The sequence below is a fragment of the Acartia tonsa genome, chromosome 6 (genome assembly GCF_053477335.1).
Source record: "Acartia tonsa isolate MP-2025a chromosome 6, ASM5347733v1, whole genome shotgun sequence".
Lineage (NCBI taxonomy): Eukaryota > Metazoa > Arthropoda > Copepoda > Calanoida > Acartiidae > Acartia > Acartia tonsa.
In genome coordinates, this window is record NC_137265.1 from 43,845,990 (window position 1) to 43,990,168 (window position 144,179).

Consider the following 144,179-nt stretch of genomic DNA (forward strand, 5'->3'; position numbering starts at 1 on the left):
CTGAAATAATTGCTTAATCCGAAATTTTGAAACATTGATGTACTTTAATTGTCTACATATGGAGCCAGTAAGTAAGATCAGGGAGGAAAGGAAAGGACAATAGCAGATAAAAAATTCCTAACCCCTAAAAATGTTAAATGATATTCCAGTATAGCTTCAAAACCGTTGATATCCGCTGGATTAGAACCGGTTCTCGGCAATACTGAAAAGCCATGTTTAGCATCGAATTACAGATGATTTTCAAAGTATAATAAAACAAATCTCATAAAATAAAAATCCGTTTTGTTAGCCCGGGACTTCTGACCCTCGGGGCTAACAAAACTGGTTTTAATGTTTTATTTTTACCCTTCGAAAGCTGTCTATAATACGATGCTCAAGAGGATGTTAGTTTAATCTTTCCCAGATTTTTAAAGTGGAAAATTCTGTCTATAGAAGCATATAATTATAGGTTTTAAGAAAGGAATTAAGGCTGCCAGTAAAATTTAATTTAGAAATCTGGGAAGGCTATTTTATTGTCTATTGCCCTATCCCTATATCCCTGGATAAAGATGCAATATTTCTTCTTTAAAAGAGACACTTATTCTCTTCATCTTTTCCATTTTTGATCTGTTCTGAAATTGGATATTTTAGAATCATTCTATCGATTTAAAACCGTGTTGTCAGATGATCGAAATAGTTAGTTATACTGGGGAGAATGCCTTTATCGTACAAAGTTAGGACTTAAAGACAATGGTATTACAATTAACGGGTTGCTTATCTGCAATTGAAGGACTGTCTCTAGCATCAATCATATCTACCGTTTGTGCAAAATATAAACCATGAATTTTACATTCCCTTAAAGTTTTCAAAGTCATGTATTATAGCCCTGTGGAAGTATTCTATACCTAATTGATACGCAGGGATCTAAAGGGATAAGACAATGGCCGATATATTCATATATGTACCTCAATGATGATACAAAACTACCCCTTATATAGATTACTTTTAGTGGTTGAAACGTATGGACACTAAACCTAATGAACCAACCAATCAGAATACAATAAAAGTCCCCAAAGTTGTTGAGCCAACGAATAAGAAAACAATAATATAAAACTTTGGGGACTAGTGTAATCAACAGACCAATGTCCCCTCCCAAACTGATTCATACGTCAATCAGACCTTTTTCTGTTTTAACTTTATAATATCAATCTTTTAATTAATATCTAAACTCAATAGCGTCTCTTTAAATATAAAAATTTATGAAACATATATGTAGTGCATTTTGTCAAAATTTATTGCAGTTCTTAAATAAACTTGTGTTATGTGTTAGTAATGTGTTTTCACAGATTTTTTGTCATATCATTTTTTATCCTTTGTATATTGATGCAATGGATATATTATTACTTGGATCATACACCAAATTTTTATTTTCTCTAATAAAGTGAAACTTGCAGCCGGCTAAAATATCGACTCCTCCTTTCCATCCCCTGTACCCCATCTGCTCCCCTCCTACTGGATGAACGAACTGGCCAATAAACGAGTTTCATATTAGCAAGCTAAATGGACGACAATTTTTCTCCTCTCATAATATCCACGTATATTCTACATCTATTATTGATGCATTCTTCTTTATTATACAGTAGCGCAGCTGCATGTTAACTAGAATGTCCGCAAGCCCATTAATTCTTAATAAGTAAAAGTGATAGTTACTTCAAACTTTATTAGATTATAAGAAGACTTGCAGCTGCATTCCTAGCATCTAGGGGCTCTGTATTTGAAATGGTATTGAAGGACAGAAAAATAAACTACACAGTACTAAGACATAGTTCTTAAACTAAAATAGTCTAAAACCATCCTGGTACATACGTGAAACTTCCTTTTAATGGAGAACTCAATCGGTGCAGTAGATATCAAAATCTTAAGCTACAGACAAAAAATACCGTTCAGTTTATATAACAGGATATATAAATAGAAATACAATTGAATTATTTACAACTATTGGCTAGTTTTTTGTTGAGGTCTTTTTTCTGAGGAGATTTCTATTGGGAAGGTGTTGGTTACCTCCCTCAAAATAAATTATTTTAAAGAAATAAATAGCTTAAAACTAATTAAGATATAGTAAACATTCTTTCTTTATTACCTACATTAGCCCTGACAAAGTTTACTTTTTAAAACATTGTTATTTCTAGTTCTTCTATATAACCAAAATGTCCTTGTCGTTTATTTTGAATTTTAGCCAGCTAGTACACAATAATCTGGTGTAAGATCTAATTAATAATAAATCTTTTATTATAGAGTGGCTGCGCTGCAAAATATGACTATTCTTGTTATTTATTAATTGTATAGAATGTTTGTGACATGTATAATCAAAAACATTTTTTTTACAGATTGAATAATAAGAAAACACAAAAGATACATTGATAGAGTGTCGCAACTGCTCTACAACTAGCGTCTGTCCGTACGCCCAAATGTATATGTGATCCTTACTTTCTTACATAAAAAGGAGAGAGTATTCAACTTTTTTGCTGTTTCCCTTAAATTGCCTAGTCAGCAAAGAAAAACATCTTACCTTATTATAAACTAGCGGTTGCGCCCCTATCATCTAGGGGCTCTTTATTCGAAGAGATAAAGAAGAGCAGAAAAATAGCTTAAAACCAGACCCAGACTTATTTTAAAAAATCAAATAGGCTAAAACCATCTTAGGGCGTATACGAAGCTTCCCACTAAAGAAGAACCATATCGGTTCAGTGGTTAGCGAGATTCTTCGCTACAAACAAAAAAGCTTAGTACTTTATATTATAGGATTGAAAATAGGGTGGGGGGGGGGGGATATGGAGGCTGTTTTTCGTTTGTTTATTACTTTTTAGGTTAGGCTAAGTTATATTGGGTACTATGTAGCCCTTCAGGGTTAGGGCACTGTAGGAATAGGCGCTGCAGGGTTAGGGACCCCCGCATGGGATAAACACAGGAAAATCCTACTCCCACAACCCCCCCCCCCCCAACCTTCCCTTATTTTAAACGTATTGCTCCATACATTATATAAGTAAGTAGTTAATCGACACAACACTAACTTGTAACTATCAATATTATTAAACAGTGACTGTATAATGCTTAACTGTTATTTTTGTGTTAACTTGTTATTGCTGCGCCTTTTATGGACAAAAGTGTACTTGTCATTGATAATGACCCACTAAGAAAGCGTATATCTTTTTAGTATAAAAGGAAATTAATCTATTTCAAAGCACTTTTGCGGCTTTAGATTATTTCTATCTAATGAAAAAAATCGATATATATAGAAGATAAACAAAATTGACAACATCCATAAGTAGCGAAGCAAAAAAATCATAAATAGACAAACAGACAGATTAAGTTATAGAGCAGATGTTTATTGGCATAAAAAGAAAAGAAAGAGAAAGAATAATTACTATCACGAAACCTTTATAAAAAACAATTATTTATATTTTTCATGCATGACCGACAACCGACGGACCTAGCAAATTATATACTGTATGCTCATTGGCAAGGGATATTCTTTATTAAGTACCTTAGCGTCTATTATAGATAGCAGCTGAGAAAATCACATTTCTCCCATAGCATTACTGACGGACTGACAAAGTGAATTATAGAGAATCTTCGCTTGAACAAAGACAATACTTTCCATAAGTAGTAAAGCATACAGAATCACACAAAACAGAAAAGTTTTGATTGCTTCTAATATTAAAAAAAAAATGGCTGAAACATGCACAATTGTTAGGGGAATCTCCAAAAAAAAATATTTTCAGAGAAGATGAGAAAACATCAGTCTTTAAAAGTGCCTGTCATACAGACGGACAATTATAGAAAAGCTGCGTTATTAAAAATCAATTAAAAGAGAAAAAAGAGTCTTTTTATCCTCTTACATCTTAATACAAAGTACAGATATATTTCATTCATACGAATTAAAAATATTTGATAAAATTTAACGACTGCAAATACTCTTTAAAATGACCATGTTCGTACAAACGATTATAAGTTGCTATATGCTTTCTTAATTGTACTTAACTGTTATCATCTAAGGAATCATCATGCAAATTTGATATCGTTAGGACGATTCTAACATGCCTAAATTAAACGATCAAAGTATAGGATGATTTTTATAAAATGTTGATAAACATGCATGCGTTTAATTAAAAGATTTTAAAAATCCGGTAAACCCTTATTGGTTGGTTATTTTGTTTACATCTTTCTAAAATGGCAGTTTCCAAAAAAGTACTTGGAACATAAAATCACAATAAAATATATGTGTTTTACATAGGTTTTGTTATTGTTATTTTATTGGTACGCATTGTTATTAGAACATACGTTTACTATATTTACGATTTAGTAGGAAAAAGACTTCCATAGTGATACAACGTAATTCGAGCTATTAAATAGTCTTACTAAAATCGAAGCTTTTCTATAATAATAATATGTTCGTCACTTGTCAGTGCAAATGTTTATGAGAGTAAGAATTGTCCTATCGCTATAAAACAGTTAATTATAAAATTGCCAATATGGTATTTGATTTTCTCGGATGTTATTCATAATAGACGCCTGAAGTTTTCAGTGAAGATTACTATGCTCGATATGCACTTTGGGGCCCAAGGGAAAGCATTATAAGTTGTAAGATGTAGGAGAAATAAGGTGAACATGAAATAAATAAATCAAGCCCCCCAAATTTGACTTTGCAATCAAAGAGAGATGTACGTTTTGTATTCATCTAAGCTCTGATTATACTTTAATTTATTTTCTCGTATTCATTCGAATCCGGTGGATAGGAACCGGTTCTCATCCATACGAAAAAACTATGTCTAGCATCGTATTATAAACGGCTTTCTACGAATATAAAAATGTACAATTATAAGATTAAAACTAGTTTTTTTAGCCCGTGCCTTCGGCATCTCGGGGCTAAAAAAACTAGTTTTAATCTTATAATTGTACATTCTATATCCGCGGAAAGCCGTTTATAATACGATGAAAGAAATAACTATTCCCATTTATAATGTTATTAGCTTAGCTTAGCTTGTTATTGCTTCGCTTATATATACATTTTTTAGTTAGATGTAAATTATCATCTTCATTTATAATTTTTTTTTTCTGTCAATTACAATAAAAAATTATCCACGTTTATTGTCGAATGAATGTTATAATGTATGGACTTAGAATCACGGAAAAAAAATTATTTTAATCAAGGACGTCTAAGCTTTTTAGGGGGGGGGGGGAGTTGGCAAAGAAAAAAGTTTCAAAGATTTGAGGGGTGTAAATTAAGGCGTTTGAAAGTTTTAACACTTTTTTTCAGGAATTTTTTTTATTCTTTTATCTGTGAATGTAATTGAAATGGACAAGTGTATTTTTTGTTTTATTAGTTTTTAGTAGCGCAGCTACTCTATAGCTAGTGTATTTTTAGGACGTCAATACTTTTTATTAGGTTAGTGTGTAAGTTATATTTTATTGATTACTTGCAGCCTACACTAAGCGATTTATTATTTCTTGGATCTTAAATTACACCAGATTATCATTTACTCTAGTATATTGAAACTTGCAGCAGGCTAAATTAACTATACTTATTTCCACCTTCCACCAACTTTACCCCATCACATCCCCTCCTACCGGATAAACTAACTCACCAATAAACTATTCCATGTTAGCCATCTAAATTGACGACACTTTTTCTAATGTCATAATATCTAATATATATTCTACATCCATTTCTACCCTAGACAGAGCAGATTTTTCTATGTTATTACTGTGTTAAAGTTATCTGTTGTTTTTTATTAACTTTTAACTTTCCTTTTGCTGCGCTACTTATGGACAAAATTATTAGTTTTAGAAGAAAAAAACGACTAATTGTACAAATAATAGTAATAATGTATGTCATGTTAGTAATAGCAAAGCTACTCTTTTACGTCCACTATTGTGGTCGTTCTGTTTGTATGTTTGGCTGTAACGCTATAATCCTATAATCTATAATCCTAAACAAGGGGGGGGGGGGGAAGTTCTGACACATTTGCGTAAACCTGGTGTATAGGCTTTATCTTTGGACTGATAAAGAACTTCCCCCCCCCCCTTATTTTTCCCTAAAAATAAATCTACTGATTGTATTATACTGATGCAATAATAAGTTTCATCAGATTGTGATATCCTAAAAATCTTTTTCCTTTTAGGTACCTAATTTCATGAAATTTAATTTAGACTAATATACAGTAGTAAGCTTTATTTTGTCTGAAGCTAAAGATCTCAGAAATTTCCGGTCCGAATTTGTTGTACTTTTCAATAAAATTTCTTGTGGTTGGTTTTGAGCTATTTTCCTGACATCCCCAACCCACCCCAAGAAGTTAGGAATAAAGCAATAGCTATTAATCACATTTGCTTTTTCAGAAAGAAAGAAAATGATATAGATAAAATGATTTTGTTATAAAGTGAAAAGAAAAGAAAAAAGTTATCATTTTAGAAAAATTCTGAGTATATAAAACTATCATAGAAATCGCAATAATGGCGGAGGTTTCCAAAAACGGTAACAATTTTTACAGTGGCGTGCGAACCGAAGGGGGCATTTGGGGCAATCGCCCCCCCCTAGCGACCAAAACGCCCCCCCCTGCCCCCCCCTAACAACCGCCCCCCCTGCCCCCCCCTAAATGTTAAAAAATGCCCCATTTTGCCCCCCCCTGGTCAACAAAAATACCCCTTTTTGCCCCCTACCCTACAAAAAGCAAAACTATCCCAGTTTCCAAAAAAAAGATCAAGAAATACTCCAAAAAAAATTTTTGGGCGCTTCGCGCCAACCAGACAGTTAGGTTATAACCTTTTTTCACTGAACATAACAAACCAGGTTATAGGAAGTATTATATTTTTGTATAATATAAACTTTTACCAAAGAAATTTTGTACATCCCCAATGATGATACAAAAAATTACCCCTTATATAGATTACAATTATTGGATGAAATGTATGGAAACTCGACTTAATTAACCAACCAATCAAAATTCCATTAAAGTCCCCAAAGTTGTTGAGCCAATGAATAAGAAATTTTTATATGAAATATTGGGGACAAGTGTAATAAATAGCCCAAAAACCCTCCCTCCCTGCATATTTGAAGAAAAAAATTTGCGCTTCGCGCCCTTCTAAATGGTTTCTGCTATGAAATATTGGGGACTAGTGTAATAAATAGCCCAAAAACCACTCCCTCCCTGCATATTTGAAGAAAAAAATTTGCGCTTCGCGCCCTTCCAAATGGTTTCTGCTATGAAATATTGGGGACAAGTGTAATAAATAGCCCAAAAACCCCTCCTTCCTTGCATATTTGAAGAAAAAAAATTTGCGCTTTGCGCCCTTCCAAATGGTTTCTGCTATGAAATATTGGGGACTAGTGTAATAAATAGCCCAAAAACCACTCCCTCCCTGCATATTTGAAGAAAAAAATTTGCGCTTCGCGCCCTTCCAAATGGTTTCTGCTAGGAAATATTGGGGACTAGTGTAATAAATAGCCCAAAAACCCCTCCCTCCCTGCATATTTGAAGAAAAAAATTCGCGCTTCGCGCCCTTCCAAATGGTTTCTGCTATGAAATATTGGGGACTAGTGTAATAAATAGCCCAAAAACCCCTCCCTCCCTGCATATTTGAAGAAAAAAATTTGCGCTTCGCGCCCTTCCTAATGGTTTCTGCTATGAAGTATTGGGGACTAGTGTAATAAATAGCCCAAAAACCCCTCCCTCCCTGCATATTTGAAGAAAAAAAATTGCGCTTCGCGCCTTTCCAAATGGTTTCTGCTATAAAATATTGGGGACTAGTGTAATAAATAGCCCAAAAACCCCTCCCTCCCTGCATATTTAAAGAAAAAAATTTGCGCTTCGCGCCCTTCCAAATGGTTTCTGCTATGAAATATTGGGGACTGTGTAATAAATAGCCCAAAAACCCCTCTGAAAGAAATATTTAAAATCATTAGGTATTAGGTTAATTTTTGGTAAATTATTCCCGAAATGAGTGTTTTTATCCCCTCCCCCCCCCCCAATTTTTTTTAATGGGGTTATTCATCCTTCCTGCTGAGATTTTATAACATCCCCTTCCACCCATTAAAAATGTTTTGTGTTGGAGGGGGGGGGGGGGAAAGGTTAATTTATCTTCTGTACTATTTTTTCGAAGATGCTTTCTAGCTCCCTTCCCTTCGGTCATTGCAGGATGGGGAGAAGGGATGGGGGAGAAGAGATGGGGGGGAAGAGGTGGGGGATATAAATGGGAAATAGGATGGGGGAAGGGATGGGGAAGAAGGGATAAGGACTAGGAGGCCCATAATCAAATAATCTCACCCCTTAAAACGCCCTTAATTAAAATTAGTATATATAATCAAAATGCCCCCCCCCTAAAGCAAAGTGCCCCCCCGGGGCACTTTGATTTAGGGGGGGGCAAAATTTTACAAAATCTTCAAAATGCCCCCCCCTACACAAAGTGCTTCGCACGCCACTGAATTTTTAGAAGAGTAAAGGTACCCTACAAGTGTCACGTGTTTGTCTGTACGTTAGTTGTGCATTTGTGACACAGAGAACATAAAAATGTTAGTCGTAAGTTGTTCCCCAAGTTGTAACTTAATTTTGCTAGTAGCGAAGCTGCTCTATAATTCAAAATGTTTATCGATCTATCCGTCTGTCAGGTAAGTTTAGAAGGAAATGTGATTTTTTTCCCGGCGATAATAAAGATATAAATTAGAGAAGAATATAATTCGTCAGTCTGCCAGTAATTATCTGACAATTATTTAGTTTCTGTAGGAAAAATTTGAATTCGCTTAGTTGCTATTGCAGATTAACTGCTGAATTCTTGTTAAAATATTCACACAGTAATTGAGCATCTCTACTATACAAAAACTATTATGCCTGTCTGTCTGTCTGTTTGTTTTGCTCTTTTTCTTCCGTTTGCATTGTTTTTGTTACTTATGGATATTATCACCCTTGTTTTATTTCAGAAGGAAACGACACCTCAACAAAACTAAAAAGAAATCTGGGTCTTTTCGACGGGGTTAGGTAAGTATTTATTTAGCTCATAAAATACCTATTCAATTAATTTACAGCAAAGGGATAGATTCAAGAAAAGGATCTGTTTAAAAAAATTAACGAAATTTAAGTCCTTTTCTTTTAACTTGTTTTTGTATTTCTTAAAATGAAACCGTGCTCCAATTAAATATTTTTAATTAAGTTCTTATAGTTATTGTTCGTTTGTCTTTCCATCTGATTTTAGAGGTTCGCCTTTATAGATGTTGTCATTCTTGTTACTTTACATTTAAGAGCTTCGCTACTTATATTGATCTTAGTATTCTTATTTTCCTTCTCTTGTAGGTGAATAACTCTTACTCCCAAAGGGATTTCAAGTATCCGGCAAAATGTAAATTTTTTCCCTGTTTCATTAATGCATCTTAATGAACAATTAGATACATCCTATTTCAATCAGGGTTGAACAGATAGGAAAATGGGCAAACAATATTTTTATAGTTCAAGCTCAACAGTGTCTATTGATTTTTTTTATAAGCTTTGTCTTAGAAACAGATAACGCCATTTTGCACTATTACCAAAAAATTTAAAAGCAGTAAATTAAAAAAGTTGCATTGGTTCTAGTTTACAAGGTTTAAGAGGGCCATACTAATAAATTTTAGTACCATTGTCCTATGCCTTTATCCCTGTTTTTTAATATATGATATATTGTATAGTAATAATTATACAGGCTTCCAATCACAACCATCTTGAAAAAAATCAAGACAAAGTTTAGTGAGACTATGAGTGGATAATGATATTGGACAGTAAATTATACTTGTACCCTAAGTTTTATGAACAATTTCTCTCATTTTTGTCAAAACATATTAGGGTACTTATAATAAATCTTGATTTATTGGTGCAATCCAGCATTGGTCATGTTCAAACTTTTAAATAAATCATTTTAGTTTACATAGGGTGTAATTTTGTTTATTTATAATCTTTGGGAATAAACTTTATTCTATTTTTCATTGTCTTATCCCTTAAGATCCCTGGATTAGGGATTTTTTATCATAATTTGATCATGATCTGTTCTACTTAACTTTTTTCATTTATAGATGGGTGTGTTGCATAATATCATATAAGACAAAAATACGCTCAAGTTATAGTAAAAATTCGTAATCAATGAATCAAAAAAATGAAGAAAAATAACGTAAAAGGAAAACTTATATTTAACATAATCAATTCAAACACATTAAATTTTAAGGAAGTCATATTAAATTTCTTTTAAATATAAGTTTGCTAATTTAAAATTTAAGGGAAGCCAATTCTTACTACATCCTACCTTTTATAAAAATCATTTTCAGTACCTTTTCATTTTTTCCTTAATGACGAATGGTTTTTAGTTTTTTTTCTAATTAGTTAAGCCTTAAAAAGGTTCTTTAATGAAGTGGACAAAAAATATATCAATATTAAATTTAAAATTTTTCTCTAATGTAACAATGATCAACATTCAACATGCTTAAAAGTCATATAAGAGTGAGCATTTATTTTTCACCCCTCTTAAATTTAAAGTGGTTTTGTGTGTGTGTGTGTAGCCATAGTTTCTTAGTGTTTGGACCTAAGTAGTCATGGAGTAGGACGAGACACTTTTGTATGCTAGCACCAGGGCCAGCTCAAGGTCCACGCTCAAGTACAAGTACTTAAAGTGGTTGTAACTTTCATTGGCACTCCCCTTGGCTGTTTTATGGGGTGTATCAGGGGTTTATAAAAGGATGTATGTACACCCTATTGGGTGTATCTAACACCCTCAATTTTTCCAGGGGGTTGATACACACGCCTTCTACACGCCTTTGTATCTATTTCTCGTCGTAAATTGTAATTGATTATGTTTTATTTTCAGTATAATTGTTGGAATCATAGTTGGCTCTGGAATCTTTGTCAGTCCTAAAGGTGTTCTGCTATATTCTGGATCTATAGGTATTGATTTGATTATTTGAAAATAAAGGGATGGCCTAATACTTGTTTGTTTATTCTTTCATAAGGTTAGGATAAGTGTTCTGGGAAGTCCCGATGAGTTAGGGCACTGCATGCAATAGCAGTGCAGGGTTAGGGACCTCGCAGGGGTTATACAAAGGAGCAAAATGACCTCCTTTTATTTTCAATTAATCTGAAATAAAGTCAGCTGTTACATCTGTGCTAGGTACATTTAAAAATATTGTCCTTGTTAATTTTTTGTTTTTTAACCTCTATCTACCATGTAACCTTATTTTTTGTTTTAGGTTTGGCTCTGGTGGTATGGATTCTATCTGGATTTCTGAGTTTAATTGGAGCTCTTTGCTATGCAGAATTAGGAACTATGATTCCTCAGTAAGTATAAGTTGTTGGGTGTTGACTCAGGAGGGAGGAGATATTAGGCAGGTTATTACACTAGTCCCCAAAGTTTTATAAAACGTTTACTTATTCGTTGACTCAACAACTTTGGGGACTTTAATTGAATTTTGATTGGTTGATTAATTAAGTTGAGTGTCCCAACGTTTCAAACACAAATTATCATCTACAGAAGGGAGAATTTTGTGTTTCATCATCAGGGATGTACCTCATTTTTTTTAGCTATTGTCTTATCCCTTTAGATCTCTTGACTACTATAGTACCCTTGTGTATTAGTATGAGATCAGTGGCATGCACAGGGTTTTGCCAGTGGGGGGGGGGGGGTGAGCACAACGTACCTAAAACTTTTTACACCCTTCTAAAACCAAAATTGAGTTGGCTGTAGGGGTGTGGTTGGTATAATAAAAAAAACAATAGTGTGTGTTCTCATGTATTGTTATGAGATACACCCAAAAAAGTTGAAAGAATAATTTGGGTTAAAGAACTATATTCATGAATTAGATAGTTAATTCAAAAGAAGTTGTATCAACTTTTTTGCTTTTTATTTAAGATAGCTAGCCGGTTCTTTCAGTAAGTAGTAGATGTAAAATTTTTCATAGAATTCAGATATGCAATCGGTTTTTTTGTAGACCTCTTATTTTTTAAGTAATTTAAGTTTTTAAAAAAAATAATTAAGTCGGTTTTAAGGTACTAAAACGCAACAAAATAAAAGAAGAAAATGGCCAGTATGAACAAAAATAGTAAGATCTTTAATTTGACACCTTACTTTTAAAATTTTGTTGAGTAATTATTGAAAAAATCTATTTTTTTAACCTCGGTTTAATAAAAACTTTAGACCTAAATATTTTCTCAAACAGACATAAAAAACATGGGTTCATATATACCTTTAGAATCAGAAAAATATTACGAATCTATTCTAAGCAAAATTGAAAAAGTTTTATAAAACTATAATAAAAAAAATAAGTTTATTTTAAGAATCATAATTTTCGGCTTTAAAGGGTTAGCTTGAACCAAACCTGAACAAAACCTAAACAAAAGACAATGCAATGTAGCAGATATTTTTTAAACACAAGAAACAATAATGTATTTTTAACTGCATTGTTTTGAAGTTTATAAACAGACTGATGCATATTTGTTCATAATTTTTCATTCTTTACATGTTCTTTAATATCACTATATTTATTGTAGTATCTATTGTATATATTGTATGAACGTTCTCCTTTTTTTCTGGCAATTATATAGGTTAGTTTTATAGGTTAAGCTTCCCGATTCGTCAATTTTTGCGATTTGTGATTGGCTAGTTTAGTAGTTACAATTCTTAAAATAAACTTTTTATTTTTTCTATTTTTTATTACAATTTTTTAAAACTTTTTCAATTTTGCTTAGAATGGATTCATATTATTTTTCTCATTCTAATGGTATATATGAACCCATATTTTTTATGTCTGTATGAGAAAATATTTAGGTTTAATGTTTTGATTAAACCGAGGTTAAAAAAATAGATTTTTTCAACAATTACTCCACAGAATTTTAAAAGTAAGGTGTCAAATTAAAGATCTTACTATTTTTGTTCATACTGGCTATTTTCTTCTTTTATTTTGTTGCGTTTTAGTACCTTAAAACCGACTTAATTATTTTTTTTAAAAACTTAAATTACTTAAAAAATAAGAGGTCTACAAAAAAAACGATTGCATATCTGAATTCTATGAAAAATTTTACATCTACTACTTACTGAAAGAACCGGCTAGCTATCTTAAATAAAAAGCAAAAAAGTTGATACAACTTCTTTGATAAAATTTTTCAGAGTTATTTTGGTTAAGATATTTTTAAGCAAAGCCTTTCTCAATATAGGGTCGTAGATTTTGAAATGTAATTTTTTTGATCAAACTTCTTTAAAAATGGAGAATGATGAATGCTTTATTGCTCTTAATTTATTAAAGTAAATTTATCCCACCTTTTTAAGCTTTTCATTTATGATTGTTGCCATCCTTGTTTATTTAATATTTAATCTCAAAATATGAATAAATCTTTTGAAAACATTAAATAAGACGTACTTTTACAAATTTACCATAGATACTATTAATTTTTTCTTTAATTTAATAAAATGTAGATTATAAAAGGTTTTTAGAAGCGAAGCTTTTCTATAATTAGGGTCGGTCCGTACGTCCGTCCATACGTCCGTCCGTAACGGATAGCTTTTTTCGTTGATTTAGGCATGTCAGAATTGTCCTATCGATTTCAAACTTTGCATGGTCATTCCTGTAGTAGTTAGGTACGATTTAGAAAGCGCAGCAACTCTATAATCATTATCAAAATGTCCGTACGTCCGTTTTAAACATGTTGATTTGTTTTACTTTTTTAACGACAAATTTTGATGTAATCTAATCATCCGATTGATCTGATTTTTTGTATACTGATTCCTGGGACAACAAAATACAATATTATAAGCGAAGCAACTCTATAATTAAGTCCTAAAAATGTCAGTATGTCCATAAACATTATTCTGTAGCAAGCATTTTTTCAACAAATTTACTTACATTACGACTCTTATACATTTATATTCTGATTATTCAATTCTGACACTATACAAGTGTTAATGTCCGTTTGTCCTACCGTTTCAGCGCTGCGCTTTTATGGATGTTGTCATCCTTGTTTTATTAAAGAATTAAAATAAATAAAGGGAACTATTCATCTAAAAAAGTAAGCGATCGTAGTGGTTTTTAGCATCTTGAACTTAACAAAACGTTAGATGTTTATAGACAAAATTTTGTAACAAAAAGTATCTTTTTTTTCTCTCGTTTATTTATATAGATATATAAGATATTTTAAACTTGTAAATGTAAAATTAAAGTACCAATTATTTTTCAATGCTAGTCTAAGAAGCCAGTTGTCTACATTTGATTTTTTGCGTGGCTTGTTTGCGGCTAGAGACGGTAGTCCTTAGCTACAACTTTATTTCTTCACTTGTTGTGGATTGTTCAACGTTTGGAGGGCGACTGCGGCTATTTTATAATAAACTAATGGGTTTTCCCTCTTTGACTGTCGAGCATTAAAATACATTGATAAAAAGTAGGGAGTTTTTTTACCAATGCCTAACCCCATCAGATTAAGCTTACCTAACCTGACATGAAATAATATACATACAAACGAAAAATTACCAACCCCCCCGCACACACTTTATTTGGGAAACAAAAGTCTTCTGGTACTAAGTTGTTAAGCCAACGAATGAGAAAACGTTATTATAAAACTTTGGGGACTAGTGTAATATACAGCCCACTGTCCCCTCTCTCTCTGATTATCTAAAACTTTTGAACACTGTATAAAGCTTTGAATGTTTTATAAAGATATTATTTAATTTGTTGAAAACTCTATTGTTTTCTTATTATTACATTATTTATTATCTCTTCATTAAAATAATAGTTTTCATAAAAAGCGTATTACAAAATTTTAATTTCATATTTAATTGAGCCAATAATATGTTTTGTTATCCTCATAATAAAGTAACAGGATGTCTGTGTGTGTGTGTTAATATGAGTGTTTTTATGTTGGTACTGAAGGATCTTGCTAACCGCTGAACCGATCGGGTTCGCCTTAACAGGGTGTAATTTAGAAGTAGTTTTTGATTAATCATTAAACTATTAAGGAGGATTCCATAATACTCTGCAATTTTACCCTAATTTATACATATATTTTTTCTTTTAAAAGTTATATAGTTTTGTACTTTGCCAAAGTTTCTGGATTTAACTTTAATTTTTAATTTGTTCCATCTGGTTGTGAGGGATAAATCAAATTGTTGCTCATCTTACAAGTACCCCGAGGACGTCCAAGCATTTTTTTTTGGTGGGGAGGGGGTTAAAAACTATACGCGACGCTTGGGGTTGCTTGCCTAGTCCTACGGCATAATTAAACTTAATAATTTGCGGGTTTATCCCCTTTAACTCCCCCCCCCCTCCCTTTGGATGATTATAAGGGGTAGTTGCATGAAATGCATTTAAACTTGGATTTAGTAAACCGCATATTTTTTCTTTTTGAATGGTAAACTCCATTTATAGGGCATATAATTGAAAGGATTTCAATTTTCTACCACGTAGTTTTAAAAATATCAAAACTTGAAAATTGTATACTTGTGGTATTTTCACAAAAACAGCATGACGCTTAATTCAGTAAAGTCTAATTGTTTGTTATTTATTGTAATACTAAACTATACATGTTTGATGATTTACTTGAAACGTAATATTGAAATCATTTTTCAAGTAACCAAAGGCAGAAATTTAATGGAAAGACTAAATATTTCTCTATTGTTCTATCCCCGAATTCCTGAGTTTTCCGAAAGTTTGACTGAAAATGATAAGATTATAAAAATGAAACTTTTTTCTCTTTGGTAATACTTTTTTCTTTTTCGCCACCATATTTTAAAAATTATTTAATTTGCAAATAAGGAAAGTATTTTTAGTAGTTGTATGTTAGTATGTACAGTAAAGCAAAATTGATAATCATATATCACAAATGTAAGCTTTATATTAGTCTCCTTTTTCAAACTGAAGCTTTTATATAATTAAAGTCGGACCGTCCAATAATAATCATCCTATTTATTTAAATTTTGAAATATTGATTCCTAGAATAACAAGGTACAATAGGTATTGTAAATGTTCTAACACTTTACAACAGCTTTAGTTCGTTTGGCTTTCTATCTGATTTTAGAGCTTCGCTTTTATAGATGTTGTCATCCTTGTTTTGGATTTGAAAAAGGCAACATAATCTATAATACAAAGTAGAACGATGTCTGTCTGTTTGTTTGTCTGTCTGTTTGTTTGTAGCGTAGGATCTCGCTAACCGCTGAACCGATCGGGTTCTCCTTTACAAGGTAGCTTCTCATAGGTCCCGGAAAGGTTTATAGCTATTCTCTTGGGGGGTGGGACACCCCTAACCCCCCCCCCCCCAAAATGTTTGTAAAAATTAAAAATACCTCCCCAAAATTTTTTTTTCTAATTTTCTTTAAAATCTAAAACACGAAAAATTTGTTTGATAAAACCTTTTGGGGCAAAGCCCCTAGAGGCTAGGGGCGAAGCCGCTAGTTTTATATAAATCAGATAAATCACTGCACTATACACTTCTCCCCCCCCCCTCCCCCTTAACACACAAAAAATCCTATTCGGAAATAAATATATTTGGTCAGGAAGATGGGTTGGTATCTGTTCAGTGTTCAAGCCTATAATATTATAGCCGAAACATCTGGAGACTAGGGCCACAGACTACAAAAATAGAACACATTACAAAAAAATATCCTTATTAACACAATATTCACAATGTATTAAAATAAATGAAATTGGATGATTCCTTCAAAAAAAGACTGATCTTTAAACATATTAAAGATCGTTTTGATAACTGTTTCCTTTTTTGGTAAAATATATCTTTTAGCAAGAAGAGCTGTTATAATTCTCCCTTAATCATTTTTTTGCATCTCTGAGATACTTATTATTCTTTATAGAGAGGTTGGGTTTAGTTTAGGAATCTCAATGGATAAGACAATGGACAGTAAATAATTAACAACTCATTCTCCAATGATGATAAGCAAAATTACCCTTTCTTTAGATTATCGGTTGAAAAGTTTGGACACAACTTGTTTGAAACCAACTAATCTAAATTCAATATAAGTATTAAATTTTTTGTGACACCTAATCATGTAATATCGATAAAAAAAAATTTGGTACCATTGTAATTTGCAGTCCAATGTTCCCTCTCTCCATGGTTATGTTTGACTAACAACGGATAGAAATTAATTTTAAGTTAGAAGAAAAGAAGAGGGATATTGGTGCTCCACTTTTCAAAATACAATATTTTACAAATTATTCTTTTATTAGAATTTAATTAGTGATCATTTACAAAATAGTATTTTTATATGCGCATTTTTTTCTGTAGCGAAGCCTCATAATAACTTTTATAAGTGTATTTGTTTGTTTGCAATTGGTCTGAAATGCCAATTATTTTCATTGAAATTAAGTAAAAAGTATATTGGTTAGTTTTTTTATATTTTCTTCATTTGGATGTAAATTACCCAAGAACCCAAAATTTTAAATTCACATTATCTGATTCGTTATCACATAATTTTGGGTGCTCTAATTTATTTTGATTGGTTGGCTCCTAACAAAAGTGTCCAAATAATTCTAATCTTCAGGTTAGGTTATTTCACAAAAAAAGTTATTAGCTGTCCAGAAACAACCTGGAGGCGAAATCCAAAATTGTTTTAAATATAGGGAAACTACATCCCAAAAGGAAACTTTTTTTTGTAAAATAACCTATCCTCTCCCTCCAAAGACAAAGCCTATAATCACTGTTTACCCAAAAGTGTCAGAACTCCCCCACCCCCACCTAGCTTCCCTAAATTGGATCATAATGGTTCTTGTTTTTTTTGTATTAGAACTATAATTGCAATTCATACTAAAACGTTTTAATTACAATACAATGTATATATGTAATTAGAATCTATAGTGTTCTAGTTATATACATTATTCTTTTGAAAAGCTAAGCTTTTATATAATTAGAGTCGGTCCGTCCGGAACGGTTAGCTCTTTTCGTTAATTTAGACAGGTGAGAATTGTCCTATCAATTTTAAACTTTACATGATGATTCCTTTAATAGTTAGGTACAATTTTAAAAGCTTAGCAACTTTATGATCGTTATCAGAATGTCCGTACGTCTATTTATAATATGTTGATTTTTATTTTATTCATCTAATTTTTGGAATACTGATTTGTAAGACAATTTTATAAGCGTAGCAGCTCTATAATCAAGTCCTAAAAATGTAAGTATGTCCTTGACATATCCTGTATTTGAGTAATTTAAAACAAATTTACTTACAATTTGTTTATAGTTATACATTTATATTCTGCTTATTCAGTTATGACACTCTACAAATGTTAATATTTGTTTGTCCTTCCTTGTCTAATTATCTAATTGAATTGTTGACCACACACATAATAGACTTTGTCCGCCAGGCTATTCTGAAAGGGAAATATGATTTACTTAGTTGCAATTAGAAATAACCGCTTATATTTTTGGTGAGGATTTTCCTGACAAAAGACCACTTACTTATATGGTCCGTCGGTCTGTTAAGATTTTGGAGACATCAAAATTCTGTTTCCTCTTAGCTTTTTGTTGTCCTTCGTTATATCATAATTCTTTAATTTTTCTGTAAACTACTCTTTTGTCAAGATAGAGATAGCTTGTGATAGCTGCGCTTTTGAACTGTTCCCAGAAAATTTTGTATAAATGATATAATTAGATAAAAGTTTCTAATTGATTAATTGTTTTGCTGAAAAATGAATGCACATTGCAAAACTAAATATAAAGGTTTTTTTTCAGAAATGTAATTCATTAACAATCTATTAATTAGTACATCTAGCTTTAATTAAAATAGTAGTTTTCAAAAGCGAAGCTTTTCTATAATTAGGGTAGGTCCGTACGTCCGTCAAACACGGGTAGTTTTTTTCTTTAATTTAGGCATGTTAGAATTGTCCTAACGATTTCAAACTTTGCATGGTGATTTCTTTAGTAGTTAGGTACGATTTAAAAAGCTTAGCAACTCTATAATCATTACCAGAATGTCCGTACGTCCATTTTAAACATGTTGATTTTTCTTTTCTTTTTTAACAACAAATTTTTATGTGATCTAATCATCCGATTGATCTGATTTTTGGTTAATTGATTCCTGAGAAACAAAGTATAATGTTACAAGCGAAGCAACTATATAATCAAGTCCTAAAAATGTAAGTATGTCCATAAACATTATCCTATATCAAGCAGTTTAAAAAAAAAATTACTTACAATTTTGCTTTGTCTCTTATACATTTATGTTATGATTATTCAGTTCTGACACTATACAAGTTTTAATATCCGTTTGTCCTACCTTTTCAGTGCTTCGCTTTTATGGATGTTGTCATACTTGTTTATTTATTTATTTATAAAATTTTTGTTTATACCATATGAAATCTTCAAGGGGCTGAGTCCCTGACATCTATCTAAGATGTAGCCTCAAACCATTCAAATCTTAAATTAAATATCATAAATTAATCATATTTACCTATATAAAGCTTCAATGAAATGGAGAACCAAATCCGCTCAGTAGTTCTTGCAATCTAAATTTACAAGCAAATACTTTTTAGAATAGGGATAATACCAGAGAGAGAAAGGGGATAATGGGTTGTTTATTACACTAGTCCCCAAAGTTTTATAATAAAGTTTTCTTATTCTTTGGCTAAATAACTTTGGGTGATTTTAATGGATTTTGATTGGCTGGGTTATAAAGTTGAGTGTTTAAACGTTTTAATCCCTAATTGCAATATACAGAAGGGGTAATTTTGTGTATTAACATTGGGAATGTGCATCAATTTATCGGCCATTATCTTATCCCTTAAGGTTTACAAAGTAGTACGAGAATCTAGACTGTAAGTGTAAGAGATATTTCGTCCTTGAAAGCCTGGCACAAATCCTGTTATTTTTATATAAGGATTTCTTTAGAGCGCAGCTACTCTATAATAAAATTATATCATGTAGGTCCGGAGGAGATTATGCGTACATTCTAACAACATTTGGTTCCCTGCCTGCCTTCCTTTACCTCTGGTCTGCCCTAATTATCATTATGCCCGCAGGTAGTTACATTTATTTCGCAGACAACCAACCCTTAATTGCAATAAAAAAAACAGATGCCATTTTCTCGTGGCATTACAGAGGGACATACAGACAAATGGAATTAAAGAATAGCCTCGCTTCAAAAGAAAATTAATTGGAACAGTAGTAATTCTAGAATTTTAATTATAAAGCGGATCTATCATTCTCATAAAAAAAATTTATTTAAATTAAAATGTTTTCGGAAATACAATTAGTTCAATTCTTTTGAAACAGTTGTATATAGTAACGTAACAACTTTATAAAATTGATTAAAAAATATGTCAAATGGAAAAATCTAAAGACTCAAGACGTTGAAAAATTATACCGGATACCATTTGCATACTAATATTATTGGGGACATTCATTACCACGCATAGTTAGTACTTAAAGATAAAGGTTTTATTTAGTCTGTCTTTTATTTTTATAATAACCTAATTGTATCATTTTTGTAAATTACTCTTTTAGAATAGGTAGGTAACGTTTTTGTTTAATATTAGAAAATAAAAACAGTTTCAATGAGAAAGTTGGGTGTTTTTCCCCTAATTGGCCAACGAGCACAGAAGCCTCTAACCCCATATTTTAAAGATTTATTGAAAATATTTCATAACCCCTCTTTTAATTTTTAATTATTTAAGAATAGGGGGAAAGGGGGTTTTATGGCATTTTTTTATGGAAACCACTTAAAATTGCTATCTTTGGTAACGAATATTTTGTTTTTTTTTCTAGGGAATGCTATAACAGCTTTAACCTTCGCCAACTATGTCCTGGAGCCGTTCTATCCTGAATGTGAGCCGCCGGATTCAGCTGTTCGGCTGCTAGCTGCCCTGGTCATTAGTAAGTTTGCTTTTATACATATCAGCGGCTACGGTAAAAAAATGGGGGGCTATATTTTTTTTATAGAGGGGGGGGGGCTATTTCTCTTGGTTGGTGGTTGTACGATCCCCTAAAATAGTTATAAACCTTCCCAGTACCTATGAGAATCTACCTTGTAGAGGAGAACCATAGCGGTTCAGCGGTTAGCGAGAACTTGCGGTACAAACAAACAGACAAACATCCTATTTATCATAAGAATAATCTATGTTCCGTTTAGTCAGGGATCTTAATAAATAAATTGACCATAAACTCTTATATATTTTACATCCCCAAGATGATAAACAAAATAACCCAAACAGTAGATTACAAGTAGAAAAGTTTGAACACTGCCAGTTTAAAGATCAAGTTTGAACCAACGTTTTAAGCCTTTCAGTTGAGAAACGATAAACTTTGGGTACCAGTATATTTTACAGTCTAGTCTTTTCTAGTATGGATTCCAAGGACGTCCAAGGGGGGAGTGGGTAAAAGGGTGATTACCTCCCCCCCCCCCAACGAATTTGGAGTGCCGTAGGCACCCCCAAATTATTTTTCATTTTACCCCTCCCAAACAATTTTGGGGTGGTAAATACCCCCCCAAAAAAATAAAAAATCTAAAAAAAAAGAATTTGTGCACCCCCCCCCCTCCCCCAAGCAAATTTTCCCCCCGGGGTAAATTTTTTTTTTTTTTTTTAGGGGGGGGGGGAAATTCGCCATTTTACCTCCCCCTAAAGCAAATTACCCCCTCCTTAACAAAATTTTACCCCCCCCCCCCAAATAAAAAAGCTTGGACGCCACTGATAGATTCTATATGTTTTTCTATCTTTCGTATAGAAATAAATACCACTGTAAAATTAAAGCAATTTGTTTGCTCTCTTGTACTTAATATTTCATCTACTTGTTCCAAAATTATTCGGTTCCCTTCTTCTAATCAAAATAAATCTGTCAGACAAGAGTGTTATCTCCAGTATGGCTTATAAACCGATTAATGTCCGCTGGATTAGAACTGGTTGTTAGTCATACTGAAAAATCATCATAATTTTTCCACGAACATTAAAAAAAAAATCATAAAAATAATACAAGTTTTGTTATCCAGATCCTTCGGGGCCAAAACAAAACTTGCATTATTAATTTTTCATTTTAATATTCGCGGAAAGCTGTCTATAATACGATACGATAAATAACCATTCTAGACGGTTTTGGTATTTTTTTATAGCAGAAAATTCGAAACTTAGTCAAACGCTTTGTTAAAGTCAGAACAACAATAATTATAATTGTACCATAAGCAGTCAAATTGAAGATCATTACAAATGCCTCATAAAATAACTTAAATTCTTAAAATTTTTAATATGAATGATGTTGTTATTATTACTGAGCTACCTTTGCACTTAAAAGATCTTGTTAAGGTTTGCTTACAGCTGTAAATTGTCACAATGTGAAATGGACAACAAAAATACAAGATGTCTTTTCTGTTACAAAGGTAAATAATATCTTTTTTTGATTGAGTTAATCTTTTCTGCAAGTAATTCGTGCTGAGCTGGATCTTTAAATCATTAAAGCCAATCACAGCAGCGTATTTTACGAAATGGGACGCTGTGAATGGCTGAAATTCTGCGCAGGGTGATTTAGCGCACGATTGAAATGATTTAAAGATCCAGCTCTGTTTTTTTTCATTATTTTCCCTGCATTTTTTTATTTTACTTTAAAAAGGGTACTTATCGACTTTATCATCATAGGTAAAGTATTTAAAACCAGGATGGGAGGTGATAGGGTAAATGTGATTGATGGGGAACCGTTATTTTAGCCAGCTGCTAGTATTACTTTATCATAGTACATGAAAATCTTGTGCTATCTTTGGCCCACTGTAGAATGTTTGTACTTCAAGGTGCTTGCTCTGTTGGTCATCATCGTGGCTGGATTAATTTTTCTTGGCCTCGGAAATATTCAGAATCTGGAGTCTCCTTTTCAGGTAGGATTCATGGTGGTCATGCTTTGATTCTGTGATTGATCGGTTTCTACACTACGTGTCGCAGTCATACTAAGAACGGTAAAAAGTACATGGCCTTATATGCTGCACTATGTAGGGGCCTTGTAAACGAATGGATAAGTAAGTAACAGAAAAATAGCATAAAACCGTCTAAATTCTTTTTAAAAAAATCCTTGGACATTTTCTTTTAAAATAGAAAACTTAATCTGTCTAGTGGCTAGCAAGATTTAGACAGACAAAAATAAGGATATTTGTGATGTTATCCTTGTTATAAAATCAAGGTTAACATTACAAATAGAAGTGTAGCTTATAGTATGTTAGTTTTTATTGTATTTAGGATTCTAAAACAGACCCTGGACAAATAGTTCTGGCTTTCTATTCTGGACTCTTCAGGTAAAAACTTTTTAAATTCACTTTTTAAAAGTAAATATTGCAATTCTAATAAACTAGAATATAAAGCTCCGTATTCAAAGTGGTGAGAAAGTGGCAGAAAAATAGCCTATAACCATTGAAAGGCTTGATTCTACAAAAATAGCCTAAAACCATCCAGGGAGAGATGTGAAGTTTCCCTAAATCGTTGAATTTTATCAGTCATTAAATTCTTAAATTTCATACAAAAAACTTACCATACATAATTTTTTCCAGTTTTGCTGGATGGAATTATCTGAACTTTGTTACAGAGGAGCTTAATGAGGTAAAATTTCATAAAACAAGGACGCTCTTGTTCATAAGCAGCGTAATCATTAGAATCAGGAATAAAAGGGGACTATGCATGAACGATAGCAAGTCATTTTAAGCCCCTTCCTGCAGTAATGTCAAGATTTTTTGTTGTTATATATACTAGGTTTCTGTTAAATGTACTGAAACTGAAAAAATAAAGTCAACAAAAACCTATAAGTTGATTAAACGATCAAATGTGTAACATCACTTGCTTTCGTTAATGCATGGTCCCCTTTAGGCACGTGTTTTCAAAAAAGAAATAGATAGATAGATATGTTAGCTCATTTAATTTCGAAAAAACTTTTTTAATATTGAATTTATTATGGTTATTTAATAGGTATTCAAAAAAAACCTAATTAAAAATAGACTGTTTGATAGAAATGATAGGATTTAAGAAATAAAAACTAATTTTCAAATGTATTTTTTAGCCAAACAAAAATCTTCCAAGAGCTATAGCAATCTCTCTGCCGTTGGTAAGTTTTTAAGTTAATACCTAATAATGAATAAATACAAATTTTGGAATTTTTAACCAATTGGTAATACGTTTATTTTAACAGCACATTTTATGAACTGGATAGTTTATGAATAAACTAGCGCTTCGCCCCTAGCCTCTAGGGACTTAGATGATGCCCTAAGAGATGATAAAAAAAAGTTAATGTGAAATTTGTAAAAAAAAAAAAAATAAGAGGGACCAAGGACATCTCCTACAAAAAAAAAGTAGGGGGGGGGGATTTTTTTTGTTTTTTGGGGGGTTAGGGGTGTCCCACCCCTCAAAAAATAGCCTAAAACCACCACAGGACCAGTAGGTATATTCCCTGAAGAGTAAAATCCGATCGGGGGTTACCGAGATCTTAAGCTTCAAACGGACGGACGGACAGACATCAAGCTACTTTGTATTATAGATAGAAAAAAATATTTGCAAGGCAGTTAAGGACATTTATATTTTTAAACATGACATGTAAAACAGAGTAGAAAAGTCGTCTATAGATATTTTCTAACTATGTAAGATTTTTTTCTTTCAAGCGTAGTTGCTATATTTATAACTATTTTATTATTCCTAGGTGACTCTGATTTATTTGTTGGCTAATTTTGCCTACTTCACTGTATTATCCCCCACAGAGCTGTTGGCCAGCAATGCTGTTGCTGTGGTAAGAATTAATTTCTTAAGGGGAATGAGCATCAAAAACAAGGTTTTTTTGTGCATACTCCCTTTACCTAATATTGTCTATTGCTATTTCCCACAGACCTGCGGGATAGCAATGCTGTTGCTGTGGTAAGTATTATTTTCTTAAAGGGAATGAGCACCAAAAAAGCATTGCTGTTGCTGCAGTAATTATTTTATTACTATATTGAAGTGAAATAAGCCTTACAGATCGGGCCCCAATTCCCACCTTAAAAGCTCTATCTCGGTTTTGGCGGTTACGGCGGTAAAACGGCGGTTGGCGGCAAAAATTGATAATTTCACAATATGATCACAATAAAAGACTACATAAAAAATTGGCTGGTCTAGAGCTGTTTTAAAATTTGGCAACTGAAAGCTTAAAACGGCAAAATTACAGGTAGGAAATCGGTCAAAGAGTGGTCAAACGGTCATGACCTTACTATTCACGAAAGTTCATTATTGCTCAGAGATTTATGCCACGATATTCATGATATATGTCTCTATTATAAGCCGTTCAAAAAATCGGTCCGGGAGCAGTCAAATGGTCAAACGGTCATAACACCACTTTTCTCAGATGTTATTTGATATCTTAGTATTCAAAAAAAAAAATTTTAGGTCCTACCTTATACACAAGTCATAATGTAGAAATTAAAATCTATTTAGAAATTTGGTGCCACCTAACCGACTTTGACCGGACACTACGACCGACACAGACCAGATATCCTTATAAAATCAATTTTGCCGACGTATAATTACTAAACTTAAAAAGTCATGAAGTCACAGCTCTATCTTACCTACAGAAAAATTTATTGAAAAAACTAGAGCCCCTCTCCCCTCACACCCCCCCCCCCCCCCCCCCGATTTGTAAGGGTCAATACTAATTTTTTTACCTAACCTTCTTCATAAAAGCTTTTTAGACCTGACAATTTTTATTCGGAGAAGAAAGTAAAATCTACTTAACATATCTTCAATATTTTAGGATTACTAATTTTTCTTTTCCCCTTTACACGTCCTTGATGTCGCCATTGATAGATGGGCAGAGATTTATATAGACAATATTTATAGAGTAGCTCTTCGAATAACAATTTTATTTTAGAGTTTTGGTAGGCGGTTGCTTGGAAGTATGGCCTGGATAATGCCAGTCTTTGTTGCCTGCTCAACTTTTGGAGCGGTCAATGGTGGCATTTTTGCTTCTTCCAGGTATTGTTATCCTACTGAAATAAAAGTAACAAGGTGTTTGTTTTTCTGCCTGTCAGTGTGTAGCGAACAAATATGGTCCTCCTTAACAGTAAAGCTTCTCATAGGTCCATTGTAGGTATAAACTATTTTAGGGGAGGGTTACCCCACCTTTACAAGTTGCCCATAGATAAATGCCTCCCCCCCCCCAAAAAAAAAAAATAAAGAAATTATTTTCTCGTATTCATTCGAATCCGGTAAGGAACCGATTCTCATCCATACGAAAAAACTATGTCTAGCATCGTATTATATCCAGCTTTCTACGAATATAGAAATGTACAATCATGAGATTAAAACCAGTTTTTTTAGCCCCGAGGTGCCGCGGAAAGCTGTTTATAATACGATGCGAGAAATAACTAATCTTTTTACTTTTAAAACTAAAATCGAAAGTCGAAGGTCGATTTTTTATGCGTTGATATCTTGTTAACCACTGAACCCACTGAATTCTCAATTTTAAGGAAACTTAACATATATCTTAGTAAGGTTTTCCCAAAGATGTTAGGGTTGCTACTGTTAGTTTTTTAGAAGCTGTTCTATACTTTTGGTTTGTGCGTACGTAACTGCGTCTAAGACAATAACCGTTTTTAAAAGGTAAAGGTTAGATTGACGTGGGTTTTTTCTATTTCTTTTGGTTGAATAATAATATTCAAGGATTAAGTGAAATTAAGTAAAAGTTAGGATTAAGAAAATGCTGTTAATGAATTGTTTTTTAATGAAACTTTTGTACTTTCATTTTAATCTACTCTATAATTTATTTTGTCCGTCATTCCGTAACACTATAAGAGAAAAATATTGTTTTACTTTTATTTCACTGCATCATCCGAAGGAATAAAGGCGGGAGGCGAATGTGCCACTTTTTGAAACCAAAAGTTAAACGTGCATGATCTCAGCCAATAAAAGAGTTACAGCTCTAAAATTCGGCACAGCAGTTGCTTTTGTGGAGAACAATATGGAACTGTGAAGAAACGGCGGCCAAACCGCCGTTTCCAAAAGCAACTGCTGTGCTCAATTTTAGAGCTGTAACTCTTTTATTGGCTGAGATCATTCACGTTTTACTTTTGGTTTCAAAAAGTGGCACATCCGCCTCCCCCCTTTTTTGCCCATTAGAATAAAGCGACAGCTCATCCTCTATAATCTAAATACGATTTTCTTGGCTACTATTTAAGGTAGACTGTTTTTTTTGTGTTTGAGATAACATAGAGTGTTTTATATTTATTTTGATTTAAGACTACGAAACATCTGCTCTTTAAATAACTTTGTCCGTCCATCCATGTTTTTTTTTGGTTCGCTCGCTATAACTTATCGATGATGGTGTTTCCTAAACGACCAGGAAACCATGCTATATTATCTTGTCTATAGTATCTTCATGACATTAATTAAACTAAGTCCTGAAATGTTAAGTATTCTTTTTAAAGTCACGTGTCTCTTTTAAATGTTAAGCATGTCATTTAGATTTGCAAAAAATATTTTCATTTCGGCCAGACTCACCAGACGTTACTTTCCCTGAAAGTGCCTAGAAAGCACAGACTGACCCCCCATCCCCCCCCCCCCACCTCTTATTTGAAATAAATTGGGGTTTGAGGGGAAGGAGTATTTTTTTTATATGCATAACTCCTTTTAAAATAATGGGTGGAGAAGTGAATTATATGCTTGACTATTTACCTTGAGGAAAACCGCCGAATTTCTTTGTTTCTGCTTTTCTTTCTTTGCTTTTTTGGATGTTGTTATCCTTATTGTATTATGTTCATTTTGATTCAAAAATGTATACAAATCAATTTATTAATCTTTAATCTAAAATATTTATAATAATATTGATGAATTAACAAAATAAATGTTAGATAAATTTACGTGACAAAATAAATGTAAAAAAATTGAAAATATTAAGAAATTGTTTCATGTTTGTTTAATGTTCATGACAATATATCAACACAATAGTATTTTTTATATTATCACTAAAAAAAAATAATCAAAATACATGTTACATCATAATACCTATTAAAAATAGTAAATTTTTTGTCTGAAGCTTAAGATCTCAATAATTACTGAACTGATTGAGGTCTTTATTTTAGGGAAGCCCCACATACGTTATTTTAGGCTATTTTACTTTTAGATTCAAGTATTGGCATTGTTATGTGTTATTTTTATACTTTAAATACAGAGCCCCTTAATGCTGGGGCGCAGCCACTACTCTCTTACTCTATTTTTGCCATAAACATCTGCTCTGAAACTCACTATATCCGTTTTTCCTTTCATTATTTTTTGTGCTTTGATTCTTATGGATTTTGTCATTCTTGTTTAACGTCTATGTAATACCCTTTGATATGCCATTAACATTTTCGGATCATAGAAAGAAAACGAAGTAGCGGGTTTCGTCGTATTTTCACAATAGCTTTTGATAGGTTATTTTAGGGTGCTGGGGTTAGGTTAGGTAAATTTTTATGATTGCTGTGCAAGATTAAAGCCCTCGCAGGGACTAGAAATAGAAGAAAATCTACTGTTTAAATATTACGAAATCCGCTACTTCGTTTTCTTTCCATGATCAACATTTTTTTTCAGGTTATTTTTTGTTGGAGCCCGGAACGGCCATATGCCCAAACTGATGGCTTTCCTAAACATCACCCAGCTGACCCCTGTACCGTGCCTTATCATACTGGTAAGTTGAAAGAGAGAGAGGAATTCAAATTAAAGTACCCCCCCCCCCCTTCCACTAAAAAAACCTCAGAGCCTAGTCGAGTGAAGGATCCCCACCCCACTGTTTTTGAAAAAAAAATTCTTTGTTTGTTTATTACTTTAGGTTAGGTTGTTTTGGGCAATGTGTAGCCCTGAAGGGTTAGGCGCCCTGCCTGTAAAAATAGACACTTTGAGATAAATCACAAAAAAATATGTTGTACAGTTTCTTTTCCTCTCCAATATTATAACTTCACATTTGTGGTGACAAAATTGTCCTTGCTTAAATTATAAGATTTGGCATTCACTAACCACAATTAAGTAATAATTTGCTCTAAAAACCAACCTTTTATTTTTTTAAACAATTGTCGTTGTTAAGCTAGGAGTTGTATAAAATCCTCTTTTATTCATGAAATGCATAGTTTTAGTACCCCTTCAATCTAAAGTGGAGCATTCCTCCCACCTCACCCCCAATATCTAAAATTTGAAAGAGTCTTATCGAATCGATGATGTAGTAATAAATTAATAATTTTAGTTCGTTAATAACTAATATATTTGTAGATGGTTAGGTTAAGGGGTTAAGCCAAGTAGGGTTTGAATTTCTTGGAAGGGTAAGGTTTAAAAAATGTGATGTTATTAATCGATCATGAGCAATGACTCCTAGTGGGTAGTAATTTTGCCCTATAGCCAACCCCCCGTCTTATTTCTTATTTTAATTAGAGGAGGGGGGGGGGGGGGGGTATGAGTCTGCTATCAACAAAAACGATTCTCCTAAAAGTTATGATTTTCTTCTGAAAAGGAACTTAAAAAAACGCAGCAGTTTATATAAAAATAAGAAATCTGAGATTTTCTGGTAAAAAATTTTGGAATTAGAATGAATGGCACACAAGAAAAATACATTAAGGAGAAAATTTAGAGAATTTTTCGACATTTTACCACCAACTAAAATACACGAAAAACAATTTTGACAAACCATTCAACTGCAAGGCTAGTTTTAAAGTAATCAGGGAGGGAGCGGACAGTGGACTGTAAATTATACTAAAGTCCGTTAAAATGTTCTATCATGTAAAAAGTAAAAAAAATTAGTTTTTACAAAATTTTCCATGAAAAAGAAAAATATTTCAAAACTGAGAACTTAGGCCTGTAAAGAAACTGTTTTAGTATCTTAGATTCAATAGGTATGTTTTGTAAGCATTTTTGACAGAGTTATAGTCAAATAAATGATCGAACATGTTACAACTAACGGACTTCAGTAAAAAAAGTTTTTTTAAAGTATCCAAAAGTTTACACTTTTTGACCAATAATGTAGTCGAATTGTTCCTAAACTGTGTTCCTATTAGTCCAATTGAGAAATTGATCATCTAGTTTTTCTGTATTTATTGAATTTTCCTCCAATACTTTGTTGTTTATCTAGAACGTTGAAAAAGAATGTTTTAATCTTATAACAATTTACAGCAGCTAAAGACAAATTTTCTAGAAAACAAAACAGAAAATTCCACAAGTGAGGGGGTGGGAGATACGCCCACCCTCTATCTCTCTACGAAGGACATTTGGTGAGGAAAAAGTTGTACCTCCCAAGGGATTTTTTTCTTATGTTGGGTGATACATTTTTGACATTTTTCTTCACTCTTTTGAAATTGCTTCGCCCCTATACTTATGGTGTAGGGAGACGCTCCCCTTAAAATTTTTTTTTTAAATACTAACTTTTATTTTGTTGGTTGCTGGGGAGATGTTTTTCCTAGTTTTATGCAGGAAGGAAGGGGACAATGGGCTATTTATTACACTAGTCCTTTAAAGTTTAACGTTTTCGTATTCTTTGGCTTAACAACATTGGGGACTTTTAATGAATTTTGATTGATTCATAAAGTTGAGTTTCCAAATGTTTCAACCAATAATTTTAATCTACAGAAGAGGTAATTTTGTGCATCATCATTGTACATTTTCATCAACTTATCGGCCTTTGTCTTATCCCTTTAGATCCCTGAGTTTTAAGTCTCTTGGGGGAATAATGGGCTATGGGCTAATCTTCCAGCTACCCTTTAAACCAAGACATACTGATAGGCAGACAAACGTCCTGTTACTTTAATATAAAAAGTAGGGTTGGCAATCCGGGATCCGGAATCCGCCCAATTTTTGGCCAATTTTAAAATCCGGAATCCGTTTTTTAATAGCGGATTCGGATTCTTAATTGTAAGGCTAAAATTAGCGTTTTTAGTTTTTTTGGTTTGAATATATATTTTAATTTTTAACAGTCATTTTGGAAGCTGTAGGGTCTAGAAATAGAAGAAAAGCTACTTTGAAAATATGAAAAAACGCAGCTTTAGATTCTGCCCAATACCGGTAAAATTGAATCCCTTAATTTACTTTTTTAAAGGCCTTTTAAAATATTGCTAGAATCCGTCAAAAATAAGAATCCGGAATCCGCGGGAATCCGTTTTATTTTTCACGGATTCTTGTAAGAATCCGAATCCGGTCCAAAAATTAGACGGATTGCCATCCCCAATAAAAAGATTTATAGTTATTCTTAGTCTTTATCTCTGTATTTTTAATCTATTGGTTTCTTTCTTTCAAATGAATTTATCCACCAGGGTCAAGTAATTTGGAAGGTAACAAGGATGACTAATTACATAAAAGCGATTCTCTAAAACGGTAGTACAAACGGACATTAACACTTGTAGAGTGGCTGCACTTAAAGAACAATATATCAATAAGATTTGAACTTCATTATAGAGATGTTTCGCATATGAAGGGTGGGGTGAAGGGGGTAGATGTAGGTGATCAATATTTTAGCCAGCTACAAGTTTTACTTTATTAGAGTACATGATAATCTGGTTTGAAATTCAAGTAATAATAAATCCATAAATTGAACGATTCCTGTGTGCCTCTGTTAACAATCTAAGCTACCAAATACTTACGAACTTACACTAATTATAACGAAGCCAATGACTTCATAAGTGCATTACCGACTGATCCAAAACGATGTCGTAGAAGAGATTTGCAACTGGAACTTAATTACATTAGAGAATTTAAACGGAGGTCAACTATCCAATAAAATCTAAACATCATGTTAAGTCAAACTGTTCTTATTTTTGACCAACTGTATATATGAAACTAGCGGCTACGCCCCTAGAGGCCTTAGGGGCCCTAAAGGGAGGAGGGGGAAAGTCGATCTCATCCCATTTTAAATTTGAGTTTCAATAGAGTAAAAAAATATTTCTTTTGGGGGGGGAGGGGGTGAAGACACTCTCCCCAAAAATAGTGTAATACCTTCCCAGGACCTTTAAGAAGCATCACTGTTAAGGAAAACAATATCGGTTCAGCGGTTAGCGAGATCCTTCAGGACAGACAAAAAACGCTTACTACTTTATATAATAGGATAGGATAATAGGATGTCAAAATTAAGAACAGTTTGACTTAATAAACGCATTTGACTTAACGCTAAAACACACCTTTACAGAAAATAAATGAAAAAACTTATCTCTTTTAAAAAGAAATTATAGTGTTTTGAAGGCGTTTCTTTTGTGTGGGAGGGGGTCATAGAGAGACACCCTATTACTTTGTATTATAGATTATAATAATATTTCATTTGTTCAGTCTTAACCTTTAAAGATTTTTTTTATTTCATCAATGAGTGGTATTATTATATAAATAACTAGCGGCTTCGCCCCTAACCTCTAGGGGCTTTGCCCCAAGAGATGGTAAAAAAAGTGTGGAAATCTTCCACAAAGGTTACAAAAAAAAAAAAAAATGGGGGGGATTTTTTTTTGTTTTTTTTGGGGGGGGGGGTTGGGGGTGTCCCACCCCCCAAGAAAATAGCTTAAAACCACCACAGGACCAATAGGTATATACCCTGTAGAGTAGAATCTAATCGGTTCAGTGGTTACCGAGATCTTAAGCTTCAGAGGGACCCATGGGGAAGGAACAATTGGCGATAAAATATTTGTCATTTCAATTATGATAAACAATATTACCCCTTATGCAGATCAAAATCATTTAAAATTTTTACTTTTTACAATCCCGATTCTAATCAAAAACCATAATTAATCCCAAAATATTTTCAGCCAACTAATGATGGAACAAGTTTGTAAAATTTAGTGGGTAGGATAATCTACATTTCATTGTCACATCCCTCCCTTCATGAAACAACCAGAAAATTCCAGCTAATACTCTTCTGACCAGGATTTATATTTTCCCTACGGAACATGAATAGAATTATGAGATAAAGAAGACTAATAAAGAAATTGGTCATAATGAAAAAGGAACTATTAGATGGTTTCTTTATTAATAAATTGTAACAGTTAAATCCTTATTAGACTCGGCTAAAATCTTTCTGTTAAAAAAAGAATTAAAAAAACAGGTCAGGTAGTAGTAGCGAATCCTCTAAAAACTTGGACTAAAGCCATTAGCTTTAAAAAAGTGCATCGTGACAATTAATTTCAAAATTAAAATTGCACTTATAAAAAATGGAAAGGGATTAGACTCGTTTTTTTATTATTTAAGTTTGATAGTTTTTTCCCTATTTTTTTTTTTTTTTTTTAAATGTATAAAAATCTATAAAACACTAAGGAGTAGTGTTACTAACATCAATCTCTCACAAATTGATCTATGGGTTTTAATTAAGAAATTCGACCGGTTATAGTCGACTTTTTTATTAGGAAGAAAAAAAAATAAAGCCTTTCATACCAAAATGTGTACAGTTTCTACCCAATAGCAGGTCAGCCTATTTCTCACAGGGAATTTCTATTGGCGGAGCCTGATTACCTCTCTTTCTTAGTACCTTTATTGGAACATGAACGTAATTATGTTATTAAACAAAGTACTTTTAAAGAAAAGTAACAGGATGTCTGTTTGTGCTTTTGTCTGATGAACCGGTATAGATTTTTTTATATTTTGAGTGAAGGGTCGTACCCCCTTGCTCCCCTAGAGGGACTTTTGTGAATTTTGATTGGTTGATTCATCAAGTTGAGTTTTCAATCGTTCAACCAAAAACTTTTATCTACAGAGGAGGTAATTGTGTGCATCAAGATAAGCTGTAATAAAGAAAAAAGTTTGTACCTTTTCAATTAACCATCTTACAAAAGGGGGGAGGCGGATGTGCCACTTTTTGAAACCAAAACTAAAAGTCAACAAAGGAACTCAACTAAAAAAAGAGTTACAGGTCTGAGATTTTGCATGGCAGTTGCTTTATAGAGGTACAATATGGAACTGTGAAGAAACGGCGGCGCAACCGTCGAAAACCGCTGTTTCCCGCTGAATTTTTTTTTGCAATTTCTCGGCGGTTTTCGGCGGATGCGCCGCCGTTTCTTCACTGTTCCATATTGTACCTCTATAAAGCAACTGCCATGCAAAATCTCAGACCTGTAACTCTTTTTTTAGTTGAGTTCCTTTGACTTTTAGTTTTGGTTTCAAAAAGTGGAACATCCGCCTCCCCCCTTAATAAAACGTTTTAGTAGCCAAGCTACCCTTCAACTCATGTTGTTTCCCTACTTTTCCCGCTTGTACGTATGTCCTCCTTAAGGTTTTTCTCAGATTATTAATTTAGTCATGTCAGAATGATCCTTTCAATTTCAAACTTTACATGACGATTCATACTATAGTTGGTTGTTCTTTTCGTATTCGTTTGTCTTTGGTATATGATTCCGAGAACGATTAAGAACAATTTTCAAAAACTTTTATAGCATCAAGTCCTAACTGTAAATATGATCGTTTCCTTAATATTTAAGTCGCCCTCATTCATTAATTATTAATATTCGTTGATTGTCTGATTTGTCGAGCTTCGCTGATGTCATTCTTTTTTTAACTGGTTTTGTATTATACAGATTTATTTGGCTTATTTTGGTTAAGTTCTAAATGAATGAATTTTACTCTGTACTAGATTAACCCAGATCTAATTCTATAAAAGTACAAAAAAAATAAAATGGGGAAGGATACTTTGTACTTTGAATGAAAGTGGTACCCAAAGTTTTATAACTGCGCTATCTTGAATTTATTTGATTGGTTCCCAACTGTTAGTGTCATAATACACTTCAACCAATAATTCGGGTATGGTCTCTTTCGTAACATCGCACCTTATGGGGTGATTCTTCGTATTTTTCACAGTAGCTCTTCTTCTATTTCTAGCCCCTACGGGGGGCTCTAACCTTGCGGGGCCAATTATCTAACCCTGTGGGGCAATCACCTAACCCAATATAACCTAACCTAACCTAAAATAACCTATACAAAGACTTTTTAAAAATACGACGAATCGCCCCTTATGGGGCGATGTTACGAAAGGGACTATTCCCAATAATTCTAATCTACAGCAAGAGTAATTTTGTTTTTGTTATAAATATGAGACAAAGATGAAATGTAGAGTAGCTTCGCAGGGAGATAAAGGGATAAGACAATGGCCGATAAATTGATGTTCATTCCCAATGATGTTACACAAAATTATCCCTGCTGTGTAGATTGCAATTAGTGGTTGAAACGTTTGGACACCAACCAATCATAATCCTTTATAAGTCTCCAAAATTGTTAAGCCAACGAATATGAAAACCTTATTTTAAAACTAAAGGGATAAGACAAAGGCCAATAAATTGATGTTCATTCTCAATGATGTTACTCAAAATTATCCCTGCTATTGATTACAATTAGTGATTGAAACGTTTGGACACTAAACTTAATAAACCAATCAATCATAATCCTTTAAAAGTCCTCAAAATTGTTAAGCCAACAAATAAGAAACGTTATACTAAAACTTTGGGGACTAGTGTAATAAACAGCCCACTGTCCACCCTCCCTCTCGTAGCTTCACCACAAATGTTATTATTTTCAGGGAATAATAACACTGGCCATGTTGACAACCTCGAATGTATTTGTTCTGATCAACTATGCCAGCTTCGTGGAGTCTACATTTATCACCATGTCTGTTGGAGCCCTACTCTTCCTCAGGTAATGTATCCTTCCTTGTATAGTGGTGCAGGGGGGTGTAATTTTATGGTCAGAGGGGGGTGTGAGCCAGGGCGTTTTTAGATAAAGGGAGAGGTAGGTTTCGGGTAAAATCCGTAAAGGTTATGTGATATAAGTTAAAACATTAGTAGAACAATAAAAATTTATGTCAACTTTTTTATAAAAAATTTGTCTATAGTTCTTTTTAAAAAGAAATACACATATTTAGTGAATATTATCGTTCTACTACTACTTTTAAGCCTTAAAACACACACCTTTACGGATTTTACCCGAAACCTACTTCTCCCTTTCTGAAAAAAAAACATATGTATTGAGGATTATACACAATAAGTTAGATTCATATTCCGAAAATATTAAAAGCGAAGCTTTTCTATAATTAGGGTCGGTCCGTACGTCCGTCCGTCCGTCACGGATAGCTTTTTTTGTTAATTTAGACATGTTAGAATTGTCCTATCGATTTCAAATTTTGCATGGTGATTCATTTAGTAGTTAGGTACGATTTAGAAAGCGTAGCAACTCTATAATCATTACCAGAATGTCTGTGCGTCCATTTTAAACATGTTAATTTTTTTTTACATTTTTTTATAATCATAAAATGTCCGTACGTCCATTTTAAACATGTTGATTTTTTTACTTTTTTAAATAGCTTTTTTCGTTAATTTAGGCATGTTAGAATTGTCCTATCGATTTCAAATTTTGCATGGTGATTCCTGTAATAGTTAGGTACAAGTTAGAAAGCGTAGCAACTCTATAATCATTACCAGAATGTCTGTGCGTCCATTTTAAACATGTTAATTTTTTTTACATTTTTAACAACAAATTTGTATTTGCCCTAATTATCCGATTGGTCTGATTTTTGGTATACTGATTCCTGGGACAACAAAGTACAATATTATAAGCGAAGCAACTCTATAATCAAGTTTTAAAAATGTAAGTATGTCCATAATCATTATCCTGTATCAAGCAGTTTTTTAACAAATTTACTTACAAATTTGCTTTGACTCTTATACATTCGCATTCTAATTATTCAGTTCTGACATTATACAAATGTTAATGTCCGTTTGTCGTAACGTTTCAGAGCTTCGCTTTTATGGATGTTGTCATCCTTGTTATGATATACATTTAAGTTGGAAATTGGATGTATCATCGTGTTTAATTGGTTATCTATGGTGATACATATATTGTCTCTTTTTTGATCTTTTGGATCTTTTTCGGCAACTTTAACAAAGATTGTCGAAGCAAAGTTGACGGTTGCTCTATTAAGCATTCATCCACTATATTTAATTTCGATTTGTAATTTAGGTATAAACAGCCGAACTGGGTGAGGCCAATCAAGGTAATACATTTTTCATAACTTATTTGAGAGTTTATTACCTAATTATTTAATTATTACTTTGTAATTGCATAACAGAATCGAGAAATTTTATTATTCATGTGTTGCAGCGTGATTCATCTTTAGGACACTTTTTAATCATTCTTTTGATGGTTGATTTTATACTTAATATTTTAAAAATGGACAATAACCCACCCCCACCCCCATAAAATTGAAATTTTAGAAGTCATTGTTTTTCCCCTTTTTAAGGTTTTTAAATTAACACCTTCCTCCTCCTGCATGCAACTGAAATGCTCTCATTTGTTTTTAGATAAACACTTGATAATCATGCTATTTTGATCTTTTAATGATTTTTTAACAGTTTAGCAACAATATCCTCGCCCCTCCCTTTGTTTAGATTCTTATGTAAATTGTTTTACATAATTTTAAATATTTTATGAAATACATACACCTACAATACACTTTAAATAATATTTTATTCATTAATAAATTGAAACAATTGTATAATAGAATTATATATATATCAATTTAAAAATATTTAAACTAGTTTGATCTGCCTAAGACTTTTAAAAAATTACGTAAAAGTTGTATTAGATTGAAAGTATAAGAGATCAAAAGTGTTATAACATTTAGTCCTTAATAACATTTTATTTTTAGGTAAAATGTACCATTTTGTTCTTTTATTTTGTATTTCAACTTATTTTGATTATTATTCACTAGAGCTTTTGTTTATAATCATTAAAATTATGCCTACCCTTTTTTAGGTGAACATACTACTGCCAATAACATTCTTCATCTTGTGTTCTATTCTAGTCTGTGTTCCAATATTTACTCAACCAAAGGTAATATCTTGTGTTCTATTCTAGTCTGTGTTCCTATATTTAAACAATCAAAGGTAATATCTTATGTTCTATTCTAGTCTGTGTTCCTATATTTACTCAACCAAAGGTAATATTTTGTATTCTATTCTAGTCTGTGTTCCTATATTTACTCAACCAAAGGTAATATCTTGTGTTCTATTCTAGTCTGTGTTCCAATATTTACTCAACGAAAGGTAATATCTTGTGGTCTATTCTAGTCTGTGTTCCTATATTTACTCAACCAAAGGTAATATCTTGTGGTCTATTCTAGTCTGTGTTCCTATATTTACTCAACCAAAGGTAATATCTTGTGTTATATTCTAGTCTGTGTTCCTATATTTACTCAACCAAAGGTAATATCTTGTGTTCTATTCTAGTCTGTGTTCCTATATTTACTCAACCAAAGGTAATATCTTGTGGTCTATTCTAGTCTGTGTTCCTATATTTACTCAACCAAAGGTAATATCTTGTGTTCTATTCTAGTCTGTGTTCCTATATTTACTCAACCAGAGGTAATATCTTGTGTTCTATTCTAGTCTGTGTTCCTATATTTACTCAACCAAAGGTAAGTCCATGGGCGTTCAGAAAGGATTTTGTTTGTCCGTTAAGATCCCGCTAACTGATTTAGATGGCCATTTGAGAGTAGCTTGTGATAGGTATAGGATTTTAATTTAAAATTGAAGTTTTAGTCTATTTTTCTAAACCGTTCATATCCCATTTAAAAGGACTTTACATGGCAAGTACAATTATTTAGAGATAAATATAATTTTTACCTCCACTTTACCACTCAAACAAAATATTTATGTCTCGCATCGTATTATAAACGGCTTTCCGCGGATATAGAATGTACAATTATAAGATTAATATAGTTTTTTTAGCCCTGAGGTGCTGAAGGCACCGCCTAAAAACTGGTTTTTATCTTATGATTTTATATTTTTATATTCGTAGAAAACTGGATATAATATGATGCTACACATAGTTTTTTCGTATGGATGAGAACCGGTTCCTATCTACCGGATTCGAATGAATACGAGAAAGAATAGTTATATCTCGCATCGTATTATAACCATCTTTCCGCGGATATAAAATGTACAATTAAAATATAAAAACCAGTTTATTTAACCACGACACGAGATGCTGAAGGCATAGGCTAAAAAAATTGTTTTAATAATACGATTGTACATTTTTAATTTTTATATTCGTAGAAATCTGGATATAATACGATGCTAACTTAGTTTTCTCATATTAATGAAAACCGGTTCTAATCCACCGGATATTAATCGGTTTCGAATGAATACGAGAATATTTGATAATTGTACTTTTTGTAAATATTTGACAAATTTATATTATTTAAGGATGTTGGATTTGGTTTGATTATAGTTGCCTCTGGTATACCAGCTTACTTCATTTTCTGTAAAGCTAAACGTCCACAATGGATGAAGAATATGGTTAGGTAATATTTTTGGTTGCGAATCTTTCTACAATTAGGGTTGTTCCGTCCGTCTAGAACGGATAGCTTTATTCGTGAATTGAGCATGTTAGAATTGTCCTATCGTTTACAAACTTGCGTGTAGTAGTTAGATACGATTTAGGAAGTGTAGCAATTCTATAATTGTTAGTAGAATGTCCGTATGTTTATTTGGAACATGTTGATCTTTTTTTTTACAACATATTTTTATGAGACATAATTTTCTGATTCATCTGATATTTGAATACTGATTTCTAGTACAAATAAGTACAGTGTTATAAGCAAAGCATCTCTGTAAGCATCTCTCATTATCTTGTACTTAAAGAATATTTCAACAAATTTGCTTACAATTTTGTTTTGACTTTTTAAAATTTATATTCTGATCATTCTGTTCTGACATTCTACAAGTATTAACGTTCGTTTGTCCTTCCGTTTCAAAGCTTCGCTTATATGGATGTTGTCATCCTGTTTTTAAACAAAGAAACTTCACTTTAAAAGTTAGCAAACCTCTGCAAAGCTCTATTTGACCTTTTTATTGATCCAAACTTTTCTGGTTTAGTTCAATTGAGATATTTGTACAAAAGCTTTGCCTGGCTGTTGAAGAAGACGAAGAAATTGAGGAGAAATCAGCTGACGCAATGCCTGAATCAGCTGATAATGGCGGGAGAATAGCTAATAATGGCGGGGAAACAGCTGATTTAGACAAGGAAACAGCTGATCCTGATGAAATAATAAAATTAAAGGATGAAAGCCAAGATGAGAGTAATGGTAGATTACATCAGGATTAATAAATCTTCAGAAATTATTTTTCTATAAGTGTGCATTGCATTTTGTTTCATATTTGTCAAAAAGATTCAAAATAGTAAATTCAAAAAGATCATGATAAATAAGTTTTTTATTATAAAAAAAATATGCGAAAATGTGAACATTTTATTGCGTAGTGCCATTGAATTGTTAATTTTTAATGCATTCAAATAATTTTTAAAAAAGTATTTTTATGGAAAGCATTCTCAAATTCTTATTATAATCAATGCAATTAACATTTTCATGCAAGTTCTGGAGAAAGTAATACTTACAAATTTTTTTTGTTCAATACAAAGGCTAAACTACAGGTTTTACATGTTTGTATGTGTTTCTTACAAAGGAAGGGAGGGGACATTAGACTTGAAATTGCACATTGCCACGTTATCTTATTCAATAGCACAAAAAATTTTGTGAATCATAATTCCAATCTTGTTGTGTCCAACCTTATAACCAATAATTTTAATCTACAGAATGGGTTTATTATCATTAGAGATTTGATTCAATTTATCGTTCATTGCCTTATCTCTTATGATTCCTGGCCCAACCCCATCCTTCCTATTGCTTCCTTTTCATTTCCCAACGTTTTTTTAAAGGTTTCGCTACTTTTGTAAGTAATCGTCCTTGTTAATATAAAAGTTTTCTTTAAAGATTAATGTATTTTTCATATTTTCTATGTATGTAATTTGTATATATTTGTTAATTTTTATCATTGTGTATTTTTATATTTTTCTAATTATTATTTTATATACCTAATACATATTGTATTTCTCAAATTTGTGTCTTTTTGACTATAGTAAAACATTAGACGAAACCGCATCCGCGCGCGTAATTTAAATTAGAACTAAGGACAAGGGAATGCGATTCAGACAAACAATTATAAGAGATTGTTTCCCTTCAACTTTCTTCTGCAATTTCTCCCCTTTCTTATCCACTTCCCTTCAACTACATCAAAAAACAAGTTTTACGCCAACTCTACGCCAACAAAATATCTAATTTTTGGAAATTTAAAGTGAAATTAATTGGCTTAATCACAGTCCCTGAGTAGAACGAATGCTATCAGTCCGAAGATTATGTTTTTGGTAACCGCTAAAACGATTGGGCTCTATTTTGAAAGGAAATAAACAAACTGGTCTTAGGTTGGGTTTAAGCTATTTTATGGAGAGTGGGAAACCCCCTTGTGAAAAATTGGACCTTGCCAATTTGGAAACTCAACAACTTGGAAGAATGCTATTTTGTATTCTCTTCTGGCGAAGCCTCTAAAGACTAAGGGCGCGTCGAAGCCATTTGTGAGTAGCTACATTTACAAAGTTTTCATCCTTGATAATTTTATGTTAAGGGAAAAATGATATAATATTTCCAGTGGGTTTTCAATTACACTTGCATAACACATTATTTAACTCAAATTTTAAAAACAATTTACTTTTCGTGGGTTTTCCATCAAATTTTAATTGAGTGTGCGTGTGGGGGGGGGGAATCCCCCGCCACTTATCTCCACGCGTCAGCCTACGCTGTTATTAGTTAATATGGAAATTATACAATATAAGGATGTTAATATTTAATAGAGCGAAACTGTACAAATTAAATTAATCCACGTTTAGCTACTATGCGTGGTTTTAAAAAGCGAAGCGTTGCTATAATTATGATCGGCCCGCACTTCCTTAACGTAGGCATTTTAGAAGTGTCCTCCCGATTTCAAACTTAGTATAATGTTTTCTGTAACATTTAGTTACAATTTAGAAGAACATTAGCAGAATGTTTGTTTGTCAGTCGGATATTTCAGCTTCGTTTTTTGTGGATGTTGTCATCCTTGTTTATAAATCACTGTTTATACTTTGATAAATTACTTCTAATGGAAACACTTAGCATTGATATACTAAAACTTCGAGTGGAATTTTTCAAGTTTCTATATCAATGCTTTGGATATCATGCCTAATTGTTATAGGACTTTAAAAATTAGCTAACCCATATCTAGTCTGCATACGATATTAATATAAAGAAAAACTTTGCTTTTAACAATATGTGTGTAATACACATTATTTTATTAAAGATAATCCCCAGAGTACAAAATAATATATTAGAAAAATAAATTACTATGAATTAATACATTATAATGAGTATGGATATTATATGACAACATCCTTATAAGCAAAGCTCAAGAAATCAGTAATACAAACGAACATTGCCATCCTATTGTATATAATAGTACTAAGTTTTTTTGTCTGTAGAAAAATATATCGCTATATAAACTATTACAATATGCCTAAATTAACAGTGACAGCTATCCGTTACGATTGACGTATCCTAATTATAGATAAGGTTTCCTTTAAAAAATACATGATCCTTAAAAGCAAAGCTTAACAATTCAAATTATCGGACAAACAAACATCAACAAGTTTAAAGCAACAAATCATTTTAAGTCTTATAGATGCTAGGAACAGGAACTTTTTAGTAATTACATTTGCTAAGCTTAAAGAAGCAGAAATTCACTTTAAAAATTTAAAATTCTTAGGAAGATTTTTATACGTATAAATTTACGAGCAGAGTTTCTAGACGATTTTACCCTATTCTATAAAGTAGTAAGGTCCGTAGCAAAAGATCTCGCTAACAGCTAAATCGTTATGGATCTTCTTTAGAAATACTTCAAGTTTTAAATTAGAAAAATTGGGTTTAGTCCTTTCCACGACATCTCTCCATAAGGGGCGATTCTTCGTATTTTTTACAGTAAGTTTTCTCCTATTTTTAGCCCCTGCGGGGGGCTCTAAACCTGCGGGGCCAATTACCTAACCCTGTGGGGCAATCACCTAACCCAATATAACCTAACCTAACCTAAAATAACCTATAAAAAGCTATTTTCAAAATACGACAAATCGCCCCTTATGGAGGGATGTCGTGGAAAGGACTATACCCGAAAAATTAGAAAAAGTTAAAGTAAACAATTATGAAATTGTATTATGACATACTTTAAGTTCTTTTGGTAACTGCTGGCGTGCATAGAATTATTTCCTTGCCATATTTGACACCCTACTTGACAAATTAGCAGTTTATTATTACAACAGCACAGATAGAGTTTAACTTAAAGTCAAGAAAATAAAACATTATGATAACCGGTTCTACCCCATCTTTATTTCTCTTCCCCACTTTAAGGTTGGAAGAGTGACGCAAATTTCAGATCCCGGATTTCGCGATTTGAATAAAAATTATCTTTATATTATATCGAATTAAATAATCTTGCAAGCATCGCTTTTATCTTATAAAAAAAATAGTAAAACAAACGGCGAAAACTGAGATCTGTAATTTGCGTCACCCTTCTAATATGACGCATAACTGCTACGACCGCGAGATGTGGCATTATTTTGTCCACTATCCATAGTTCATGTTAGAGGCTAGTTGTCCAAATAAAATATGTGTTTAAAAACTCTAGTCTTTATTTGGTTTATTTTTTTTTTAATTTATTTTTTTTTCAATAATTTCAAAAAGACGAAAAATTTGCTTTTTTTAATATTAACAAGAATGACACTTTCTATAAAAGCGAAGCACTAAAATCAAAAGGAAGTGCGAACGAACAATAACTCTTGTAGAGTGTAAGAATTTAAATTTATATGTCTAAACAAAATTGTACATTTATTTTTAGGATTTGTTTATTGAGATTTCTCTTATAATATGCCTTATGTGTTCTACCTTATTTGCATGGAAATAATTATTCCAAAAATCAGATGAATAGAATAATTATATCATACAAAAATGTGGTCATAACAGTTAAAAATCAGCATGTTTTAAATGGACGTAACGATTATAGAGCTGCTACGCTTCCCAATTAGAGATTAACTGTCAATGGACGGATCGACCCCAATGATAGAAAAGTTTCGCTTTTACAAATAATTGAAAATATTTTTGCACATTGAAGATATTTGATTTCTGAAATATAATACATAAATTTTCTTAATCTATTATATTTAGATCAAAAACACTACTATTTGATGTAAGTGTACAAAGCAAAAAATACATGTAAATTGGGGGGGGGGGGATAATACCCTCTATAAAAGAGCGCAGACACTTTTGAGACTTTAAAAGTTTATGATTGGGTTTTTAGATTTTTAATAATATCAAAAAGGCTGTTATTTATTACTTAATTTTAACTGACTGTTACAGGAATCACCATGCCAAGTTGACAATCAAAACAAAATTTTTTAAATGCCTGAATATACATATGCATCGGAGAGGCCGACTATAATTTTATAAAATATTTGCTTATGGCAATAACAAAAGAACTTATTAATAGAAATTATTCAAGTAATTATAAATTACACATCAAAAAGTCCTTGCAATTAAAGTTTTTTTTTATATGTAATATATTACGGATAGGCCTTTCAAAAAGAAATAATCCAATATTATTATATTTTATTATCTTACCATTATAAAAATATAAAATTCTATAAAAATCGTTTTTAGTTATGGCTTACCAGCGTAAAAATAGCCAACTTGCTCTAAATTTACTAAATATTATGTCTTGAAAAGTTATTTAGAAACCCTAAAAATGCATAGAAGCCATTTCCAATCTAACATTCTTTATATTTTTGGTTTTCTTATAAATATTTTTAAAAAACGAAGCTTTTCTATAATTAGGGTCGGTCCGTCCTCCCGTACGTGACGGATATCTCTTTTCGTTAATTTAGGCATGTTAGAATTATCCTATCGATTTTAAACTTTGCATGATGATTCCTATAACAGTTAGGTACGAGTTAGAAAGCGAAGCAACTATATAATCGTTACCAGAAAGTCCGTACGTCCATTTTAAACATGTTGCTTTTTAACTTTTTTAACATCAAATTTTTATGTGATAAATTTATCCAATTGGTCTGATTTTTGGAATACTGATTCCTATTACAAAAAAGTACACTGTTATAAGCAAAGCATCTCTATAAACAAGTCCCAAAAAAGTAAGTATGTCCTTAAACAGTATCATCTATGTATGCAGTTTTGCAACAAATTTACTTACAATATTGGATGTACTGAAGCATTATTATTCTGCTAATTCAGTTCTGACAATCTACAAGTGCTAATGTTCGTTTGTCCTTTCATTTCAGAGCTTCGCTTTTATGGATGTTGTCATCTTTGTTTTATTTAATATTCCTTACTTTTTTTGGTTATTTTATCTATTTACTAAATGTTTTGCCCCTAGCAGCTCTTCGGAAGAGCGTGGAAGTCAGGAAAAAAGTCTAACCAACTCATAGTATTTAATAAAGCTTCCCTGAAAATTACAGCCCATTGAAACCACTAATTTCCGAGATCTTAAGTTTCAGACAACAGAATCTTAATACTTTAAATTGGGACTAGCGGCTTCGCCCCTAGGATCTAAGGGCTTTGCCCCAATAGGTTTAATCAACCTGTTTTTGTGTTATTTAGATTTAAAAAGAAAAAGTAAAAAAAAAATTTTGTTTTTTTGGAGGGGGGTATTTTTCATTTTTTGGGAGGTTGGGGTGTTCCCTTAAAACCATCCCAGGACCAATAGGCATATTTCCTGAAGAGTAGAGCCCAATCGGTTAAGTGGTTACTGAGATCTTAAGCTTCAGACAGACAGAAGGACAGACAGACATCGTATCGTACTAATTTGTATTTTAGATAACTAGCATGTTAAAAAACACAGTATGATTCAATAATGTGTTTTTGACCGACAGAAAAGATATAAAAAAAACAGAAATATAATATCATTGGTTTATTATTATTTAATATATTTTTAACACGTTATAATCAAAATTTAAAAACTACAAGATAATACAGAATGAATTTTATAATTATCATAGCAACAGCTTCATGACCGATTAACCGATGCAACTTTGCGCGGATTGCGCCGCAATCTTTCAACTGCTTGGGCATGAACTTTGGGAAATAAATCTTCGCCCTGTTCCGTATCCGCCTGGTTATCGCTGCTTCGCCGCTTCACCATGCTCGCCTCGTATTCGCCCAGCGCCTCCGCTAATTCTTCCTCGAGGGACAGGTAATCCAGGTAGGCGAGGTAAGCGCATTGCGTTTCTGATTGCTCGAGTATATTGGTGGAATCTGTGTTGTTTCCCATACTCAATAGGACAGTGTCGTCTTTGATAACCAAGCGCATATCACCGCTTTTTAGCCGCTTGAGCTGTCGTTCTAACCTGTCAAGTTCTTCCATTTTTGTCATGATTCGGTTGCAAAGGCTAGTGCTGTCTACGCTGCTAGCGGCGGATGACAGGCTGGCGGCGCACAGGTTCAGTTCGTCAACATTGGTGCTTGCAGCTCCTGCTGATGGCGGCGTTTCTGTGCTGCCGGTGGAATTGTGGCGCGACGACCCAGTTGAGTCTAGAAAAGGTCGGGGGCTTAGCACAATATTTTCTGAAGATCTGTTATTGCTGGAAGAAAGAGCATTGTTGCAGCCGGTATCATCATCATTTTTTCCCGCCAAAATGGCGTCTTCCCGCCGAAACATGAATTTACGCAGACACCGCGGACTCTTGATATTTGCCAGGCTGGTCTTCAACTTGTTGGCCTGTTTGCTGACAGCTGCGGCTTCCTTTTTGCTGATGGCAGACGGTGATGGTGTTTGTGGGCGGGGACTTTCCTCCGGTGACAGCGAACCAGCGCTGCTCAACTCATTGACAACATCATCAAAATATTTGAAATCCTCATCCTCGCCGAGATCATGTTCATCATTGTTCACAGATCCTTGATTTGACAGTGGGGAGTGAATTTTAAGATCCGGCACCTCGTAGGTCATCCGCCGACGATTGCGGATTGAGTCTGGCGGCGGGACGGCGTAATTGTGGACCACCTCGGACTTTGACCGGTTGGATGCCTTGAGCGCGTGCTTCATGAGCGGGGAGCGCAGCGCGTACTTGCTCATGGGGCTGTTCTGCTGGTGGTCCGGGCTTGTGGACATCATGGACAATGGCACTGGGATGGGTAGTGGAGTACTCATCTAATTCTAGTTATAATTATGTATGTATTTGTGATATGTTTATTGATTGCTAGAAGTGGTTAAACTAAAGTGAATCAACAGATGGTTCAGTATTTATACTTATCTAGGGGTAGGGGCAGAGCCTCGTATATAGAGCTCTCACTTTTGCCGAGCTCTTTGAATTTTTAATCAACCTCCTCTCTTTCAATTTTTTACATCTTGAATTCTCACTTTTTAGATTAACTCTCTTTACTTCTATCTCTCGCTCTCTGATATCTCTCTCTTTCTCTCTCTCTCTCTCTATCTCTTTCGTTCTCTCTCTATCTCTTTCGTTCTCTCTCTCTCTCTCTCTCTCTCTCTCTCTCTCTCTCTCTCTCTCTCTCTCTCTCTCTCTCTCTTTCTCTCTCTCTCTCCTCTTTTCTCTGAATCAATTGATTTAGATTTAAGAGGTCCTACAGGGTTAAAAGGATAGATATTTAAAAAGATATTTTTTTACACCTTCAAATCTTAATTTTTAGTTTTTTTTATTTTAACTGCACTTTATTCAATTCCCTGTCTAAAATGTCAGCATTATATCCTAAACTAAATAAACTAACTAATAAAAAATTAAATTTAAGTCCAGAAGGTTGTTAAGCCAATAAATAAGAAAACTTTATTATAAGACTTTGGGGACTAGGTGTAATAAACAGTCCAATGTCCACTCCCTCCCTGTAATTATCCTTCATTTAAGTTGCAACGTTACCAATATTATGCATGAATACTAGATCCCTATATCTACCATAGACACAATTTCTTTTTCCCTGATTTCAAATCTCTGATTTCTCTTTCTTGATGTATTTTTCAGACACAGCTCTGTTAAACTTTTGGTGTTGTTTTTATATCAACATAAGACTATGCAGTCATTAACTAATTCTATTAAGCATGCAATTTTATTCTTGGGTTTATGTCATGGAACATAAGAGATAAGACAATGGATGATAAATATACATTCTTAATGATTATAAACAATATTACCTGGCTTCTGGAGAACTTTTATTGGTTTAACAGTTTAGAACCAACCAATCAAAATGTCGACAAATAAATCAATAAATTTCCAATCATTGAAACCTAAACTTTGTCCCCTGAAGTCGACATAAATTTAATGTCATTAAAAAACTTCTAGGTTTAACAGGGAAAAATTCTTGGCAAGTCATAGATTTTAAAACTGCGTAGAAGATTTATTTTTTATTCAAATTTCGCAGCAAATGGAAAATTTTGTCAATTAATTTTATTTGAATACTCCTAGAGTCTTTATTCATATAATAACTCATTATTTGTAAGTTTTCTTTATTTTCGGTAGGCCCGCCAGTTATAGCTCTATTTCTATTTTATTTCAAACATGCTTTTCTGATTACATTCAAAACTAATTTTCTATCAATGAACCACTGATGTACACATAGACGTCCAAGCTTTTTTTTTTTTGGGGGGGGGAGTAAATTTTTTTTAAGGGGGGGGTAATTCGGTTTTGGGGGGGGGGGGTAAAATGGCGCGCGAATCGCGCCGCAAATTTTTTTTACCCCCCCCAAAATTTTTACCCCCCCTGAAATCTGTTGGCAGGGGTAAATTTTGTTTACCCCCCCCCCCCCCAAAATTTACCCCCGGGGTAAAATTTTTGGGGGGGGTTATTTAAATTAAATAAAATATTTAGTATTACAAATGCGCGCGAAGCGCGCAAGAATTTTTTTTGTTAGAGATTATATTTTAGGGGGGGTATTTACCCCCCCCCCCAAATTGTTTGGGGGGTAAATACCCCCTCCTAAATGGTTAGGGGTGCCTACGGCACCCCCAGGGTAGGGGTAAATTTTAAATGGGGGGGAGGGGTAAGATGAAAAAAATTCGTTTGGGGGGGGGGTAATCGCCACTTTACCCCCCCCCCCCCCCCTTGGACATCTATGGATGTACATCCTCAATGATGAAATTCACCCCTTGTGTATATTACAGTTAGTGGTTAAAACGTTTGGACACTCAACTTAATAAACCAAAATTCAATAAAAGTCCACAAAGTTGTTGAGTCAACGAATAAGAAACGTTATTAAAAAAATTGGGGACTAGTGTAAAAACAGCTCAATGTCCCCCCACCCCCTCCCTGCTGTTTGGTCCTTTCCCCAACCTAGCCCATAAACTCATTGAAAAGGTTCGTTTATGGTTTAACTTCGATAGAATGGATACCTTTAACAAAAACAAAATCTAATAGTCATGTTGATTTTTTAGCTATTTTTCTTTAAACTTTTCAATCGTTAATTACAGCGATGATTAGACAAGATATTTTAAGCAAAAGTATTAGTTGATTCACAGAGATAGAATAAAAAACTAAATTATAAATGTTTTTTTATCAATTACCAAAAGGTTGCGTGATTTTTAAGTGGTTGTTTACTTATAAAAAGTTTGTTAGTTTTTAATATTGAGAGAAAAGTTTAAGAAAGATATTTTTCTATAGATTTTATGGTTTCCATACATTACATATAAAAGCTTTCATCCAAATTTGCATATTTTTAAAGATTTTCATTAGTTTTCCATGAAATAGAAAGATATTTCAAAACTGATTACGTTGGCTTATAAAGAAACTGTTTCGGTATCAAATGTCTGTTTTGAAGCATTTTTGACAGAGATATGGCTAAATAAATACATGTAATATTATGAACGAACATATAAGAACTAACAGACTTTAGTGGTTGCACCCATCTAGGTGAGGAAGGACAGTAACATAGCCTAGAACCATTCCAAGACTAAAGCATGAAAATAATGAAGCCTAAAACCAAACCAAGACTTCGGTTTTAAAAAAAATAACTTAAAACCATCCTAGGATCTATGTAAAGCTTCCTTAAAATATAAAAACCAACTCGGGACAGCGGTTGGCAGGATCTTAAGTTACAAAAAAGACCTTACATTTATATTCTCTGTAACACTGGACGCCCATTGGTCAGGTGATAAAATAGAATCTACGAGATTTAGGCAGACCAAAAACAACCTGGAGGAGTGAATTCCTTGAGGAACTGAGAAAGAAGAATTTTTCATCTTTCAGTGAAGCCTCTACTGAGGCCCAATTCAAAGATAAATGGAGAACCATTGTGCGTGGCCTGTGCTCTGAAAAGAAGAGATAAATGGCGATGATGATGATGACGAGATTTTCAGACGGAAGAAAAGACAGGCGAACCTTTCAATTATCAGACAGAGAGGGGACAATGGGCTGTTGATTACACTAGTCCCCAATGTTTTATAATAACCTTTTCTTATTCGTCGGTTCAACAACTTTAGGGACTTCAGTGAATTTTGATTGGTTCTTTCATTAAGTTTAGTATCCAAACGTTTCAACCACTAATTTTAATATACAGAAGGGGTATGTTTGTGTATCATCATTGAGGATGTACATCAATTTATCGACCATTGTCTTATCCCTTTAGATCCCTGGGAATTATAAAGTACAATCATTGATAAAAAATTAATCTTTTCTTTGTAAAAATAAGTCCTCCATTCTATTTTTTAAAAATAAAACATATAATACAACAAGTATGACCATTGGCCAATTAACGAAGCTAAGCTTAATGAAAAAGACAGTTCCCTGACCATGAAGGAACGTATTGACAAATACCGGAGGGCTATATTAGCAACCTGTATTGACCACAAAATTGAATTGTCATAATATCATATTTATAAATATTTCACAGTATTACAAACGAGCATTAACAAATATAGAGTGACTTCGCTGTTAATATTAAAGAGCAAAAATGGCCTAAAAAAGTTTTAGATGTAGTTATCATGGACACATTTTAAATTTATGAATTAATTATATAGTCTGGTCAGGAATCATAATTAAAAAAACTATTTGGTGTCAAATAAAATATAAAATCAAAATGATAAAAGAGTCGTCATGCTCTAAAATAATCCTTATTTTTACAGGAAAACGCATTCAATGTTTAAAATCAACAGGACGATTCAAACATGTCTAAAGGCTATCTATGATGTTCGGACGTACGGACACAGTAGAAAAGTAGAAAATCTTCGCTGTTAGAAAATATTATAAAAATATTGTATTGGATTATCCTTTCTAATAATCAGAGAGGCTTTACATGCAATATTTAATACTTTCACGGATACTAAGGATAAATACTAAGCTTCAATATAAATAGGTCTGTCAATGTGCTTGCACAAAAAGATCTCGCTAACTGCTGATCCGATATTTGCTTTCAAGAAACAGGCAAATATAGTAAACTCTTTGAACTCATTCGGGGGTGAAAAATAGCCCTTAGATATACTTTACCTTCTAAAAAATAAAATAATAAAATCAAAGTAGAGCGACGTCTGTTGCTTAGGTTATCGGCAACTGCAGAACTTTTCAAGAAATATGCCTTCTGAAATTATTTGAAGTTTTAGCTATTTTCTTGGAAAGTGGAACCTCCCTCCCCCCCTTAAAATAAATCCGTTGAGATCTTATTAACAACTGAACTGATTGAGTTCTCCATTACAGGTAAGCTTCAAATAGGTCCCTGGATGGTTTCAGACTGTTAAATTTTCCTGAAAAAAGGCCGTTGAAATCTTGCTAATAACTGAACTGATTGAGTTCTCCATTACAGGTAAGCTTCAGATAGGTCCCTGGATGGTTTCAGGTATTAAATTTTTAAATAAATTTTTTTATTGGTTCTAGGCTTTTTTCTTTCCTTTTGAATAATATATGCTAGGGGTGCAGTCATTAGTACAGAATAATTGGAGATAACCTAGGCCGATATGTCAATTTTGAGTCAATATCCTGATGCCTTGGTCCAGAGAATAAAATGTTATCAATGAGATTCTTCAATCTACATGCAAAATATCTTTCAGGTGTGCGATCAGTTCTGCAACTGAATCACATTAGGAAATCATCAAAATCGCGTATTATTATTGCAGCAAACACACAAATGTCTCATTCTCTTTACTTTATATCACTAAAATTGATATATTATTACTTGGATGTTGCACCAGATTTTCATGTATTCTGATAAAATGATACTCGCAGCAAGCTAAAATAATGATACCTTCGATCCCCATCCCCTTCTACTGGATGAACGAGCTGACCATCAAATGATGTCCATATTGGCTAGCTAAGTTATAGACAATTTTTCCCCTTGCAATATATCCATGTATACAATGATACATGGTATATCCTTTATCATTTATCACTTTTTCATATTGGGATTATGAAACACTTTGCGAATGTGCGGAAGTGGAGGCACTCAAATCTTTAAACATGAAAGTACATCATATTGGAGGATATCAAATACTTATTTTATTACACACTAGCGGCTACGTCCCAAGCATTTAGGGGTTCTGTGATACAGGAAAGAGCTAGAAAAAAAGCCTAAAACCATCTCTAGACTTAAATATAAATTGGCCTAATATCAACACAGGACCTATGTCAAACTTTCAGTTTATTAAGGTTGCTAATAGTAACATCATCTATTGGTCAGTTCGTTCATCTAGTAAGAGGGGAGAGATGGATGTAGGGTATCGTTCTTTTAGCCAGCTGAAAGTATCACTTTATTAGAGTATATGAAAATCAGGTGCAACATCCTAATCATTATATACATCTATTGCTACAAAATTAAAATAACCAATTGAGAGGAAAGAGAACAAGGAATAAGACAATGATCGCTAAATTGATTCACATCCCCAATGGCATTAATCAAAAAATACCCATCCTTTAGATTAAAATTAAATTGATTGATTGATTGATACTCCAGGAGTCTTAGGTCCAAACCCTAAGAAACTATGGCTAATCAAACAAACAAAAAATAAAATTAAAGCTTGAAAATTTTGGACACTTCCAGTTTATAGCAACCAATCTTCTACATTAAATTAAAGTACTCAGTTTTCGAGCCAGCAAATTAGATAATGCATTTAAGTTTACAGAATGTACCCTCTCACAAGAGATCAACATACACAATTAACTATAGAACTATTTCGCTACATAAGAAGAAAAAAAACATATATTTTTAAATATTTATTTTGTAATTACTCAACTTATAATATATCCAGTCTTTTTTTTATTCATTTTACACAATTTAAATCTTTTTTTATACTTTTGTAGTTTTGAATGTTTTTTTTTGGTTTTTGAGCTTTCATATTTACACGATAATAATGACATTCCCTATGTAAATCTTCCCCCCAAAATATTTAAAATAAAATAAAAACTATTAACAATAGGGGACTGAATGAATTTTTTGTTACTAAAAATTAAAGTGTTCTGATCCACTTTTAGAAAACTCAAAATAAAAATGGCCTTCCACATATTTCAAGAATATTAAATCCGAAGAAAAACTATTTTGCTATAAAATAATATTTCGCCAGATGAAATATATTTTACTGGATTTCAATTTCAAGTAACAGTTGATTTGATAAACTTTACTACAAAAACCATTTTAACATTTGAAAGACTTTAAGGTTTTGCAATACAAAATGGAAAGCTATTTTGATTATAATTTAATTGTTCATCTAATCATTAAACTATTGCATTTAAAAAATAAAATTAAACATATTATATATCATTAGACTATTTTAAAACCATCCATTTTGTATTGTTTACAAAAAAAAATTGGAAATAAGTGGGTTTATGTGAAGGAAACGAAGTTGCGGGTTTCGTCATATTTTCACAGTAGTTTTGGGTTAGGTGATTGCCCCGCAGGGTTAGAGCCCCCTCAGGGGCTATAAATAAGAGAAAAGCTACTGTCAAAATATGACGAAACCCGCAACTTCGTTTCCTTTACATGACCCAAAAAGTAAACTATCAAAGGCCGTAGAACTACTTAATTGATAAGAAGGCTTTTGATCAAGACAAAATTATTGAAGATTTCAATAAAAAATTGAATCTAGTGCAGTTAACGGTAAAATGTTCCTGGTAACTATAATCTTTAAAAATCTACTAACATTTAAGTACGCTAGCTGCCAAACGGCTGAAAGTACATGTCAAGCCAGCACACCGTATACGCGGCATAAGAAGTTCTATAAATAATCTGGAATTGCCAAGATCCAATGATGCACAGGGAAAGCTTCGCTGAAGAAAAAAAGCGCAAAATTAGTCTTTTTCATTTCAGTGCACTGCAAGAATACTGTGCATTATTGAGCAATTACTATTCCAGATTATTTGTAGGCCTTCTTTAGTCAGTTAGCAGCCTTTAAAGTTCATAGATTTTTAAAAATAATTGTTTCCAGGAATATTTTACCGTAAAATACACTAGGTAGATTAAAAAAATCCATCTATTTTATCATTAATAATATGTATATTGTAAATAATAAAATGGCATCGTAAAAATTATTTTAAGGAAAATTAAGCATTAATGAAATTCAAAGCCACGAGTTGAGGCTCAATATTTAATGAAATAAGAAAATAAGGACTAGACTTTGATTAATATAAATATTTATTCAGTGTGGCGTCAGAACCGATTAATTTCCACTGAATTAGACCGGTTCACAGCCACACTGAAAAATCATATATAACATCGTATTACAAACAATTTCCCCCGAATATTAAATTAGAAACATAAAATTAATACCAGTTTTAATCATATAATTTTTTTAATTTAATATCCGCAGAAAGCTGTCTATAATACGAGGCGATAAAAAACTATCATTTATTGATCTTTTTCGGGAATAAAATCGACATAAAACCGCCGTTTTACAGATGGCCAACTGTCCAAAAAAAGAAGGATTTCAGAAACGACTTACAAACGGCTGTCGAGTCATTCAAAAATTATAAAATGAAGACAAACTTCAATTAAAAAATGAAAAAGCTACATACAGCAAAAATAAGACAATAAATTAAGCAAATATAAATAAAATCATTAGCTTAAATTAATGCTTAAAGATAATGTAAAAAAAAAGGATTAAAATGACTAATTATGCTATATGCAAATAAGATATGAACCCATTGCTTGCAATTAATTAAAATGGCAGAAAAAAACGGTGTATTTTAATGTATAATACTATGTTAATTTATGATTTTAAAAAAAAGACAAAATCTGTAAAATATTTCTAATCTTTTGCTAGCGAGTCTGTCTATGTATTTATAACTAAAACAAAAACTCAACAATGTCCCATAATTAAATGCAGCTTTAAAATCTTTTATAAAGACAAAAATTTCTTTAAAAATTTGATTTTTAAATTTTAATAAGCACAAAGAACGCATATTAATGATATATAATTATCACTATAGAACTTTAAATAATTATTGCTTATAACAGGGGAGTGTGTAATGCCACTTTTTGAAACCAACAAAAAAATAACCCTGTCTTAAAAAGACGGCGGAAATAGCGGATTTTTTCGGTGACAACGCCGTTTCACAAAAAATCCACATAGTGCAACTGAACAGCATATTACCAGTGCAGTGTTGTAACTCTTATTCATTTGATTTTCTTTTTTTTGCTTCAAAAACTGGCGCTTCCACATCTCCATATTTAACGTGAAACCGACACCAAACGACCAACAAAAGCTAAACTGCATGATGAAAAAAAAGACTAAAAAACACATATTCATTTAATAATACATACTACTAAGAAATTTAGAAATAAGCAGCTACGCTGAAAGGAAAGGCCAACATTCAGAGGTAAGTTAGGTTTGGATAGATAATTCTTTTTAATTGTGGGAGAGTAAGGGAGTATTCACTATTCATTCAAAACTTTCCCAAGTGATAGATTGATACCTAAAATCGAGAAAGAATGATAGATATGGTATACAGAATAAATATACAATCTTTTCAAAATTGCACAAAAAAACCTTCTTTTTTAGAGCACTTTTAACAGCTAATATCTGAAATAACTAACCTGAAAGATTCAAAACTTTCTCAATTCTAAAAGTCCTAAAAGCACCTAGGTAATTTTGAATAATGACTCCCCCCAAACCCCACTTTAATATTTTAGTTAAAGATAACAACTTTGTTTAATTGCATACAGTTATTTTTTTTTTGATTTTTTATCAGATTTAATCAAGTGACAGAGGGACATAAAGACATGCCTTCAAATTTGACGGTGTCCATTCGTTTCCGCACATGTTTCACAGTATCAAAACCGCATATTATTACAACAGCACAAACTACCCTCTTTCATATCCTCCCAGCGCAATAAAAATAATCCCGCAAATTTATTTGCAATTATTATCGCGAATGTGAAAATGTGCGAAACTGAGTGAACACCGAATTTGACACTTAAAATTGCAATACTTGATAAATATAAAATCTACGATAAACTAACATACTCACAAGGTCGACAAGATTTAGTTTGAGATGTGTACAGCAAATAAATGTACCTTTCATTAAAATTCGGTCCGTAACCTGGGTATTCTTAAGATTTTTAAAAATTGTCCAGGAAAAAGAACAAAAAACGTAAGTTTTTTTCTATCTGCGTATGACTACAACAGAGTGTAAATCAACAAGTCTTTGTATCAAAAGTACATTGAACGTACTGTACACATATCAAACCAAGCTTTGGCGGCCATTTTATAATTTTTACATTACAGGTTTCTTTATAAAGATGCATTTTTTAATGGCAGGGTCACTGCAACACTGAAGGTATTTTTATTTTATTTTTTAAATATTTTCAGACGGGGGGATAGTTCACCAGTTGTGACAAAATTGCTGTTGTGATTAAATTTCACTTAGGTTAATAGATGAAAATTCTTTAACATATGATTTTTTTTCTTCAAATTTGGGCCATTTTTGAATTTTAGCAGAAATTGGCAGTAACTTCTATCTAAATTATCAGGGATATAAAGGGATAAGACAATGGCCGTTAAATTGATTTACAGCCAAAATGGAGGAACACAAAATAATCGCTTCTGTAGATAACAATTAGTAGTTGAAACGTTTGAGCACTCAACTTAATTATCCGACCATTCAAAATTCCCTAAAGTCCCCAAAGTTAAGCCAACGAATAAGAAAATGTTATTACAAATCTTTGGGGACATATGAAATAAAGAGATTCTTGTCCCCTTTCTCTCTCTGAGCCTTTATGCCAAAGGATTTACAATTTCAAATGTCATTTAATCACAATCGTATATTTATCACACTCGGTGAAAAATATCTCCCCTTTCATTACTATAATATTCATTAAAAAACAATAACATTACTTTAAGTTGACAGTGATATTTTAAGAGCTTTTCTATCTAACAAAATTGGACTAAGTTAAAGTATATCTAGAATTCATTTACTAGCTTAAATTTAAAACATTTTTTTGTTTTAAAATATTTCATTAAAGATTAAAATATGTTTAAATTTTACCTCAAAATATTTGATATATTAGGTTATTCATTATTAAATGAAGAAAATTAAAAGATTAATTTAAAATTTAAAGGTACAATATAAATAGTTGAAGTAGCAATAAATGAAATCTAGATAGAATGATAAATGAAAACAAATATATTTATGATATTTATATAAATAAAATATGACTTATTTTTTGCACGGGTGTCTGGAACTTAACTCCTTATTATAGGGCGTTTTATCTTATTTAAATGATAATTAGATAAATTAAAACATGATTTTATCATTTAACAGATCAAAAGTAGCAAACAAATCTTAAAAGAAAGTTATTTTTAAAACCTCAAAGTCTATTTTTAAAAATAATTGGTGTTTGTAAAAAAAATTTAACAGTTAAACGTGGTCTTCCAAGAAACTTTAAACCTTAAATTAAGGGTTTAACAAGCTGCTCCCCCCCCCCCCCCCCCCATCTCTTTTCTCACATTTTCATTTATTGATTCTTTATTGATTCTAAAATTCATTCAGAAATTAGTTTAAAACTACCTCAAAATACAAAAGATGTGTTAATATTGAAAAAAAAGATTTAATAAATTTTAAGCATTTAACCTACATAGAAATTAAGGAAGGTTTTTTAGAATTTTCACAATACAATTCAAACAAGAATAGCTTAAAACCTGCTGCAACACAATAAAATTGTTAAAACCCACCAAAATCTGGAAATTAAACTTAATATTTCTGGATTCACATATCACTAAGGTAAGAAACCAGTTCCACCCTTCAGAAAGTATCATAATGTATGTTTTTTTATATTAATGAAAGCAAAATTGTTTTTTTTTTACATTTTTCTAAACATTTTTCTTTTTTCATTTAATGAAAAACTGAGTGTCTTTACTTGTTGCATTATCATTCAAGGTTTTTGTTAATTAGAATGTTTTTTTTTTCACGACTAGCAAACAGCTTGAAAAAAGTGCACTTTCAGTGTTTTTCTTGGCATTATTGCTATAAAAATCCGTCCATTTGCAATTTTCGGATAATTTTTTTATAATCCCTCTAAAATTGCCGAGAAGGATACTTCTGCGTGGATCAAGGAAGTGTTTCTTCTATTGGTGTTGGTGGATTTCTCGATCTCTGTCCTGGTTTAATACAAAACTTTAGATCAAAGGGCACACAGCTAATTTTATTTCAGTCCTACAGTTAGAAAAAAAAGCATTTAAAAGAGTCTAAGCGTGGTAAATATGAATTATTTATTCCTTCCTCCCCGATTATACATAATTTAATAGATATTTATTAAAACCCAAGTATACAGAGAATTTTTTTTTTTAAAAAGTAAAATTCCAACATAGTTTAGGTATATAAAATAATATTTCTAGTGGGTAGACTATTGTCCCTTTCAGAACGGTGACAAGCACCCTAACCCATCACCCACTGAACCCCCTATTGATCTAAAGTATTACATGCCTGGTCAGCGTGGTGATGTAGGTCTACAATGTCCATCTGAGACATGGGGAGGGGGCTCATGTCCTGGGGAAGGTACAGGGTCACACTGGCCAGATGACCGTTAGGCATAACCTGAAAATATATCAAGGAATTTGAAGTATATTTCATCCATTTTAACTTAATGTTTTTACTTTTTCTTTAAATATAGCTTTTCGATGGTTAATTCTAACGCAGAAGCAGTTTTTTCTTCTTCATAAAGTCTACAAGGTAGTAGACGAAAAATTGAATTGGAGAAAACTGAAAACGAAGATTATAAAAAGAGTCCTTATGTTTCCATTAGCTTTAAATTTGCTTTATTATATACCTAGTTGACTTTAAAAAGTATCTGCATGGTAAATTATAAAATTTGGTCCATTAAAATTTTGATATTTAGATTATATAACTGTGTACGACCTAAGCTTAGCAGAAAACGCTATGCGATTTAAAAAAAATACCTCAAAAATGATGTCTTGATATCCATAGCAGAAAGTTGATCCAAACGGATTTGTCGTATTAGTACTGCTAGCCCGGTTCAAAACTACGGGTCTCTCACAACCATCCAGTAGAGAGGACACACTCTCCCACCTTAATATTATTATTAGTACCTACTGCTAGCCTGGTTCAAAACTACGGGTCTCTCACAACCATCCAGTAGAGAGGACACACTCTCCCACCTTAATATTATTATTAGTACTGCTAGCCTGGTTCAAAACTACGGGTCTCTCACAACCATCCAGTAGAGAAGAGACACTCTCCCACCTTAATAAATATTATCATTAGTACTGCTAGCCTGGGTCAAAACTACAGGTCTCTCACAACAATCCAGTAGAGAGAAGACACTCTCCCACCTTAATATATATTATTATTAGTACTGCTAGCCTGGGTCAAAACTACGGGTCTCTCACAACAATCCAGTAGAGAGGAGACACTCTCCCACCTTAATAAATATTATTATTAGTACCTACTGCTAGCCTGGGTCAAAACTACGGGTCTCTCACAACCATCCAGTAGAGAGGAGACACTCTCCCACCTTAATAAATATTATTATTAGTACTGCTAGCCTGGTTCAAAACTACGGGTCTCTCACAACCATCCAGTAGAAAGGAGACACTCTCCCACCTTAATAAATATTATTATTAGTACTGCTAGCCTGGTTCAAAACTACGGTTTCTCACAACAATCCAGAGAGAGGAGACACTCTCCCACCTTAATAAATATTATTATTATTTACTGCTAGCCTGGGTCAAAACTATCTCACTGTTTCTTTCAGAGAATTATCAAGTTCATAATCAAAACTAGTTTTGTTTCTATAAAGGTTTTACGTCATTGTTTTTACTACAAACAAAAGATTATGCATTTAATATAAACTACTGATTCTATAAAACAATAAAATTATCTAGATATACACCAAACAGTAGGACTTATAGATAAAAAATTAATAAGTTATGCGTAATAGTATTAAATTCGTAAAACTACTACGACATTAAAATAGTTTTCTGATATCATTATTATGATGTAAGACCGGGATCTAAAGGGATAAGACAATGACCGATAAATTGATGTACATCCGGTCCCCAATTAAATATACAAATTACCTATTTTTAGATTGCTATTAGTGGTTGTAACGTTTCGACACTTATTGAACCAACCAATCAAAATTACAAGTACACAAAATTGTTGAGTCGTCGAATAAGAAAAGATATTGTAAAACTTTGTGGACTAGTGTAATAAACATCTCACTGTACCCTCCCTCCCTGAAAGTAAGAACTTTATTCTTAATTTCCTCAAAACCTAGGGGAGAAGCCACTCATAAAAGTTAAGAAAAAACACTTGACTAATCTTTTCTTCACCTGTTACCCTTACTTATCATTTACTGCGTCATTCATTAAAAGCAGAATTTATATCCAATTAAAGTTTTATATAAAACCTAACAATATAAACAAAAATAGGATGGCAATATTTAAAAAAGCAAAACTTAACGAATCAAAAAAAGCATTTACAATTATCCTGTAAATTATTAGAGCGAACTTCAGAAAAGGTTAATCATTTATATAACTGCTTTATTATTAAATTTAGGATGACCAATTGGACAGACATACTCACAATTGAAGACATAATCATAGATATGCTACGCTTATAAAATGAATATGAATAGGATGACTTTAACATGCATATTTTAATGCTCAGAGCAATCTGCTACAAACATACTTACACGCCTCAAATAAAGAAAAGCTTTTTAATAAGAGATTTATAAACTACAAAAATCCAGAATTAATTTGGTATTATTACTGAGAAATACAATTTTATCTCTTTCATTCATTATTAACAACAATGAGTTAATATGAAAGTTAGAGAATACTAGCTTTTTAAGTGTATATTGATCAATAAAAACGTAATGAAATAGTTCCTAATGGTGCTATGTCAGGCGGCTAATGTAAATAGTTAGAGCGGGGTGAATGCAATGGCATATGAAAACTAAACCGATTGGGCTCCAATCTTAAAGAATATAGCTGCTGGTCTTGTTATTTTCTTGGGGGTTAGGAAAACCCAATCCGGCCTCCAAAAAAAGGTTAAAATAAACCCAAAAATATTTTGTAAGCAAATTAAATATGGGGAAGGGGGTGAAGGAAACTCCACCACACCACTATAATATTAAAAAGTATGTTTTTTTCAGAAGCTAATGATTTAGTTAACTTATCCGATTGGGTGGTTTAAGGTTCTTTTCCTCAATATTTAAATACAGAGCCTCTAGATGCTGGGGGTGCAGTTACTAGTATATTAATAATGTAACTTGTAAAATGAATCTTAATTTCTCTAAAAATAATTACATGTCTAAAACAAATCTATAACGCAGCATCATTAGCAATGCTATAAGAGTTCTTACAAAATAATTTAAAAGATTTATCTAGCAATTGCTTAATTGGTTGTTTGAAATTAGCTGAGTCTAAACTCTGCAACCAACAATTTTATTCTATAGAATAGGATAACTGGGGATGTAAATTTATTGTCCATTGTCTTATCCCTAGGAAGTTTTGATTTAGTTAACAAAATAGTTTAAAACCATTATAGATCTATAAAAAGCTTCCCCAAATAAGCACAATACTTTGTTTTGAACAAAAATCGTTCAAATATTAATGACATTAAAATGGCTTTAAAAAGATGGTTTGCGTTTTTTGTAACACTAATTGGAGTACTATTATTTGTAGAGAAAGGTCTAAAAATAAGTTTGTATTTGTATATTAGTTGTTTTCACCTAATTGGTTCTAATGGTTACAAGTTACGCTGAAAACAGAAAGTAAATTAACTTGAATTCAGGGTTGTATCCTATTATATAAAGTAGCAAGTTTTTTTGTCTGAAGCTTAATATTTAAAAAAAATAGATAACCGAAAGGGTTCTCTGGTTTTAGGCTATTTTTCTCCCTTTCGTAGCTCTTTAAATAAAAAGCCATTAGATGCTAGGCAGCAACCGCTAGTTTTAATCTTAAGTTCTAATACCCATATTAGTAAGGTTTATAAAGGGTAGGGCAAATAAGACCGGACAAACTTTAAACGGCCATAGCGCCAAAACTACTTGACCAATCAGGACGTTTGACCACACTATAAAAAGTTTAGGTAATGACCTTTCAGCACAAACAAATTTTTGAACGAAGATAGACGTGTACACCGAGCTGGCCGCGCATATGTTCAACAAGGCAGATTCCAAATGCGCCGATGGTTAATGCGCAAAATTACATAACGTAGGGTCCGATAGGGAAGGAGTTGGAATCTTGACCCCAAATTTTGTGGGTGTCTTAGGCTCATTAAGTCACACATTTTGCCGTGTTTAAATCTATTTTAGCTCAATCAGCCGAAATGAAATCGATTTTTCAAGATTTTGAGCCTCAAAAAATCACAAACAGTATGCCAGACAGGGAAGGAGTTGGAAATTTGACCCAAAAATTTTGTGGGTGTCTTAAACTCATCGAGACACGCATTTTGAGTACTTAAAGTCCATTGTAGCTAAATCCTAGCCCAAATGAGAGCAAAAACATGGATTTTGTCAATTTGGCGGTTACTCATGTTCCTAAGGAAATGTGGCCTCCCAGCAGCCCGATCTTAATTCAATGGACTTTTGGGCCTAGGGCTACTTTGAAGCATGCACCAATAGACGTGCCCATACCACAAAGACAAAGTGATTGAGACTGGCGGCGATTTTGTTGAATTATCTACTAGTCATATACCTATTTTGCTTGCCAGTTTTTAAAATTCAATAAAACCTTTAAAATTGACGATTTTATGTTTATTTGTTTAGAAGTTAGAATTTGTCCGGTCTTATTTGCCCTGTAATTGTCCGTTAGGATCTCAATAAACACTGAACCAATCTAATGTTATATATTAGGGAAGTTTCACATTGGTTTTAGGCTATTTAAATAATAAAATTAAAGTGTTGGGATGGTTTTAGGCTTTTTTCTGCCACTTCATTCTCCTTTGATTTCAGAGCACCTAGATGCTAGATGGAGTGGTTTCAGGCTGCTACTTTTCTGCGAACCCCCCCACCCCCTTAAACTACTGCATGCTAGTGGCGTACACGCTTGTTAAAAAACAAAGAACAAAGATTATTTTTTAATATTACAGATGTGTAAATCCCTGTACGACTCGTTAACCAAAAAACTGAATGGAGAAAACTTGAAAATGAATTCCGGAAAACTAAAAATAACTAATTTTGAAACTCCTAGACGTTTTCCCTAACCTGACCTCAAATAATAAAAATACAAAAACAACCAAAACTACCCTGCACCTTATATTCAATTTCTTTAAAAGTTATCAGTGCTCAACAAGAGGTTATTATTTGTGTAAAAGTGCTAGTGGTGATTTTAGTCTACTTACTTGGAAAGTGGTGTGATGTTGATTGTATCAAGCCCCTGATTTCCTCCCCCACCCCCTCTCTCCTCGTGGGAGCAAACCTCCAAACTAAATTCACATCGGTGATACCTAAAAAATGACCATTGTTAAGACAAAATGTTTCTGTAATTTAATGTACAATCTTATATTATCAGTGTTATATAAAGTTAAAAATTTAAATTGACAACTTTATTATCTTCGATAAACCTTTCCACAACATTACTTTTATATGGAAGTCGGCCTAACTTATCAGTTGCACTAGAACGTACTTAGAATACAGGGAGGAAGGGGACATTAGGTTGTTTTATTACATTAGTACCCATACTTTTATGATAACGTTTTCTTATTCCTTGCAGGGGCGTCCAAGCTTTTTTTTTTGGGGGGGGTAAAAAATTTTAGGGGGGGGGGGTAATTCGTGTTTGGGGGGGGTAAAATGGCGCGCGAAGCGCGCCGAAATTTTTTTTTACCCCCCCCAAAATTTTTACCCCGGGGGTAAAATTTGATTGGGGGGGGTAATTACCCCCCCTAAAGTCTGTTGGGGGGGGTAAATACTCCCCCCAAATCTGTTGGAGGGGGTAATTACCCCCCCCAAACTAATTTACCCCGGGGGTAAAATTTTTGGGGGGGGTAATTTAATTATGTAAAAAAAGCACCTACCTAATCTATTAAGTTAATAAGTACTATCCTATAACATAAAGTAGTAAGTAAGGTTTATTTGACTATAGCTTCAGATTTCATTACTTTTAATACTGAGTTCTCCTTTTTAGGAAAGCTTCACATAGATCCCATGATGGTTCCACACTATTATAGGTCAATCCTTTGAGTGGTTTTAGACTATTTTTCTCCTCCCTTTTTACCCTTTAGAAAACACGAGTTCTTAGATGCTAAGGGCGCCACTACTATTCAAATATATAGTAGTATCTCATTCTTTAGAACATAAAAATACAATAATTAACTCACTAACCAATGAACCAATATGATTATACTTTAAAGTGAAGCGTCTTATAGGTCCTGGTAAGTTTTATAACTAGTTTTGAGACACCCTGACATCCTCCCAAAAGAAATCGCCTATAGAAATTCTTTTTCATTATTTAATGAAATATTTAATTTAGTTAGGTATCTATTTTATGGAATCTTCAGTGCTTTACAATTACATCATAGATCCCCCCCCCAAAAAAAAATTTTCAGTAAAATTTTTTTTTTAAGAACATTCAATTTGGGGGGGGGTAAATACCCCCCCAAAAAATTTTTTTTTAAGAACATTTATTTTGGGGGGGGTAATTACCCCCCCCAAAATGGTTTGGGGGGGTAAATACCCCCCCCAAAATCGTTGGGGGTGCCTACGGCACCCCCAAGGTAGGGGTAATTTTTTTTTGGGGGGGGTATTGTTCAAAAAATTTTGGGGGTGCCTACGGCACCCCCAAAATCGTTTGGGGGTGCCAAATGGCCCATTACCCCCCCCCTTGGACGCCTATGATTCCTTGACTTAAAAAATTTGGGGACTTTAATTGAATTTTGATTGGTTGGTTGGTGTATTAAGTTGAGTGTCCAAACGTTTTAACCACTAGTTGTAATCTACAGAAGAGATAATTTTGTGTATCATTAGGGATGTACATCAATTTATCGGCCATTGTCTTATCCTTTTAGGTAATAATGTCATGCGTCTGATAAGCAACAGATTATTTCAATGTATAAAATGGAAATATTGCAAGGGCTTATTACTTACATGTTAAAGTTATAATGTCCTGGAAAGTTTGTGTGCATTACAAACTTCTTCACATTGTTACTCTTTGCATCTATCAATATATCCTGAAATATTAGATTTGTGAATTTATACTCTTTGCATCTTTATTTAATATGAAGAAATGTTACTCTTTGCAATACCTATACATTAATATATCTAAATGATCCAACTGACCCCATGATCCGTCAAACTTAAAAAGGAAATTCTAGCAGACAAACAACTTTGTTATTTATAATAAACTAGCGGCTACGCCCCTAGAAGCCTATAGGGGCACTTGAGGTAGGTGGGAGAAAAGTCGAACTCATCCCATTTTTAATCAGAGTTTCAAAATATAAAAAAAACCTTCCCAGGACCTATAAAAGCTTCACTGTAAAGGAGAACAATATCGGTTCAGCGGTTAGCAAGATCCTTCGGGACAGACAAAAAACGCTTACTACTTTATATAATAGGATATTTTTCAAATACTTCACAATAAGGGAAGAAATTTTTCAACTATAAAAGAACATCCGTATTCTAAGAAATTTCATGATGTAGACGGGGTTTTTCCATCAAAGTACCTGTCAAGCAATAATTCCCCATCCCTATTATTTTTTAATTATTTCAAATAAGGGGCATTATTCCTATGCAAAGCCCCTGCGGAGCTTCCCAGTTCCAAAAATAACCTGAACTAAAGTAATAAAGAAACAAACTAAAAACTACCTCCAACACTTATTTTCAATTTATTTATGTGCTTGACAAGACACTATGAGGAAAAAAAGCGAGAGACCGTCACAAAAATATTTCAAAAGGAGCGTAGCATCCGAAAAAAGACTCACCAATCCCATCTGGAAGTAGTTGAAAAAGTAATCAGATTTGAGGGAAGCAGCTTTCATGTGCGCCTTGGGAGAATGTATTTTCATCTTGTCCTCAGATTTGTAGAATACTCGCGAGGGGGCGCCTAAACAAATATTCTCCATAACAAACAGATAGCAAGGAGCAGTAACCATTTACTGAACTCATTCAAAATAATATTTGGTAATTTGAGCAATTTATTCGTGAATTTAGGGTGCAACGCTTCATAGTATCTAAAATTTAAATTTATTTCGCTTGTTGGTTATACCTTTATTCCTAGGTATCAAGGTGGTAGATGAAACGTAATAAGGATGACAACATCCATAAGTAGCAAAGCTAAACAAATCAGATGGACATTCTAACATTGACAAACATAGAGTGACTGCACAATCATTAAAGAACTTAATAAATAGTAATAATAAATCTGATGTAACTTCGTGAAATAGATCAAATACCTACAGAATATTTAATATGGTCATACTGACGTATATAGATTTGCTTATAAAGATGCTTCGCTTATAACAGGAGGTCAAATTGTTATAGGAATCGTCATTTCAATCACGGTAATAATACAAATAAGAGGTTTGGTGGAGGGCCAGGGTGTTGATAAAACTTACCTATAGCAGACATTACATCTTGTACAGAGTCGCCAAACCCAATATTTCGCATCACAGGCTCAGTCCTTAAAAATGACTAATTAGTTAACAATTGACACAAATAACTCAAAAGGTTCAATTCTTAAAATTAAATTCTTAACTGTTCAGCTAACAAATAACCTTAATCTAACTAATCAGATGTATTTAAAGCACAATTCTTAAAATATTTTTTGGTTAACACAGTAGAAAGAATACTAAGCTAAATCTTTAGGTAATATCTTGCACATAAACATTCCTATGATAAAATGTTTCTGCAGTGGCGTGCACACACAGCGGAGCCTTTCAATTTTAAGATGGTGTTGAGTGTTGAAACCCCTTTACCGAAAGCTACGAACTAGAAGTTTTTTAAAACATCCTTTTAAGGACAAGGCATTCCGCACAACTTAGCTATCAATTTCACACATTCAAAACCATTTTTGGTTAAGGTATGTTGCGATAGAAGAGATAGACGATGGGTATAACAATGGATGATATAGAATACGTGGATATTGTGACAGGGAATTTTTTGACGTCAATTTAGGTTACTAATGTGGTCTTCAGATAATGGTCAATACGTTCCTTTATGGTCAGGGGAGGGGATGGGGTAAAGACATAAGGGGAGAAGAAGCATTTTATCAGGGTATGTGATAATCTCACATAATATCCACGTATTCCATTTCCATTGTTGTAACAAGAACAAGAAGATCCATGTCATATTCCTACCTTTGATTAATATTAATTTGTCTCAGATCTGGAGAAGGTTCTAAACACACACTAATACCACAAGTTCGCTGTCCAAATCTGAAAACATAAGTATTTATTATTCTAGATGATGGTCAATCATACAAAATAATCCTCAAAAAGGAATTTTAGAAAGTTCTTACGACCATTAAACCATAGTGATATTTTCTTTTTCACCACAATTATTTATATTATATACCTAATCTTATTCACGTGATTTCATTGCATAATGACTCCTATGGCAACAACGTACAATATAAAAAGCGAAGCTTTACTATTATCAAGTCCTGTAACTGTTTGCCCTTAAACAGTATCCTTTAATTAAAAAACTTTGCAAAGGAAGAGTGAGGGGACATTGAACTGGAAATTATACTGGTACCGCATTATATTATTCGTTGGCCCAAAAACTTTGGATACTTTGCGATGAATTTTGATTAGTAGTATTATCCAAACTTTATGACCAATAATTTTAACCCACAGAAGTGATAACGTTGTTTATAATCATTGGGGATGCAATGTGAATAAATTTTTCGTCCATTATCTTATACTGAACCCTGATTCATTTATAATTTAATTTTAGCATTTTATCATAATTTTAAATTGCAATGTGATAAATTTAATAATAAAATTTAAAATAGTTGCCTAGGTACTTAAAGAAAAAGATAAGAGTTTGCAAAGTAAAGTTCAAGTACATTTACATATATAAATAAAACAAGGACGATTTTAATAATGTCAATAATTGGCGCAGCAACAACAAGCCTAATTATATCATATTACATCATAATACTAGTGTCTAACCCCCCCCCCCTCATCGCGGCCTCTAGGGGCACTTTAGGAGGGATGGGTTGAATTCATCAACCGAATTCTTTATTTGTTTTAAAAAGAAAAAATTAAGAAAAAAATTTCAAGGGAGGGGAGAGGGGGGATTTTTTCTAGGGTCGATTTCTCTTGGGACTCTCCAAAACTGTTATGAACCTTTCCAGGACCTATGAGAAAATATATTGTAAAGGAAACCATATATCGGTTCAGCGCTTAGCGAGATCCTACGGTACACACAGACAGACACAGATCCTGTTCCTTTATTATAATCTTAATTTGATGTACGCCTTATTTATAGATTTTCTCTGCTGCCCATTCGCGTTTGCGTAATCTGTAAGTGTAAAGAATGCTAAAGAAGTCCAACATATAGAGATGCCTAGACGACGTAAGTAAACAGATACACTAATTATATACCAGCAGTGCTGCTTAAAAAGTTCTATTTGTTTAACCTACAAAAAGTTGTCTAAATCTTAAGTGTGCATTCACTTCCGCACAAACATTTTTTCTCAGGAATCTAAAGGGATAAGACAATGACCAACTAATTAATGTACATCCCCAATGTTGATACACAAAATTACCCCTTCTGTAGATTATAATTAGTTTGTAGAAACGTATGGAATATGGATACTCAATTCAATAAACCCGCCAATTAAAATTCATTGAAACTCTCCAAAGTTGTAAAGCCAACGAATAAGAAAACATTATTATAAAACTTTGGAGACATGTGTAATGTACAGCCCAATGTCCCCTGTCTCTCCGGGGCGTTTAAGCTTTTTTTTTGGGGTGGGGTAAAAATCTGTTGGCAGGTGTAAATTTTGTTTACTCCCCCCCCCCCAAAAAAATTTACCCCCGGGGTCAATTTTTTTTTTTGGGGAGGGGGGGATTTTAAATTGTATTAAATGCAAAAAAATTTTGTTAGAGATTTTTTATTTTGAGGGGGTATTTACCCCCTCAAATTGTTTGGGGGGTTAATACCCCCTCCTTAATAGCTGAGGGTGCCTACGGCACCCCCAGGGTAGGGGTAAATTTTAAATGGGGGGAGGGGGGTTAAATGAAAAAAAAAAATTTGGGGGGGGTAATTCCCACTTAACCCCCAACCCCTTGATTTGTTGTAATATGATGCAGTTATAACAATTTTATACATGTGCGGAAATGTATGCGCAATAAATCTTTACGTACTTTTACAAATGAGTTAATTAAATAATCAAAAAAAAGTTTCCTTTATTTACTCATACTATAAAACAGGAATAGATCAATTCTATTTGATTTATCTAAATAGTGATATGTTTGTATTATATAGGTATATGAGAATGGTAAAATGGGCAAAAATTGGTAAAAATAAAGGGAGGGGTCATTGGATTTCTTGTTACACTAGTCCCCAAAGATTTATAATAAATATATTTTCTCGTTGGCTAAACCACTATGGGGACTTTAATTTAATTTTGTTTGGTTGGTTCATTGAGTGTTCAAACGTTTAACCACAAATTGTAATCTACAGAAGGGGTCATTTTGTATATCATCATTGGGTGATGTACTTTGTACATCAATTTATTGGACATTGTCTTATCCTTATAAATCCCTGCCTTTTTCTATATTTTTTGTTCATTATAGAATCTAAATAATCAAAAATAAATCAATAGACAAGAAAAATCTTTTACTGTTTAACTTACTGTTGTTTTTACATGATAAATATTGCTTTGCTGCGATGGCAAAATTGTCTTTTATAAATTCTCATATAACCAAATTACATAGTTTTAGTTTTCCCCCCTGAATATTAGTCTGTATCCTTGTTTTAACCCGTCTATAGAAAACCTAAACCATTTTTTGCGTCGATAAATTAAAACAACAAAGACCATTATACATCATTTTTTCTTTATTCATTGATAAAAAATTAGTTACAAAAAGTCTCTTTGAACGCAGGGGAGTATTTCATATGGAGAAAGACTTATTTTTCGGCTTACAAAATTATCATTATTGAGACTAAAACTAAGTTTTTTTTATCTTCTTATTATTGTACACTAAGTATTATGCTGTTATTCATGGTACTATAAATGTACTATGCTCCTATGTATTTGCTATAATTTTTGCTTGTCCAAAAGTTACGGTTAAGACAATTTTTTTGTTGACTGACGGAAAATTAGGAAGCAAAAAAAATTTCTGCAATAAAAAATCTAACAAAACGTTAGATGCATGACTTTAATACTATTAGGATATTTAGGTACTTTAAAATTGTAGGATTTTTTAGCTTTTTTAACTTTGCTTTAACGCGTGATTTTAATAATACCCTTTTTTGTTTAATCTCGTTTACGCGTTTCTTTTTCTTTCATTTTACTCTCTCTCTTTTTTTCCCCCTGTCAATTTTTCCCTAGCAATAGGCATTTTCACGATTTTCCTTCGTGAACAAAAAGAAACAGTTAGGTAATGGTGAAAATTTTGGTGTGCATCAACATCCGCGCATATAATAATAAAACAATAAATTGGATTTACATCTTCAATGATAATAAACAAAAATACCCCTACTATAAATAAAATTATTTGCTATTTTGGAACTAACTGACCAAAGTTTTTTAGCCAACGAATAAGATAATATTTTTAAAACATTGGGTACAGGTGCAATTAACAGTCCAATGTCACCTCCCTCCTTGGCTTAAAACTCATCATTAAACGCCCTCATTTATTTTTTACGCGACTACGAAACATTATGCGAAAGTGAATATACACCCAAAATTTTTGTCTATACCTTAATTTAGCCTTGTCGTATGATAAACAAGAATAAAATAGTTCAAAATTGCATGCTGATTAACAAGTATGTACGTCTTTCTGCTTTAAGTAGCGCAGCTAATCTTCAAAAATTTGTAAGTCAGTCACTCTAAAATTATGAATACAGTAACTACCTACGCAGTTTATGCATAAAGAGAAACACAATATTCAAACCATTGTATTCTTATTATCAATCTAAAATATTTTCGCTGCTGCGCAATTATTATTCTTGATCAAAGATGTATGAGTAATAATATTTAAAAACTAACAAAAAATACTAACAAATGTAATTTTATTTCAATTTGTTTTTGTTGTTAAATTGCTGCTCAACTTTTACACTTGTATCGTTTTTGCCGTTTTTTTTGGCTGTTGTAAAAAAAAAATAAACTCAGCTGAGATATAAATTTTTATTTAAACTGGAAACGCCTCGTTTTATGCAACCTTATAGATATCTGTATGTAAAATTTACTGCTACACCCCTACTACCTAGCCTTTCTTAAGGTGGTGTAGGATGGCAGATAAATAGCCCAAAACCACTAACCCCCAAAAAATAAGACTAGTCATTTTAGAGATTGTTTTCCTCAAACAAATTGAATAAACCCAGGGATTAATGTCTCTAAGAATCAAGATAGAAAAATTATTACTAATGAAAATCAGAGGTGGGTTCTTAAAAAAACTTTTACCCCACTAAAATCATTTTGGAACATTATAATCAGTGGGGCAAATAAAAAATATGGTAATATTGATTCTTAAAAAATTTTTAACCCACTCGTTATAATGTTCCAAAATGATTTTTTTAATGGGGGTAAATTATCCTCATTGGAACACTATTTTAAAATTTGGAAGATTTTTTTGTCTTTGTTGGTATTTGTTTTTTTAGACATAGGTATTTTTTATGCTTAATTTAAATATTTGAAAATTGAAAAATCTCTGAATTAAAAAAAAAAATCTTCCAAATTTAATTGTGGCTACCCCACTCGAATTTTTGGAACATTATTTTGGCCCACTATTTTTCTCAATTGATTTTTTTTTTAAGAATGACAATCGCATTTACCCCATTTGATGTTCCAAAAAAATGGAAAAACAAAGGAGCAATTGAGTGTTCCAAACGAGTGTTCCAAAGTTCAGTGGGGTAAGGTTTTTTAAGAACCCACCTCAGGACAGGGCAAAGGACGATAAATAATCTCCTCCAGAAGTTAATGAAATTCTTAAGTTTTCGTGGAAAAGAAAGTGATGTAAATTAAACCGGCATTATCAGGGATCTAATAGGATAATACAATGAACGATGAATTGATATATCCCCAACCAATCATGATACACAAAATTCCCTCTTTTGTAGATCTCAATTATTGGTTGAAGCGTTTGGTTACTGAACTTAATGAATCAACCAATCAAAATTCATTAAAAGTCCCCAAAGTTGTTAAGCAAAGCAAAAAATAAGAAAATTATAAAACTTTGGGGACCAAGTGTAATAATCAGCCCATTGATCTCTGATAAAGGGTTGCTATTAAAGCTAAGTAAAAAGAATTAGTAAGAAGTGTTCCCCCTCTTGTAGGTGAGTCATCTTTTAACCTAGAGACAATTTAACATTGAAATAGCAAACTTTTTGTTTAAAACTATAATCTTTTTAAACAGTGAAGCTTTTCTATGATTAGGGTCGGCCGTCCGTACGTCCGGAACGGTTAGCTCTTTTCATTTATGTAGACATGTTAGAATTGCCCTACCGATTTCAAACTCGGGCTCTTGGCAGTGTGATTCATGTAATAGTAAGATACGATTTAGAAATCGTGTAAACTCTATAATTAACACCAGAATTTCCTTACGTCTATTTAAAACTTGTTGATTTTCAACTTTTTTAACAATTTTTTTTGTGATATAATTATCCTATTCATCTGATTTTTTGAATACTGATTCCTAGGACAACAATGTACAATGTTATAAGCGAAACATCTCTTTAACTAGGCCTTATATTGTATGTCTTAAACCATTATCCTGTATTTAAGAGTTTTGCAACAAATTAACTTATAATTTTGTTAGTTCTGACACTCTACAAGTGTTTGTATTCGTTTGTCCTAAGCTTCATTAAGAAAGGTAGACAGTAAAGAACCCGCAATTTTTGAGATCTTTAATAGTTAGGTTTCAAGTACTAATATTCTTTTCAAGTATAATATACAGAATGAATGTTTAATATCAGTTTCAAAGATTTTCTTTCCCAAACTTTTATATAACTGACTGGTAATTATATCTATCTCATCTTACAAATTCGGGAAAAGATTTATTTAAAATTACCAAGAGGTACATTAGTGCAGGAAGTAAGGGATAAGACAATGGCTGATAAATTTATGTACATCCCCAATAATAAAACAAAAATTACTACTTCTGTAGATTAAAATAAGTGGTTGAAGCGTTTGAACACTCGGTTAAATAAACCAACCAAATAAAAATCTAATTAAAGTCCCCAAGGTTGTTAAGCCAACGAATAAGAAAACTTTAACATAATACTTTGTGTAATAAACAGAATAATGTTCCCTTCCTCCCTGCCATCAGTGTTAGATAAATCTTTAGCAAAAATACATAGGTATCAAGAAGAAAAACAAGTACTTTTCCTCAAAGCACCTATTGATTAATTAAATATTCATTTTTAAAATAAATTGAAATTCGGTGTAGGTTAATTTTTTCCTATGCCCAACCCTTGTGGGAAGCTCTAACCCAGCGAGGCTACCCAATATCCAGCATAACCTAGCCTAATGAAAAAAAACAAAAAACTAACGACTAACCATCTTAACAATCATTATAGAATGTCCCCTTCCTCCCTGAATAGGAACTTAATTTATATAAACTTTGAAATTTTAAGGATTAAATTCAAGGGTTTAAACATTTTAACATTAATAGGTATTAAAAGGTCAAAAAGGATTAATCCTAGTTATTAATCGCTAGTGTTCACGTGTAAAAATTAGGGTTGGGCCAGATATCTGGCCAACGTTCGATATCCGGCAAATTACCGGATATCTGGCCGTATAACCGGATTTCCGGCGTCAAAAATCAGCCGGATATCATGTAACCGGATAGTTTTAATATCCGGTATCCGGCCGGATATTGAAAATGACCGGATATCCGGCCCAACCCTAGTAAAAATTAAATACCTAGGTAAGTGTTATATAAAATTGAAGGTAATAATAAAACAAAAAGCGCATCAGTAACAAAATAATAAAAGTAAACGGATCTCTGTGTATCTGTCTGTCTGCCAGTACTGAAAATCTCGCTAACCGCTGGACCTATATGGTTCTCCTACACAGTGTAGCTAGAGAAGCATACCAATAATCAAAAATAAACTATAGAACCGAAAATTAATTTGTATTATTCTAGTCAGAAAACAAAGGGAATATAAAAGGTCTTACCTTACGACCCTAATTGATTTACAAAACAGGGTTGGAATTGAGGATGGGGGTCTGGGAGGAGGTGTGGAGTCCGCCAGGGAGTTGCCCGTGTAGATGGCCAGGTTGGACACGCTGGGGGACTCCCCAGGGGGGAACTGCAGCTTTCCAAGTTCACGTTTGCTGCCTCCATAGCTTGGCTGAAATAAAACGCGTCTAAAGGTTTTACTTTTTAAAAATCACTTTTTTATATACTTGCTATGGTAGAGCAAAGAATTTTTGTGTGGCTATTAAAGTTAACTTAATCTACACGTACAATTACATAAATACTTGACACGCTACATAATAATAGATCATTGTTTATCTGTTTTTGTATGGCAGGTGTCCCAAATTAGAAATATGAATTCCTTACGGTTGTTCCTTCACTGTGCGTTATATGAATTTAATAAAATATTCAAAATATTTGGTGGTTTCCCAATTAGCATATAGCATTAGCTTATACTGGGAACTAGGTATCCCTTCGGGCTTAGGGCAACGCAGGGGTTAATCATAGAAAAAATAAACTAACTGAGGAGATAAATTAAAATCTAATTTTAAGAAGAGACGGGATGTTTAGTGCTCGATAGGCACTTTAATGGAAAATATCAAACTTGTTTTCGCTAAATACCTGAAAACTGGTGGCGGCTGGAAATTCGAAGGCCAGTCCACGAAAGGTTAAGGTGAAGATTTTCTTCTCTGGGTCATAAACTCCAGGTCTGAACGTCGTTTGTCACAGCATCTTATTGATTATAGAGAAGATGCATTACATAATAATTTGGCCTGTATAAAAACAATGTGTAAATACATAGTGCTCATTACTTCCTACCTTTTAGGAAACTGCCATTTGGGAAGAAAAATTTCATATAAATTAACCATATCAATGAAATTTGAATGTATATAAGTATAAATGTATATAGGTAATCCTATTATATAAAGTAGTAAGCGTTTTTTGTCTGTCCCGAAGGATCTCGATAACCGCTGAACCGATATTGTTCTCCTTTACTGTGAAGCTTCCTATAGGTCCTGGGATGGTTTTAAACTATTTTTGGGAAGGGTGTCTTCATCCCCCTCCCCCCCAAAAAATATTTTTTTTTACTCTGTTGAAACTCAAATTTTAAATGGGACGAGGTCGACTTTTCCTCTTCCTACATTGAGTGCCCCTAGAGGCTTCTAGGGGCGTAGCCGCTAGTATTCATTTAATTCAATTTATTATTGTTGTTATTTTATGTAATATGTATGCACAGTACACCCAAGAATAATAAATCTAATCCAATCCAATTTTCTTAAATAATCAAAATAGAAAAATTAAAGAATAAAAATCTTCTTTATATGCATTAGGTAAATATATTTACTTTAAAGTACCTAATGAACATCAAAATAAAAATTAAATGAGGATAAGGGTTTTCCTTAAGATTTGATTGTTAAAGAGATTTTGAGACATTAATTGAAAGAACGTGTCTCTTGTTGGTACCTAAATATAAAATAATGAAGAAAGAATACGAAGTTCTTTTATATAAACGTTTAATATGCAAAAAGAATGGGGATATTAGATTCGAGTCTCATGAGTTAATGAACCAACCATTCAAAATTTAATAGAAGTTGTTTAGCCAACGAATAAGAAAAGGTATTATAAAACTTTTGGGACTATTGCAATAAACAGCCTAATGTCCTCTCCCTCCCTGCTTTCAATATGTTTATATTATCGGACTATTGTTAGTAATACAACACCTTATCTCTCTCTATCTGCAAAAGAAAACAGGATACCTAACCAAAATAAATATTTTTCTTTCGTTTTCCTAATGCGTTGACTACTAATTGATTAAACCAGTTTTAATGGTTTTATTTAAATAAAGTCATTAATAAATAGTAAACAAGCTAGGTACTCTGTCATCTAAAATATCTATCTGTATGACCGTTTACAACGTCTTGGCAGAAACGTGATTTTCTTGGCTACTATTTAAGATAGACAGCTAAATTTTTGGCGTGGAGATTTAATATACTATTATACCTAACTACGATTCAAAAATTCTAAAGAATAGTATAAGTTAAAAAGCTACTTAAACTATAGTTTAAATTATATAGGTAAATAAAAAGGTTAACGGATGATATCATTTATATAAAATAAAAAAAAATTATGTATTCCATTTACAAAGAAATAGTATATGATCCATAATAACATTTCATTTGGAGTGATCGTTAAATCCTTCAAACCATCGAATGGACTATAGATCCCCAACCCCACATCCCCAATCCACATTCTAAAAAGATTATCTAGCCCAGCAAGACTTTACTGCTCTTTCTTAATCCTGTGGCATCAATGAGTAGTGTCGTGTTCGAGTAGACAAAACTACGTCATACTAGAGACGTTAAAAATATTACCTACTGATACTATGCATGACATAGAAAGTGATGTGGTAACATGTATTGTCCCGTTAACAGGCACAACTTATTAATGAATAAGGGGGGGGGAAGTTTGTACACTTATAGGAAATGAAATTCAGTACCAATGTTTGGGAGGGTCGTATGGGCTTGTTTTTAAAGTTATCAACCTAATTCTTTTTGTAGGCTCTCTTATATGACTTGATATACACGTATTTCTTTGAAAATTGAATTTCGGTACTTTCCTTCTAGGGGCTTGTGGAGCAAAAGACCCCCCAAAACACTAAAAATATGAGTTCTGACCTTATTTTTAAAGATATCGACCTGATTTTTTCTTTATAATACTTTTTTAACATACCCGAATCAACGAACTATTACAGATTTCATTTTGGGACTTTCCTTCTAGGGGCTTGTGGAGTAAGAGACCCCCAAAACACAAAAATATGAGTACTGGGCTTATTTTTGAAGATATCGACCTGACTTTTTTTATAATACCTTTTTAACTTAACTGAATTAACGAACCATTACAGATTTCATTTTGGGACTTTCCTCTTAGGGGCTTTTGGAGCAAGAGACCCCCAACACACAAAAATATGAGTACTGGGCTTATTTTTGAAGATATCAACCTGCTTTTTTTTTATATAAAAATAATATTTAAACATAACCGAATCTACGAACCATTACAGATTTCATTTTGGGACTTTCCTTCTAGGGGCTTGTGGAGTAAGAGACCCCTAAAACACAAAAATATGAGTACTGGGCTTATTTTTGAAGATATCGACCTGATTTTTTTTTATAATACCTTTTTAACTTAACCGAATTAACGAACCATTACAGATTTCATTTTGGGACTTTCCTCTTAGGTGCTTTTGGAGCAAGAGACCCCCAACACACAAAAATATGAGTACTGGGCTTATTTTTGAAGATATCAACCTGCTTTTTTTTATATAAAAATAATATTTAAACATAACCGAATCTACGAACCATTACAGATTTTATTTTGGGACTTTCCTTCTAGGGGCTTGTGGAGCAAGAGACCCCCAAAAATCATAAAAATATGAGTTGTGGGCTTCTCTTTTAAGTAGATATCAACCTTATTTTTTTATATAATAAAAAAATTACTATTTTAACATAACCGAATCTACGAACCATTACAGATTTCATTTTGGGACTTTCCTTCTACTGGCTTGTGGAGCAAAAGACCCCAAAAACACTAAAAATATGAGTTCTGAGCTTATTTTTAAAGATATCAACCTGATTTTTTATATAAAAATACTATTTTAATATAACCGAATCTACGAATCATTATAGATTTCTTTTGGGACTTTCCTTCTAGGGGCTTGTGGAGCAAAAGACCCCAAAAACACTAAAAAAATAAGTTCTGACCTTATTTTTAAATATATCAACCTGATTTTTTAGGAACACTTTTTTTAACATAACCGAACTAAGAAACCAGTACAGATTTCATTTTAGGACTTTCCTTCTAGAAGCTAGTGGGGCAAAAGACCCAGAAAAAATATTTTTAGAGATATTGAGCTGATTTTTTTCATGAAAACTTTTTTCACATGTTTGAACTAGGTAGCCACTAATAATTTTATTTTGGCACTTTCCTTTTAGGGGAAAGTAGGGTAAAACACCTCCAAAACAAAATAAATTGAGTTCTCAGGTTATCTTTAAAAATAAGCTCAGAACTCATATTTTTAGTGTTTTGGGGGTCTTTTGCTCCACAAGCCCCTAGAAAGAAAGTCCCAAAATAAAATCCTTAATGGTTTCTTAGTTCGGTTATGTTAAAAAAGTATTATTTTAAAAAGATCAGGTTGATATCTTTAAAAATAAGCTCAGAACTCATATTTTTAGTAGTTTTGGAATCTTTGCTCCACTAGCCCCTAGAAGGAAAGTCCCAAAATGAAATCTGTAATGTTTTCTTAATTTGGTTATGTTAAAACAGTATTATTTTTTAAAAATCAGGTTGATATCTTAAAAAATAAGCTCAGAACTCATATTTTCAGTGTTTTTGGGGTCTTTTGCTCCACAAGCCCGTAGAAGGAAAGTCCCAAAATGAAATCTGTAATGGTTCGTAGATTCGGTTATGTTAAAATAGTATTTTTTTATTATATAAAAAAATAAGGTTGATATCTACTTAAAAGAGAAGCCCACAACTCATATTTTTATGATTTTTGGGGGTCTCTTGCTCCACAAGCCCCTAGAAGGAAAGTCCCAAAATAAAATCTGTAATGGTTCGTAGATTCGGTTATGTTGAAATATTATTTTTATATAAAAAAAGCAGGTTGATATCTTCAAAAATAAGCCCAGTACTCATATTTTTGTGTTTTGGGGGTCTCTTGCTCCAAAAGCCCCTAAGAGGAAAGTCCCAAAATGAAATCTGTAATGGTTCGTTAATTCGGTTAAGTTAAAAAGGTATTATAAAAAAAAATCAGGTCGATATCTTCAAAAATAAGCCCAGTACTCATATTTTTGTGTTTTGGGGGTCTCCTACTCCACAAGCCCCTTGAAGGAAAGTCCCAAAATGAAATCTGTAATAGTTCGTTGATTCGGGTATGTTAAAAAAGTATTATAAAGAAAAAATCAGGTCGATATCTTTAAAAATAAGGTCAGAACTCATATTTTTAGTGTTTTGGGGGGTCTTTTGCTCCACAAGCCCCTAGAAGGAAAGTACCGAAATTCAATTTTCAAAGAAATACGTGTATATCAAGTCATATAAGAGAGCCTACAAAAAGAATTAGGTTGATAACTTTAAAAACAAGCCCATACGACCCTCCCAAACTTTGGTACTGAATTTCATTTCCTATAAGTGTACAAACTTCCCCCCCCTTATGACTTCCAGATAAAGTTTGTACATTTAAAAGGGTGAAATAGTTCTTCACCAGATGAATTATTCCTTGCTAATGGTGAAATAAAATAATCTTTTAAACAGAAGTTAACCTAATATAAATGTTAACCACTTAAAAAATTCACCAGAACATTTAATTAAAACGTTTTTTTTTAGTAGCGCAGCTACTCTATAACTAAGTAATGTCGGTAAGTCCATAAAGATTATAAATTATCATATTTTTACAGATCGGCTCCACGGAACCGGAGCCACAGAAAAATCAAGCGGCTCCACAACACTGCTATTGTGCCATGACGAGAATATTTTTGGTGTATATTAGAAAGTTACTTTTTTGTATGACATTTTGTCAGCTTTCATACTTATGGGCATAATTGTTCTTGATCATAAACTTTTATACAACAGAATTGTCCTTTAAATGTAAACAAGTTTATGTGAAAAGGATATGTCAGGGAGGTAAGGGAACATAGACACAAAATTAATCTGCAACTTTTCTTGTTCCATCCTTTATTTTCAAGCCTTCCAAGGTATATTCTAGCACATGAAAATTGATACGTCGCGTTGGGGGGAAATGTAATCAAGTCTTATCCCTGTAACCTGTTTAATGATTCTATATATTTGGATAATGCAGAAATTTCTGAGAAATTGAATGAACACTTCACTTCTGTAGCAAGCAAGATATCATCTAAAATAAATCCTTCTAACATTGATCCGTTTAGCTATATACCTAATTATAATTCCAGTTTTAAAATGCATACAATAAACCCAAATATAGTTATAGATATTGTTAAAAAAATGGGAAATAAACAAAGTATGGACATTTTTGGCCTGTCAAATTCTTTTTTAAAGAAAATTATTTCTGTTATTGCTCTTCCTCTCTCTCATGTCATTAACCAAACTATTTTAACTGGAAAAATACCTTCTGAATTAAAAATCGCAAAAGTTATACCTATTTTTAAGTTAAAAGGGAATAATTCTAATGAAAAAGCTGATCCATCAAACTATAGGCCAATAAGTTTATTAGCTATTTTCTCAAAAGTTTTAGAAAAAGTCATTTATCAACAACTTTCTTGTTATTTGATTAGTAATAATATCATTTTTGAACATCAGTATGGATTTCAATCAAAAAAGTCTACAATACACCCTGTGGTACACCTCTTAAATTACATAGCCGAAGCAAAAAACGATAATAAAACTGTAATTGGAGTCTTCTGTGATCTTGCAAAATGTTTTGATACAATTCCACACCATATTTTAATTAAAAAGTTGTCAAAAATTGGCATTAATGGCATTGAACTTGAATGGTTTAAAAATTATTTAAGTAATAGACAGCAATTTGTACATGTAAACAACACTGACTCAACAAAGCTGAAAATAGATAGAGGCGTCCCACAGGGCTCTATTTTAGGACCAATTCTATTTTTAATCTACATAAATGATCTTAAAAACTGTACTGATTTATTTACCCTATTATTTGCTGATGACAGTAATTTTTTAATTTCTGGTAAAAACTTTACAGAGATAAAACTGAAATTAAACAATGAACTTAAAAAGATATCTGTTTGGTTTAGGAGTAATCAAATGAGCTTAAATCCTGATAAAACTAAAATTATGATATTTAATAAAAACGAAAATACTATTGATTGGAATGCTCTTAATATTAAGCTAAACTTTAACAATGAAAATGAGTTTGATCCTGAGAAAATAAAAATCTTAAATTATGTCAATTCAAGTAGCAATATTCCTGCAATTAAATTCCTAGGTGTATTTATAGATCCTTCTTTAAATTTTAAATATCATGTAGAACATTTACGTAAAAAAATTTCTAGTTCCTTATTTCTTATAAATAGAGCTAAACATATACTGAATTTAGATAGCAAAAAAATGCTTTTTCATTCCCTTATAAATAGTCATTTACTTTACTATTTACCTGCCTGGAGTTGTGGTCTTAAATCTACTATGGAACCATTAATTAAATTGCAAAAAAAGGCAATAAGAATTGTTTTTAGTAAGAAACACATCTCACACACAATGCCTTTATTTAAAAAAATGAATGTCCTTCCTTTACATGAATCAGCTAATTATTTGAAATTATTATTTATGTATGATTTTATAAACAGTAAGCTACCAAGTTCCTTTCAAGGTACATGGCTTCGCCGTAACCAATTACATACCAGAAATCTTAGAAACTCAAATATGTTTGATGTTAAAAAGCCGAAGTTTAAATCTATTGAAAGATTTCCTAAGTATCATTTTCAAGAATTATGGAATAACCATTGTAATAATGATTTATTAACCCACAATCAACCAAGAAAAAAATTTATTAAAAATCTAAAAGAATCTTTGTTATCAAGCTTAATTCTAGTGTGTAACAACCCATTATGTCAAGAATGTAGATAAATTTATATTTCTTTTCAATATTGTTTGAAATCTGATAAATTAATCAAAATTTATTTGTTTAAATTTTTTTTAAATTTCTATTATTGCAATAATGGTGTGAGACTTGTATGCCCTAATCAATCCTTCCTATTATCATTCTTTCCTCTCCAATATGATTTCATTTATTGCTTATTATCTTTTTTTTGTCTTATTTATATGGCCTGTATGAAAACAATGTGTGAATACACATTACTGCATACTCCTATTTTTTAGGAAACTGCCATTTGGGAAGAAAATATTTTTATAAATTAACCATATCAATAAAATTTTTCTGTATATATAAATGTAGGTATATAATATTCATTTAATTCATTTATTATTGTAGTTTTTTTTTCTATGTATGTACACCCAAGAATAATAAATCTAATCTAATTTATCTTTTAACAGACAAAAGTTACATAACCATGAACGCTAACAAAACTAAAAGTGTGATACAAGAACCTATACGCTGACATTAAAAACTTCTTTCATTACTAAATTCACTATAGAAGACAAATTATGAAAACCATTCTTTTAATTGGTCGGTTAGTCCGTCGTAGTCAGTCATAGATTTTTATAACAGCAATAATAAGGGGGAGGTAGGTTGTGCTAAAATTCCGTAAATGTGTGAGTTTAAAGAATTTAGAATAGAAGTAGAACTCTAAAATTTGGCATGGCAGTTGCTTTAGTAGGGTATAATGTGGATATGTACTATATTAGAGCAACTGCCATACAAAATTTATTTTTTAAATTCTTAAAACTCACACATTTCAGGAATTTTAGCCCAACCTACCTCCCCCTTTGTAAATTATACTTTCTTGTGATTAAAACATTTTTTCTACAATTTCAATTTTTACATTGACTAAAATATGCTTAGCTTAATGTTGCTTATAAACAAAATTGTTTTATTTTTAACATTAGATCAATAAGGTATGGTATTTTTTCATTAATACCTATAAAACATTAACTTTCCTGTAGTAAAAAAAAACTGAAGAAAAAAATGTTTTAGTGTGTGCGTAATATGATTTAACATTTTACACAATTTTTTTTCTTTCTTCCTATTCCCTTAAGTTTTCCTCGATTTTTAGAAGGTCTTTAGAGAAATATGCCCGAGTTTTTAACGCCCAACAGAAAACTAACCCTTTAATTGCACATTTAGTAATGCTTGTATTATAAGTCAGGGTTTTATTATCATCGATGGAGGATATATTAGACTATTTATTCACAGGCACCCAAAGTTTTATAACCGCCTATTATTCTTATTCATTAAAAACTTCAGGAATTTTCATTGATTGTTTACAAACTAGCAGTGCACCAACTTTTCAAACAATAATTTAAAATTAAAGAGGGGGTAGGTAGTAATTTTGTTCATATCCATTGCGGATGTATATTAATTTATCGTCCATTGTCTTATCCATTATGATCCCTGATTATTATCTATGTCCCCTGGGCCTTGCCTGACTTAACAGCAGTAGAAACCATTGGTAACGCCGCACTAGGCCAACATTTCTAAATATCAACGGGCGGTTTTTCAAACTGAGTGTGACAAATTCCTTGTGGCACCGAATGACTGATCTATTTGTTCTATCGTTGGCGAAACATCCGGACAATTGAAGTACAAATCACTGAAATAAAAATTAATATCAATTTAAAATCTATCAAGGATAGCTATGTACATTACTAGCGCATCCAATATAATAAGTATAACAAAATATTTGAAATCATAAAGGATATATTTAGTAGGTAAATATATACCTATTGATCTGATTGATATAAACCTTTTCATGCATAAAATAACAGCAACTCTATACCTAACCAACCCATCATAGAGGAAAGGAAATATAAGTCAACTGTGACTATTGAAGGTATCTTATCTAATTTTCACCTAGTCCCTTATAGGCTTTGTCCACATCCAAAAATGTTTGTTTTGAGGGCATTTCTAAACCCCAAAAAATGACCTAAAACCGTTGGAATAGCCCATTGTATAAGCGATTACCGAGATCTTAAGGTTAACACAGTAAGACAGACGAACAGACAGACATCTATTTATTTAAAATTATACATCTTATAACCTTATTCTAAAAATATACAAACAAACACTGATTATGTTTAAGTACTGCGCTAGTAAAAAACTAAAACAGTAAATATATAATAGTGTTTTGAGTAGGTATTGTATAATCTGCTAAATAATAAATGGCAAAAAATACGAACTCAGTTTTAATGATGTCACTATTACATAACAAACTAAATGTTACTTCTTTTAGATTTACATCATGTACGTATGTATATTTTAATTTATCGATTTTTTAATGAAATTCTTAATCTATATAGGAGATAAAAGAAGAGGAAATATATCCGACTGGAGTTTTTAGTGCATTTAGAAAAAAGAAACATCATTAAAAGCTATAAATTCAAATGTTGCCTCATATTAACAGGTTTTTAAGAAGATTTGGAGATTTAAAGGCCCGTTGCCATAATTAGATAGAATTTAAAAGCAATAGAGCCATTAACATTTTGAATGAAATAAAGTTATATTTTGAAAGGTATAGCCAATTAACCACTAAAAACAACATTTTCACAAGATAGTTCATTTAATACATAATAATCCATATCTTTCAAACTTTTTATGAAAAAATAGTTAGGTAACTAACTTCCCTAATGATCTTTTAGTGATGGGGCGTAAAGGCAGATCGATAAAAAGATATACGAACAATCCCTTTTGCAGAGAATCAATGCTTCTCCTTAAGATTATACATACTTACCAATACTTTAATCGAACAAGACTAAGATCATAAATTTCTATTATCTTAAGTCTCTGTGATGTTGAGTCGAATATAAGTTTGATTCCGTCATTTGTTAGTTTGATTGTAAGATTGTAGGCCAGAGGTTCTTTATCACAATAAGATATTTCAACTCCTGGGTACGAATAACACATAATTTGCATATTTCAACAAGGACAAGTGTGTTTAAAAGCAGCGCAGTGTACATTACCTTTCGCATATGATCACAATCGCACAATGTTTCATATCCTATTATATAAAGTCGTAAGGTTATTTTGTTTGAAGATTAAGACTTCGGTAATTACTGAAACGATTGAGTTCTCCATTTCAGGAAAGCTTCACATAGGTCCTGGGGTGGTTTCACGCTATTCCATCGCTAGATATTAAGTCTTAGGATGGTTTGTTGATATTTTTGTGCTCTTGCCTACCCCTTCGAATACTTAGCCCCTAAATGCTACATGTAAAGCTGCTAATTCGAATAAGACATTATAAAAATTCCAGTGCAATTTAAGTAAGGAGATTGAAGCAAATCAGATAGCAAGCATTTTGTGCTGTTATAGTTTGCGGTTCTTATGATTTACTTGTTTAAAAATTTATACAGATTAAATTATTATGTTATTTTCCTTTGATTACACCGACTTGATTCTGAATGTATGCAATGGCGGTACTGAAATGTGTTCCTAAACAAAATTAATAATTAGTAAAGAAAAAGAGGTAGGGGTAGGTTTCTGATATAATCCGTAAAGGTGTGTGTTGTAAGGCTTAAAAATAGTAGTAGAAAAATAATATTCATTAAATATGTGTATTTCTTATTAAAGAACTATAGACAAAATTTTTTTTCAAAAGTTCACATAAATTTTTATCGTTCTACTACTGTTTTTAACGTATAACCTTTACGGATTCTACCAGAATCCTACCCCTCTTTAAAAACTTACCTAGTAATTGAAAAAAAAAGAAAAAAAACTAAATTTTCCGTTCTGATGTAAAACATTTTCTTAAATTTATTGTATTTTTCATATTTTACTTGCAACAAAAGATTCATTCATTTAATAAATATTTCCAATTCTTAATACAATAGAATCTTAATAGACTAAATACATTATTTTAAAACAATTACAATTATCTCCTTTAAAAAGTCTAGCCATATCATAATGCCAATAAATCACTGAATATGATAACGCTGTTTTTTAATTCATTAACTTTAACCAAAATAATTCTCCGGAAATGTCAACCACAGTCGCTTGGGTGTACGTACGTACAGACATGTCATACATAAAGAGTAGCCACACTACTTGTTGGAAAAAAAAATGTTACCAAGAATGAATTCAATATTATCGCTGAGAAGTCCATGTTCAGGTATAACTTCTAACTCTAGCATTCTACTCTCACAACAACACAAGATCTAAAATTAGTATTACGTTATTATCAGGAATCTAAAGGAATAAGACAAATTAATGTAGATCCCCAACCAATGATGATACTCAAAATTACCCTTTCTGTATATTAAAATTATCAGTTTTGGACACTCAACACAATGAACCAACCAGTCATAACTCACTAAAGTCCCCAAAGTTGTTAAGCCAACTATTAAGAATATGTTATATAAAACTTTGGGGACTAGTGTAATAAACATCTCTGAATTAGCACTTTTTTTCCTCATGTATAAGGATGAGATACCTACAACCTTAGGAAAATTGGTCGAATAGCTTTACTTCTTTTAGCCTAATCAAACACTTTAGCTCATGGGAAAAACGAATTAGCGGGTTTCGTTGTATTTTTACAGCAACCTTTCTTCTATTTCTAGCCCGTGCGGAGGGCTATAACTGTTAAAATACGACGAAACCCGCTACTTCGTTTTCTTTCAATGATCCAACACTTTATTAATATCAAAACAAGTCATATCCCAATAATGCTAGGTATTGTCAACCCCCCTTCGGAGTATGGCAGGTGACCCATAATAATTTTACAATTAAATGAAACTTGACGAAATATAAATATATCTAGGGATGAACATATTATAAATAAAAGAAAGCGCTAAACATACAATTATTATAACAATTTATTCATTTATATACCCGTGAATCAATGAAAATTAACGCAACCCATTTATTTTAGACGAAGATACATAGGTAACAAATAGCTTAATGCATGGGGTATCATCCGTAATACAAAATTATACGGTTTTAAAAATTATCAATAAAATATTTTTTTAAAACGATTTTTTCCTCATATTTACCTAGTAAAGTTAATTTTCTTAAGTCGTTAGGTATTTACTTCAAATTAATTCAAAACCTATATTTTAATTTTGTTTTTTTTTCCACTTAAATCTTCCCCTAGCAACAAACGTCGGAGTATTAATTTAGTCATTATATCAAATTATAATAAATACATTTACTAAATAATCCATAAATTCAAATAAAACTTTAGTACAAAAAAATGTCTGACAGTAAAATTGAAAATTTAAACTGAACGGCGTAAATGTAATGAACAAGGACTTTTTTGACATACACATAAACAAAGACATTTATTTCCTTATTTTGATTTTAAATTAATTAAAATTAAATATTTATAATAATATTACCTTTTAAAGACTTTTCTTACAACAAAGTCTTATTTTCACAGTTTTATCGACATTTAAGTCAGAAATGCTTAAATATCAACATTCTCTCATTATATCATCATAGTCAATTTTTATATTTCTGCTTTTACAACTCTAACATCGCAATTTCCTTCTTAGTATATATTCTGACATTAGTACATATATATATATTATTATTACGCCATAACATAAATAAATTTTAATCAAAGAAAATTCTTTTCTGTCTGATTTCAAGGAAACGTTGTTATTGATTGATTGTACAATGGAAAATTTTGTGGATATTCCTTCTCTGTAGTTGTATAAAACTCCGCAAGATATCGCTAGTAAAGTCTAAACAAATGCGTAATATATTCTGCTTTTTAAGCAAAGATCTTTGTTTCAGGGTTAGTTACCATTAGGCATTTAGCGAAATTTTAGTATTTTTATCTTAAATCCCTAATTTATACAAAAAATCTACCAAAAATGAATTTTTACTTAGTAAAAACAGAAAATCCACGAAATTAATTGTTTAGTAATAAAGGGGAAAAAACAGCTGATTTTTGTTTACAACCCTAGCCCAACTGTCAAATCGAGTATTGGAGCACCTTCAGTTTTATGGTTGCAAACTTTTAACTTTTTTCAGAAACATTTTCATCTATGATTTTGTGTTTTGAGCCATAAATGTTAAAAAAATAATAATTTTTAAACATAAGCTTTATTTTATATTACCTAAAATAATTGAATAAGGATTTGTATTTTATGAAAATTCCACAAAATAGCGAAATATAATTTATAAAAAATATGTTTAGGCAGCCATGTTCTGCAAACATCAATAAACAATCCGAAACTTTTAGATAAAAGACGACATTTCAATTTTCAAGTTTAAAAGGCCTAACCGAGTATAAGGGCCCATTATTAAAGGCCTTTGTTCTGACTTTGGTTTTAATTCCGCCCTAGATATGAAATTATAACTTCATGACAAAGAAAATGACAAACGATGAATAAAGAAAATGTTTGAAAATGAACTTTTGTCTGGTTGATGCGTAATATAGAAAACAAATGTATATTTATTTTTATCCTGATTAAAATTGGCTTTAATTGTTTGCTAGTCCAAAAAGATCTCTAAAATGCTTGCTCAAGATGCTAAAAACTTTATTTTAGTCATTGCAACGTAGAAACAGGTATAGTAATTTAAATTGTTGCTTACTTTTAGGTTCAGATCACCTGTCTTACCCAGGTCTTAGCATTATCTATAAAAACTTCACTTCCTTCTTCAAAAACATTTCCAATCTAGTTAATTTCAATAGATTAGCTAAATATCCGTCTATATGTTTGTCCATCAGAAACGCATAATTAAGTGTAAAACATACATGACGGCGGGACTGCTTTAATGCAGCTTTTAAAGCCGCTTTTACGTTTTACAACTGATTTTCTCAGATTCCATGAAATTGAAAGACGGCTGAAACTTCTTGTCAATTCATTCCGAAGAAATGGAAAGATAAAGATGGTTATAAAAAAGAATGTGAATCTAGAAAGATAAATCTATACATATAAAAGTAACAGGATGCAAGTTCTCAAGTATTACGCTGGACTGATATGGTTTTCCTTTACAGTGAAGTTTTTTAAAGTCAAAAAAAGAATTATAGCTATTTAAAAAAAGGGTTGGGAGACCAGTTACGTGCACGCCGTCCATCCTGCACCGTGCATCAATGATCCTAGGAGCTACACCAGAAGAGTCCTACTGTGCTGGAAAGGTCCTAGGGTAGATGCCAGACTGAATTCTGGTCACTTCCCCCAGTTCAGGGGGTTTGGGTGGGGCTAACAATCCTTCCCTAGAAAAAACCTGCTCACGTTCAATCTGCACAAAGTAAAGACCAATTTAACTTTGGGCTCGGGAACGAAGTAGAGGTTGGAAACAACAATATGATGTTTGGCTGGGAAACCGCAAAAGGACCAGTCAGGCGGATGATTCTGAATTCCCGCAGACCAGCAAAAATTTGCACCTGGAATGTTCGGACAATGTTTCAGTCAGGCCAGACAGAAAACATTTGCCGAGAAATGCTTAAAGCCAAGGTTGATATCCTGGCTATCACCGAATCAAGGTGGACAAATAATGGAGAGTTTAAACATCATTCTGGCTTGAAAATACTTTACTCAGGCCATATGAATGAGGATCTAGGACATAATCAAGGGGTGGCTCTTATGCTGACCAAGCAAGCAGAGCAGGCCATGATCAGTTGGCAACCCCATGGTCCAAGAATCATGGAGGCTTACTTCAAATCCTCAGATAAAAACATCAATCTGAGAATAATAGTAGCATATGCTCCTACAGAACAAGCAGATACAGAGGTCAAAAACGAATTTTACGACCAGCTTGACTCTGTATTTAAGAATGGTCATAAAGAAAAGGACCTGACCATGCTCCTAGGTGATTTCAATGCTCAAGTGGGGAGTAATAATGAGAATTTAGAAGAAGTCATGGGCAGATATGGCCTAGGCTTAAGTAATGGCAAGGAAAATGACAATGGTGATAGACTTGTAAGTTTTTGTACTGAAAACAAACTTGTCATTGGTGGAACCATCTTTAAACACAAGAAGATTCATACTGCCACCTGGAGATCACCAGATCAAAGAACCTTTAATCAGATAGATCACATCTGTATATCTAGACGTTTTAAAGGTTCTCTCCTTGATGTCAGGGTTGAAAGAGGACCTGATGTTAATTCAGACCATTATCTTCTATCTTCTAAAGTTCGGCTTAGATTTAAAAAGCAGGACACAAAGCCTAACCCCAGGAAGAAGTATATGGGTCGCCTCCGGGTTCCAGGGACAAATGCAATCCTTTATCACAGGACCACAATCTCTCACCAATGTCTCCTTTCCAGATCAGCGACGCATTAATCCCTGTTTTGTCAAATATATTCAACCTTAGAATGGTGATACTATTTTACACCGATCCTAAACCCAAATATATTTAAGGGACAATCTTTGCCTATAAGCCCTATTCCGAAAATGGCATTAAAATATTATTGATAACTTTATACTGTTATTTTATTCTAAGAATCCTTTTATTCCTAGGTAGCTAACTCTGCCAACACTTTTGGACTGGAAGGATCTGTTGTGATTACTAGAGCCATGTGAATCACAGCTACAACATTCCGTTCCGCTGCCTACAGCCCCGTGAGGCGTGAGATTCTTTGTTAGGTACCTTTGTCAGGTAAGAAAATCACTAGGTCTAGCTAAGAACCAATCTTCCAGAGTATTAACAAAGCAAAACTACCTTTAAGACGTGAACTTATTCAAAGTTCTAATCCGAAAATATTAAATTGTCCGAATAGATAACGATCTCCAACTTTCCTATACTTCAGAAGCTGGGGGAGGATACAGTTGTTAGTGTCGGCCGTCAGATAGCGTGCTATCATCAACCGTTGGTAGCCGAGCCACCACTGTACCTTCCCTGTGTTATTCCTATTTAGCCCCGTAGTGACTTGCGACTTGCTGGTACCTAGTACCGCGCTATAGGAGTTCTCTTCAGAAGAAAATTTGGAGATAACTATCCGTCCGGATACCTAAGCTTTTAGGCCCTAAGGAGGCCCTATTCTTAAATTTATCTCAATTGACCAACACCAAAATGATATTCTATAATTTATTTAACAAAGTATTATGAATTTATCTAAAAAAACTTTTTACTTTTTAGGTGTGTTCCAAATGTAAAATCCTAAGTTTGAGCCGCCAAGACTCCCAAGAAAATTCCAAAGAAAGAGAAGGGAGTCTTCCCTTAAATTTCAGAAATTTCAAAAAGAGTTTGTGTGATATATAAATTCTGTGAAACGACTGACTGTTTCTCTTTTCCAGGTTTACTTTTATAGGCCCGAAAGCCTTAGGAAAAAGAGAGACAAAAAGGATGACTTTTATTTTTGTGTTGATTTTTATGTTTTATAGAAATTGGCGACCTGATTATTAAGATTTTGCATTTAAAAGTGTGTGCATATCTCAACTAAATTACAATAATCATTTCATAAATTAGTAAGATCACATTTTATTTTATTTTACATCAAGAATACATTAAACTATTGGTTTCAAATTAGTTTTTCTAATAATGTTTTTTCAATGTCATCTTTAATTTTACAAATTTTCATTCTTTTAATTTAGTTTGTTTATCACGAAACCTCTAATTTTATGATTCTTGTGTTGTTTTACTAATGTTAATTTATACTGACAATATTTGCTAATAATTTTTTAGCTGTACTATGACCATTCTATTAAAAGGGTTATTGTCTCTCACTTTACCTTTTAGGGTCTTCGTTTTATAGATCTTATTTCCCCATTTTAATAAATAGGTCTTTATACATGCTTTTTTACTTAAATATTATATTAAATTGTTTTAAATTTGTCTAATTTTGATAATATTTTATAGTCTTTTATTTTCATTAGAGTAAATACATAATTTAAGGTATGGGTCGGATTTTTCCCCAGTAAAGCTACTCTACAAGTTATTCATAGAATCGGTTTAGGGGAAAAGGACGAACCATATAATTTAAAGGACGCCTGCAAGAAATAACACGCTTTAACTGCTAAAAGACTGCCACAAGAAGACCCAATACCCCAAATTATAAGCCTTCAGCTTCAATAACAAAAAAGTTATAGGCATTTCAAAATAGCATTTTATGTACAATGGAATTTTTGAAAGATTTCCAATGCTCATAAAAGAAAAAACAATATTAAATTACGTTGCCTAGACATAAAATTATCACCTTATCTTTGTCAGAAACTTAGATTGCCTGTAACTGATTACATTTTTACAATAAAAACACCACCTTTCATAGTCAAAATCTATGAAAAAAATTCGATTTGAATTGCATTTTTAAACGAAAATCATAGCGGAAACAAAGGGGTAAACTAATACATCTTAGCTGTGATTGGTTGTTAAGCTGATTCAGCCTTCTGATTGGCTACAGTACATTTGGTACAACGCAAGTAAAACTTAATCTTTTTTTAATGATTTTGACTATAAAAATGGGTATTTTTATTGTAAAAATATAATTAGTTACTGGAAACCTATATTTATGACAAAAATAAGCTTATAATTTTGTTTCTAGGCCACGTAGTTTAATTTTAAAGTTTTCAACATGAGCATTGCAATTCTTTCAAAATTTCCATTGTACATAAAATGTCATTTTAAAATGCCTAGAACTTTTTTGTTATAGAAGCTGAAGGCTTCAAATTTGGGGTATTTGGTGTACTTGTGGCAGTCTTTCAGCAGTTAAAGCTTGGTATTTCTTGCAGGCTTCCTTTAACAACCCTTCAAAACTCTGAAAAGCTACAAGAGTTTAAGCTCACTCTAAAGAACAGATTTGAGTTGTTGACTCTTCAAGAGGATGATGGAGTTGAAGATATTTGGCAAGGTATCAAAAAAGTTTACAATGATACTAGCCAAGAAAAATTAGGTTTTAAAAAGGCTAACCAAAAGCCGTGGATCACTCAAAGATCCATTGATCTCATGGATCAAAGAAGAGAGGTAAGACAAAAGACACTCTCCAGAAACTCTCCAGAAGATAAAGACCTGTATAAGATGCTCAGCAGGGAAATCCAAAGAAGTGTCAGAATTGACAAAAAAGAACACTTGGAAAACCTTGCTATGCAAGCAGAAAATGCTGCTAATCAAAATAGAATGAAAGATGTCTATGAGATTACTAAGAGCATTGCAGGTAAAGTACACAAATCAGGATCACACATCAGGGACAAGGATGGTTCACTCCTTCAAACTGATGAAGATATTCTAAATAGATGGGCAGAGCACTTCACTGAACTGCTGAATCTTCCAGTTCCAGAGGAAGAAACTGAGATTCTGTGGTATCCGCCTAGGATAAATGGCAGACACCAGAGTTCAAATGACTACGGCAGTGTGAACAGACGTGGACACCTATACTATAGAGAAGCTACGCTTCTCTAGCAATCACTAAATAATAAACAGAGTCTATTCAGTTGTTTCTTTATTCAGGGTCTAAGGGTTACTAACGTTATATACAACAAACAATAAATACACAGATAGGAATAAATAATCATAAACAAAATCAATATAATACATATACAATAGTCAGTTTGGGCAATAATGATCCCCCATCCCTGGGAAGGGTTGGGGGAATTAACAATACAGCTTAACCATAATAAGGCTGTCAGAATCTATCATTAATTTTAGGCATAGGGAGGGGGTCGGCAGACCCCTTCCCCAGGACTCAGGGGAAGGGCCCTCAGCCCTTCCCCGAACCCAGGTCAGGGTTGCCATAGGCATGGCTCACGGTTGCCGAATACCACAACTCTCCCCTCAGAAGGCTGGGAGGGGGGTCTCCCTGCCAGACTTCCGACATTGGTTGAGGCCGTCGGCCCGCTCCTTAGGGCTAATTTATATACAAGCGATAATGATTCAATGGAATCCTAGTGGTGATTTTCAGGGCTGATGGGCTCCCAACGTGGGATAGAAGGTAGAGGCTGGCTTTTGTTGGACACGTAGCTCGGCGCCAGCAGGTGTCAGGTTGGCGTGGGGCACAGCCGCTGCGGGGCCGGTCAGTAACGGGGCATTCTGGTTGTTGTTGGCAGCGGCTGGGGCACTGGCTACCAGGTTGACCGTCTGAGCGACAGCCTGGCCTCCCGAGGGGCCGCGGGGCTTTCCAGAGTGTGGTCCAGGCCTGCCTGGGCGGTCATTCCCACTATCGGCTGATTGCATGGACACCATTTCCTCGGCTGCTTCCCGGCCGATAGGAATGGCATCCCAGTCTACTGAAAAGTCCCGGGACTTGGCATGGGTGAGTCTGGCTCTGGCCAAGGCCTTACGATACAAGGTTGGGTGGTACAGGAACACTTGTGACATCGCGTTCATGGCGGCCCATACACCTCCTTGTGCGGCTGCCAGGGAAATGATGGTTAAGTCTCCCAGCAACTTGAGAATCAACAACAGCAAACACAGTATGGCTGCGCCATCTCCCCACTCGTGAATAGCCTGTCTGAACCCAGCCCAGACATCCAGGGCTGCTTCTCCTTCCTCCGCCAGTCGGTCGATATCGTAGGACATGATCCCATGGTCTCCGGTGGCTGAACAGCTACCTTGCTGAACGCATGAGCCATACGACAGGCCGGTCAGCATGGCGGCCTTATACGCTGGGAACGCTAGCAGCTGCTGCCAGTCGTTCAGCTCAGCCTGCGAATACAAGCCTCCCGAACTAAAGTCATCCAAGGGTTCTGTCAGCAGCTGCTTGGGCGTATCCAGCAGGGGTGGCCTCTTCTTAGGTGCGGGGGTTAGCTCTATCCAGCCTTCCTCAGCGTGCACGGTTAGGGGGTAGGTGGAGGAGCAGGGATTCTTGGTGGCGTGGCCGCTATACACCTTTGTCACGGCATCTACAAATCCTGTGGGTTCCACCGGCACCTTGTCCCAACATTCATTGCTCTCACGGACAACATATTTGTTGCGTTGGCAGGTAAGCTGGAGCAGTACATCTCCCCTCAGCACAGAGAACGTGCTCCCCTGGACACGCACCGGATGGGCCGGGTCTAGTTGCTGGAGCTTCCAGCAATTGGCCGCTACTTCTTCTGCTGCGGTGCTTCTCATTCGAGTCTCCAGGGTAAATCCGATGTAACCTGCATGTATCTGGGCCTGCAGGGGGACATCCACGTCCCTGGCCAATACTCTGGGCAGCGCTGCCGCGGCCGGGTCAGCTGCCACGAACAATGCTGGGTGGTTGGTGGCATGGGCCTCAAAGTCGCAGTTCACTATTGAGGTGGGGGTAGTCATGTTGATGAAGAATTGGGCTTGATGGTCAACCAGGAACGCATCCATCACTAGGCTAGGCTGGAGGCTGCGGATCAACCTCAAGGGGCAATCTCTCCCCAGGTGGTCCCACACGTAGGTGGCCTCCCCAGTGATGCAGGACAGCTCAGAATGGGGACACTCTAGGGTCAGGTGGTCAGACTGGGACTCCACCCGTCCATTCTCGACTACATAGGTCTCTTCCTTGACCAGCAGCCGTCGTTCCTGGAGCACTAATTCATTGCGGTACAGCTGGCCCTCGAAATGGACGTCCTCCCCTTCACAACCCACCCCCTCGGGGCTGTTGACCAAGGCGCCCACCATATAGAGGGTGAAGAACAGGGGATGGTTCAGCTGAAACGTCAGTGGCTGGGTCTTGCCTGGCAGCGTGTAGACTCGGTTCCTGGCCAGGTCTCGGCACGTTTCTGGATCAATCTTGGTTGGCCTCATGAGGGTGGGGACCGAGGTCACCTTGAGGTGACCCCATACTCCACACCTAAATGTCCACTGGGACACGGTGAGTTGACAGCTATATCCCGTTGTTTCCCTAATCTTGACTTGCTGCAGGACATGTACCTCATGGCCCAAGGGCACCTCCTGGTGTAGCGGCTCCGTGCTACACATCTTCTCCTTGTTGTAGGCTGTGACATGGGTGGGGTTGGCACAGTCCCACCCTACCAGGACGTAGCTAGTTGTAGGCCACACGGCTGCGAGCAGTAGTCCCCACAGAACCATCCACCAGTGTGAGAATCTACCAGACAGCCATCGACCTCGCGCACGCGGATGGGGATCCTCGGCTCGGGCCACGGCTGCTTCTTGGGGCTGGACACTGCTGGGCTGCTCCTGGCTAGATACAAATTTCCATTGAGCGTTATCTTTGGGTGCCCGGGGCATCCCGATACCCTCCCCAATGACAGACTGACAGGCGACTGGCGCCTGCCTGGGTGTCGGCTCCCCTAGCCCCAAGGGGTCCCTTCCCTTGTCCATGGCATGCCCAGTGGCATGGGGCTGGAGTGCGTGTGGCACAGGCTCGCCCTGGATTACGTCCCTCCCCTGCCCTAGGAACTCAGGTGCATGTGGCACAGGCAAGTCCTTATATCCCCAAATTTCAATCTCCCCAGCCTCTGGTGCGGGGGGCACAGGCAAGGCTGGAGGGTTACAATACTTTGGATACAATACATTTGTCAAATTTAACTTATCCTGGCTCGGTTGGGAATGGTGGGCAGCTGGGTTCCCTCGGCTGGCAGTGGGCGCTGGATGGTGTATGGCTGGGCTCTCCCTACGGGCTGGTGGCGCTGGCTGACTGGGGGTGACGGATGTCACCCCTCCCTCTGGGGCTGCTGGCTCGTTCCAGGATCCAGGTATCTCGGTGGCGGCGACGGTTGTCGCCCCAGGCACCAGGGTGGGGGCGCTGGATAGCACCCCCCAGTCATCGCAGGTGGCGGCGGCGGTTGCCGCCCCAGACATCAGCTTGGGGGTGCGGGGGCGCACCTCTCGTCCTTCCCAGGTGGCGGCGCCGGATGGCGCCCCATACATCGACTCCGATGCGCTGGCTAGCGCCTCCTGCCTCTCTCGCTCAGCGGCCGCCAGGGCCTCCCCGTACACCGTCTCAGTGGCGCTGGGTAGCGCCCCTCCACTCTTGCTGGGTAGACTCGGTCTGGCAGGCCCCATCATGTTGAGGCTGAAGGGTTGAGGCCTCAGGACTTCTGGCTCTGCAATGTTGGTGGGCTGCACGAACTCCGGCCCCAGGTGATTGAGGCTGAAGCCCAGACCAACCCGGTTGGGTTCAGCTGCTCCTCCCAGCACGTTGATCCTAGCTGGGACGGTTCCAAACTGCGGCATTCCATCGGCTCGGCCCGCTGCGTTGGGGGCGGCTGCTTGCTGGAGTGTTGCTGGGGGCGCGCTCCCTTCCATGTTGGCTACTCTGCTGGGCTTTCCTGAGGGAGCGCCCTTGTCAGCGGCGCGCCTCCGGCCGGCTACCTGGTCCCAGTCGGCTTTGCACTCGGCCGCCGTATGGCCGGCATAGTGGCAACGGTCGCATTTGGCAGGACGGTCACGGCGTGGCTGGGTGCGTCTCTCTTCTAGGCTGACCTCCATAGGCGTCGGACAGTCTCGGACTCGGTGGCCTTTCCCATGGCAGCGGTAGCAGCGACCTGGAATCTTGTCATCTGGGGCGACCTTCCCCATCTGGTGGAGACCCAGAGCCAAGGCGCCAATCTCCATTGGCTCCGACTCATCATATTGGGGCAACTGGACGCTGGCTGATCCCGTGAGCCCGTCGGTGGCGTCCACTAGGCACACACCCTCCTTCAGCTGCTTGGTGATCATTGTGACGGTAAACATGGCTTGCCTCGTGTACTCAGGTACCGAGGCGATCTCATGACCCATCATTTCACGTTTCACATTAGCGTTACGAATGCCATGATTTAATTCGTCTATCAACAATTCAAGGTCCTCATGGCTATAGGCCTCCCTATACAATGCACACTTTGTGGATATGTATGCTTGTATAGGTTCTGTCGAGTGTTGCCTATAATCCCTGAAGGCTTGCTTCAAAGTCTGGGATTCAAAGGCTGGACGAAATAACATTTCACACTCGGCCTTGACTTGTTCGTATGTCAAGGCTTGGCCTGCCTCGCCAAACAGATGAGAGGCCATCTCCGCCGCTTGCCCCGCCAGGGATAGTAAAAGGGCGTTGCGGCGGTTTAGTGTGTCATGGGGAGGCACACGGTAAGGCGCCCATGACATTTCGAGTCTCCGGATGTGGGAATTCCAGGATTGCTTGGGCGGTCCTCGATACTCCGGCAGGTTACTCAGCATCAGCTTGCGGTACTCGGCTGGAGCCGGCTGGGGATCATCCTGGAGCCATCCTTGGAGCTGGTCGCCTCCTGGCGCTTGCGGCTGCTCCATCGGGTCAAAGGTTCAGCGGCGGGACACGAAGTTTTAAGTCAATACTATAAATGGTTTACACTTGAGGCTTTCTAGCCTAGCAGCCAACACTGTTTATCACTAGGTTGGTAGTTTAACTACAAAGATTTAAATTAGGTGTACCTAAAGTACTTGTCACTAGTTTTTCTGAGTTGTAGAGTAGGCTGGTAGGGGTAGATAGCTGTTGAGGGTCTGAACTGCTGTCAGGAACTGATTGGGTTTTCCTTATCACACTATAGATAGGAGGGAGAAGCTTGCAAGTTTTTTTTCTAAAAATATCTCTGTTGGATGCTATGGAGTAGCTCCGCTCCTGTGTGTGTGTGTGTGCGTGAAATATCCTTTCCTTGCAACGTGCTTACGCACCGGCAGATTCGCGCACACAGGTAAAACGCGCACCTATCCCTCAACCCGCTCTCTCATTGGTCCGCTTTGTCTAATTCGTCCGTTGAATTTTGTTATGCGTCCCGAGCTCTGCTGCGCGACCCGTAAATGGCGCTCTGTTCTCCCGGTCGCTATCTCCACACCGTGGGCGGACTTATTCAAGTGTGGGTAGGAAGGGGGAGCGCGTGAGGGGACGGGGTAAAACCGTCCGTTCCCCCCTATGGGGAGGGGGGGGGTGCTGTAGGTTTGAAGTAACTGTGTGGTGAGGTAATTGTGCCCTTTCCTTAATCCTGAGCTTATTGTTATGTCACCTCGATTGTATTTTCTTCAATGGATGGTGGGCCCCTCCCCTTCCGTTGGGATAAGGGGTGTATTTGTTGTGCTGAAGGCTTGGGGGGTTAGATTGTTTATCAATGCATTGTTATTTACATCTAGGTTCTATTTTTGGCTTTATCACAATACACAACAGATTTGCTTACCAAGCCTGTTCTATTTTTAGTTTTAGCACAATACACAACAAATTTGTTTACCAAGCCTTGCTCATAAATCTATTGTTCAGCCTTCACACTAGGGTGGTAATCCCTACAATGTGATATAATATCTGTTTTTCTAGATGGGTGGCTGCGCTGTAGCCTCTCAGGATACTTGGAGTTAATGTAGTTTTCTTCTGCTTGGTACACTACACTCGTATGTTCGCTCGCAGCTCGCAGCTATTTGGCTTGTTTCAGCCTGTCGGCGGCAGGGAATGTCCCGTCCTGCAGCGCCGTGTATCCGAATCCGGCTGGTGGCGGCAGGGAATGTCCCTTCCTGCAGCGCCGCTGGTTCGAATCCTGCTATCTCTTGCAGTAAATGTTGGCCTATTTTCAGCCGTTTACACTTAGTTGGCCTGTTTCAGCCCGTCCGCAGGCCTGTTTCAGCCCTTGAGCGCTCAATTCTCTGTTAGATGTCGGCGCTTCTCGCGGTTCTCCGTCAAGCTTCGCTGCTCTCCGCAGTCTCTCGTCCGATTTCGCTACTCTCCGCAGCTCGGGTTCCGCCACACTTAGTGGTCTTTCGCTAGGTTTCGCTTCCACAACTGCCGGATGCAGAGTTAGACCTTGCTATCCAGGGTGGGTAATTCAGGTTGCTTGTGTCAGTTTTGCCAGTTTCACTGCTGGGAGTACCTTAGCCTCAGCTGCGCGTTTGCTCTACACTTGTGGTTTGCCGTAATCTCACACAGCTGTCACCAAAAGTTGTGGTATCCGCCTAGGATAAATGGCAGACACCAGAGTTCAAATGACTACGGCAGTGTGAACAGACGTGGACACCTATACTATAGAGAAGCTACGCTTCTCTAGCAATCACTAAATAATAAACAGAGTCTATTCAGTTGTTTCTTTATTCAGGGTCTAAGGGTTACTAACGTTATATACAACAAACAATAAATACACAGATAGGAATAAATAATCATAAACAAAATCAATATAATACATATACAATAGTCAGTTTGGGCAATAATGATCCCCCATCCCTGGAAAGGGTGGGGGGAATTAACAATACAGCTTAACCATAATAAGGCTGTCAGAATCTATCATTAATTTTAGGCATAGGGAGGGGGTCGGCAGACCCCTTCCCCAGGACTCGGGGGAGGGCCCTCGGCCCTTCCCCGAACCCAGGTCAGGGTTGCCATAGGCATGGCTCACGGTTGCCGAATACCACAATTCCACCCTCAGATGCACTTGACATTGACTGTCGAGCGCCAAATTTATTGGAAATCAAGGAGGCCATTAAAAGTTTAAAAAATAACAAGGCCGCTGGACCTGATAACATCCCAGCTGAGGTCATAAAAGCAGACCTAGATACATCTGCTGAGGCATTCCTACCTCTGATCACAAAGATATGGAATGATGAGTTATGCCCAGAGGACTGAAAGAATGGACATATCTCAATACTAGCCAAAAAAGGAGACTTGACCCAATGTGGAAACTACAGAGGGATAATGCTCCTTTCAGTACCTGGCCGTATCCTTAGTAAGATTCTTCTTAATAGAATAAAGAAGAAGGTTAATGAAAAGCTAAGACCTAATCAGGCTGGATTTAGACCAAACCGTTCCACTATTGATCAGATAACCTCTCTAAGAATCATCATAGAGCAATCCAAGGAATGGAACTCTGAGCTTTTTGTAAACTTCATTGACTACAAAAAAGCATTTGATTCTTTAGACAGAAGATCTCTCTGGAAAATCTGCCGACTCTATGGCATTCCAGAAAAGATAATCAATATCATTAAAGCTATCTATCATAAAGGAGGTGGAAATGTAATGTATAAAGGTAAACTATTAACCTTTTTTGATATTGTAACAGGCGTCAGACAAGGATGCCTTCTTTCTCCCTTCCTTTTCCTCCTTGCCATTGACTGGATCATGAAGAACTGTGAAAGTAATGATGGCATTCGTTGGGAGCTATTTGGCAATCCCAAATATTTAGGAGATCTGGACTTTGCTGATGATATCGCTTTGTTAACAAGCAATAGAAGTCAAATGCAAAGAAGGACTAACAGGATAGCTGAAACTTCCAAGAAAGTTGGACTAGAAATAAATGTTCCTAAAACCAAAATACTCAGATTAAATGCAAATTCCCAAGAACCAATTACTATTGGAGACCAAATTCTTGAGGATGTAGATTGTTTTGAGTATCTTGGAAGTAAAATTGATGAAGCTGGAGGCACTTTAACAGATGTTAAAGCTAGAATTAACAAATCTAGGACAGCCTTTGCCAGCCTGAACAAAATTTGGAATTCAAACAACATCTCCATAAAGACCAAGTTAAGACTGTTTAAGTCAAATGTTCTCTCTGTTTTGCTGTATGGGGCTGAAACTTGGTTCCTAAACACAGCAGTGGTCTCCAAGCTACAGACATATGTCAATAAATGTCTAAGGAGAATCCACAAGATCTTTTGGCCAAATAAGATCACAAATGCTGAGCTTCTAGAGCGCAGTGATATGTCAGACATTAAACTGACAATAAAACAGAGAAAATGGAGATGGCTGGGGCACACTCTAAGGAAAGGGCATGATGATATAACCAATCAAGCCTTGACTTGGAACCCCCACGTAGGAAAGAGGAAACCAGGTAGACCAAAAACAACCTGGAGGAGGGAACTCTTAAGTGAACTGAAAGAAAAGAAAATTCCATCTTTCAGCAATGCCTCAAAACGTGCCCAAAAAAAGGAAGATTGGAGAACCATTGTGCATGGCCTACGTTCTGCCGAGAACTAAAAGGCAATGATGATGAAAAAAAGGGTATCACCCCCCTACCAACGACCCAAAAATTCAATTAGAAGTGAGTGGTCAACTCCACCCCCCCCCCCCATTTCCTCAAGTGCCCTAGACAGGTAAATGTTAAGATACACTTCTAGGTTCTAAAGTAGAATAAAGGAAGGATTATAAAGAGAATGAAATGCTCCTTTCAGTCAAAATGCACAATAAAACTTTTAACATTTTCCAATTCAAAGTGCCTCGTTGAGCACATCCAATATAAGTAGCAATACATAAAAAATAATTGATGAACCAACAGGCTAATGATTTATAAAACAAATATTCAGCGTCTTAAAAAATAAATATATAACTTGAAAGTAGAAAAATCACAAAACTTTTTGCATTAATCATGTATTGGTATTTTTTTAAGCATGACATATAGACCGACGTTCCAAGTATATACTAATCAATAAATAGTATCTTTACCAAAAATATTAGCTGTCTACCTTGAATAGCAGCCCAGAAAATCACGATTATCTGACACCATTTCTTACATACAGGTACAGATGGACGTGCTATTATAATTATAGAGTAGCTTCGTTAGTTTTTAAAAGATATTTCAATTGTCAAAAAAAAAATTTATGATTTTAAACACTATTGAAAAAAAATAAATTTTAGAGATTTTTTATCATCATAGAGATCCTGCGATTTTCTAAAAGATTCCACAGTCTCTGTTGTTTACACAAAAATAAATAGTTGTAACTCCCACACAAAAATATTGGATTCTATAATTATTAATTGCATATTATCACATAAAGAATTTAGCCTATTACAGCTGAAATATATGCTGTAATCATAAAATAAAAATGGTTTCAAACAAGAACGAATATTTTTTTATAGATTATATCAACAAGAATGAAGAAAAGTTCAGAAATATGTTTCAAATTGTATTATATTTTTTGATGCAAAACTATGAAAGTGTCATTAGATTAGTAAACTTAAAGACAGAATTCTTGGAAATGTCTGGTACCCAGGGACAAGGGAATGATATTCTGACAAACAACTCTAAAGGAAAATTTTCCCAAACCCCCTTTTCCTCCCCACCCCTCTTCACTTACATGACAAAAACAAACTATATCACCAGGTACCCCATAAGGTTTCGTGATTTTTTGTAGAATTGTTGGTTAGACTGGCTACCCCTGGTCCTGGCACCCATTAATATGATCATAATTATTATTTTTCATGAAATTTAATCAGAGACGTGCAGAAAACCTCTAGCAAAATTATTAATGGTAGATACAACCCCTATGTTATCACCCTTACACACCCTTTAACAAGGATCAACACCCCTCCAAAACAGCCAAGGGGGACGTGTCAAGCTAAAAAACATCCCCCTGTTGCTTAAATCAAAGCCATCTAAAGCTCAAACCACTTCGATTTTTGTGTGGGGAGTGTCAAAAATAAAGAGTGCGCTTCGAGCATGACGAAGCCCATTTTGTTCCGAATTTGTATCACTTTTGAAAAGTGCGACTCCAGTTACGTCATATTTTTCTTTCCCGAAAAAGGGAAGGGGGAAAGAAAAAAAAGGGAAGGGGGGAAGAAAAAAGAGATGAGAGAAAAGGGGGTTTTCCCCATCTCTTTTGAAGAGATTTTCTTCCCCCCTTCCCTTTTTTCGGGAAAGAAAAATATGACGTAACTGGAGTCGCACTTTTCGTCTTCGAGCATCCCCTAGCAAAATCCTATGCACGCTACTGAAATCAACATTTAGTTGGATTGGAATGATACTTAATACTTATAGAGATACCTTATAACTCTACCACACCCTTCCTATTCTATTTTTAGCAGCAAAACTACTTTACAATTCAAAATATCATCTTTGGATACCTTTTAGAAGAACTGACATTCAAATAGTTTCAACAATTTAGACGTCAAAGTTTTGTGCTTCCCATAACCAATGATTTGCTTGACTCATCCATAAGAACGGGTATGTAATTTCTTCTTTTCCTATTTTGATTATATATATTTAAATCAAAACTGCCATTGTTTTTTAAAGATTTGTTAAATATAAATTTACTTACTAGTTTCTTACCTTTTTTTCAAAAGTAATAAATCAGTTCTATGATGATACTATTGTACTAAAACTATAAGAAAGAATTTAGTAGTATCTTATTTTTAGAAGCAATTTCATAAGAAGCCGCCGAAATAGTTTTTTTGACAGGTTGTTTTTTGCTGCCGTTTGTCTCATTTTTCTCTTTTTCTTACAGTAACCAGTATTTTAAATCCGCAGGATCATTTGCAGCAGTTGACCCTTTAATACAGCTGCAATATCATTAGCGGCTTACGGGACTGATGAATCATGAATGAACCTTCCCCCCATTTTAAATTTAAGTTAAAAAAGAAAACTAAAATGAATTTTTGAGTTCATTTTTTACGGGCGATTTATATTGCAAGGATTTTGTACCCTTGTCATAAACCTCCCCAAGTATATTGAGAAGCTTCGCTGTAAAGGAGAATCATATCGGTTCTACAGTAAGCGATATCCTCTCTACACACAGATAGATAGACAGAGACACTTCCTGTTATTTATATATAATGATTATTGCAACCTATTGTTGTTATCAACCCTATATTAGATTATTCATAGCGTTTTGGGGTACATTTGGCTTTATCAAACTTTAAAGCACTCCCGTACTTTTAGTGTGTAACGTTCGTATTTAAAAATGTAGATGACTTGGTGAAACTCTTTAGTCAGGCTGTTTCTGCAGTTCTTTTTTGCAGATATACAACACCCCACAACCAGTGCGCATGGCAATTTACCAGGGAGTATGAAACCATTAGTGGTCCGGGTAAAAGGTTGAAGGCGGGCCAAAACAAATTTTAAGCAGGGTATTAACACCCATCTACACCCCCCTACGCCAGCCATATATAGTGAATGAATGCACCCGCCTTTCGTAACACCGCATCATACAAAAGATGCTACAAGCAGGATCAACATCAATAGTTGTAATATGGATGTTCATATACTTATAATACATTGCCATGCATAGTTAGGACCTTTATAAAGGTATTGAAATTAAAGAATTGTTTAGAACCTAGTAAAAGTGTCTGACTCTGACTATGACGTAAAAAAAATTAGCCAATGAGAGGCTACTATAAATTTCTACATTGGTCAATTACAGTGTATACTGGCCTTTCATTGGCTATTTTTTTACGTCATAATCAGAGTCAGTTACTTTTACTTGGTTCAATTGTTTAACCTATGGCTGTTACTCAAATTAATATCACAGAAATACCAAAAGTCCAAATTATTTGTATAACCTTATATGACAAAGTGACACTATGGAAACTGTCCCAATTTTGTATAACTTTTGCGGAACATGTTCCAGTTACGTCATATTTTTCTTTCCCGAAAAAGGGAAGGGGGAAAGAAAAAAAGGGAAGGGGGGAAGAAAAAAGAGATGGGAGAAAGGGGGTTTTCCCCATCTCCTTTGAAGAGATTTTCTTCCCCCCTTCTCTTTTTCGGGAAAGAAAAATATGACGTAACTGGAACATGTTCCGCAAAAGTTATACAAAATTGGGACAGTTTCCATGGTGTCTGACGAAGTCAATCTTTTAAATGCACAAACTTTGTTTTAAAAAGTCCTAAGGCGAAAAGATGTGCCATTTAATCAACTATATTTAACATCTTTAGTTTTGACACAGTTTCGGTTGAGACATGCCGATTATTCCTAGAGAAACAAAGAACTCGAATAAAGTATTGAGCTAAAGTCTCGGGTATTGAAATCTATTGTGATTTAATAATTGGAAGAAATCTAAGAAATCAGCTTTTATCTAGTTGTACGGAACCGACTAGAAAATTTTTACAATCTAGATCACAACACTCCTTAACTTGTTTCTGATATGTTCTCTAATAAAGTGAAACATGCAGCGGGCTAAAATAACGATTTCTCCTTTCCACTCCCTTCCCTCCTACTGGATGAACACACTGACCAATAAATGAGCTCCACGTATATTCTACACCGATTCAGCTAGACTGGAATTTAAGATTTCCTTGACCTTAAATAGGTATGCAAGACTTAGGAAATCCTAAACATCAGAAAAAAATTTAATTAGATTTGGCCCATTATCATGATAAAAATGTATTTGAATTCATTATTGCTTATATTTAAAAAATCTGCCTAAACTTACTTTGACCTTCTTTTAAATATTGATTTGTTTAGAATTGTACCATCTTTTAGGGGCTCTAAATATTATTTCTTTCAAATGGTTATCTCTAACACTTCCCACAACATATTTACACCATCTCAGAACAAATATGAAGCTTCCACGAAAGGAAAGACCTATCTGTCTAGTAGTTTCCTATAGTATAAGAGAAAAATAAATAGACATAGTTTATTATAGGATATCATTCTTTAAAAGTGGAAGAATGTCTCATGTATGTGGGTGTGTCTGTATGTACCAAAATAACTTAGGGACCTTTTCAGGAAATCTAAAAATGATTTTTAGGTGGTTTGGTGGCTTTCCCCTCCCCCCTCTCTTTCAGGAAGCAACAAGATATCTCTAGACCTAGGGGCGCACCCACCCACTAGTAAATTTATAAATTGTTAAAGAGAGATGTGGAAAGAGCGTCTCGGTTCGTAAAATATGATAAACAACAGCTCAATATAAAAACAGGGATTTAAGGGTAGGACAATGAAAAAAAATTATCTTTCATCAATATTGTCTCCAATATTTTTCTAATTTCTGGGAGAAGAAATGGTTGTAGATTAATTTATCGTATCTTATAATGTCTCATCTCTGATAAAAATGAACAGATTGAAAAAAGGGGAAATTTAATAAACTATTACTTTCGAAAGCAACTTAGAAAGGGGAGAGTTAAATAGCTACTGATAGTCGGGTTTCTTTAAATTGTAAAATCACTAAAGAATTATGTGCAATGTAGCTAATAACCTCATTGTGATACTGTAATTATTGTAGCAAAAGAAGCCGCCACTTAGTAAACGCAAAATAGTGCTTAGCCGTAGTTGTAACGCCCTGGAGGCGATTTCACGCAAAAAAAAATCCACCAACAAATATACACATAGTAAAATTGAGGTGTGTTTTACGCCGTACATTTTTTATTGACAGCCTAAAATTCACAAAAAAAACATATTTTTGAATAAAAAGTGTTATTAATAAGAAAAAAAATAATTAAACTTTACAATTAAGTTTTAAAATGGTTAGTTTAATGTGATAAATTTCATAATGAAGTGAAAAAGAATACTTACACTTATTTGACATCTTACATTCTTAGAAGGTAAGTCGAATTATTTTTGAACGAAATTGAATAAAAAGGGTATGGTATTTTTAGTAGCGAAGCTACTCTATAATTCACAATGTCCGTCCGTCTGTCCGTCCGTCCGTCTGTCCGTCCGTCTGTCCGTCCGTCCGTCCGTAATTAATGAATTGGGGGAAACGTGATTTTCTCGGCTCCTATAAAAGATAGAGAGCTGAAATTTTTTGATAGCATTCCCATCATTAAGGAGCACAATTAACTATAAAACATCAATGGCGGTCGGACTGCTTTTTAGCAGGTTTTAGGCTATTTTTTATATTTTCCAAATTTTCCCCATATCTTTGGTGTTTATGGTCCGATTTTAAAAATTTTTTCAGTTAAAGATATCAAAATTAAATTTCCCGTCATTTGAAGAAAACAACAATGACGGTCAGACTGCCTTTTTGCAGGTTTTTGGCTATTTATATATTTTTTACATTTTCCCCCATATCTTTGGTGTTTATGGTCCGATTTTCGAAATTTTTTCAGTTAAAGATATCAAAATTAAACATCCTGTCATTTGAAGAAAACAACAATGACTGTCAGACTGCATTTTTGCAGGTTTTTGGCTATTTTTGTATTTCTGACATTTTTACCCACATCTTTGGTGTTTATAATCCAATTTTCAAAAAATTTTCAGTTAAAGATATTACCATTAAATTTCTGGTGTTTTAAGAAAAGAAACAATGGCGGTTTTTGGCTATTTTTATATGTTTGACATATTTCCCCATATCTTTGGTATTTTTGGTCCAATTTTAAAACTTTTTTGCATTAACAGTTTCAAATTTTTTTCCCCCATTGTTATGTGCATCTAGTATGTAATTTACTTTAACCGTCTTCATCATACAAAATAAAACAAGGTTTCGTGTTTATTTTCTCCAATAAATCTATTCTTGATTTTAATAAATACACTGTAAATCTACTTCTACGTATTCCCATCCACAATTTTTTGTGCTTCGCTACTTATGGATGTTGTCGTCCTTGTTTTATTACCAAATTAGATAGAAATTTTACCCTTAGGTGCAACCCTCTTTCAAGATAGATAAAAACCTTGGACCTATAGGAAGCTTCATTGTAAAAAGAACCATGTATGTTTAGCGGTTTGCTAGATATTTCATAACAGAACCCTAACATACATCCTGTTACTTTTATACAAGGACATAATTATTTACTGCTACCATGCATCATATTTCAAGCTCTTGTTGTGTAATTAATAAGTTAAATAAACAAAAAAGGACTGTTGTCATACTGCCCACTATTTAAAAAAACCTCTATAAGGAACCAAAAAAATCCTTACAATTCCTCCCTTCCTCAAAATTTAAAAGCTTCTAGAAAATGAATTTACTTTGGTAAGAATAACAATAACATATATTGTCCCATCCTTATCTCCCTGCATATACTACAAGAAAGCTAAAATGACAAAAGAAACTAATGTCTATTAATGATTTGCTTATGTAATTGTAACTAGTTTTTATGTCTGTCTCTTTTTTGCAATTAGGACTCATTTATCAAGGAATCTAAAGGGATAAGACAATGGCCAATAAATTGATTTAGATCCCCAATGATAAAGTTACCGCATCTGTAGATTACAATTAGTGGGTAAAACCAACCAATCAAAAATCAACTAAAGTTCTTAAGCCAATCAAAAAAGAAAACGTCATTCCAAACTTTTGGGACTAGTGTAATTATCAGCCCAATGTCCCAAAGACCTAACTGTCCCGTTTGTAAAAACTAACTAACGTACAAATCCTATTTATAGATTAGATTGATTTTCTGTCAAATATTTAAATAATGGCATAAAATCAGAATTTATCTGCGGCTTTACTTTGTTCCCGACCCATAATAGACATAAGTTATAGCTAAAACATTATGCGAACGAATTGAAAAAAGTATACCCTTTCCTATCAAAATCTGTACACTATTTAAACCAATAACATGTCTGGAATGAACTTTCACTGTTCTCCTAATGGCTAATTTAGAGAGTGTGCCTCTAGTTTACTTCTATTCGGCCCATGTAAAAAGCTTGAAACCTTCGCAAGATATTTATATAACTTTCTTAAAAAACACGATCCAATCGACACTTTTTCAGTTTCAGTCACTTATACCTTGAAGTAAAAAAAGCTTACTATATATTTTTAGTAGCGAAGCTACTCTATAATTCACTTTGTCCGTCCGTCCGTCAGTCAGTCCGTCAGTCCGTAACGCTATGGGGGAAATGGGATTTACTCAGCTCCTATAAAAGATAGAATGCTGAAATTTTTTGACAACATTCCCATCATTAAGGAGCACAATTGACTATAAAACATCATTGGCGTTTGGACCGATTTTTAGCAGATTTTAGGCTATTTTTATATTTTTCACATTTTTCTCCATATCTAAAGTGTTTATGATCCGATTTTCAAAATTTTTTCAGTTACAGATATCAAAATTAAATTTCCCGTCGTTTAAAGGAACAACCATGAAGGCCAGACTGCCTTTTTAGCAGGTTTTAGGCTATTTTTATATTTTTCACATTTTTCTCCATATCTTCAGTGTTTATGGTCCGATTTTCAAAATTTTTTCAGTTATAGATATCAAAATTAAATTTCCCATCTTTTAAAGAAAACAATCATGACGGCCAGACTGCCTTTTTAGCAGGTTTTGGGCTGTTTTTTATATATTTAACATTTTTCTCCATATCTTCAGTGTTTATAGTCCGATTTTCAAAATTTTTCAGTTATAGATATCAAAATTAAATTTCCCGTCTTTTAAACAAAACAACCATGACGGTCAGAATGCCTTTTTGGCAGGTTTTAGGCTATTTTTATATATTTAACACTTTTTTACATATCTTCAGTGTATATGGTCCGATTTTCCAAATTTTTTAAGTTAAGGATTTAAAAATTAAATTTTTTGTCGTTTTAATAATTTAGCAGGTTTTAGGCTGTTTTTTATATATTTAACATTTTTCTCCATATCTTCAGTGTTTATAGTCCGATTTTCAAAATTTTTCAGTTATAGATATCAAAATTAAATTTCCCATCTTTTAAACAAAATAACCATGACGGTCAGACTGCCTTTTTGGCAGGTTTTAGGCTATTTTTATATATTTCACACTTTTTTCCATATCTTCAGTGTATATGGTCCGATTTTCCAAATTTTTTAAGTTAAGGATTTAAAAATTAAATTTTTTGTCGGTTTAATAAAACAACCATGACGGCCAGACTGCCTATTATCAGGTTTTTGGCTATTTTTATATGTTTTACATATTTCCCCATATCTTATTTTTATTTGATGCAATTTTCAAACTTTTATGGGATATCAGTATCAAAATAATTTTTCCCATTGTTATGAGCATCTTTAGAATAATTTACTTTGACCATCGTCATCATGCAAAATAAAACAAGGTTTCATGCTTATTTTATCCAATAAACCTATTCTTGATTTTAGTAAAAACCTTTTAAATCTACCTGTACGTATTCCCATCGACGATTTTTTGAGCTTCGCTACTTATGGATGTTGTCATCCTTGTTAGGTTTTAACTCTTGTTTTCTTTATTAATAAAGTCTGATATCCCAACTTTGTAACTGTATCGTTTTTGTTATTATTTTCAAATGTTTTTGGCCAACTTAATTTCTGACAAGATGCTGTGAGTATTGGTGCAAAAAATATGACGTAACAAAAAAATTAGCCAATGAGAGTCCACTATAAATTTTACCATTGGTCAATAACGGCCTCTAATTGGCTAATTTTTTTGTTACGTCATATTTTTTGCACCAATACTCACAGCATCTTCTGACAATACCTCAGAGATCTTAATGGATAAGGCGCGCAATGAAGTTGATAAATATTCGCAATTATGGTAAACAAAATAGTCCCTTCTTTAGAAGAAATATGATAATTTGCACAAGTGAATGCACACCAAGTTTTTCTTAGTTTTAAATAATTACATAAGAACTAAAGTGTTCGGTTAAATATTGGCTCAAACTAGTCACCTACAAGAAAAAATACGCTCATAAATAGCGCAGCAATTACATTGTTAAAGAACAACGGTAAAGGACGAGAATATTAAGAAACGATAAATATATAAAAGAATGATATAGAAATATGTATTTTCAATAAATCCTTTAATATGATATTTTGTTCAGGTGGCTCATAAAAATTTCAAACAAATATGTTTACTGTAGTTCTTTATACCTGTTACCATAATCCTTATATAAAAATAATAGGATGTTTATATGTCTATGCTTTGTACCGAAGGGTCTTGCTAATCGCTGGACCAACATGGTTCTCTCCAACAGTGAAGCATTTCATTGGTCCTGGGATGGTTTATAACTTTTTGGAGGGAAGGTACTACCAATCTACCAAGAGAAATCGCCCATCGAAATCATTATCTTCTTTTTAAAATTGAAATTTAAAATAAAGGGTTGACTACCCATACCTTAAGTTCATAAATCCCATTTTATATAGTAGCTGCGCTTAAAATAGACACACCGACTTATTTTTTCTATAGAGTAGCTGCGTTCCTAATAAGAATGAAGAGTAAAAAGGGAAGTTTGACATTGATGTATTTTAGTAGAATATCCTTCTTTAAGCTTGACAAAAAGAGTCACAATGATTACTGTGGTTATACATTTATGTACATAAAGTATACATTTTATCATTAAGGCCCTTGTTAGGCATGAAACAAGACTTCATATTGTGAAAAAGAATATTTTTGGCCACATAATGGGTCAACAAAATTCAGCCGTCTTTCTCTGATAAAGAGAGTAGTAATTTATGTTATGTTTTTAATGTTTCTTAGAGCATAAACATAAATAAAAAGATTAGGTGAAATGCCTTGGCCCACATACTGGCGCATCTCATTACCATATACAGTAAGGACTTATAGACAAAAGTTTTGCAATCAAAGGTTTATTTGCCTGAAATAGTTGGGATGTCAGTGCCTTGGGATCTACTATACATGTTCTTCGTTGTTATTAACCTCCCCATATCAGGTATCAACATGAAATATCATGATATTATGCCACACTGGTCCAATTGCTTTCTTTTAATTCAAAGTGTCTGACCAATTTGTTACAATCTTTAGAAAACATTATTGAAGAGAGTTGTTAATTTTGAACAATGTATGTTAATATCCGGTTTCTGTACTCAAAAATTATCAAATCTCATGGTTCCTCAAACTTAAATATGTAATATTTACACGGTATTTTCTTACAAACATATTAATACATATAAAACTATACAGAAAAGAATTATTACGAGAGGATTTAAAACGCATATTTTTATTTCATGCATTAAATCCAGGACGAGATATTATATCAGAAGAAAACTTATTCCAATCAATAAAAAATAAACATCCTCTCCAATCATTTCGACATAAAATTGTAATTTTACTACTAAGTTCAGTATCATAATTGCGTTTATAAGTAGCTCCTACTAATAAAGGGGTAAATGCTTAATTTTGGTCATAATGGCAACGTATATATACGACTTGTTAATGATTATTTAAGCCTCTTTATTACTTATTACTCTTCTTTATTGCAATAAGCAACATCTGATATTGCGTGTTTGATGCTTTTGCATTAAAATATTATACCGTTTATGTTATCAACAAAGAATAAATTTTACTTGCAAAAAAGTGAAGGAAAACATAATTGTCCTTCAGATAAATTATCTCTTTTCTTGCATTTAATCCTTTTTAAGTTGACATAAAAATTTGCACTTTGACTTGTGCGCCACTTTTTGTCTGTAAATAAAATCTGTCAAGGGAAATGGTTCTTCTATTTGTACAGTATAAAGGTTTTGCACACCCTTTAAATTGGTCATGATCCATTGATCTTCAAACATTAGGCAATTTAGAAAAACCGGTGTTTAAGGCAGAATTTGTCAAAAACATGAAAAAACTTTTTGAAATAAAATGCCCCAAATCAATTAAGAGAATGAGATATTGATTATTAATTTCTAAATAAACTGTAAATGGTAAGTTGGTTGAGTAAAGCAATACTTTTGTTTCTCTAAATAAAAACATACTGTATAAAATAATCTCAATTACCCTTTTAAAAAAGTACAAAAAATTGGCTTATCTGGTCTTTTCTAAATATGAGACCATTTCACATTATAAAATCTGTATAAATCTACTTGCTTAGCATTATGGTCAACTGGTCGCCATACGCAATTTCCTAATTTATATTAGTATCTTTAGTGTACTTTCAAAAAACACATTTCGAAATGTAGATTAAAATGGGGCATTCCTAAACAAAAAACTGGATAGGAATATCATTCTCATTTAAACAAAAACTCATTATTATGCTAAACTGTGGTTTAATTTTGGTTTTTAATTTTCATTTATTTCTCCGAAGTAGTAATTTTTTTCCCCGAGGTAATTATGCTTTCTTTAGTAATAAATAAAAATTCTAAAATCTTCCAAAAAAAATTTAGGTTAGTCATTTAATTTTTAACACATTTTTTGTATTGGAAAATTGTAATCAGTAAATTAACAAGGAAGTAATAGCCATTTTAGTTCGGTCTTCTTTGGGCTGATGCACCTTAGCTAAAGAATAGCTTTGCTTCTTAAATATGAAAAAAAAACATTCAGAGCAAGATACAAGATTCAAAATGTACACTTCTCCAAAATAAGTCTTGTAGGTCGGTCAAATATGTCTTGGTTGATTGTCTAAAATCTTGACGTAACCTACTTAATGTCACAACAAGAATATCATGTCCAAAGTAGCGCAGCAATAACAAGAACACTAATATCCATATTAATGTATAATAATACCAAATTTCTGAGCTCGCTATTCACTTTGATGGAAAGCACCCATGTAAATAAATTTTTCTCTTGACAAAAAATAACATTTTTTTTCTCATAAAAAGTAGAATATTGTCACAACTAAATATTTCGTGCGGCCTTTAATCAAAATAAAAGCCTTGTCATTTTTTACTTAAGATATGTGTGTAAATCATACAAAATGTTAAAAATATATATTTTAGTTCTCTAATTAAATATTCCTTATAAAAAGGTCGATTACGTCCAAAAGTAGAAATAATGATTGAAATTTTAAGCTAAAAAGGTTCTTCGGATCATGGAAAGAATACGAAATAGTCAGTTTCGTCGTATTTTCACAGTAGCTTTTGATAGGTTATTTTAGGTTAGGTTAGGTAAATGTTAATGATTGCCCGGCAGGGTTAGGAAGTTGGCCCTACAGAGGCTAGAAATAGAAGAAAAGCTACTGTGAAAATACGACGAAACCCATTACTAAGGTAAAAAACCCTTTTAAAATTAAAAGATTTCTATGTGATCTATTGTAACAAAAAAAACTAAAGAAACTACCTTTAGTGACACAATTTTTCCTAGAATTATTGTCAATCGCATCATTGATTTTTAGTAGCGAAGCTGCTTTGTAATTGATCATGTAAGTCCGTCCGCGACATGCAACTAAGTACTTTGGTATAAAAGGATTACTGAATGTCTTGTCTAAAGCTTTTCTATATTCAGGGTCTGTACGTCCGTCCTCACGTAACGGTTAGCTCCATAGAATAAGGAGGAATAGAAGTGAAAACCCAAAAAATTTCTGGGAAATTTGAAGGAATCTTTGACTTGCGCAGTAAAGACAATAATGCTAAAGTACAAATCACAATGACTAGTTGGACAAAATTAGAAAAATTTAATTTGTATCAAAATCTAATATATACTGTTAAAAATTTTGTTGATCTTCATGTTGTGTAACATGCTTGACTTTTGAATAATCTAGACTAAATTTAGGTATTTAGAAGGTAAATATTTACCCATATACATTAGTATCTGATTGAGACTAACATCTCTGATACACACCTCTTTATAAAGTGAAGACAGCAGTAGCTGCTTGGTCGGATTAAACAATGATGAAAAGTCACTTAACTTCATGTTGTTTTAATTTTGGCAAGTACAATTGACCACATTTGTAATTTTCAAGGGTCAGTTCAATGGGTACAGCCCCTTCCTCCCCCCTCCCTCCCTACCACAAGTTAATGTATGGATGTAGTTGCTATCATGTATAAATCAGCTGTTTAAAAACAAACATAAGAGCGCAACCTAGTATTATAATATAAATACTGAGACTAATATTTTTTGTAAATTTTCTTACATAATAAAATTTTTTAAGGCTTAAAATGCACATCAAATTCATTTTTAATCCATTGTGAATAGGGAAGAGAACGCATGAAGCTTGGCTACAAGGCTCTTAGTAAATTATTGCAAAAGGAATTTATTTTGAATATTTTTTCTGAATAATTACTGAAATCATGTTATTTACTAACAGCCATGTAGCCGTTTTGGTCTTTCAAAAGTTCCAATTTTATTTCAGGCTAGCCAGGCAGAATCTTCCACCTGGATTCTATTCTATACTTTATCTTCTTTGGTTAGCTCTTTCCGTTTATTTATGCAAATGCATGTTAGAATTGCCGATTTTGGATGATGATTCATACAAGAATAAGGTGCGATTTAGAAAGCGTACGTCAATTTAAAACATGCTGATTTTTAAAAACTTTTTTGACAACAATTTTGGGTATGCATACAATTATCAAAATTATCTAATTTTGTAACAATGATTCCTAGGACAACCAGATTCAAAAGTTTAGGCGAACCATTTCTGCTTATGTTCATGTTCATGTTCTACCGTTTGATTTCAGAGCTTCGCTTTTATATATGTTGCTATCCTTGTTAATGAAAATTACAGTTTTTTTTTCCAATTTTTATTTGATAGGTTTTAATTTCTTACTTGTTTTCCTGTAAATAAATAAAAAGTTTAATTATTTACTTTCTTTTGAAAAGGAATCAACAATTAAAACAAGGATGACAACATCCATAAGTAGCGAAGATAAAAAAAATATAGATTGACAATTACATCCGGAAAATTGAACTATAGAGCAGTGGCAAAAGAAATAAATTTTAAACTTGATAGAATGAATTAGGAAACCTTTTTAAAATTTATAATAGTTTTTTGAAGCTTTACATATAGACCGACTGTATTTGCCCTCTCAGAGGCATATTTAGAGAAATATTATAAAATGTTTGTTGTCTACTAGAAATATAAATAAAATAATCTAAATATTTACAGACATAATTATCCTTGTGTATAATAAATTAGCAACTATAATTTGTTTGTATAAAGTTACTCTGAGAAAAGCTATTAATCAATATACTATGTTTTAATTTATTCACTGTAAAAAAACAACATATTTTTTGAGATTTTTGTTACAGGATTGTCCATTAATCACATCCATCCATTCAAGGATGTCCAAGCTTTTTATTTGAAGGGTTGGTATAAAATGAGTGGTTTCAATTTTTTTTGTCTTTTTTTTTGGGGGGGGGGGGGGGTTTGACCTAAACACACCTACCCGCATTACTACCATATACTACTATTCTGATAATGCATATTTTAGAGTGTGATTGAATCCTTAAACAATCTGTACGCTTTTTTCCTTTTTTCTACTAGAAACCATCATCTACCATATAACACTATTCTGATAATGCATTTTTTAGAATGTGATTGCAGCTCTTTCACAAATCTACACGCCACCTCCTTTTTATTACTAGAAAGCCTCAACTACCAAATAACATTATTCTGATAATGCATTTTTATAGTGTGATCGGCTTCTTGACTGAATACACTCAATCTTTCTTTTTTTACTTCTAGAATCATTATCTACCAAAAACACCATTCTGATAATGAATGTTTTAGAGTGTGATTTAATCCCTAACCAATCTGCACGCTTTTTTCTTTTTACTACTAGAAACTATTATCTACCATTTAACACTATTCTGGTAATGCATTTTTTAGAGTGTGATTGGATCTTTAAACAATCTGCACACCACCTCCATATTTTACTACTAGAAACCATTATCTACTAAATAACACTATTCTGATAATGCATTTATTATAGTGTGATTGAATCCTTTCAAAATCTGCATTCTTTTTATATTTATCCTGCTAGTGACAAATCTGCATGTATGTCACCTTTCTTTTTTACTACTAGAAACCACCATCTACTATATAACAATATTCTAATAATGAATTTTTACCGTGTGATTGAATCCTTGACCAATCTGCACGCCACCTCCTTTTTGGATAAATTTAATTATTGCTGAAATTAAACACGTATCAAAAATTTATCATTTGCTTAGCAAGATTTGTTTAGCCTGCGGAGACTTCATTTTTTACGCACATGTAATTTATGGATGTTTAAAATTTTATATCTTTTTTATATGCGATGTGTTATTCAATGTTTGTTTTTCGTTTTTTTTTCAGGGGCGTAATTCAGGTTTTGGGGGGATTAATTAGTAAGGACCCCCAACTAACTTACGGATAAAAAACTTATAGTGAAGGTAAACCTATATTTCCAAAAAATTGTGGTTAACTATTTCTTTTAGATAGGGGTATCCCAAATGTACTGTCAACATGACATCATCAGCTAAAATCACTGAAAATCTATGTTTCCACTTTGCAATCAGCTTATCTCTGATTTGATGTATTATAATGTACTGTTCAACAGCTGAAAACTAATTATGTTATTTTTAAGGTAGTAGAATGTGTATGAAAACCTGTTTGGCTAGTACAGCAAGTTTGTACTTTACAGCCTGCTTGTCATTGATTGGATGTACTGGTGTACTGTTACCAAGCGTGTACTGCACTGTAAAGCCAGATGGATGGATTGCAATCAGGTAATTTGAAGTTGCGGAGCTATATGTCTGTCTTCAATGTAATATTTATTTACATAAGTATGTATAGTGTCCTTTAAGCCCCTCAACCTGCAAGAAACCTGGAAAAAATCGATTAAAAACACTTAAAAACCGATGACTCTATGATTGTTACTGGGCTTCACTTTACAATGCCTAGTGCTTAGGAGAGCATAGAACTTTCAACCTCACCCCACCCTTTTTTCGAAATAAGTTAAAGTGGAGGTGGTAGTAATTCGTGTTTTACTTTAGGTTTGATTAGGTTATATTAGATACAGGTCAATACAGAGCCCAATTACCGTATCATTTTTTTTCTTCAGAAATGTGACAACAGCCTGGCTAACAAGCAACCATTGGGATGCAGTGGTCACACATAAAGTTTGGCAGGGATACACACATTCTCAAGTCATTTTTAGTAGCGCAGCTACTTTATATTAATAAGATATGTTTGTATTGTAAAGACCAGCGACTGTAGCGTAACATGTAGCGTATCTGCTCATTGAAGTATAGGTGATGGGTGCAAATATCAGCTTAACACTGCGTCATAACTTAAGATGTTAAAATAGTTCCTACTTTGCAACTGCTTACCATGATCAGCAAGAACTTCCAGACAAAGACCTTGCAATCAAAGGTTTAGTAGTCTGTAGGATGTTTGAACGCATAATTTTGCTTTTTATTAGCAAGATTTGGTGGTAAAAGGTACTTTAAAGTAATTTACAACTTTGCATTGAAATATATAGGAAACGAAAATGTAGTTAAAAAAGACAATAATTTTGCCTTACATATCAAACTCTTGCAAAATTAACCGTTTAAGACGTAGCTGGATGTTTTAGAGGGGTAAACTTGGCGACTACCTTGCTCTGATTACAGATAAAAGTTACATTTTGCTAAAATTAAAAAAAAAATATATAAAATGACTTGAAATTATCTATCAGGGTCTATTATGGGTGGAAAGGCACCACAGTATAATATTAGCTAGTATTATAGGTTATTTTTACAAACTTTATAATAGTTATTTCTCGCATCGTATTATAAACGGCTTTCCGCGGATAGAGAAAGTACAAATAAGAGATTAAAATTAGTTTTTTTAGTCCCGAGGTGCCGAAGGCACCGGCTAAAAAAATGGTTTTAATCTTATGATTGTACATTTCTATATTCGTAGAAAGCTGGATATAATACGATGCTAGACATAGTTTTTTCGTATGGATGATAACCGGTTCCATCCACCGGATTCGAATGAATACGAGAAAAGATTTTAATATGTCCCATGTTCAGTCACACTGACATTGATTACCTAGTTGCACATCAAAATTGTTTTTTTTTTATGTCTGGTTGTTGGGTAAAGGTCCTTATCGAGGACAGAACCCCCCCTGCCCCCTAACTTCATTTTTAAAATAACTTGAAATAGGGAAGGTGTAGTTTTTTCGTTCTTTCTGCCTTAACCCTAAGAGTGGTCCTAATCCTGCAGGGCCAATACCTAACCTAACCTGACCTAAAGTTAACACATGACAAACAAAAACAACCCCTTTTTTCAAATAAGAGGTGGGTTTCTGTGCTCTACAAGGTGCATTAAGGGAAATCTCCAGAAATGCTTAGTCCACAAATAGAAACAACTCATTACCATGCACAGCTAGGACTTCTATTATCATTATTAAGTTCGGAATTGATGGATGACCAAATAAATACTCAAAACTTTTCTCACAAAAAAAAAGTTTGTAAAAAAAAAACTAATGTTTAGCCTTCGCAACGTTGCACACGTTATCATCCTTGTTATTACTACTAGGAGCTATGATCAAGAAAAGGAATATAGTTGTTATTCATCAAAGTGGCGCAGCTACTCTATAACTTAAGTATGTCTGCACGTCTACCTTATCAACGTTGCACACTTTATCATCCTTGTTATTACTACTAGGAGTGTCTTAACCTCTTTTCGAGGAAGCTTTGTGTTTATCAAGTACGAAATTAATTCCTTATCATAAATCCTAAAACTAAGCGCAAATGTCGTCTTTTTTGGCTTTCCCTTCATAATGTGACGCAGCATGGATTGTTTATATGCGCCCACGTTTTTCACTTTTGAATGAGACATGAGGGTGTGAAGATTTCGGAGAACAAAATTGGGCCTATCATTGGTCTCATAGTGTGTGAACGACCCTAGTATATCAGGGATTTGAAACCATAAGAGCTTCAGGTAGAATTTGTTAATTTTATAAGGAAGAATGGTGTATAGGACGATTATATGTAGTTTTAAAAAGGCTTTAGCCAGCTAAGCATGAAACTTAATTATGATTAATATATGTTTTAGTAATTTTTATGTGCCTTATTGTTGCATTTAACAATGATTTATTAAACCAAATAATTTTCCTTTAAAACCAAAGTTTCCAAAGATTTTTTACCGTAGAGAAAAATGATTTTAAAAAGCAAATAAGATTACGTGGTTATAAATAACTGGAATTATGAACTAATTGATATTGTAATTTCAGGTCTTTGAAATAATTTCATCAATAAATCTATATTCAAACCTGCTGTTGAAACTTGATGGTTCCTGGTATTGGGGGTTTGTATGTTCGCCAACTGATCTCGTGAACTTCCCGCTAATTCGGAAGTCAAACTCAGCCAAAGTGTCATGGTTGAGACAATTTCAAAGTATCTGATGAATAGGCGTTAGCATTCATCAAGAGATCAATAGCATCTAGATTATTGATGCAAAAAAGAAAGAGCTGCACAAGCAATTTCAAATGAATGGAGTTTGAAGGAGCTGCACAAGCGAATTTCAAATAACCTGATGGTTGAAGGCGCTGCACAAGCAATTTCAAATGGTTCTGAAGAATAGGCATTAGCATTCTTCAAAGAATCTGAAGAATAGGCGTTAGCATTCTTCAATAAATCAATAGCATATAGCGTATTGATGCAAAAAAACATTGACAATTTTTCTGTGAAATAATTACCTAGTGAATCAATATGGTGCTCACTAAAAAGCAGAAAATTGAGCGAGCTATCGCTATTGGCAATGAAAGGCTAGAGGTGTTTGACGAACAGATAAAAGTGTTTTATGAAAATCTAAAAGCCTGCCAAAGTTTTAGTTCATGTGAAAATGTGAATTTAAAATCAATTCGTGACATTTTTAGTGAGGTCAAGGACCAATCTGACCTAATAAAAAGTCTAAAATCTGCCGTGGAGACTAGTGAGATGCGCAAGTTCAAGCGTGATTTGGATGAAGCTAGTGAACAGAAAACTGTTGCAGATAAAGTTTATGCGTCGTTGGAACAGTGTACGAAAATTCTGCACTGGCTTGACAATGATTCAGACGACGTGAGGTCGAGCACTGTCGCCAGGAACCTCGACGTCGTTGAGAAGGTGAGGATGGACATGGGAGTGCTTAAAATTTCCATGGAGTTGCGCCAAGAAGTACGTGATATGTACCGAAGGCTTAGAGAGATGGAACGTCGTTCATCTAACTCGGATAAGCTTGGTGTCTGTGGCACCAATAATTACGACAGTTATCATAGTCGTATGTTGCATGAGGCTAGTGCTAGTGTGAATACAGTCTACAAATCAAGTTCTGCGCCTAGCACATGTACCTTCCTGCTGCAAATAGTTCCAGTTGTAGCACCTGGCGGCGGCGCCTGCCATGCCGCCGTCAGGTTTGATTCTGGTGCAAATCTATCACTTGTGTCTGAGAAGTTGTCCAGCAAGTTGAAGCTGAAATCTACCGGCAGATATACAAACATTTCTGTTGCTGACGGTAGTGAATCATCCTGCCGCAATGTGGTGTTCTATCTGAAGGACAGGGATGGTAACTTGAGAGAATTTGAGGCAGCTGTTATGCCTAACCTCGGAGGTGGCAACGAGATGCGCTCGGTCCATCCGGAAACCGCCGCCGAAATATTTAAGATGCCGCCAGAAAGATTTACATATATTAGTGGAGGCTTAGATATCATCATTGGAAATACACATCCTGACGTGTTTCCATCAACCTACCAGAAAGTGGGCCAGTCTATGTTGTGGCGAACCATTTTTGGTAGTGGTTTTATCTGTACAAGTGCTGACTATGGAGCTGGTCAGCAGAAATCTGCGTATAAAGCTGCCGTAACTGTTGATGAGAGTGCGTGGCCGGTTGGTTCTGTCGTAGCTGTTGATAATGAACCGGTTGGTTCTGTCGTAGCTGTTGATAATGAACCGGTTGGTACTGCCGTAGCTGTTGATAATGAGCCGGTTGGTACTGCCGTAGCTGTTGATAATGAACCGGTTGGTACTGCCGTAGCTGTTGATAATGAGCCGGTTGGTACTGCCGTAGCTGTTGATAATGAGCCGGTTGGTACTGCCGTAGCTGTTGATAATGAGCCGGTTGGTACTGCCGTAGCTGTTGATAATGAGCCGGTTGGTACTGCCGTAGCTGTTGATAATGAACCGGTTGGTACTGCCGTAGCTGTTGATAATGAGCCGGTTGGTACTGCCGTAGCTGTTGATAATGACCCGGTTGGGTCTGCCGTAGCTGTTAATGATGAACCTGTTGGTTCTGCTTGTGATACTGTAGCCGTTGAGAATATTGTTACGGCGGGTATTGAGCCGCTGAATGATTCGGTTCCAGCCGGACAAGAGCCGACGGGAGTTTCGGTTCCGGCTGGACAAGAGCCGATCAGAGTTTTGGTTCCAGCTGGACAAGAGCCGACGGGAGTTTCGGTTCCAGCTGGGCAAGAGCCAATAAGAAATTCGGTTCTGGCCGGACAAGAGCCGACGGGAGTTTCGGTTCTGGCCGGACAAAAGCCGGTAGATGATTCTAAATTTTATGACAGTCACACTTTTATTACTTGCCCTGGTGCTGTCATGAATCAAGAATCGACTTGGCTGCTGCCAACCTTGCCGCCCGACACAGGGTAAGAGGCCTGCAAATGGCGTGTGGAAATATGGCGGGTGTTGCCGCCAGAAAGTCATTGAAAAATTTCAAACCACACATATCTAATCTACAACATAAACTATTTATGTGAAAATGATCTTTAAAGAAAAAAAAAATATTACAAGTTATATATTAGGCTTGTGAAGGGAACCAAAATGGGTTCTGTAAAGAATAAGTATTCATTATTCAACTAATTTTATTGTTCATATTTAAGCACAAAAATTCTACAAAACTGTTTAGACTTTTAAAGCAGATTTTAAAAGATTTCGTTTCTTAAGTATGATTTTGAAAAGCAAAAGTCTGTGTGTATTAACTACCAAATGATTTTGCAGATTTTTTAGATTGAGAAAAATAGATTCTTTTATAATTATTTTTCGAGGTATTTTTTTCATGGTTCACGTTTGCTTAAAAAATGTTATTTCTCAGATTCTCATATGAGATAATGCATTAAAGTAAAGAACACAACATGTAAAATTATTATGATAATGTTTAAAATATTTCTTATTATTATTTTAAAAAGATTATCGCAAAAAATCAAGATATTTGTTTTAATTTGTAAGCAAATAAAGTTTTTTCTTTCACTCCGGAGGCAAGGATTCCTAATAATCCACGCGTAAAGATTTTTCTTCATTCCGAGAGCAGAGATTCGTAGTAATATATGTACCTAGCGACTTCGGACAATTTTAAGCCTTGAGAAAGTATTTATAGCAATTATTTTCCTAGGTACATATATTTTCGTTCATGTTTAAAAATATAAACTCTATTTTCTATGAGATAAGCATTTATAATAATGAACACGATGTATGATATTATTAAATTATTGATTATTATTTATATGAATATCACAGAATTAATTTAAGATAAACTATGCATATTTTAAATTAACCTTTCCTTCATTTTTATCGCAGATATTAAAATAAAAGCGGTTATTAAAAATTATGATTAATAATTGATTCTTATTTTATGGAAATTGAGATTTTTTTTAGTAAAAAGCCACATTTTTCATATGCCTATTTTTATGCCTAAAATAAGAATCAAATGAAATGCGATTAAATATTCTTCTATTTCATATGCTCAAATTTAATTTTATTGAGTTTAATTTCCTTTCAAAAGTACAATTCATTTTAAAACTTACCTGAAAAGTTTAACAAAAAGGAATAAATGTGTCGAGGTTGCGTGATTCGATATTTATTCTAAGAAAAAAATCAAGTATTTTTTAGCAGATTTTTTTTAAAATTATATATGAATTTCAATCAAGTAAAACATTTTTATTCAGATCAAGGAATGATTGAAAATTCATATTTAAAGTCTCATATTTTTACAAAGAAAAATTGGTATTTTTTTATAATTCCGATGAAAATTCTAACAAAGATGTTATTATTTTGCTATTCTTAAGTATTAAAAAGTTTTATGGTTGATTAAGATATTACAGTTCTTATTCATTAGGTTTGAAAAACTTTCTGCCCAAGGATTTTGAAAAATTTTTTCTTACTACTCTTTTTGATGCTTAACAAATTTAGTTTTAAGTACCTATAAATCTTAATTTTCTTGTCTAAGATTTATTTCGTTTTATTTTTACCATTATTTGTTTACATTTACATTTCAACCTGATTTCGTAGGTACTTATTGATTTATTTATAATGATTTATTACCTATTGATTATGAAATGATTATTATTTAGTATAGTTGTTATATTTACAACATCATGATTAATAGGATTATCTATTTTAGGATTTGTGTATGTGATTTTGTGATTGTCATGTGCATGGAATGTTGTATGGTACAAACCAATCCTCATCCTTCTATCCTAAAATGTGAGGTATTATGAGTCCTAGTGAGGAGTATAATATTGTGTATGCATTTCACGGGGTTTCATTTAGCTAGGAGCAAAATTGTCACGTTTTCGGGATGTGGCCATTCTCTTGTGATTATGGTGAGTTGAGTTTAGTGAGAAATGTTGCTAGTGCTCAGCGCAAAAAACCTTGAATCTCGTTAAGGAAGTTAATTTGACTTTCAAACGGGGGGTGTGTCTTAACCTCTTTTCGAGGAAGCTTTGTGTTTATCAAGTACGAAATTAATTCCTTATCATAAATCCTAAAACTAAGCGCAAATGTCGTCTTTTTTGGCTTTCCCTTCATAATGTGACGCAGCATGGATTGTTTATATGCGCCCACGTTTTTCACTTTTGAATGAGACATGAGGGTGTGAAGATTTCGGAGAACAAAATTGGGCCTATCATTGGTCTCATAGTGTGTGAACGACCCTAGTATATCAGGGATTTGAAACCATAAGAGCTTCAGGTAGAATTTGTTAATTTTATAAGGAAGAATGGTGTATAGGACGATTATATGTAGTTTTAAAAAGGCTTTAGCCAGCTAAGCATGAAACTTAATTATGATTAATATATGTTTTAGTAATTTTTATGTGCCTTATTGTTGCATTTAACAATGATTTATTAAACCAAATAATTTTCCTTTAAAACCAAAGTTTCCAAAGATTTTTTACCGTAGAGAAAAATGATTTTAAAAAGCAAATAAGATTACGTGGTTATAAATAACTGGAATTATGAACTAATTGATATTGTAATTTCAGGTCTTTGAAATAATTTCATCAATAAATCTATATTCAAACCTGCTGTTGAAACTTGATGGTTCCTGGTATTGGGGGTTTGTATGTTCGCCAACTGATCTCGTGAACTTCCCGCTAATTCGGAAGTCAAACTCAGCCAAAGTGTCATGGTTGAGACAAGGAGCTATGATTAAGAAAAGGAATATAGTTGTTATTCATCAAAGTGGCGTAGCTACTCTAAAACTTAAGTATGTCTGCACGTCTACCTTCGCAACATTTTACAGATTATCATCCTTGTTATTACTACTAGGAGCTATGATTAAGAAAAGAAATATAGTTGTTATTTTTAAATGAAACAAAAAATATGACTTTTTTGATTCTTTTATCGATTATCAGTGGGTTCTAAGCTTGTAGTATTTAAACATTTCAACCAAAAATTTAATGGGGAAAATTGTTCATCAACATTGGAGACGTACGTTAATCTATTTAACTGCTAAAATATTTTTAATATGATCTATTATTCCTTCTTACCAGGAATAAGGTATAACCAACACGCGAAATAAATCTAAAAGAATATTTAGGGGGCAAATGGAGAGGTCGTCAATTTTACGATGTATTGCCCCCCCCCCCCAACGACAGCTGAAAAACACGTACAGGTTTCGAGACCCCCCCCCCGAATTAATTTCATTTTTGGTTTAAGCTGCCTTCTTACTACCTACATAGTCAACTTTTTGTTCCTTTATCGAATATCAGTGGGTTCCAAACTAGTAGTGTTTAAACATTTAAATCAATAATTTAAGCGTAATTTTCTTTATTATCATTGAGGACGTACTTTATCTTATTTAGTCTTATTCCCTATTTCAAACAGCTAACTTTTATAAATAACATCTATTATAATAAAGAATTCTGTTACTGCCCTGGCTGACAACCGACTGTGTTTTAATATTTCTCAACGTTCTCATCTTCCTGTCGTGGACATTCTTATCCTTGTTGGTGAATCTTCTAGTAGCTATGCTCTTTCCAGTCATAGCTGTTCTTTGCATAGGAATAGTTTAATCAAATTCAAAGATGTAAAATTCCCAATAAAAATGCTAAAAGAAAAATGTGCGATAATTTGTTTCTTATTCGAAGATTTATTATTTAATGATAATCTAGGAATCATCAAAAGTTATTTAAGATGGCTATATTATATAACTAGCTGAGAAATAATTGTTCTGTATTTATCAACAGACAGACGAATTTTTTATCGTCCATTGTCCTATTCCTATTCCTGATAATAAATGGTGGAACACTCCACTCCCTTATTTTTAGTAGCGCAGCTACTCTATAATTCACTTTGTCCGTCCGTCAGTCCGTAACGCTATGGGGGAAATGGGATTTACTCAGCTCCTATAAAAGATAGAATGCTGAAATTTTTTGACAACATTCCCATCATAAAGGAGCACAATTAAGTATAAAACATCGATAGCAATAGGACCGCTTTTTAGCAGCTTTAAGGCTATTTTTGTATTTTTCACATTTTTATCCATATCTTCAGTGTTTATGGTGCGATTTTCAAATTTTTTTCAGTTATAGATATCTAAATTAAATTTCCAGTCGTTTAAAGAAAACAACTATGACGGTCAGACTGCCTTTAAGCAGGTTTTAGGCTATTTTTGTATTTTTTACATTTTTCTCCATATCTTTGGTGTTTATGGTCCGATTTTCAAAATATTTTTAGTAATAGATATCAAAATTAAATTTCCCCTTGTTTAAAGAAAACAACCATGACGTTCAGACTTCCTTTTTGCAGGTTTTTGGCTATTTTTATATTTTTTACATTTCCCCTCATATCTTTGGTGTTTTTGGTCCAATATTAAAACTTTTTGGGATATCAGTATCAAAATAATTTTTCCCATTGTTATGAGCATCTTTTATGTAATTTATTTTGACCGTCATCATTATACAAAATATTTTCTCAAATATATCAATTAATAAATACACTTTAAATTTACTTCTACGTATTAACATCCATGATTTTTTTTTGTGCTTCGCTACTTATGGATGTTGTCATCCTTGTTATATCTCTATCTTATAATTAACTAACGCTAGCTCTACGGCATCTTAACCATTTGGGAATATCTCTCAAGCGCTATCCATACCATAACTGAACCTAATCTAAAAGTAGAAATACAAATAGGCATTTTAGGAGGTTTGTTTGTGGTCCATATGCGTTATGAGGGAAACTACCCTATTAATTTATACTCCAATTGTTCTAGCCCCAAAATTGATTAAACTACTGAGCCAGGTTTATGGATTGTTCTGTGGAAAAATGTGGCAACCAAGTACTGTAATAACTTTCAACACAAGAAGAACTCAATAACTAATAAAGGTTTTTAGATGTTTTTAAAATAAAGAAAAGAGTTTAACATGAAAAGTTAATCTTTTTTACCTTGAAATAACACTAACGTTATGTCTAGCTCTGCAAATATTTAACATAAACTTCAATTAATATAAAAAAATTAATAGGCATATTGCTAAATAGTCTAGATCATAAAAATTTTGACCGCTGACTCAACCAAAGAAAGTTTCTGCAAGTATTTTTCACAGCCTTATCCATCAATATAATGTTCATTAGCTGCCGAAACATAAACAAAATAGCTGAAATATATGTGCAGTTAGCAAAGAGAATTTAAAAATTTAACATAACCCGCAAAATTTCAGCAGTCAGTAAACAAAAGTTGTCAAAAAGATGTATTTTTCAAGAATCCACAACCGTTCCATGTTGTCAGCATTTCAAAAATTAATAATATTAATGATACAAATACATCTAAACTTTATAACTATAGTGGGTAAAGTTGTAAAATCTGGGTACGCCAGTGTCCCAGCGGGTCCAACAAACAACCAATATACAAGTGTCCCCGTAGGTCCACCTAACAACCAATATACAACAAGTATACCACCAGGACTTACAAGCAACCAATATACAAGCGTTCCATCTGGTCCTACAAGCCAAAATGTTTATAATAATCATTAAAGCTTTATAAAGTCTCTATGGAAAATTATACCATACAATACAAATGACCAATGATAGGCCAATACATAGAATAAATTACCAATGGAAGGCCTGTATGATGACATTTTTACACAATACAAAGCACCTAATCCTTTGTTTTTAAACTCTGTCACACTAAAGTCGCCAAAAACTAAATCTACATTCTAAGACGTTTGATCAGGAATAGAATAGTTTCTAAATAATTCATTACCATGCACAGTTATAATTTACAGAGTTTGTCTGATGGATGTTACTGATCCTATGGCCTATTATTCTGCCATGACTATAATGATGATCTTAAATTATCGAAACAGTGCCATAAAATTAAAACTTTATATTATGTAAACAATGATATTAATTTTGATTATTTTATGATTGTATGTACTTATTGAATATAAAGTTATTTATTCACTGGTTTCAAAGTAATTTGGTAGTAATCAGGCCTTCGCCTTTATGTTATATTTCCATCAGCCATTTTTACCGTTGTAACTAAAATGATGATGGTAAATTTATGTACATACATACATATGAAATGATAAATCAAATATCAAATAAATTGTCCCTTTTGTAGAATAGAATTATTGGCTAAAAAGTTTAGACACTTCAACCAAGATTAAATAAACATACATAATGTTTTTAGCACTTAATCTGACAACTACAATTATAAAACTTTGGGTACTAATGTAATTGTCATATCTCTTACTGGTTTATGCCTGTTTGAAGCCAAATTACTATGAAAATATGAAAAAATATTATTAACAAAAATACTTAAACTACTTCTGTGATATGCGATAGACAAAACATTTTATAAATAAGAATTTAAAGATTGTTACTTAAATATAAATAATAAAAAGAAAATTTACTTTATTCTTGTCATTAATGCAAAAAATCTACCCTTAATTAAAGTAATAAGGTCTGTGTGTCTGTCTGTCTGTGTGTACCGAAGTATCTCTCTAACCTCTGAACCGATATGGTTCTCCTTTACAGTGTAGCTTTTATGGGTCCTGGAAAGGTTTAGAACTATTTTGGGGAAGGGTCTTACTATCGCCCATAATAAAATGTTCTTCCCCTTTTTTATCACTTTCCTGTTAAAACTAAAATTGAGTGGAGTGGAGGTGCAATTCCTCCCAACTTTAAGTGCCCCTAGACGCCCCTAGTATATTATAAGCCGAAGCCAAAAATGACGTTTCTAAGAGAAGAACATATATTGCAATTAAAAAGTAGCATCGCCACTAAAAATACTTTAATAATTCAATATATGCTTGGATATGAATATAAAAAGTTTGATAAAACTTATGATTTATTGATGAAACGATAAAAGTTATTTATGTTAAAATGTAACACATATGTGAAACACATGAAAATTATGGGTAATTTCCCTTCAACTGAAAGTGAAACACAAAAGAACTTTTTTAAAACCCTTAATTTGATATAGGTTAGGTATATAAGGTTTATGCATAAGTTAGTAGAGTCTCACAGGGTTATTGTAGGCCGCAGGAACGTTCATAGGGGTGGGGATATAATTTGTTTATCCCCTTCAAATAAATTTTTGGATGCAATAGACCCCACAGAAAGTTTTTAAAAATTTTATATAAATCCCCCCCAACCTGTGATACCCAAGCAATTATTTGACCCGCTTCAAAAAAAAAGCGTGGATGTCCTTGAAGGTCAGGTGACAGGGCTAAAGATATTTTTCTTTAAAGATGAAAATTATGGAAAAAGGGGGGTTCCACTGGAGATTTGGAGGATTTACAAAATTATGATCAAGTCCATAAATAGCGTAGCCACTATAAAAATTAAATGCAAGATCTAGATTTAGTTTTAAAATATATTCAGCTTTAGATGACTAAAATGTCTTATTTATTCACAAAAAAACACCGGTTGCTAATTTTTAATTTATTTTTTAACTTTATTTTACACAAATAAAGAAATCATATCATCATATTTCTGTACAGAAACAGAAAATGCACAGTACAAAATCGGACTCTCCATTTGTCTATCATCGCTATTCACATTTGTTTTGAAATGTGATAGGTTTTTTTTACATAAAAATAGGCTTTAAATGAACATTTTTGATTAATTAGCATTCATTTAGTGGAAAAACACTACAACATAGATCATTTTTGTATATTTTTGCATTCAAGGTTGCGAGATTATAAAATTTTACAAAAATAATTTATCAATACAAAAAAATATTGTTTTCAGTTTATAGTATAGCTTTGGCATTTTTACCCAGGAAAAGGTATAACCAACAAGCGAAATAAATGTAAAATAATATTTGGGGGGCAAATGGAGAGGTCGTCAATTTTACGATGTGTTGCCCCCGAACGACAGCTAAAAAAACACGTATATGTTTAGTTATTTTTTTTCCGATGTACTGAATTTTAGTTTCCGAAACTGCACCTAGCTTCCGCGTCCTATCTCAATATTTACTTCTAGCTAAAAAAGCTTAAAACTTCAAAAAAATCTAAATTTTAAAAATTAGAATTTTGAATGTATATTGTATAATGTATAAATCGTTAATACATTATATCGCTTTTCCCTTTGACCGGAGTAGCTGAAAATAGCGTTTGAAATAATTGGGTTATCTGCCGTACAACTTTGGAAGTTAGGGAAGAAATAGGCAATCCATTTTCAGCACATCTTTTTTCCGAATTAATTTCATTGTTGGTAGAAGCTGATTTTTACCGATTATTTTGATGCTTTCCTCTCCAATATCAATATTTTTATAGGGGCTTGAATATATCTATTGTATAGCTTTTTAAAAGCGAAGCTTTTCTATAATTAGGGTCGGTCCGTACGTCCGTCCGTACGTACGTCCGTCCGTCCGTCCGAGATAGATAGCTTTTATTCGTTAATTCAGGCATGTTAGAATTGTCCTATCGATTTCAAACTTTGCATAATGATTTCTGTAGTAGTTAGGTAGGATTTAGAAAGCAACTCTATAATCATTACCAGAATGTCCGTATGTCCATTTTAAACATGTTGATTTTTCTACTTTTTTAATAACAAATTTTTATGTGATCTAATTATCCGTTTGATCTGATTTTTGGTATATTGATTCCTGGGACAACAAAGAACAATAGTATAAGCAAAGCAACTCTATAATCAAGTCCTAAAAATGTAAGTACGTCCAAAACATTATCCTGAATCAAGCAGTTTTTCAACAAATTTACTTACAATTTTGATTCGACTCTTTCGATACTTTTAGATGCTGATTATTTAGTTCAGACACTAGACAAGTGTTAATGTCCGTTTGTCCTATCGTTTCAGTGCTTTGCTTTTATGGATGTTGTCATCCTTGTTACTTAAGAGACATTTGAATTTTTTGCTGAATGATTTTTGAAAGATTAATTTTATGTTGTCCATGTCAATAATCTATCTATCAATCGGGATGATAAAAAGTTTGAATTCATAAATCAGAAAGAAAGAAAAAAATTCAGATTGGAAAAGAAATATTTAGATAAAGATTTTTTTGGGGGGTCGGGGCGTGGGAGGGTGTTATAAAACACCCCTTTAATCCCCAACTTTGGACTTCCTTGAATCTGTCTATATTTGAAACCTTTATCAAGTGGCCTTTAATCTTACTTATTCATCCTTTGAAGTAAAAACAAGTAAAAATAGCTATCAATGGCCTCAGAAATACCCTTTTATCTATCCGATAACCTATGCCGTGCCAAAGTCTACTCGAAGCTACTCTAAAATTATATTTTGTCCGCCAATCTCTGCGTTCGATAAATCATAGATTTTGAAAATTTGAAGAAATTAGTAATTAACTATTTAAGAAAAATGTCATATTTATCTGTGAAATCGCCATTCTCTAACTTTAAAATTTAGCTAGCTCCAAACAGACAATACATTTTTTCAGAATTTCTTTTTTTGCACATAACTGGGTTAAAAATTAAGGCTTATGTGTGGTTGGGGCGCGGCTGATGAGCCCTGATATTTATATTAAAATAGCATGCAAATAGTATTTTCTGTTTAATACATTTTATCATTAATTTTTTTACTGTGCTACTTATGGATATGTTTATCCCTGATACAAACAAAGCCATTTAGCGTTATTAATAACTTTTTTTTAAAGTTTATTAATAGTCTTTTAAAATGTATACTCTATTGTATTTAAACAAATAATATCTTGGCTGTTTTATTTACAAAGCTAAACCTTTTGGTAGTAGGAGCTACTTATATAAAAGTAACAGGATGTCTTTTTGTGTGTGTAGCGCAATTTTCGCCAACCGAAGAACCAAATTGTGATCTTCCTTTACCGTGAAGCTTCTTAAAGATCTAGGTAGTGTTTGTAACAGTTTTAAAGGAGGGCACCGTACCACCTCCCTTCCAGGGGAAATCGCCATTATAAAAATGAAACCCTATATAATATTATTTTTTACTTTTTTTTAAAAAACTAAAATTGAAAGTGGGGAATACACTTTCCTTTATCCCCATGCATTCAAATACCCCAAGAGAATCCCTTTATTGAATGCCTTATATTTTATGTAGATAAATAAGCTATAATGATATTGTATGTCAACTGGATGCCTCCTTGATTAACAGGGTCGTGTTAATCTGTGAAGGAACCTTGTAATTTGAAACAATATTGATAAATATAAAGGTGATCACATAATAACTTTGGTTTTGTGTACATTATTAGTAATTGTGCGTTCTTCATTGAAATTTGCATTTGGAAAAATTTAAAACTAGTGGCTACGCCCCTAGAGGATTCTTGGGGTACTTAATGTAAGGGTGGGGTGAGTTTCCCCTTTCCATTTTAGTTTTAGGACTTTATTTTTTTCTAGGGGCTATTTCTCTTGCAAAGGTGGGGGTACCCTCCCATAAAATAGTTATATACATAAAAGCCACACTGTAAAGTAGAAACTTGTCAGCGGGTGGCGAGATTCTAAGCTACAGACTCACACACACAAAGAAAAACATCCTGTTGCTTAAGAATATAATTATATCTATGGTGTAACAGTAGTCTAACTAATAATGACCTAATATAGACATAATATTAGCACCATAATGGAGCACCGCGTGGATAACATTAAGGAGCAAAATTGTGGCCAATTTAGCTTGCTAACGTAGGTATCATTTATTGGTCAGTTCGTTTATCCAGTAGGAGGGGAGGCAATGGGGTAAAGGGTGTGGAAAAGAGGAATTGCTATTTTAGCACGGTGCGTGTTTCATTTTATTAGAAAACATGAAAATCTGGTGTAAGATCAGTAATAATATATCCATTAGAACCATGGCCTATAACTACTTTTTTGTTATTTTAATAATTCAGTAAAGTATTTATGTTTTCATAATTTTATAATTTTAATGTAGAACAATAGAACTATATGATAAATCTAGTGCGTGAAATCTATGAATATAGTAAACAATACTAAATTCTACACTCTAGATATAGGGATAGAGAATCCTCATATAAAAGTAACAGAATGTCTGTCTAGCTCTATTGATCTTATAAATGATTTTAATTACTTTTGAGAAAGTTAACTCAACCCCCACAAGAGAAATATGCTATATAAACAACACCCTCCCTCTTCCCCCCCCCCCTCCCCTCCAAAGAAAAAAAAGGTTTTTTTTACTTTACTTAAAATTAAATGTAAAAGCGAGGGGGTAGAAAAACCAATAACCCTCACCTTCTTTAAAAGTGCCTCTAGAGACGTAAATGAAAATAAATACGCTCTTGCTTGACAGAGTTGCTTTGCATTGCATTGTTTTAAAATAATGATTCTAATTTTAAAATGCACATCTTTAGAAACTTAGCGACTGTGCGCCTAGCATCTAAGGGCTATATGTTGGAGAGGGAAGGGACAGAAAATAAAAAATAAAAAATCTTTTCTACGATCCCAAAATCTTTATTAAGATACCTGAAAATGAAAAACTCAATCAGTGAGATCTTAACGGACAAACAAAAAATCTACTACTTTTAAAATAGTATATTATTTTTCGTTTATCCCCGATCATATGTTTCAGACAAAATACTTATCATTAGAGTTATATATAAATTTTAATTGTTAGTTTTATATAATGAAAATTTTAACATGATTTAAAATTTTTAACCACAAATAGATTTTCTATCTAAAAACACAAAAGTATTTTGAAGCACAGCATTTATATAACTTGTACAATTATAATTTAAACAAATTCCCAAGATGTACATTGATTTTGAAAAAAAATCTGAAATTAGTGGGGGGATGGAATGGGGTGGTAGTTTTTTTCCTGTGCCTAACACCTGAGGGGGGGCCTACTCATGCGTTGCTATCACCCTGCAAGGTTACCATTTATCCAAAATCACCTAATCAAACCTGTCCTAAAGATAATAATCAAACAAACAAAAACTAGACCCCCTCCCTGGAGATGCGATCCTCAATTTTCAAATTCTTTGAACGTACATATGAGACTTTTACAGAAATGCTTCGCATCCACAACTATCTATCTATGCTTGATATAAAGTCAACACTTTATAGATCATATTATGAACCTTTGATTGACACGTGCCCTGCAATTATCTAGTAGCACTCAGGGGCAAGACACAATTACTTTAGCTAGGCCCAAGGCATTATTTGTATCAATTTATGCATTCATAGGCCTATCTTTACCTATATGACACCATATATGGGTAACGCTAGCCTATTCATGGTAATCTGTATGTGATTTGCTAATAGTATATGTTTATTAAAGATATTATGTTTATAGTTAATGTAATCATATAAACAACCAGTTCAAATATGTATGCCTACAACCATGCCTGATTTACGTCACATATTAACACACAGATATTTAATTGCACAGACAAACACTAAAATCCTGGTCCAGAGCTAATGTTATAGCATGTACCTCTTGAATTTATTCAGTTATTTATTAACTCTCCTACCATCAACTTCTCTTTCTGGCTTTAAAAGGTAATGACTTAGTTGTTTGGCATGCATTGTAGTTTAAATTTAGGCCCCTTGGTACTTAGCATGAATTGAGCTCAGGCCTTATGTTAGAACTCTAACACTTAGCACAATTCACTGCTTGGGACTTAGGGCACATTTCTGTCCTACTCTACTTATAATTTTAACACTTATCCTGTAAATATTTTCATACTTAACTTATGCACTTGTAATATAAATACACTTTATAAAAACATTTTCCTTCCTTAATACTTAATATACTTATATAATTCTGATCGAATATCAAAACCAACCATTTATTCTTAGGTTAAAGCAACATAATACTTCGCGTGGGTCTTTAGTTGAGCTTCCACCAGCTCAACCAAATTCGTATTATACTTGTGGGAATAGAGGGTTAAGCATTCTAAACAAACGAACCGACGATGAGAATGTCTATGTGTATTGCATTAAAATTAGGTTTTAGTAGTACTCATAGAAGAGCGGTCTCCATACCTAAATATGGACAAACGCCCCATTCGCACACACAATGGTGCAACTTACCGGTTGTATCTTGGAAAAATTTTACTTCATAAATTTTTTTTCTTTTTTTTCCTTACCGTACCCGAACCGCCTAAGGCAGGTATTTTTACCAAAATCGAATAATTGTAGTTATGGCAAAATCGGATGTACCAAAACCTGTGAAACTATTTGAGAGCAAGGTTAGGACTATGAGGCGTTTGAAGAGATAGGGACTGAGAGGCACGACACAAATGCAATTGAGAGCCTCGTGTACGAGCAGTTGCACTAGCTGACACTCTAGAGGCCCTAGAGAATGCTAGCATATTTGTGGCCATTGGTCGCCGCCCTATAAGGACACTCGCACTGGTTGACACTCTAGAGGCCCTAGAGAATACCAGCACACCGGCACCTCCATGTCCGCCTCTCTTTAGTAAAACACTTGGGTTGGAACAATCTATGATTGAGCTATTTGCAAAATTTTGATTTTTGGACTTAGTCAGAATTTTGAAATTTAGGAGTTGTGCTAGGTGGCGGAGTATATATATAAATCTTCGGACTTAGTATGATTTTTACTTATTCGGAAATTCTCTAAGTGTTGAAATACTTGAATCTTTGATACTTAAACCAGAACTTATTAAGAATCAAGCATGGAGTAACTTTTCATTTATAAGCTATCAAAATACTATTTGTAAAGGACCATTTTGAACTGTCTTATTAAATGAAAACTTAGGAGCAAATCCTATAGAACACGGGAAACGCTGTTAGTTGGGATACATATTGTCTTTGGAGCCATGTTTCTGAAACAATATGCCGAAAGCAGTTAGTACTCTTGAGTCGTAGTAAAGGGCCAAAAGATTATTACAAACTTGTAGCATTTATACTCAAGTTAAACTGTACTAATACTTTGGTGCCGTTAGAACCGATTTTCTGAGATTTGCACTTACTTATACATGCCTAGGACTTATATTCTTAATGCAATTCTGATTTATATGCGGATGTATCAAAATAACTATTGCCTCCAAAATTTTGAGTTAAACAAAATATTTCAAAGTCTCAGAGATATTCTCAACATCGATCGGTTGGAATGATATAAGTATAAACAAATTACTGTATGCAATCAGCAATAATTCCAGAGACTTCCTGATGCTCTGAGCAAAATACTCCACTTTTGGACTTAGCACCGATCTATTTCTTTTGTTACAGAGAGAATTTCGAATCTCTGGACTTACAGTAATTTTTATGAAATTGTAAACTTGGTTGGAAATTTACTAAAATTCGGACTTGTAATAATTGCAATTTTTCCAACTAGATTAACAAGTTTCATTTTCCACACTTAAAAGAAAAATTTTGTTTTAGAGTACTTCTGTCTTAGCCAAAATATTCCAATTATGGACTTAGAGAGATTCTATTTCTTTTGGTGAAGGATAATTCTAACGCTCTAATACTTTATAATTTTAAAATCCTTAACTTAGCGAGATTTGCATTTAGTCAAAATACTCCAACATTGGACTTAGAGTGATTCTATTTCTTTTGACTTATAAGCAATCTCTAAAAGTAGCTTTGTGAATGAACTGTTAGGAAATTTCATCTCGGACAAAATACTCCACATCTGGACTTAGAGTGATTCTATTTCTTTTGTCCTAAGATAAATTCACTAATTTTTGTACTTAGTATAATTTCATTGAAAGAAAATTTTTTTTGGACTCAGTCAAAATTCACTAATTTTTGTACTTAGTATAATTTCATTGAAAGAAAATTTTTTTTGGACTCAGTCAAAATTCACTAACTTTGTACTTAGGATAATTTCAAAAAAAAAAAAAAAAATTTTTTTTGACTTAGTCAAAATTTTATTAATTTTGCACTTAAGATATTTCCAGAATTTTTTTCTCCTAAGCCGAAATTTATTGATTTTGTACTTAGAATAATTTCATTAGAAACTTTTTGGACTTAGTCAAAATTTTCCAACCTTGGACTTAGAGTGATTCTATTTTTATTTTGAAGTTTTAATTCAATCTTAACTTAGAAAACTTTTGTTTGTATGCTCCTTACAAATACATACATAAATACAATAAACAGTTCACTCAACAATAAGTAGGACATGAAAACTAAATTTTTACTTACTTTGTTAATGCTAACATTTCTATTTCATGTACCACCAGGATTCAGCAGTGAAAGTGAAGACAAGTTAATTACTAGTGATAGTGACCATTAGTGATATAAAAGTATAGTCAACAATATAGGCCCTATATGTACTGAATAGCACACTTTAAGAGACAAAGTTCTATAAACCAAACGCAGCAGGAGGTTGCAGCAGCCTACCTTGGGAGAGTAGGACGTCTCTAAAAGAAGTAGCAGAAGTACTACGGAAAAGTACCCTACTGTCTTTAAATATCCGGAATCATAAAAATTTTTTTTTTACATATCGAGAAACGTATGTTTACTTAGGCTTACTAGCACATAGACTATAACCAAGTAACATAAAAGTGTGTCTACATATAGCCCAGAGTTTTTATAACCTAACAGATTACTTTTAGATAAGTTAGAAAAAAAGTGCACTAAAATCAGTTAGATTAGTTTTCAAAAAGTATAAGTATTGTTTAATTCAAAGTTGATAGGCTCCTTTGAAGTTTGATTGACAACCTCCACATTATAGGTTGGCCACCTAGTGTAGGATCTCACACTTCCTCAGAGTAAACTTGCACTTGAATACTGTATTACTACTAATTATAATTAGATTACATCCGGTCAGATAATTTTGAAAACAATCTTTACATATATAAATATAGGTATATCTAAATTGTATATCTTACTACAGTTATAAGAATTGAAGTCATAAGTGAAGCCCCAGTTTTGCGCAAATTACGTTATAGGATTGGAAGGAAACCCCTAATACAACTATAAGTAAGAGGTGGCGAGATCTTTGACATTCAGGCAAAATTGTTGCAATATTATTAGAATATAGACGATCCTTTGGGAGTGAACCTTAGTAAGTTATATTCATAATAGCCTTACAGGAATAAGTAGATCGTAGGCTATAAACACATATCCTTAGAGTGAAGTAAGAGTTCAACAAGGATTATAAATTGCTGTTTCTTTTCTCGACAACCATAATTTGCTAGGAAAGTCGACTCCTGAGCAAACTAAAAGTTAATTTGCGATAGTATATAAGCATACCCAAATTAACTCCGCTGCAAACATTACTTAACTTAATAACCAATTTGAATAGCTAACTAGCTCAAATTGACTCCATAAATAAACCTATATAAAAGTTAAGTAGGAGTGTTTCTACAGTTGAGCTTAATTAAGGATAAGGGTGCATTAGGGCACATTTTTAGAATATCAATCAAAAGCTCACACGCACGTATATACGACGTAGAAACAACTATAGGTGAAGCATATATCACACCCATCTATAGCTAAACACATTTTAAAGCAAAGAATTGTTAACTTAAACAGATTCTTGATTGTTTTAAACTATACCCATTATTTGTACTCCTCTCGAACTTCCGCTATTTTTATCATAAAAATAGTACAACACTCCACTGGCATCTAAAAGAACTTACAATTAGTTCTAAGACCTTACAACTATTATCATGTCATCTGCCCGCAAGCAAGGCCAGCAGGATGATGAAGCTGGTAAGGAAACCACTCCTTGTCGGGGACGCTCGACAACACCTGGTATAAACACCCCTTCAGCTAATACAGACATTAGAGACTCCGATGCTTATGAGGAAATACAAATATCCAATCTAGAAGAATCAGAACAAATTGGCAAGAGAAATATGAGCCCTGAATTGAATGCGATATCTCTGGCCTCACTATCAACTCAAGCTAACTTATCAGACTCGTGGAAAACTGTTTCCCGCAGGCGGACAAAAGTAGCAGAACCAGCAGAAGAACTTCTACTCTCACAGAAACTGAACACAATACAACTTGGTAGACCTAACACGAGTGGTTCACTTGAAGTTGGAAGGAATCTCTGCACAAACTGTACAAAAAGTGTAGAACACAAGAGAACCCACACCACCAACACTTCGAAATCTAAAGAGAGAAGAGCTAACTACAGAGACAGACAAATTGCCAAAATAGAGGCTATCTCAAATTATCATAGAAGAAAATCCACCGTTAAAGAAATGGCTACAAAATCACCCAATCCCAAACCTCATCACAGGGATAACAGGGACAGGCATTTTCAAAGGAATACCAAGCGGGATTATCAGGCTTCTTATAGGCTATCACCTGGACGCTACTGTGTAGCATGTGGACAATATTCTCACAACATATCTGATGGATGTAGATTATTATGTGATGATACAGGGCGGTTATACCCAACTGTATTGACATCAGCTTTCTGTACAAACTGTTATAAGACATATGGTAAAGAGTTATACCATTCTCGACACTTATGTCCTGGAAGGCCAGCCATGATGGAATTATACCATAGTGGTAAGGTGAAACCTAGTGGTGTCTTCAGGCAAACATATGAAGACTGGGCTAAAGCCAATGCTGAGGAATCATCTAGAGATTGTAACCTCAGTGGAATCACAGCTGCCACAGCGGAAATAATTCCCAATGAGCCTAAAGATCAAGTAAGAGATAACATTACACCAGCAAAGGAGGAAGAAAGAAAATTGTACCTTCATTGCTCTGGTTGTATGCCAGAAGAAATAGATTGTAAATATGACTATGATGTACGCATGACAGCTTTACTTGACTCAGCAACAGATAAAAACATCATATCAGCCAGGTACTATAGCAAGTTGTTTGGCATAGTAATGAACGATGATAAAAATCAGCTGGAAGAAAGTCATGATCTACCAGTTACATGTGCAGATCACAAGATCCCCGAACCCAGAGAAGTAACTCTCATGATTCGCCCCACATCATTTTCAAGCCGTCATTACCCAATTCTCTTTTCAATTGTAGCTGAAGACCATGAGGATGTCGCACCTATGATAATTGGACTGAATGGTATTAGAAGCCTACAGCTAACATGGACGCCTGTCACAGACAAATACCGGTTAGCACCGTGTTTGTATTCTATTCTTCACCCTGAAGGACCGCTGAGCAGTATCTTCTGTTCTGAACTTGAGCTCCAGCTCTGTACAGGAGTAGTTAAAAAGATCAAAGCTAAAGAAACCCAAGTGATAGTAATGAATATCAACCACTTTTTCAACCTAGCACCTGGAACACAAGTGATCCTCAGCGACGATCATATTTCAAACGAAAATGCAGGAATTAAGATCTTACCTGGACAAACACAACTCATTATCAATGATGATGGACAACTCAGTGGCAGAGCTTTAATAATCAACAACTCCAATCACACTATCACCAACACAGTTATCACTGGTTACATAGAGTCCAGCGACCAATCTATTGTCAGAGAGGTAGTCGTTGATTTTGACTTCTCAGGATCATTCATATATGGACTACCTATGCTACCAGAAGTAGACGAATCTGATGACGAATTGGATCAACTTGCCATAGCACAAAACACGCCAGCTATTAATTAGATCACTCTAATTACTAGTAACCAACCCAATAATACTCTTATACCAATCTGAAACACAAAATCAATAATTACATTGATTAACTTATTAAGCTGATAGATACACTTTAACTCATACAGCTATCGAACAGGGCACTCACATATCATGAGTGATCTTAATCTGATTATCATCTTAATTCTAAATAAAAATTCCAGTCTCATCTACTCATGAATACGGTTTCATTGAACACATAGATGATGTTGTAAAAATTAGGTCAAGGTGTATGGTCAAGATTGAAAATTTCACACACTACTATTTCAAAAAAAAAAAAGAGAAACTTGAATAGTAATATAGCTAATGTTTTATGGCATAATTCTAAAATCTTCATACATTCACATGTAGACAGAAAAGTCCTGAACAATCAACAGTGCCAAAATACCACTGGGACTTCGCCTAAAGACTATTATTGCTTGTGAAGCAAATCTTACACTAAAACTCAACCTAAGACAGACAAGACAAAATTGTATAAAACACAAATATATATTAGGACATGACCTAGATAGTACACTCCACCCCAGGAGCCCAGTATACTTAGGGAGTATCATTAAATTGATTGAACTATCTAAGGCCGAAGTCAGAATTATTGAGCATACATTTTGAATATTCTGAAGAAAGTTGTGAAAATACGCACATAGAAGATAGAAAATTTTAGTTTACAAAATTTCACTTACCTTGAAAAGTTGTAACTTTTCCTTGGTTCTAGGTTTACACGTCTATCGCAGTATAAATTGAAAACAAGCATAGCAGTTTTCAAAAGATATATGGACTTACAGATTTTACTGAAAAAAAAAAAAAGACTTTTTATGCGCATATTCACAACAATAGGCATAAATGAACCAATAGCACATTCGATCTCACTTATACTTTCGGGTTGGATGAACTTTTGTCTCAACCCTAGCACAAAGGTGAAACTTAAAGGACGCTAAAAAGTGTGGCAATTGGACCAATTTTGGTAGAATTAACTAGCACATTGACATGTAAAATAACCCTGTCAAATAAAGCTGGTACCACCTCTAGCTTTTATGTAATAGTCTTATTATAAACTGCATTGTCAGAACTCACAGACCAATTTTATCACCTGATCTAATCCTTATATGAGCATACAATACTATATCATTCCTGGTGATAAGATACCAAGCTTATCGTTGCATTTGCAAGCTAAGGAAAACGGTATTGAATCGCTTGAATTTAATTTTTGATTATCTTGAAAACCCTATGAATTATAATTCTTAAGTAACCTTGCAGTTAAGTCTAAGAAACACATCTCGGATACTTAACCCATCAGCCTTTAATAATGCCTGAAACATGTACCCAAAACCATGCTGCGGCAAAAGTGCATCTAATTTGTATATAATTGTGATAAAGACAAAAACTATCGATTAGGATCTGTACGAACACAACTATATCTTTAATGCTCTTATTATAAGAACACAGCAACAGTATACATTGTGATATGCCACAATTTCACCCATCAATGATTTTATTTAAAAATCTAGTAATTAAGCAAAAAACCATTGCCTACCCTCAAAGAAAATTTCAATCAAAACAAAATTAAGTTTTCTTTCTTGCATATTGTACTCAGACTTCTTTAAAAACTTTAAACTTCAGAACTATAATATAACCCAAATACCAATGCATCTTGTCAACAAATGATTAACAGGTATATTACAGTTCTAACCAAATTAGATTTGAACTGCTATAACAACAACACAACTAATAATAATGCCATAAAATATTTAAGTTATAAACCATATGAACTAATTATAGCTCATACTATAAGAAGGGAACACTTTTGCTCTTCTTTCCTTACGCGATATTATATGCTGTACGCAATTTTTGATAAAACAGGGATGTTTAAAAGTTTAATTAATAAAACTCCCCTATATCTATTTTAAAAAGATGCCAAAACCTGCTTTAATTGCTAATTAAAGATAAGATTACAACTAAAAACCACATAAAAATAAAAGGTAAACTTACAGAAAATTCATGGAATTAATTAAATACCTTCCACGTAAGACCAATCCTAACATCACACATATCCTCTCACAATATTAATAAATTGCAAGTTTTCAAAATAAACATGGTTGAAAGGAGATCTGATATAAATACAGACAAGTTAAATACCCTTTCAAAATCAAAAGTTTCAAACCAATTGGCTAAAATTTTGACACTTTCATAGAGAATACAAAAGAGTAATTATAAAGTCTTACAATAAAGTCATGGACTAAAGATAATTAACTAAACGAGACATTTCTGCTTATAATTCTGGCCAAAGCAAAATCTGCGACCAAAAATATGTGCACAGTCATCTCTTTATGCACAAATAAGCAGCGGAATGATTACCATTATAACAAAATACAAATTTAATTAATACAAAACCTATAATTCTGCACACGTACAGAATTCATATCTATAAAACATTGAACATAAATTATAATATCAAATTTTAAGGGATATAAAACCAGTCCAATAACAATCACTTGCATTTCCGTTTACCCTGTAAGCTCGGGAACAATATAATAGTATGTTATTCTAATCTGATAACAGAGATATCATAATTTATGTAGAATTTTCCCACTCAAGGTTATATATCCAGTGGTAAAATTTACGTCTTCTCTCTTGACAGGGGGAGACCAACCATATACAATACACGTTGACTAAATAAGTCGATCCTTTCAAAAATATTTATACACAAAAATATATAAAAGGAGAATTGTATATGTATAAGTTTTGAATCTGTATAATCTAAACAGAGTCAAACGAGTAATACAAACTGTACAAATATACGCATGTCACTGCGTAACCCAATATATACAAAATTGAGTTAAAAGTTAAAATATCTAATACAAA

At 33.7% G+C, this 144,179-nt stretch overlaps 3 protein-coding genes across 10 annotated transcripts; 2 read left to right on the forward strand and 1 right to left on the reverse strand.

Moving 5' to 3' along the window:
* The first annotated feature begins 6,372 nt into the window (after positions 1 to 6,372).
* mnd (L-type amino acid transporter minidiscs) lies at positions 6,373 to 40,816 on the forward strand. Its single transcript, XM_080165003.1, has 19 exons — positions 6,373 to 6,511; positions 8,951 to 9,008; positions 10,855 to 10,931; positions 11,234 to 11,321; positions 19,896 to 19,990; positions 20,736 to 20,843; positions 22,265 to 22,338; positions 22,744 to 22,827; positions 23,183 to 23,238; positions 23,491 to 23,539; positions 23,994 to 24,038; positions 24,627 to 24,713; positions 25,824 to 25,927; positions 28,520 to 28,616; positions 35,445 to 35,560; positions 36,881 to 36,914; positions 37,676 to 37,753; positions 39,127 to 39,224; positions 39,799 to 40,816. Exons 1-19 carry the CDS (start codon positions 6,490 to 6,492, stop codon positions 40,025 to 40,027), a joined length of 1,599 nt encoding a protein of 532 aa, XP_080021129.1. The 5' UTR covers positions 6,373 to 6,489; the 3' UTR covers positions 40,028 to 40,816.
* Positions 40,817 to 52,971: 12,155 nt separating this feature from the next.
* Positions 52,972 to 87,787, reverse strand: LOC145322755 (PHAF1 protein CG7083). 8 transcript variants are annotated; one of them, XM_080165010.1, is made up of 19 exons: positions 87,536 to 87,778; positions 86,269 to 86,356; positions 85,576 to 85,634; positions 84,937 to 85,088; positions 83,728 to 83,799; positions 75,158 to 75,245; positions 74,515 to 74,690; positions 67,520 to 67,597; positions 66,779 to 66,843; positions 66,146 to 66,267; positions 65,313 to 65,395; positions 63,572 to 63,676; positions 59,161 to 59,290; positions 58,688 to 58,798; positions 57,251 to 58,362; positions 57,021 to 57,149; positions 56,453 to 56,608; positions 56,168 to 56,228; positions 52,972 to 55,989 (listed from the first exon to the last, which is right to left on the reverse strand). In XM_080165010.1, exons 2-15 carry the CDS (start codon positions 86,330 to 86,332, stop codon positions 58,330 to 58,332), a joined length of 1,338 nt encoding a protein of 445 aa, XP_080021136.1. In that variant the 5' UTR covers positions 86,333 to 86,356; positions 87,536 to 87,778; the 3' UTR covers positions 52,972 to 55,989; positions 56,168 to 56,228; positions 56,453 to 56,608; positions 57,021 to 57,149; positions 57,251 to 58,329. The 8 variants fall into 8 exon arrangements, with proteins under 8 accessions (XP_080021136.1, XP_080021135.1, XP_080021133.1 ...); XM_080165009.1 differs by having other exon boundaries at positions 52,972 to 56,608; positions 57,021 to 57,165; positions 58,069 to 58,362; XM_080165007.1 differs by having other exon boundaries at positions 52,972 to 57,149; positions 57,385 to 57,446; positions 58,004 to 58,362.
* Positions 87,788 to 106,905: 19,118 nt separating this feature from the next.
* On the forward strand, positions 106,906 to 128,788 carry LOC145322757 (uncharacterized). Its single transcript, XM_080165012.1, has 8 exons — positions 106,906 to 107,170; positions 117,728 to 117,869; positions 118,205 to 118,268; positions 118,817 to 118,871; positions 119,623 to 119,682; positions 126,245 to 126,389; positions 127,632 to 127,717; positions 128,175 to 128,788. Exons 2-8 carry the CDS (start codon positions 117,736 to 117,738, stop codon positions 128,360 to 128,362), a joined length of 732 nt encoding a protein of 243 aa, XP_080021138.1. The 5' UTR covers positions 106,906 to 107,170; positions 117,728 to 117,735; the 3' UTR covers positions 128,363 to 128,788.
* The last annotated feature ends 15,391 nt before the right edge of the window (positions 128,789 to 144,179 follow it).

Bases quoted from the DNA above. Each gene is read 5' to 3' on its own strand.
- LOC145322755 (XM_080165009.1), bottom strand. From the start codon at position 86,332: ATGCTAGAGTTAGAAGTTATACCTGAACATGGACTTCTCAGCGATAAT. The intron at 83,800-84,936 runs GTAAGTATGTAT...TTTTTATTTCAG, and splicing joins CTTGTTCGATTAAAGTATTG to TGATTTGTACTTCAATTGTC. The intron at 59,291-63,571 runs GTAAGTAGACTA...AATAATATTAAG, and splicing joins AACATCACACCACTTTCCAA to GTGGGAGAGTGTGTCCTCTC.
- mnd (XM_080165003.1), top strand. From the start codon at position 6,490: ATGGCGGAGGTTTCCAAAAACG. The intron at 10,932-11,233 runs GTATTGATTTGA...TTTTTGTTTTAG, and splicing joins GCTATATTCTGGATCTATAG to GTTTGGCTCTGGTGGTATGG. The intron at 23,239-23,490 runs GTAAAAACTTTT...AATTTTTTCCAG, and splicing joins TTCTATTCTGGACTCTTCAG to TTTTGCTGGATGGAATTATC.
- LOC145322757 (XM_080165012.1), top strand. From the start codon at position 117,736: ATGTGTATGAAAACCTGTTTGGCTAGTACAGCAAGTTTGTACTTTACA. The intron at 117,870-118,204 runs GTAATTTGAAGT...TTTTTTCTTCAG, and splicing joins GATGGATGGATTGCAATCAG to AAATGTGACAACAGCCTGGC. The intron at 126,390-127,631 runs AGGAATAGTTTA...AACTACTGAGCC, and splicing joins GTCATAGCTGTTCTTTGCAT to AGGTTTATGGATTGTTCTGT.